Source organism: Telmatherina bonti (genome assembly GCF_933228915.1).
Source record: "Telmatherina bonti genome assembly, chromosome: 10".
NCBI lineage: Eukaryota > Metazoa > Chordata > Actinopteri > Atheriniformes > Telmatherinidae > Telmatherina > Telmatherina bonti.
In genome coordinates this window covers 31,537,014-31,681,192 of record NC_136628.1, presented here as the reverse complement: position 1 = coordinate 31,681,192, position 144,179 = coordinate 31,537,014, and the positions used below count along the sequence as shown (strand labels likewise).

The following is a 144,179-nucleotide window of genomic DNA, read 5'->3' as shown; positions in this document are numbered from 1 at the left end:
TAACAACATGTAAAAGGTGGTTTATACCACAGTATAGAATATATTTCATTTTGTTTGATAAACTGAATAAGAATATCCCTTTTATGCATGCGTTATTATGCATTAATTTAAAAAAAAAAAAAAAAAAAAAAAAAAAGCAATTTTTTTTTTAAATACAGTGTTTTACTTCTACGGACATATGAAGTGACACTTTAGTTTATTAGTGTTTTTTTTTTTTTTTTTTTTAATTTGAATTATTGATTTATTTAAATGTATGCCAGATAATATTCATTCATTCATTCATTTTCCGAACCGCTTATTCCAATTCAGGGTCGCGGGGAAGCTGGAGCCTATCCCAGCTGGCTTTGGGCGACAGGCAGGGTACACCCTGGACAGCTCGCCAGTCCATTGCAGGGCCACACAGAGAGACAAACAACCACTCTCACGCTCACACTCACTCCTAGGGGCAATTTAGAGTGACCAATTAACCTATCATGCATGTCTTTGGATGGTGGGAGGAAGCCGGAGTACCCGGAGAGAACCCACGCATACACGGGGAGAACATGCAAACTCCACACAGAACCACTGACCAAACCAGCCAAGGATCGAACCAGCAATCCTTGGCTGGTTGTGAGGCCACAGTGCTAACCACTGCACCACCGTGCAGCCCCAGATAATATTTATAAAAGAATATATAATTGATTATATTATGTAAATATTGTATAAAATATAGCTGGATTTTTAAAAAAATTCTATTTATCACAGTATGCATTTATGTTCCATTATACATATTTATTTATTCTTCTGTGGGTGGTGATTTATTGGATGACTCATGAAAGTGGTTCCATGACAATAATGCCATCCTCACTCATGAATGAGCAGTAAAAAAGCTTGTAAATGGGTTTCCACTATAGCGACCACTATGCATGGAAGGGATACAAGTAGCCACATGTTACAGAATAACAAGATCTAATTTAAAGTTAGATGATAATCTATCAAATTGTGCTGGATTACAGCATCACAGATCTGACCAGGCATCATTTCTGAGTAGTTTTCTGCTGTTTTACATGTCTTTACACGGCTCATGTTTCTGCTTCAGGTTTAAGCCTGTTTGCTATTGCAGTCCATGAATTTGGTCATGCACTTGGCCTTAAGCATGCTTTGGACCCTGGAGCCGTCATGTACCCAGCATACAACCCTGACCCCAGAAATAGACTGCAGCTCTCTTACCGGGACGTCAAAGACATCCAACGTATTTACGGTAAGTGTAAGTTTATTTTCCCCAGTTTGTCATTACCGCAAAGTTAAAATGCCAATGTCTCTGTTGGTATGGGGGAGTCTTGATGCACATGTACATGCACAACTGCCTTTAGTTGTAAACATGCACCATACCTGGATCAATATTCCGACATCCAGATGTCCTGTTTAGTCTTGCTAATTATACTGGCACATTTTAGACACACATTTTACACATCTTATCGTGATATTTATTTTTGTTGTGAAACTTTGTAAAATGTGTCACAGCGGCATGGCGGTGACGACCCAAATGCAGAGACGGGAGCAAGAGATGCAGAATCTAGATGTTTATTCACAAGAACTGAAGGCAAGAGAGCACAGCAGTCTAACAGAAGTTTGTGAAGCAGCAAAACAGAACTGAAACGGAGGACTATAAATACTGGCAGAAAGCAAACAAGACGCAGGTGTAATGAATAAACTAACAAGACCAGGTGAATCTAACTAACAGGAACAAAGGCTACACAGGAAACAGAACAATGGAACTAAACAGAGAAAAACTACTAAAGAAAACAGGAATCTGGAACTTAGAAAACACATAAAACAAGACATGATGAAAAGTTCAATTATATGCTAGAGAGAATAAGGGACCCACTTTATGTCAAATTATACCAAAGAGTGATTTATGACCCCTGTCATCCAATGAGAAGCTGCCACGTCACAAAAGGCTACTTGTGTTTGACTTCCTACATTAGTAAAGCTTGACAGCAGGTTCGACAGCAATCTGCTGCACGCATCATCAGACAGAGGCAGCAGAAACTGATTAAACTAGTATTATCTCATTTATTCTAATAAGGGTTGCGTACTAATTTTAAAAATGTCATGGTTTGCACGCAACCAATATTCATTTGTTCATTCATTTTCTTAACTGCTTAGTCTAATTAAGGATAGCGGGGAAACTGGAGCCTATCAGCAGATGAGCCTATCACAGTATAAAAGAGTATAAAATTCAGCTTTTGCATACAGTCCAACTTTCATTTAAAATATTCAATGAGTTTTTATAACTTAATATTATTACAATTTTTTTTTTTTTTTTTTTTTTAATCAGCACATCTATCCAAGCACTCTTAGGGGAACTCTGGTGATGTGGGGGCCCCAAGCAGTCATTTAGTTTACTTATGCATTGGAATGTCTCTGAAAATAAAAAAAATTCAAAGAATGAAGAGATATTTTTACAAGTAGGACATATAGGAAACTTATTATTGAAAGGGGTTAAAAACATGGATGCCCTGTGGTTGTACAATCAACATAGCTGTCAAGGAAATTCCCATTTTGGCATGGAAACTCCGTTGTTTTTATCCATCTTTCTTGCACCTTTCCCGGATTATTTTCCCTTAAATCTCCTGTATTTTGATATGGGGAGAAAATACACCAATATAAGAAGACATCCCTCCTCCCCCATGTGTACTTTCCATGCTCTATAACAACTAAAAATATATAGATTTTTTTTTTATTAAATTAGCATAAGAGAAGAAGGGACCCACTTTATGTCAAATTATACCAAAGAGTGATTTATGACCCCTGTCATCCAATGAGAAGCTGCCACGTCACAAGTGGGCGTGGCTTAATGAACCGGAAGTCCCTCCCCTTTGTGATCCAATCAGCGTGTGCCACGTCACGAGTGGGCGTATCTTAATGAACCGGAAGTCCCTCCCCTTTGTGATCCAATCAGCGTGTGCCACGTCACGAGTGGGCGTATCTTAATGAACCGGAAGTCCCTCCCCCTCTGTGACCCAATCAGCGTGTGCCACGTCATAAGTGGGCGTATCTTAATGAACCGGAAGTCCCTCCCCCTCTGTGACCCAATCAGCGTGTGCCACGTCATAAGTGGGCGTAACTTGGGTGAGGGGCGGTCCCTGGACCACGTGACGTCCGGAAGTGACGTCCCTCCTCCCAGGCGTGGCTCTAAAGTGACGTCATCCGTGGGCGGTCCCTGGACCACGTGACGTCCGGAAGTGACGTCCCTCCTCCCAGGCGTGGCTCTAAAAGTGACGTCATCCGTGGGCGGTCCCTGGACCACGTGATGTCCGGAAGTGACGTCATCCGGTGGCGGTCCCTGGACCACGTGATGTCCGGAAATGACGTATGTCCGTACGTCATACCTGGGCGGCATGTCCGGACATGTCTTCTGGACGTACGGCATGCCTGGACGGTGTGCCTGGACATGCCCGGACATGTCTTCTGGACGTACGTCATGCCTGGGCGGTGTGCCTGGACATGTTAGGGGCATGTCCGAACGAGTCTAGAGGTATAAAGAGGGGTCCCGGGGGGGGAAAAAAAAAAAAAAGAAAATTAAAAAAACGTCTAAGAGAAAGAGTAATAAAATAAGGTAAAGAAAGTTTTGGGAAAAAAAAAAAAATCCCTTACCTTCTCCATATGCGTGTCACTCTGATGCAATCAGTATTTCTTCAGCGATGAGACGTGGTTTTTCGCCTTTGAGTCTTTTGGGTCTACTGGAAAAGAGCAAACTTATCAAGGGAAATGCAAAAAGTAGTATAAACAGAGTTTACTGGGTGGGAAGAGTGAAAAAAGTTTTTTTTTTGCTGGCTGCAAAAATCCTCTCTGAGTCTGTTTGTATTTACACCCCCACTCTTCTACTGGCCCGTGTGACAAGCACCCCCTCTTGTCTGCAGCAGGCTTTTTACGACCCTCTGTTGGTGTGTTTTCAGTGACTTTCGCGTTGATAAACTATTGGAAAAAAGAAGAAGAATTAAACTATTATGATAAATGCAAAAAGAGAAGTAAAAAAAATAGAAGTGTTAGCAAAAATAAAAAGTGCTAATAAATGGATGGGAAAAGAAAAAACGTTTTTTTGCTCCAGCAGTCTGCAAAATCCTTTTTCCCCTCGGTGGTGGGACATGTGTTCTCTTGTTGGTCTGAAAGAAGAGCAAAAAAAAAGCTAACTTATTATGATATTTGTAGAGTTTTAACTGATAAAACGAGTACCTTTTTTCTACACACGTCTATCTGCTGCTCATGCGTTTTGAGTCTGTTTTTTACTGAAGGAAGAGAAAAAAAGTTCCTTTAACTGTCCCTGTTTAAATCCTCTAACACCTGGGTTAACTTGCAGAGAAGTGGCAACAAGTTGTTAGCTGAGATAATACAAACAGAACATTCTTTCTGTCTCAAAGTAAGCTTTTATTGATTAATGACCCCCCCGTAGCCGGAAGAAAAAATGTGATGTTTAAGAGAAAGGGTTTTTTAACCTATGGATGCTCATATATTTAACAGAAACGTGTGGTAAACATACATAACTTACAGAGAAGTGTCAGCAAGCTGTTAGCTGAGATAATACAAACAAAACATTCTCTGTGTCAAAAATGAGTTTTTATTGCTTAATGACCCCGTAACGGTCAAGAAACCTGTCAACAACGGTTGCTTCTTATCTGAAAGTTAAGTTAACCACACGTACTTTGGTTCAGTTGACAATGTTGGGTCAGTTTTGTCCTGCAGGTTTTGCTCTGGCCTTATTCTCAAGTACTTTTTGCCTTTGTCCGAAAGCCAACTTCAGTACATCAACTTTCCCGCCGATCTGAACGAGCTGAAAATAGTTCGCATTCCTCTAGTTGGGACAGGTGTCATCGCAGGTACTTCTCACATGGTTTCATAAAGTTATCAATGTTATACAAAGTTTGTGAGGTGTTTAGTTTACCTGATTCCATATTTTCTACTCGCAAGTCTTCTCAGCACAATGTGTGTACCTTTTAAATGTAATCTGTGGTCCTGTTCACAGAACAATGCTGACGGCCGACACGCTGCATAACAGTAGCATAGAATGACCTTGTTAGCAGACTGATGTCGTAACATTTTAACAGAGAAGTTTTTATATTAGCTAATATTAGTCACTGTGAGGCGTTTCAGTCTGTTCACACAGAATTAAGGAATTAAAAAAAGAACTGTTTATGTTGTTCCAGAGAATTTGCTTCGTCAGTTGGACTTTTTAGGACAATTAACGTCTTTATCAGGCTGGGGAAGAGTCTTTCTTGTATTTTAAAAACAGATAAGAAGAAAATTAAAGAAATTTCTCAATTATCTTCTCCACTTATACCGTCTCCATTTTTGATTGTTGCTGTTGGAACAAGCAAATCTTTCTGTCTCACACTGACCTGTCAATCAAAAGGACACGCCCCTAAATATGCTGAATTTTGAGATTAAATTACTTTTAAACAGGTGAATTAGATAAAAATTCACTCCCCCCACAGTTGTCATGAAGGTAAACCTGACCTATTAAACCTAAAATGGATTTTTGAACCAGGCTGTAAACATGTTTATTTCTGCTGTGGCCTTTTTAACATGGGAGTCTATGGGGATTTGCTCTGTTTTGCAGCCCCTAGTGGATGAAGGAGGAACTGCAGTTTTATGCACTTCCGCATAGGCTTCACTTTTAACCGCCAAAGGCTCTGTCCATCTTTTAAATACAGTTTATGGTTTATCCTCAGACTGAACTAGATGTATATGTTACATGCATCATATCACTGGTCTCTCTTTACATTAATTAAAATGCTGACAATTACAATTCCATTGCAAAATGATTGTACCGGTAGTTTAATTTGGCCTGTCTCCTCTCTTCCCTCTTCATACTCCACTCCTCTCTGGTTCTCAGATATTTCCACTGATTCTTGGTCTCTTGCTTCAACAACGTGTCCATTCTGAGCTGACTACCACATTCATCACATCATTTTGCAACATCAGTAATTTGTGACATTTGTACTCTGACTGTTTCCCTCATGCAACCAGTGGTCACTGTCATACATCAGAAGTTCATCCTATTGTAAATGTGCTATACTTGACTAAAGATGCATTTCAAGGCAAAATAAAAGAAAGAAAGGCAGTAGCTCTACAGATTGTCACTGAAGCCATCCTCACTTGGAACGTTCACCTTTAAAATAAAACCACATTCAGGGATGGATTTATCTAAACGTGAAGTAAACGTGCTGGTGTCATGTGAAAATTACCTCCCCTGTGCTTTTGCTTTACATTTTTGTGACAGCAGTGTGACTGCTGACATGTAGTTTTTCAGTACAGCATGGTGCTTTAACCCACACTCATTATCTGTAAGACCAAATCGATTGAATGAGCTTTAAATGTGTTTAAACATCTAAATGCAGCTGAAGCTTCTGGTCCGTGGTCATATATCTGTATTTCTAATTTCTCTTGCCAGCTGCTGTTTTGCCTGACTCTGTGCCTTTTAGGCTGATATGAAGGTGAATGTCACATTATTCTTTTAAGTCTGAAAATGGCTGAACATCAGCTGTGAACTGTAGCTCATAAACCACTGTTGTCGGCGTTAGCTCTGCTATATTAGGCTAATCAGAGGGATGGAGCAACATCGAAGTCCAGCATTCATTAAGCCGACAGGAACAGCAGCGGTATCACTGATCTGTAAGCGCCACTTGGCTGTTCGGTTGCTCTACAGTTCCTGTCTACAGGTCCTGTATGTTTTCCCATGATGGTCCACTCCAACATGATTGCACTGAAAAGAGGAGTCTGCACAAGCTGCATGTGGCTGAACTGCAAACAAGGGAAATGTGTTGACTAAATAAACTGTTTGGTGTGTGCTAGTGTGAGCTTTAGTGAATACGAAGTGTAATTTGTGAGAAAAGTGTGTGTTTGCATGTTGTGTAAAGCTGTAATTCTGATGTCAGATAGGGCAGAGAGAAGATGGGAGTGGAGTTGAGGGGCTCACGTTGCTGAATATTTAATTGGCAAACACACTGACTCAGCATGTTTTTAACGAAGCCGTGGCTTGTCTGAAACATGAAACCATTAACAGAGGCTGCGCATCAAGAGATGCTGTGAGTCACTCCAGCATCGCCCTGACTGTCCCCATCATGTGAACAGCACTACAAGCTAGACATGCTGTTTCCTCAAAGTGATTCAGGCGGGTGGCCACAGGGTAATGACTCACACTCATGCTGAATGGCACACACTTATACACACACCAAAGTCAGTCTGAGCTGGAGGTGTCACAAGTGATACATCTGAGCTCAGCCACTGCACAGAACATCACCCAGTAAGCAAGAATGCAGCTCTTTTCACCACCAACACTAGACTTTTATCAACGCTGGAATTAGCAGGATTTTTCCTTTCCCCTCCGTCTACACTGACGTATTGTTTTATAAATGAGGTAGTCTGCACGTTGTCCCCCCACCCACATTACAAATGCAAGATGCATCTAACTTTCCTTTCAGTTCACATCGGACGTCACGTGGTCCAGGGACCGCCCCTCACCCAAGTTACGCCCACTTATGACGTGGCACACGCTGATTGGGTCACAGAGGGGGAGGGACTTCCGGTTCATTAAGATACGCCCACTTATGACGTGGCACACGCTGATTGGATCACAAAGGGGAGGGACTTCCGGTTCATTAAGATACGCCCACTCGTGACGTGGCACACGCTGATTGGATCACAAAGGGGAGGGACTTCCGGTTCATTAAGTCACGCCCACTTGTGACGTGGCAGCTTCTCATTGGATGACAGGGGGCATAAATCACTCTTTGGTAAAATTTGACATAAAGTGGGTCCCTTCTTCTCTTATGCTAATTTAATAAAAAAAAAATCTATATATTTTTAGTTGTTATAGAGCATGGAAAGTACACATGGAGGAGGAGGGATGTCTTCTTATATTGGTGTATTTTCTCCCCATATCAAAATACAGGAGATTTAAGGGAAAATAATCCGGGAAAGGTGCAAAAAAGATGGATAAAAACAACGGAGTTTCCATGCCAAAATGGGAATTTCCTTGACAGCTATGTTGATTGTACAACCACAGGGCATCCATGTTTTTAACCCCTTTCAATAATAAGTTTCCTATATGTCCTACTTGTAAAAATATCTCTTCATTCTTTGAATTTTTTTTATTTTCAGAGACATTCCAATGCATAAGTAAACTAAATGACTGCTTGGGGCCCCCACATCACCAGAGTTCCCCTAAGAGTGCTTGGATAGATGTGCTGATAAAAAAAATAAATAAATAAAAAATTGTAATAATATTAAGTTATAAAAACTCATTGAATATTTTAAATGAAAGTTGGACTGTATGCAAAAGCTGAATTTTATACTCTTTTATACTGTGATAGGCTCATCTGCTGATAGGCTCCAGTTTCCCCGCTATCCTTAATTAGACTAAGCAGTTAAGAAAATGAATGAACAAATGAATATTGGTTGCGTGCAAACCATGACATTTTTAAAATTAGTACGCAACCCTTATTAGAATAAATGAGATAATACTAGTTTAATCAGTTTCTGCTGCCTCTGTCTGATGATGCGTGCAGCAGATTGCTGTCGAACCTGCTGTCAAGCTTTACTAATGTAGGAAGTCAAACACAAGTAGCCTTTTAAGCTATTTTGCAGTGTTAATAAGCACTTTTTAAAAGTTTTTTTCCAGATTTTAAAAACAAATCAAGATCAAAATATAGAGGTAATAATTGATATAGACTGATGAAATGTCTGATTAGACCTCTTGATGCTTGAAGTGAAGCGTAACACAGAAATGTTTAACAAATTTTGATTTATGTAGACGTGACTATAGCTTATAGTTGCTACGTTTCTTTGCAGATGACATGTTGATGGATGTTAGAGGCTTGTGACTGCAATGGAAAACAAAATGATGAGTTTATTTATTTCAAAAGGACTGATTTTATTTTAATCTAAACGTTTGGGTCTTTACTTTGCTTGCAGGTGCTAATCCCAAATATTCTTTGCAAAAAAAGTCTCCTCCAAAAACACCTCACAAGTGTGATGAAGATCTGTCGTTTGATGCTGTAACAGAATTACAGCAAGAGATTCTATTTTTCAAAGGCAGGTGTGTAAAACTATTCACCGTGTTTAATGCTTTAATGCCTGATCAGTTTTATTTTTCATGACTAATCAGGACAGATTTACTGAAGGGTTTTGATGCTGTCTAAATTCTCAGGTTTATGTGGCGTAAGCATCCTCAGTTTACTGAGACAAGCATCACCCTGATCCATAGCCTGTGGCCTGATGAGGTACCCTCCAACTTGGATGCCGTCTATGAAAATGTGGAGGGAAATTTTCTCGTGTTTTTTAAAGGTAATATAATTCAGCACTCTAACAATAAGAGACACTCAATGTTCACTTAATTGACTTGAAAATAAAAGACATATATCCATCTGGTAGAGGATATCAAATGTTTCTAAACCTATAAATGTATAATAGAAGTGATTTCCTTGCAGGTCATCAGTACTGGAAGCTGGTGCAGTCAAAAGTCAAGGAAGGTTCTCCTAAAAACATTTCAACATTTGGCTTCCCACCCAGAATAAAATCTGTGGATGCTGCTCTCCACTTCAGAAAAGAACGATACACTGTGTTCTTCACCGGCCACGAGTGTTGGAGGTATTTATTATCATGATTGTTTCTCTCAGCTTGCTCCTTAAGCTAAGCTAGCTTTATGCTAGCTCCCGCATTTAGCTTTGTTAGACTCTTTCCATTTACATGGAATGATAAAGTGATATCTTAACATCCAGTCCCTGTATGTAGAGAAATGAAAAAGAAAATCAGATGGGATATTTATCTGGAAGGCATCTTGACCGCACCAGCCTGAGATCTGGTGACATTATGGTAGTTTTAACATCAAGAAGTGAGTTTCTGGGGCTTTAGTAGAAGATGGTGCAGTAAAAAACAAGGATGTTTTCCTTTATAATTAAGTGCAAAGTTAAAGACCATCAGCTTGTTTCGTGTTTATGTGACAAGTAACTTCACTGTCCAGTAGGACTGTGACGATGTGCTTATGTCCCAATCCCATTAGATTTCTAATTTTGGGGTGTTGATTCGATTTCAATTTTGATTCTCAAATTTCTTCAATCTTGCTGATTTTTGTTGATTAAAAACAAACTAAAAACAAAAGAACGTACAAAACTTGTTTTGCTTGTCATTTTTCTTAATTTCAGTTTGATAAAAAACAACTCAGATCATTCTGCTGCTATAATGCCCCCCCCAGAAAACAAGTAAAAAGATCAATAAAAGCAAAAATCATAAAAAAAATTTAAAATGGATTATTTGTATTTATTTGAAATATAAAAACATTTTTTAATTGTGTGGTTAAAATTGAGTAATTAAAATTGTGAAGCAAAAAAATTCCGATATTCAATTTTTTTCCATTCAATTTTCCACCCTTACTGCCCGTCATGCTTGCATTTTGTAAACTTAATCTCTGTGTAGAAATTACAAAACAGTAACTTTAACTCTAATTTATAAACAAATAAAGTAGTAAATATAGACATATATGTATGTTTAATATTGGTTTCATTCAACTTGTTTTGTTGGGCAGCCATATATACTCATCAAAGTGGGATAAGTGGGTCACCTTTCACTCTCCCAGTAGGATTTCCGACTTCAGAGGGCGTTCACGTTGTATTACCGACTGGAACTCAGAAAATCCTAATTCTGAGTGTAGCGTTGGAGCAGCGCACTCCTCGCATAAATGATCATTCAATACAAGTTCTGTCAGGTACATTTCAGCTCCACAAACAGCAGTTTTGAAGCCCCTGGTGGACGAGGGGGGAACTGCAATTTTTGGCACTTCTGCAAAGGCTTCACCAGAGCTTTCCAAGTCAGTCCTCGAGGATTGATGTCCTGCAGGTTTTCCATGTATCCCTGTCCCAACAGACCAGGCTTACATTAAATGGAACAGAATGAAGTGAAGTTCTGCACAGTGACTGCTTAATTTGTGCCAGGTGTGTTGGAACAGGGCTACACGGAAAAGCTGCAGGATTATGGCCCTCAAGGACCAGAGCTGGGCACTCCTGGGATTCATTTCTAATCACCAGAGGTTTGTGCTTGGGTGGAGCTCAATATTTCTAGAACCTTGGCTATGGCCCTGCCAATCAAGACGTAAACAAAGAACCTCTAAGTTATTTTAATGTTAGTTGTTCTATAGATCCATTGGGCTCTGGTAATAATGTGGTGAGATTTTTGTGAATCACACAGATGTCATCAAACCCCATCAGGCTAGTATCTTGAGAAGTAGGGTTAAGTTAAGATCTCCCACTTCATTTGTTCTCAGACCCCTTCCTAACCCTGCTGTGAGAGGACTGTTGAAACTCTGTTGCCACATAAAAGGAGACGTAACCAAACCAGTTGCTTTTACTGTATGTGGATAGAATTCACATGACTCATACTAGTGTTTCCACATCAAAGTGGAAGTCAGCAGCCAGTGTTTGGTTTGAAAAAAACCACCAAATCGTCATGAAGGAGGATGTAAAAGGTTTGTGCAGATATCTGCAGCAGTTTCCAACCATGGGATTTAGCATGTTGTGTGTGATTAAAACTAATAAATTATCTGTCAGTAACCTGACAAGATTTTTCAAACACACTTTTTTCCCTTTGTGGTTGAAATTAGAGGAAATGTGACGAGTTTGGGCTCAAATTCAATTTTTTTTTTATTCTTTTACAATGCAAACCTCACATTTATAGTTTGTTATACTTGCTCACATGTAAAAGTAACACACAACAGTGTCGTTTTAGTATTTACTGAAGGGCCAAGTGGAAGGATTCACACTGCTGATGGTTGAACACTCAAAAAGGTTTTTATTAGCCAAAGAGATCGGGAGGCATCAAGCAGTGGAGTTTGACAAACTGGTGACTGCAGTGGAGGAGTGTGTTGGCTTTAAGTAGATGGTGAAGACTGTGGGCAAGTGTGTGGTTATCTGGCTGACCAGATGCAGCTGTGGTTGGAGAGGGAGGATAAACTGAGTGAGGGCACATGGAGCCAGGAAGGCAGAGCATGACATTTTAGGCCAGGGGTGCCCAAGTCCAGTCCTCCAGATCTACCATCCTGCAGCCTTTAGATGCAACCCCTGTCCAGCACGGCTGAGTCAAACAGCTGAATTCCTCTTCTGCATGTCATTCAGCTCTGCAGAGGCCTGACAACGAGCCACTTATGTGATTCAGGTGTGTTGGAGAAGGTTTGCACCTAAAAAACAACAGGATGGTAGATCTCAAGGACTGGACTTGGGCACCCCTGCTTTAGGTTGTTATATCAGCTCTTTAGGTCTAAAATTTTCCCGGTTAGGATTTGAATACATTATTTTAACACACACAATTGACTGGTGTTGAATTTTTGGCAGGTTGCAATTGTCATAAGAACAACTAGAAAAGCACTATAATTCAGGGGTGTCAAACTGCAGTCCTGGAGGGCTGGTATCCTGCAGGTTTTTATTGTCTCCATGCTCCAACACACACCTGACCGACAACAAAACAGGTTGACAAGAAGCTGCTTGATCCATTTGATTTGAATCAGCTGTGTTGGTGGAGGGAAACAACAAAAACCTGCTGGATTCCGGCCCTCGAGGACTGGATTCTGACACCACTGTTATAATTATTTCTTCTCTTCCTATGATGGAAATTCCAAAGGTCCCCCCTATTTTTCCATATTCTGGATCATAGTATCTGGAATGACTCCTTCACCTAGATCAGTCTTTGGTATATTTTACAACCTATTAGAAGCTTGTCCTGTATGTTTTTCCTAAGTGCTCCAACCATTTTTGTTGGAGTTACGTGCACAAATGTTGAAAATGGCGCCATCTCACAATGTTAAAGAATCCTTTAAAAAATTCCTGGTTCCCAACAGTGATCCAGATCACCACCACCGTCAGTTCTTCCTTTTCACATTTCCAAAAACTCTCATTTCATGACAATCCGTCTATAACTTTGAGTTGTCTTGAACACAAACAAACACAGACACACAGATAAACGCCGGTAAAAACATGACCTCCATGGCGGAGGTAATTAGTATGAATGGTGACGATCAGAGATTCTCAGTCCTGGTCCTGAAGGCCCGGTGTCCTGCAGGCTTTATAAGTGTCCCTTGCTGGAACTCACCAGACTCAGACAAGCTCTCCACATGTCTGCTAAACACACATTGGTTTGAATCAGGTGTGTTGCAGCGGGACACTTGGAAAGCCTGCAGGACAGCTGCCTCTTGGCGATCCGGGGCATTTGGGTTTCAAGTTGGCTTTGACTGGTTTTCACAACTTGGGGTCCTCATGGACTTCACTTATCTGGCCCAGTTCAAGCCGATTTCCACGCTGAATCTCCTACCCCGGTAACCTTAACAAACACACTGATGTAATCCAACTACTAGCAGCAGAAATGGCTTCATTTTCCAGTGTTTAAAGTTGCCAATGCACAACTTGAGGTCTGCCAAACCTTCGTCACTGTTTTAGAGATGAAATGAGTGATGACGATAATATATGTTGTAAATTATAAACACAAGCACACACCATCGCACGTAAATTTTTGTTTTTATTCTACATAACTAAAAGTTTGCTTGTTTAAAGCTTATTGCGCTGCATTTCACAGCTCATCTGTGGTCTTCTTACAAAAAACTGCCTTGCAAAAGTAAAAAGGTGCACACAATGATGGTGGGAGAAAAATACTCCAAGTTCCCAGAAAGAGTCAGATGTTTGTCAGGAGTAAGCACACTCAAAGCACTTTTAAGAAATTTAATGTTTAAGTTTATGCAACATCTGGATGAATCAACAAACAGCATCCTGAGAGCTCCATCACATCCTCCTGGGAGTTGCTCTCAGTTCTTATCCAGACTAAAGATGCTCTGGTTGAAATGTATTTATGTTTTTAGATGATCTTGATGATCCATGATTTTATGTATCTTCTGTCTTCTGTGTGTTCTTTCATGGACTTGAGTCTGTTTAATAAAACTTCATTCATTAATAATGAAAACAAATCAGTGACTCAAGACATTGATAACAGATTCCTTTCTTCCGACAGAGAAACAAACTCTCAGCAATATCAGTGTAGTAAATGAAAATCAGTGGTAAAAGTAACAAAAACTTGATGTTCACTTTTTACATTTTCTTTGCAAATAGGATGGATTTTCCTTCTACGATACGTTTCTGTGGAAGAACAGATTAAATACAATACGAAGTGGCATGTTTATCGTCTGTCGAAGGTTTAGTCTAACACCAGATCTGATACTCACATCTGATCCACAACATGGAGAAAAAATAAAAAATCTCAGCAAAATAACAAACTAACGAGGCCAGTTTGGCACAGTTAAAGCTCAGTGAAGGTTTCAGATCATTTAGAAGTAATTTAATGGTTCTGTTATGATCCAAACTTTTACTGGTGGAGTTGGAGAACTCAGATCCAAGGTACTTTGTCAAGATGTCTGAAGCTGATTTTCATGCTTTGGTTTACAGAACCAAATACAGACCGTCTGCTCCTGCTCACACCAGTATGCTGGCTTACATGTAGCAACAGATTCAGCTTCCACAGGTGTGCAACATTAAGCAACATGTGTGCAATAAATTTCTTTTATCACTGTTAAAATGTTCAGCTGTGACAGCAGGGTTTGAAACTGTCATTTTTATTTGAAGGAAGATATGTTTTTTTAGATTATTATTTGCACAAGTCTGTCAAGTGATCCATTAATTAACCCTGTAAAGTCCTGGTCTACCCTTTGGTTGTGGTAAATTTACAGACACTTTGATTAATTTCTTTTAAAGATTGTGGAAATAAACCTGCCTGAGCCATCTCTACCAACTGGTTTGGATATGTTAAACCCAAACTAAGCGTTTGTTATAAAACTACTGTTTCTATTTTCAACCATTTCACTGTTGTTACATTAACTTCTTTTTTAACATCTCTATCATATGCTAAAAAAAAACAAACATTTGTTCTGTTTATTCTTGTCCAAAAAAAAACGGAAAAACACAGAAATATTTAATATCGCTGCTCTTTTTGTTCGTGTAAACATCAAATGTTTAAAACATTAACTCCAGTTTGTGTAAAAGTCTCCTTCTGTGGATCATAAATATGACAAATTAAGAAACTGTGTAGAGTAAACCCGACCACACCAGTCAGACAACTTCCTTTTTAGGCGTTGATGTAATCCAGAATTTTCCCCTGTGAATACACACAGATCATTACATCTGTTTCTCATCTAAAGCGTAGTTTTGAACTAATTAACCATGTGATTAATCAGACTTCCCACAGAGATGGAAATCTTTGAGAGAAATAAACAGGAAATCAAAGATGAAGCTGTTATATTTTGTATGATGTAATATTCAGGTACAATGAGCAGCGGAGGATGATGGAAAGACCACCAACGGCCATCTCTAAGGAGTGGCCAGGGATCCCAACTCCGATTGATGCAGCTGTCTTCCATGATGGTGATTAAATTACCTTTCTTCTTCTTCTTTTTTTTTTTTTTTGTCTATTTGGCAGGCCACTGCTGGAAATTGTGTAATTAGAAAAAGTACAGAACTGCAACCACAACCCAAGTTTCCTTCAGGATCAACAAATCAAAGTATTTATTGATCTATCTAGAGTCATTGTGATGGGAAAACATGTTTAGACATGTTACTGGTAAAGAATAAGTGAAAATGGGACATAGCACAAATGAAAATAATCAGGCTTGCAAAACAAAACAAAAACAAAAAGGAACATTTTCTTGATAAATATACATTTTTATCTCCAACGTGGTAAAGTTGCAGGTGTAAATCTCTCCACCTCTGAGAAAGTTAGAGAAGTTTTATGAGAAGTCTCCAAAAGGACAATTTTAACACACTTTATCACCGTCTCTTCTCAAAATTTCACCAATAAGGGAAGAAGCTCAGGTTTTAGGTAGAAGTAATGCTGGTTTTAGGTAGAAGTAATGCTGGACTACAGACCGACAGGATGGATGTGAAAGCAAGCATACAGTCTGTTCTCCTACACCCAAACTCCTGGCACAGATTTGTGTGTCTTTCGACACAAGATGTCTCTAATGAGGCTGTTCAATACTTTTCTATCCTACTTTCAGTTTATGGAGACCTGACTTTTTAAATAGGTTACCAATTTCAAACATGGGATAAAAACTGCTGAAAATACCAAAAACCTGCCATGAAAAGCAAAAAACATTACCAACTATAAATGCTACAAAAAGCATTTTGATCATAACTACAGTCTGAACACTCATAACTTTTCATGTTCCGCAGGATTCGTGCACTTTTTCAAGGGAAATCGTCATTTCCAGTTCGACTTAGTCAGGAAGAAGATTGTCTCAACCAGCTCGACGAATGACCTTCTGGAGTGCTACATGGACACAAATAATAAAACATATGCAAAGAGGAGATAGCTGAAAAGCAGCTGCGACTGGATCATTCTGGTGGACGTGTGTGTGTGTGTGTGTGTGTGATGAATACTGTTACAAGATAACCACAACGTGTGAACACAGGAAAACAGGGAACTGAGTAACGAACTAAGTGGTGAAAAATCTTACCTCAGCATGACAGAATGTTGTGAGAGCGACATTTTCATCTGTGATCAAAGCTCATTTTAGAAATGTCTTTTTAAATGGGATTTGTTTTTTGTTCTAATATTTTCTTATTCGTTTTGTAAATTTGGAAAATTTGTTGCACAGATGACGTTTACAGATGTTAAAGCGAGTGACAAATGCTTCTCATGGTTCTGTATTTCAATCAGATCTGATTTGATGAGAACATTGTTGGGATTTAAGTTTTACATAATTAAAATATTAACTTTTTGTTTTACTGATTCTATGTTTGTGCGTCTACTTAAACTGATCTTGATAAATTCACCTGAGACGGCACATTGCTCAACAGAGGTATTACTGTTCCTTTTCCCAACATCGAGGTTTCAGAGGAGATGTTGTGAATGGTTTCCTGTAATGTAAACATATGACGCCCTACGATGACTGATCGTAGCTCCAGGGTCCAAATGCGAACAGCAGATCTTTTGTGTTACTGGATGCCAGCCAAGGCTTTTCAAACACGCACACACACACTTAAATCTTTTAATTGTGCTTTATTTTCCACTTTTCATCCAAACCTGAACGTCACGGCTTCTTTTCTCTTTTTTTTTTTTTTTTTTTTGTAACTTACTCTTTAATTAAATTAAATAAACTAATAAAGACAATAAAAACCAAGTATCACAAACAACAAATCTCCCCCTGTCCGCCATCAGCTTTAAAATAATTACGCAATATTCAGAAGATCATACTGGTTGTAAAGGTGAAAAATGAAAAAGTACAACATTTTTAAGGAGGAAACAAAAAAAACAATTTAAAAAAAAAAAATCAGGCATTTGTGTGATGAAGAACCAGAGGCAGTGAAAATGAGTAAATCATATTAGAAAGATTAAATGAAATTAAACAAAATTTGCTAGTTGTGAAACTCTTTCACAAGACTAACTTATAAAAGTAAATTAATAGAAAGACTAAATTAAGATTAAAAGAAAATATTTAAATTTAAATTTGAGTATTTCATGAAGATTAATACAAATGTGTAAAAGATTTAAAAATATCTTCATTTACATTAAGTAGCAGCTTTGGGTCATTTTTATCACCATTTTCAGTCCAAAGTATGTTAATAACCTAATAAATAATTAACTTTTTGCACTGATAAAGATTAAAACTTGATTTTACATGTTTTTCATGTCTTTTCATCTGTTGTGTGTGAATTTACTAGTAATAATACAGCAGAATTTATTTTATTCCACATACAGGGCAAATAGAAAATATGGCAACAGAAATAAGAAACTTTACAGATTTGACATTTTTTAAGTGATTGACTGAAAATCTTTACATGCAACATGAAGCAACCCTAAAGGTGTCATCATAGTCATGGTGTCTTATCTGGGAAACTTTTCAGCTACATGAGCAATCGATGCCAGACTTCCTCTCTTATCCATAAAAGGGATATTTTATGAGTCAGTGATTCATGCAGGTAATTACTCAACACACCCGGTCTTCAGCCTATATAGTCTCTGCCTCCAGCACTGAGAGACAAGTTGAATTCAGCAAGAAAACATGAAGACATTCGCTCTAAGCATCCTACTGAGCCTGGCGGCTGCAGTTTACTGCCTGCCGTTATCACAGGATTCTGCGCAAGATGAAAGCTTTGCAGAGGTTTGATTTGCTTTTCTTATGCGTGTGTCTCGGGTTGGAAACTTTAGGCTTCTTTAAATGTTCTGTTTTGTTGTTACTGACACAAGAAATGCATTTAATCTTTGGCAAAAAGAGAAGGGAGTTCATGTACCTTGACTTAAATTCCTGATTTTTTCTCCTTTAGAACTACCTGAAGAGGTTTTTCAACCTGAAAGAGCAACATGGTCCAGTCCACAGAGGAGGACTCAGCCCCATGACCAAGAAGCTGATGGACATGCAGAGATTTTTTGGTCTCCAGATCACCGGGAGTCTAGATGCAGAAACTCTGGCCACGATGAAGAAACCCCGATGCGGCGTTCCAGACGAAAACGTAGCCAGTTACTCTACTTTTGGTAGCGAATTTAAATGGCAGAAAAATGATCTGACGTACAGGTGAGTGATCCAGAATGAAAATGTCATGGAAATGAACTAGTCCGGGTGTTAGAGAGTCAAAACTCCGATCTTTCTGCCCCGTAGGATAGAGAACTACACACCGGACATGTCAGTGCCGGAGGTGGATGACTCCATCGACAAAGCTCTGCAGCTTTGGGCCAGAATCACTCCTCTGACCTTCACAAGACTCTACAGCGGCACAGCCGACATCATGATCTCCTTCGGTCGCCTGCGTGAGTATAAAGCTTCTGAAACACACACTGTCTCTACAAGCCTCAGCTTTCGTTGCGATATTTAGTAAAAAAAAAAAAAAAAAAAAAGTGATTTATCTGCCATCAAATGCTCCTATTGATGGTTTTCACACTGAAATGTAAGACAAGTGTTCTTGCTAACAGAACATGGTGATTATTACCCCTTCGATGGACCTGATGGCACCCTCGCCCATGCCTTTGCCCCCGCTCCTGGCATTGGAGGAGATGCTCATTTTGACGACGACGAGTACTTCACTTTCCGCTCAAACAGAGGTGAGTTTGGCGATCTTTTCTCCATCGACCACCGATTTATCATCGCTTGATTTATACTGGATGAGCCGTGAGTGACCCACCATTCTGTCTTTTCTGCTTCAGGCTACGTCCTCTTCATGGTTGCAGCTCATGAGTTCGGCCACTCTCTGGGCTTGTCCCACTCTACAGACCCAGGCGCTCTTATGTACCCCCTGTACTCATTCAATAACCCCGACACTTATGTTCTGTCCCGAGATGACATCCAAGGCATCCAGTCGCTCTATGGTTGGTACTCAATGTGGATTTTTACACCAAGTTTACACAACTTCACAGCAATCTAACATTCATTTATCTCATCTTGCAGGTCCAAATAAAGATCCCATTAAGCCTGGACCTACTGCACCCCCAACTCCTGATGCTTGTGACCCAAACATGGTCTTGGATGCCGTCACCACCCTGCGAGGAGAGACATTCTTCTTCAAAGACAGGTATTTGAAACTTCATCGAAATGCTGAAGTCTATAAACAATGTTTTAGCTTCAGGTACTAACTTCTTTTTTTTTGCCTCCATGTTTGCAGGTTTTTCTGGCGCAGCTACTCTCAGAATTCTGCGCCTCAGCAAAGCCTCATCCAAAACTTCTGGCCCGATGCTCCTGTAAGCATCGACGCTGCCTTTGAAAGCCGACAGTTGGACACGGTCTTCCTCTTTAAAGGTATTTGTTTAACGCATCTGCCACACAACTGTCACATCTTTCCTAAAGAATCCCACTAAGAAGCCTGCTTTTCCTTTCTTCCCAGGTCAGAAAGTGTGGGCTTTCAGAGCATATGATCTCGTGCAAGGCTACCCTAAATCCATTTCCAGTTTTGGTCTCCCGAAAACTGTCGAGGAGATAGACGCAGCCCTTCATGACCCAGAATCTGGAAAGACGCTCTTCTTTGTTGGCAGCATGTACTACAGGTGTGTTGAAATGAGACCTGAAATTCTTCAGCATAATGATTGTTTCCTCATCAACGTAAAGCCTTACATGTGTTCACATTGTTGAATTAGTCTAATTACACTCATTCTGCAGGTATGATGAGACCAGTAAGACCATTGATCAAGGATTCCCCAAACGGGTGGATGAAACCTTCCCTGGCATGACCAGCAAAGTGACAGCAGCTCTTTACAATCGTGAGTAGATTCAGCACAGCGAAACTGCTGTTATCCTGAATAAGTCGCGCGTTTCTGCGGCACTAACACGCAGCATCTCCGTTCTGCAGGTTTCGCGTACCTCTACAGCGGATCCGTGATGTACGAGTTCAGCATGAGGACCAGGCGGCTCTTCCGCGTGCTGGACAACAGCTACTTCCTGCGATGCGGCTACTAGTTGGCCTGCAGACTTGCACTCTTGACAACAATGAAGTCCCGTTTTAAGTGTTCATAAGTTTTAATGATATATTTCTATTTAACATTTAACTTTATTGTTAAAGTTCTAGGTGTATACTGGATATATGGCCTGCTGTTCTTTTCATTTAAGATATTTGTGGCATCAGCCCCTTTTCAAATTATTTATCTACATTTTGTTTACTTATGACTTAGATTTACATTTTAAATTGAAATAAATTATTCATGTGACATTATTCCTCCTGTTTGTATTTGCTCCTGTTAAGTTAAATATTTAAAACCAATCATTTTAGCTTTGTTACAGTGTGCACAGTTTTGCACAAGGCTGTGAAGATGTGAAAGTATTATGCAAATGTGGAAGTAAAAATAAACTGGCACTGTGAATGAACATGTTTGAATTATGCTTTTTTATTGTACTTTTACTGAGAAACATGTAATGTGTCTGATTCAGTTAATATGCAGAGTTTGTCAACATGCTTCCAGCTGATATGAATCAGTGTTTTGGAGCAATGAATCATGTAAAATGCAGGCGACAGGTGATGTGCTGAGGATGCATGGACCAAGGATAGAGAATAAGCAAGAAAAATAGCTAAACTGCAGATCAGGGCTACACAACTCCAGCCCTTGATGGGCCACATTTAAACCTAATCAGATTTTATTTAGGAAATCCTTTTCATAAAAAAAAAAAAAAAAAAAACAACTAAAAACAATAAAAACAGTTTTGCAATTTCAGAAAACTTTACAAGTGTGTAATCCAACATGATCGAAACACCTGATCATTATCTATCTCTTTCTGTCAAACACATGCGCACAACACACACGCACCCCTCCAAAGCCAACACTGTACATCACTATGGAAATAATCAGGCTTAACTTTGTAATCCTGCAGGTTTTAGATGTTTTTTATGCTCCAAAAAAAAAAAAAAAAATACATTCATACAGATCTAACAGTTCTGCACAATGATCCATTACTTTAACTCGTATTAGAACAAAGAAACACGTGAAGCCTGCAGGATTGTTGCTCTGAGGGCTGGAGCTGAATAGCCCTGCGGATGATGTAAAATAATGAGTATAATCTGCTGTGCGGCACATGAGTTGTCTATTTTTCCAGTTATTATTGTTACCTGTTTTATTTAGTCGAGTTTATCCCGGTCTACTATGCAAGATTGGCAGACTGGGATCTAAGGCTGAGAGGCAGAACTTAATTTTGTGCAAAACAAAACAAAAAAATAAAAAAAAAGGAGTCCAGAGAACCGGTGTGTTCAGCGAGCAGGCAGACAGATAATCCACGGCCTATCAGGTTGATCTTCAGGGAGGTAGGTGTAGCTGTGGACCAGGTGTGGAGATTTCTACAATGGTTCAGGCAGCAAAATTACAAAGCAAGTTTATTTGAAAAGACAACACATACATGAGGCCTGATAACATGAACCATAAAAAAAAAACTGGACAAGATATCACGACTTGTTGGTTCAACAATCTGATGTAGACTGAAGGACTGTGGAAGATACACGGATGGTGTGATGAGTAGATGAAGGGCAGCCGTCAGCAGAGGAAATGACCACATTCACTCATAGGGGAAAGGAAAGAGACCGGATCCATGACAATCCCCTTGTTTAATCTGTTTATAGTTCCTAATTATCTCACCTGCTTCTCATTTCAATATATTTTCAATGAAAATCTTTTTTTTCCCCCAGGCTGTCCATCCAGCCATCTTAGTTACACCTGTTAGTTGTGTTTCCTGTTTTTGCAGAGCCTCTACTGAATCATCTCTTTTCCACGATACTCTTATGTTTCCATGAATCCTGCATTTGGGTCCTATCTCTTTTTCACCTCCTGCTGTCCTTACCCCGGAAAATAAGAGCTGTAGGCATAGATTTTATCCATGATGGTTGGTAAATGCAACACTTCTAAAAGAAAGACTGAAATTCCTCTGCTTGGTTAGATTGCTGGTGACTCCCTGCAGGCTGTTATATATTACACCATGTCATGTTCTCCATGGTAGAGAGGGAGAAGGGCTTGGATTTAAATGTTGGATCAAGGGGCATGAGATGGGTAGATGTAAGACCCAGGATTGATGAACAAAAAGCCGATATTTCATAAGTTAAAACAAAGAAAAAGCACAAGTCAGACAGCTGACTGTCAAAGTGACAGCATGGGAAAACAGCAGAGACAACAGGAATGATGAAGGAACAAAGGTCACCTTGTAAACATAATGTGACAAACTGTTGATCATGACTTTGTATAGAATTTTATTATGTTTTTTAGATCATTTATAGCAACGCTTCATGTAATAAATCTACCACTAAATAAGGAAAATGTAACTTTTCTCTGCCCAATGCAGACAATTTATCCTGCAGCTGACTCTTGTTTAGATCCTCTGGTACCAATCAGGTACCTGAGTGCCAGCAGAGGCTTTAGATGCAGGCAGCATGATCGTGTTGGGCGATGTGTCATTCACTGGAAAAGCCAGAATTGCCACTAATTCAGGCAATCTTAACACTGAGAAGAATCAAGATGAGGCTCTGCATGCAGTGGCAATGCCATGCTGACTGCCCACAGAGCAGGCTGTTTCAGAGGCTACCGCCAGAAGGGAGTGAAGAAAACTGCATGACCCGCCCTGATCTCACATGCTGGATTAGCTTGAGCAAAGCTGTTTGGCATTGGCAGAGAAGTTTCATATAGATGCCGTCCACACACTCAACTCTGCTGCTCATCCCACAAATGCATTTTCCTTATCAATGCAGCACCATTTAAAATGGCAGTGAGCAAGCTTTCCAACAGTTTTAAATTTACTGCTAATAAGCTTGTTTACAACTAAGAAATAATCCAAAATTTTCTCACTTTTATTGCTAAATTTAAATAAACATACAATGATAATACTATATTAAAGTCTTGTGACCGAACATACTTTCACTTTATTGTTGTCACAGTGGGGGGTGCAGGACTGGAGGCTGGAGTGCTGAATCTTATACAGGAACACAGGAAGCCAACAAAATGAACCAGCAGACAGAAGTGAAACCAAGGACAATAAATACTGGGAAAAAACAAACAAGACACAGGTAGTTAAACTAAATAAGACCAGGTGAACTTAACAGGAAATCAACACAGGAAACAAGACAAAATGAACTAAACAGGGAACACAACAACAAAAAGACTGAGAAAAACATGAAACGTCACATCATGACACAGTACATTCTTGATGTACTTTCACTAAAAGCAGTAGAAGTATGAAGAGAGTCTGAAATCCAACGCTCAGTCAAGCAGACATGACTATCAGAGGAGTTGGGTTATAAAAAAAGGGTCTGATGAAGACACTGAAAAGTCCACAATCCAGGTCAGGAATGCCAGGAAACTCAATGAAAAAACCTCCAAATGAGAACAAAGGTTGATGAAAAGTGAAGATAATGTGATAGCAGCTGTATAAAAATAAAGCTCATGCACAGCTCATAACATGGTGGTGTGGGAAGACACAACCAGAACAAAGAGCTGTTCTTACGACGCTGAGGGCCTCTGGGTTATCCTCGATGAAAAAGGCTGGTGGGGTTGTCCCATTGTTTAGTGGTTCATTCCTCATGTATCTGACTTAAAAGTAGTCAGGGCCGTTTATAATAAAAAGGTATGACTGGATCTTTGTATTATAGTTGTTCACAAAGCTTTACAATAAACCACCGTCCTCCCCTCACAGAAAAACTATGTTTCATACATGCAGCAACCTATGGCGGGGAAAAGTAAAGCCTGTGTGGAAGAACTAAAAGTTGCAGTTCGCCTCTCATCCACTAGAGGCTCCAAACAGACTCCCGTGTTAAAAAGACCAACTTCACAGCAGAAATAAACATGTTTACAGCCTGGTTCAAAAACAACATTTTAGGTTTGAAGCTGGGGTAGGTAATCTTGCTCAGACACTTTTTTTTTGTTTTACTCTGGGTGAAGTGGTTCCTCGTCCTGATAGTAGTCTGTACATTTTGTAATCATTAACAATAAGATCACTTTACTGTAAATCTGTAAAAACTCTGACTAATCCAAACATTCAGACCCAACAGCCATGCACCGACCCAGGAGGAGGCAGAGGGGGGTCCCAGCCAGAGTCCCCCGCAGTCAGGGGGAACAGGCCCCAGCAGGCCCGGACCAGCGAGGACCGGCCCCGCCGGGCACCGGCCACCCAGGGCAGACAGAGCGCGGGCCCCACGGCCCCAAGAGCCCAGAAGCAACCCCCCACCCCGCAGGCAGAGGGCCCAGCCCACACCGACGGAGGGCCGGGATCCCCAGACCGCCACCGAGCGGCAGCCAGGCCGCACCCCAGTGCACCAGCAGCGCTCCCCGAGCACCAAGACCCTCCACGCACACAAACACACACACACACACACATACGCACACACGCACACACATGTGCACACACACACACACACACACACACACACACACACACACACACACACACACACACACACATGCACCCACCCACCTACCCCCACCCACACCCACACGCATCCACACTTCCTCCTTAAACACACCCTATACACCCATTCTCTTACACACGCTCAAACTCACACTCTCCTACCCCCGTTCTTTATACACACACACCCCCTCACACACACATCCCTGCTCCCTCTATAATCACCCATTCTTCCATACACGCATACCCCACTCTACACACACACACACACACACCTCCCTACACCCCTCTATCCACATTCACAGTCCTCATTGTACACCCACCCCATCACTTCCCTGTACCACCAACATAACCCCACATACGCACCCCCACCCATCTGCATACACCCCCCCTTCCTCCTATCCCAGCGGCCATCCACTTTCCTAAATTCTTTCACCCTGATCCCCCCACCCCCCCTCTACCCTAACATTCAGTCACCACTTCATCCATTGGCTCATGCACGCCCTCACCTTTCTTTCCCAACGTGTCCCCTGTGAGATACCCCCGGGGGAGCAGGGGATAGGAGGGCCCCGATCAGGGCCCCACAACTACCCCCCACCCCTGTCAATGCCCCCCCACCACTCCACACATGCAGCCGATCCAGCACCACCCAGGGCCAGCAGCAGTCCCACCCCCGCCAGGCCAGCCCAGACCCAGGCCCCCTGAACAGCACCACTCCCCCGCCCAAACTCCTCCGGCACAGCCCCAGAAATAGGGGCGTGGCAGGACCCCATTGTCACCCCCTCCCTCCCTCCCAGCTTATGAATGATTGTGAAGTGTGTGTTGTTTGCAATTAAAATTGGGAAGAAGTAACCACAAACTTTTTCCTAATGAATGTATCTTTAATCACCTGTGTTGTTACAGATCTCTAAAGAATTTTAGAGTTAGAGGTGGGCAGTCTTGCAGATGTTGGGTTTTCCCTGCTGCAACACACCTGACTCAAATCAATGAGTAATTTACCAGACGAGTTGGATGTCAAACTCTGCACAACTCTGCTACTGAACTCTGCTGCGTTTCAGGCGTGTTGCATACGGTGGCTGGACAGTGCAAAACAAATGAAAGTGTCAAAAATCACATTTCAAAATTTGAAAACAAAATTTCATTTTGAAAAAACAAATTCACAATTTGACAAATTTTAATTTAAAGGTGGAGTATGTAAGATTTTCAAAATTTAAAATTAAAATAATAAAATAACTACAATCACAATTAGAAAATTTTTTGAACATGTAGGTTCCAGTCTGTCCATATTTGATGCGTTATTAAATTAAAAGTTTAATCAATGACATAAAGCACTTTTGTTTTACTGGTAGGCAAACATTTAAGAAGGGTCTTTGTCATTAATTGAACTTGTAATTTAATAACACATCAAATATGGACAGACTGGAACCTACATGTTTTTAAAAAAAAAAATCTAATTATGATTGTAGTTATTTAGTTTAGTTTTTTTTTTTAATATTGAAAATCTTACATACTCCACCTTTAAAAAAAAAAAAAAAAAAAAAAAAAAAAAAAAATCAAGCTTTAATATACATTTTAGAAAAAAAAAACTTAAACAAAATAAATTCCTATTTGAGGAAACAAATTTATATTTCAGGAGACAAAGACAGGAAAAGAGCCGAGACAATCTACAAATGTTTTTACAAATCCCAGAACAAATGAACAAAAGGCAGCTTTACACAGAAAGGGGACGACACTGAGGACCTAAACATTGGAAGTGGGAAAATATAAATTTGTTTTCTAAAACGTGGTTTTTTTTTTGTTTGTTTTTTTTTACATTTAAATTAGTTTAACACTTTAAAACTTGTTTGAAATTGAAAAAAACATTTTTTTTAAATTAAAATGTGTTTTTTTTTTATTGTTAATTGGTTTTCAAAATGGTATTTTGTTTTTGAATTTGAAATGAGTTTTTTGAAATTTTAATTTGTTTTGCACTTTGTTTTGCACTTCCCAGCCACCGTAGTTGCAGCAAGAAAACTCCAAACACTTGCAGGGCTGCAACCCCTCAATACTCATTCATTCATTCATTTTCTGAACCGCTTATTCCAATTCAGGGTTGCGGGGAAGCTGGAGCCTATCCCAGCTGGCTTTGGGTGACAGGCAGGGTACACCCTGGACAGCTCGCCAGTCCATCGCAGGGCCACACAGAGAGACAAACAACCACACTCATGCTCACACTCACTCCTAGGGGCAATTTAGAGTGACCAATTAACCTATCATGCATGTCTTTGGATGGTGGGAGGAAGCCGGAGTACCCAGAGAGAACCCACGCATACACGGGGAGAACATGCACCCCCCCCCCCCCCCCCCCAATACTAAATACTATCAACTGTTCTGATCATTTGGGCATGACTTGATGGGTCCCCCAGGGGTCAAATAAGTTATTCTTTATATTAATTATACAAATACACAATGATACAAATCTTTTGCATGGTACTTATTTGAGAAAAAAAAAAAAAATTATTCAAGGTGTCACAACAGAATTGAGTAAATTTGAATAATGGTTCACTGTTAATAAACCATCATTGAACGAACACAAGTTAGACAAAGATTATGCATTTTGGTAACTAGAGATGCAACATACAGATTAAAGTTTCATTATAGGAAAATTGCAGGGTTGGTTGTGTTTGAACGTCACAGACTGCCTACTTCTTGTTTTCTTTGTTTATACAGCAGTTATTTAGTTTTTTTCCCTAACATGTTTGAAATAAAATCTAAACCAATGTTTTATTTTAACAGAACGTTTCCATTTCAAACTTATTTCTTGACTTTATGCAAAATTTTGATTTGGTAGCTTCATAATAATGAAAACAATAATTTACTCATTTGCTCACGGGGGATTTCTCTGTGTTTGTGATTTATTTCCTGCTAGTTTAACCACAACATGTTCAGTTATGACTGACCATGGATCAATAATGCAGGGGAGGGTTAAAAACAGAACCAGTGGGTAGCATCAGCGTGCGTTATGTAATCCAGTGTTGTGACAACAAAATGAACGACTTAACAACACTGTTTATATACATATAAAGATATTTTTGGTAAGAATCTGTGATGTCATGATTGCTAATCGCACTTTGACCTCTGTTGCCTTCACTTCCATTTATTTAGTTATTTGTTATGTATTTATATTTTTGGCCATTTAATGGTATTTAAGTTTCTGTTTTAGAGTAGACAAAAGAGTTTTGTCTGCTTTTTATAATAAAAACGATTACTGAAATAAAAATTCATCATGGACATAATTTCTTGGACAAATTATACTTTTAGATTAAATAATCATAAATTCATGGTTGAATCTATTTATCTAATTTATTTAAACATGTAGGCTAAATTATATTTTTTCTTTATTTTAAATAAGCATTTTTAATTAAGTCATTTTCTACTTATATTACATTTCTAATTAAATCAGTTTAGTAATTGAATAATTTTGTGTGTTTCTCAAAAAGGAGGTGGGAATAATTTCAGGAAAAACCAATTGTCTGGAAAAACCAGACAATTGTAAAAATTATATATATCTTACATTTAATTAACAAACTTGCCATTTTTATCAGATGCTATAATTAAAACCATTGATGCAGAGAAAGCTGAAATTTGCTGTTCAATTTTATAACATTAACAAAGTTATGACAAATGTCCCATTAATAATCTGAATATGTCCACGAGAGAAGCTGATGTTGAACACCTATAGGAGCCTCGCAGCAGAGAACTGAATCCAACAAAAGCAACTTTATCCTGCCTGTTTATGAAAAGTCCAACCGTTTTTCCAGGCTTTCTGGTGAAGTTTCTGAGAATCAGGGACCCAAAATCAGGACAGAGAGGCAGGAGGCAGACACAATACAAGAATAATGGTTTTAATCCAACATAGAAACAAAAGAGAGCGAATTAGAAGGCCGGACCGGGGAACATGATGGCTGATCAGATGAAGGAAACAGAGAACCCTTCCATTCCATCAACGCTTGTTCTAAGCAAGGATCACGAGAAGCTGGAATCATCCCAGTAATCACTGAGTGAGAGGGAACACCTCGGACAGGTCGCCAGTCCATCACAGGGTCACACAGAGAGACAGACAACCACTCACACTCCCTCATAGGGACCATTTACAGTCAAAGAATTAGCTTCAAAATCCTGTTAGTTTATAAAACACTAAATGGTTTTGGCTTAAAGGGTTCTGGCTCTTCTGCTTTGTGATGAGCCACCCAGGAGGGTGATCATCAGGAGCACTTTGTGTTCCCAAAACTAAAATATGGAGGCAGCGTTCGGTTTTCTTGCTCCTCACATGCAGAAGAAAGTCCCAGAAAACTGCAGCTCTGCAGAAACGCTCAGCTGTTCTAAATCTAGATTCAAATACCTTTTAGTTGATAAAAGTTTGTATTTAATCTCTTTTTCCTTTAAACTCTTTTGTGTCTTTGTTTTAAATGCTCTCTGCGCTTCGTTGTAATGTTTGTATGAAAAGCACTTTGAATTGTCTTGTATATGAAATGTGCTCTGCAGATAAACTTACCTTGCCTGGAGTAACCAACTAACCTAACATGCATGTGTTTGGACAGCAGAGGAAGCCGGAGAACCCGGAGAGAACTCATGAACACACAGGGAGAAGCCAGGAGTATCAATACACTGAGGGACTCATGAGCAACAGGTGAAGTAAACGAGGAAATCAAACCAGGTGAGCGAATGAACAGGAAGCAACGCAGGAAAAACTACACAATATAACAGGAAACCAGAACTAAAGGCTGCACAAACACCTCACACCAGGAAACTTATTTAGAGCTGTGTTTTTCAACCACTGTGCCGTAACACACAAGTGTGCCCTGAAAAATTACACAACTTCACCTGATTGGTCTAAAAAGCAGCTTTGTGTTAATCCAAACAAGGCCCAGTGAAAGATAATAAAATTCCTTCTTGTGTTTATCTGATTTCTATTCAAGAGGCTTTGATGAGATGGACTTTATATGAATAATATGGACTTTTCTCTAAATAAAACATCTTGGTTTGCGGTGTGCCTTGTGATTTTTCTGTGGAATAAAAAGGGTCCCTTGGCTCAGAAAAAGGTTGAAAAACTGATTTAGAGGACTTACTCAGTTGTCATGGTGAAAGCTGAATTATCTTTATTTTCAGTTCAATATAAATTACAAAATACCTGATGAAAGCTAGTTTTACTAATTTAAATTGTTTTATTTTACAATTGAATGGTTGTAAAAATGATTTATGGACGATCATTTGTTTTAAGCTCAATGTAATCTGATTTATAAGGCAGACTTAAAAAGTCAGTAAAGTACACAGCAGCTTGTCAGATTTAAGTAAAAAAAAAATTCACAGTAGAAAAAAATGAATCTGTTCAATTGATGAGTCCCATTTATTAATTTCATATTGTGTTTTGTGCCTGTGTTGATGAATTTAAGACATACATTACACAACAAAGACAACACATTCCAGTTGTTGTCTAACGTTACAAAACAATGACCACAGTGTAGCAAACATGTACACGCGTTGTGGTTTCATTTAACATACTAACACACTTATTGTAGATCAGGATGTTTAATGACAGTAATCCAGCTGTTCCTGGTTTCAGTGATATGATAAGCAAAGCTGAGCAATCAGAGGGACATCGTCATGGAAACACAGGCTGACCCACAGTTCAAACTGGAGCGTAACAAGGCTTCGGTTCAGCACGACCCAGCTTGTCTGAGTGAGCGAACACACCACTTTGGTGTTTTATCAGCAGAATCAGTGGCCTCCAGGCCACAGAGCGGAGCAGAGGAACGTCAGCAAAGATATCTGGAATCCCCCCCGTTGACTTAAAGCTGGTGTAGAAATCCCTCTGAGTGGGATCAAAACCTCAAGCCAAAAGTATTGAAAAAGAAGAAAAAGAACTCTGGTTGTTAAAAATAACAACTGGATAATTATTTCATGTATCCACAATAATATCAATATTTTAAGAATATCCGTGCATAAATGTTTCATTAAAGTCATATAAGCTTTATAAGCTCTATAAGGGACAAACCCCTCTTCCCGAATGGAAACGTCATCCTTCATGTTCACCTGACAGCCGTAAATGGCATCGTCCTTGAGTCATCTGCCCAAGTTGCTCAACACGCCCACTCCACAGACACACTTCCACTCCACAGTCTATATAACATGTGACTCCAGAGCAGAGCCACAGGTCAGACATCAGCCAAGAAGGATGAGGGCTTTCAGCGTCTGCGTTCTCCTCAGCCTGGCGGCTGCAGCTGCTTCTGCGCCCGTTTCAGACGTCACTGTGCAGGATGAAGGTTTTGCAGAGGTTGTGTTGGTTTAAGCTTGTTCTGCTCATTCACAAGCTTAAAGAAAGAAATCACTCATTTCTCACCGTTTATCGTCTCATTTTGCAGAAATACCTGAAGAATTTCTTCAATCTAACGGAGCAGACAGGTCCAGTTTCCAGACGAGGATTCAGCCCAATCAACAAGAAGCTGAGCGAGATGCAGCGCTTCTACGGGCTCCAGATCACTGGAAGCCTCGATGCTGAAACCCTGGAGATGATGAAGAAGCCCCGGTGTGGCATCCCGGACAACAAGCTGGCTCGTTTCTCTACTTTTGGGAACAATCTGAAGTGGGACAAAAACAGCCTCACTTACAGGTGACTGATCTAAAGAGGGAATATCTACAAAAATATCTCTATAAATCTGCTGAGCAAATAGTTTGACTGCCTTTTTGTCATGCAGGATAGAGAACTACACCCCTGATATGTCTGCAGCAGAGGTGGATGACTCCATACACAAAGCTCTGCAGGTGTGGGCCAGAGTCACTCCTCTGACGTTCACAAGAATCTACAGCGGCACAGCCGACATCATGATCTCCTTCGGTCGCCTGAGTGAGTACAGTCAGTTCAGGGATAGATGAAGAAATCAAATGAAATTTTCAACATAAATAAAAAAAGGGAGAAAAAAAGTTCCTTAAAAAAGTCAGAAGGATTCATTATGTTAAATGAGTAATAAATGTGGCGGTATGAGGATTTTTACTCAGGTGTTAAATGAAAACATACCCAGATCTTTGTAATCCAGGTTTAGCTGCACCGAAACTCTGCAGCTTTTCCTTGACAGCTTGTTTTCATCTCTACTTTACGTACTGTAGAGCATTTTTGAGTGTCTTTAACCTCTTAATGACTGGCATATACAAGTGTAGTAATGTTACATAATATACGGTACTCCACACTGCAAAGACACAGTCATTCCACCGATGGCAGGTCAGCACTTGCAGTGAGTGTTTACCTCGCTGCAAGGTGGCGGCTGTCATATCAACAACAGATCTGATGCCTGTGACAGAGAAACAGTCATGAAATGCAACCTGAATTTCTGATTTGTGTGGTAATAATAACTGACTTATTTGTTTCACTTTTTAGTGAACTAACCTACCAATTCTTACCTTTTCATATAATATTGTCTAATATAAAAGGAATTTAGATTTTTGTTTTGATTTAACAAAAGATTGTAAAAAAGAGCAGAAAAACAAAGAAACCAGAAAGACATTGGCCATAAATTACATTAACGTTTCCTCCTAACAGACAGATGTATTTGTTATTAACCTGACAGGATAGTAATTATAGTATATTCCTCTTTATGCACCAAATTACAGACCGAAACCTTTTTCTGTGTTTGACGCGTCTGAAATAAAGACATAAACACGCTGCATTTGTACTCTCAGAAAGGAAAACTGAGATACCAGGTGATATAAAAACAGCAGAAGGGAACAAGTCACTTCAGACTGTTTGCTCGAGCAAAACCAATCAAACATAACTGGAACATTTTTACCTTTTAAACAAAAGCTTTTTTCCAAGCTAAACATGTTTTCACATTAAAGTTTTTACAGTTTTTTTTTAAGTTTGGGTCTTTTTATTCATAATGTAAAGACTGAAGACCAGTTTACGCCTCTGCTAAAAAAATAAATCAAGATAGAAGAGAAAAAATTGCAAAAATTCAAGCTAAAATGAATCAATTCCAATTAGTTGATTGATTGTTAAATGTCTAATTTAAGAGCATTTAAGGTTTTACATAGGAATTATCAATATTGTTTGTTTTTTTTTTGGTTTTTTTTTTTTTTTTTACTGATATCCAATTTACTTATTTTGTCCAACTATAATTTCTGATACTGATATCAGCTGACACCAATGCATACATACATATGCATATCCATATACATATGCATATATACATATAAATATATGTATATATGCATATACGAAAACATATAAATATACATATACATGTACATGTACATCTTCAAATAAGGAAACTAAATGGTAAATAATGGTTGACACCAGTTTAGACATCTTGACTCCTCCTTGCATAAAATCTGCTTTACAGTCATTTCCAAGCAGTAAATTTAATGTCTGGAGACACATTGACATAATTCCAAGTCAAAGGCAAGTATGTTATGCTGCAAGGACAACATGGCTTGATGATGTCATCAAGTCTCTACCTAAACCGTTAAAGGTTAGCTCAGAAACATCTTAAAAACTAGATGTGACATCTTTCATATTTAGACATTTTGAGAAAGAGAAGTAGCTGAAGAGTTTGTCTCATTAATATCCAACATGACAATAATGACAAATAATATAGGTAGGCCGGTAATAACGGACATCTCTGATCTCCAGTTGCTAAATCTAACGTTAAGTTGTTCTTGCTAACAGCACATGGTGATTATTACCCCTTTGATGGTCCTGAGGGGACTCTTGCTCACGCCTTTGCGCCGTCGTCTGGCATTGGAGGAGATGCTCATTTTGATGATGATGAATTCTTCACCTTCCGGTCAAACAGAGGTGAGTTTATCATCCGCACTTTGCATTATTAGTGTCATTTTACAGAATGCAGATGCATGTTGAGCTGCCTTTCTGTGCTTTCTCCGTCAGGCTACGTCCTCTTCATGGTTGCTGCCCATGAGTTCGGCCACTCTCTGGGTCTGTCTCACTCTGATGATCCAGGTGCTCTCATGTACCCTTTGTACTCGTACAGAAACCCCGATACCTTCGTTCTTCCCCAAGATGACGTCAAAGGCATCCAATCCCTCTATGGTAAGTCCCAACCACCTACATCGTTGCAGTCTTGAAACAAACAGGAGTTAACAGACTCTCTTGCACAATCACTGCTGTTATTTAGTTGCTTTCTGCCACATAATCCAAGCATTTCTTAATATTAATCTTGTTTACTTCCAGGCTCAAGCACAAATGTAGAAGACCCCCAGCCACCCACTACTCCTGATACTTGTGATTCCACCATGGTGCTGGATGCTGTCACCACCTTGCGAGGAGAGATGCTCTTCTTCAAGGACAGGTATCAGAGATGCTGTACAGCTAAGCACTAAATCAACAGGTGATTGTTTCTTCGCTCGTGACCTAAATAGTTGTTTTTTTCTGTTGCCAGCTTCCTCTGGCGTAGCAACCCTCAGACCACGACACCTCAGCAGAGTCGCATCACAAGCTTCTGGCCAAGCGCTCCCGTGGCTATTGATGCTGCTTATGAGAGCCAACAGTCAGACAGAGTCTTTTTATTCAAAGGTGACTGTTCTCCATTTTGCCTCCATGTCCGAATTGCTCCCACAGTGGAGTACTTCAAGTCTCGTCTAAAGGCCCACTTTCACTCTTTGGCTTTTAACACCGCATGAGTTGATGTGGTCCTGTGTCTGTTACTTGTTTTATTTGTTCATTTTAGTTATTTTATTGGGTATTTATTTATTTTAAATTGTTTTACCTGTTATTTTTGAATGACATTTTTAATGAATGAATTAATTCATTCATTATCCAAATCGCTTGATCCAATGAAGGGTCGCAGGGAAGCTGGAGCCTATCCCAGCGGTCTGTTGGGCGAAAGGCAGGGTACACCCTGGACAGCTCGCCAGTCCATCACAGGGCGACATTATCAATTGTTTTATTTTATTTCATTTTATTTTATTTTATTTTTTTACTTTGTGATGTTTGACTCTGTGAAGCACTTTGGAGACATTCTGTTTTTTAAAATTTACTTTATAAATAAAGTGGATTGGATTTGGTTTGTTTTCAAAGTAGTGATCCTTCAGAGTTAACTAAAGCTCAGTCTCTTACCTGCAGGTCGCAAAGTATGGGCCTTCACTGGCTACGAGCCTGTGCGTGGTTTTCCAAAAAGGCTTTCTGCTTTTGGTTTGCCAAGATTTGTGAAGAAAGTCGACGCCGCCCTGCATGACGTGGAATCGGGGAAAACTTTCTTCTTTGTTGGCAACTATTATTTCAGGTATGTTGAAATTCGGTCAGTTCCCACCTTCCAAATACTCTTTATTCTTTCTTGTGACTGAATTAATCAAATGTTTGGGTTCCTCAGTTTTGACGAAGCCAGAAAGACCGTGGACCCTGGTTTCCCCAAAAGGGTGAATCAGACCTTTCCAGACCTGACCAGCAAGGTGACGGCAGCCTTCCAGTATAGAGGTGAGGAGCTGTGACTGCTTGTATGAGTGAAGTGGAGGGATGTTTTCGTGCAAGTAGATGAAAGTTTACACTTTAGTTGAATGTTAGTCATTTTGACGCTTCATTACTCATAGTCAAATAATAACTTTTGGTCATGTTTGTTCTTGAAGCATTAAGCTACAGCTAGCTAGCTTAATTAGCTTTGATTGTCTGAAAATAAAACGGAAAAAAGTCCAGGAAATCACTGCAACTGGACAAGACGTAGCCAAAAATGTAAACATATGAGATTCAACATATAAAGTTTCAGACTGAGAGAAGGAAAGTGTTGGGTTTTCTCAGACAGAGCTTTGCCTGTTCTTTTTGCTAAGCTAGGCTAACCATTGTCTGACGGTGCAGGTATATGCAAATATCATGGAAAAATCATTGGTATGTTATCCTGCTTTGTTTGGCAAAGCCAAACTCCTGCACACAAATAACTAAAAAGATTTCCTACAAACCTGCAAAAACAGGGGATGGAAATTGTTCCGTACAGCGATGAGATCTCAGTACTTTACCAAGACCAGGAAAGGTTGTGGATCCAGGTCTTTGACTGGCCTGAATCCACAATCCGGAAACTCCTCAAGGCATCGCGGCCTATTTTGTAAAAACACTGTAGCTCAGTGAAATACATTATCAGAAGAAACTAGTGTAATTTCTTTCTTGGAAATTTTTTTAATAATTTATTTTTAAGAATATTGTTGGGATTTGGTCATGTCTCTGCAAGACAACAGTGTCATCGGTTCTAGGTTTTGTTTTGAACAAATGTAGCTTTTACTTCTACACTTGTTTATGGGTGTTTATGCAATTATTTAGATGAACTCAAACTTTTCTGCAGCATTAACATGTTGTATCTTTGTCCTGCAGGTTTCACTTACATCTACAGCGGACCCTACATGTTCGAGTACGACCTGAGGTCCGGGAGGTTGTACCGTGTGCTGAGGAATGGCTACTTCTTGCGCTGCACTAACTTTTAGGCCAATTTATTTCAAGCATTAACCCCTTGTCATGCATGAATGTACCAGCACAAAAATAACCTTATAAACTTTTAAATATATCTATTCTTAATGTGGTTATTTTAATCATACTGTTTTGTTTTGTTTTTTTTTTTTCTATTTACACATTTGTAAATTGACTGAAGATTGTAAATAAAGTCTGACATTTTCATTCTCGTCTACTTTTCAGTTCATTAAGACCATTTTATCAGGTTATAAATTTCCTAAATTTAAGAGTCTCCAAATATCCTCAATAATGCAAAAATGCCCATGTTTATTTCCAACGTGAAAAAACGTGTTGAATAGCTGGTTCCCATGACAATTTTAATTTACTGTCTGTATTGTTGTAGGTAATCAGTCCCATGTATCTATATGAATTAATTAAAACTTTCAGAACACAATTTTATATCATACTAATTGTGTAATAATTAATATGATCAAATATACAAGTATAAAAATATATAAATATTAACATAACTTATATACACATTTTATGAGATGCAATAGATATCAGAACAAATTGTCATAAACTATTTGGTTAAATGATGTATTTGTTGTGATTTCTTCCAAGAGGTTCAAAATGAAACTTTGGCAGCTAGATTTTAAAATAACACCACAAGAATGAAGCTGATGGGGAAGCAGCTCCTCTGACTCAGAGTCAGTACTGACAGTTCCCTCTAGTGTCAGTTTGTTTTATTACACATTTATCTAAGATGTATTTGTTGGCATTTTTTATTTATTCAATGACAGCAGTTGCATTAAATTTAACAATTTTAAAGATAAAATGTTAAAATGATTATTCTCACCATTATAGATAATAATGGATTCAATGAAAGTGGAGGAGGGATACCTTTTGCCATTTATATTTCATTAACCATAAAAAAAAACAAAAAAAACTGGCAAAATGTTGATTCGGAAAAAAGGAGAAAGGAGACATTTTTTTCATTGATTGAATTTTCTGTCCAAACTGCTGTTTAAAAAAAAACAAAACAAAAAAACAACATATAAATCCACATAAATAGACAATAATTCTGTTTTATCCCAGTTTTACAATTTCATCTGGATGTCAGAGGTCCAACCACATTGTTTTCACAGTGTATCACCAAAATTCAGGCTTGGTCCTTCATTTTAGCTTCTCCAAAAGTCAGTAAGCTCTACTGAGAACTGTTTCTGTGTACGAGCCATTAAATGTTCACGAACAGTTTCATTGGCGCTTGCTCTGTGATTTTAGACGGATACTTCAGCTCGCTGGGGGGGCGGTTCCATGACAGCATTTATCATAGACCAGGGTTCTCTAACTACAGGTTATAGGAACACACCTGACCCAGATTAATGTCTCATAGACAGGTGCAGAAGATGACAACAAGTTGTTGGAAAAACTTTTCATTTGAGTCAAGTGTGTTGTACCAAGAAAACAGTAGAGCCTGCAGGATGTTATAGCTAATGGGGACCGGAGTTGAAGACCCCTGCTAAAGACATGTATGTTTATGCTGTATTGACCACTTCAAGCCACTGCTGCAACACAGCCCATCAGCAACCTTGGTCCTGGCAAGAAAGTCAGTTAAATGAGCACAAGTGAATAGTTATTTCACTTAAACTGGATTAAATACTGATCATTTGAAAAAATGTCATCTGATTGGGTTTCTAACATCGAACATAATCTACCATATTTGAACAAGAAAAACAATCAAGTTTATCAGTTTGAACAAGAAATATTTTTTCTTTGCAGTATATTCAATTTAAATCATCCATCCATCCATCTATTATTCCATCCATTCTCTGTCGCTTATTTGAGGTCGGGTTGCAGGGTCAGCGGGAAGCCCAGGCTTCCCTCTCCCCAGCCACATTTGCCAAATCTGCGGGGGGGATCTCAAGGCGTTCCCAGGCCAGTCGAGAGACATAGTCCCTTTAGTGTGTCCTGGGTCTTCCCTGGGGTCTCTTCCCGCAGGGACGTGCCCAGAACACCTCACCAGGGAGGCGTCCAGGAGGCATCCTGACCAGATGCCCGAGCTACCTCAACTGGTTCCTCTCAAGGAGAAGCGGCTCTACACTGAGCCCCTCCTGGATGACCGAGCTCCTTACCCTATCTCTAAGGAGGAGCTCGGCCACCCTGCGGAGGAAACTCATTTCAGCAGCCTAGATGCGAGATCTCATTCTTTCAGTCATGACCCACAGGTCAGGTGAGGGTAGGAGCATAGATCGACTGGTAATTCGAGAGCTTTGCCTTCTGGCTCAGCTCCTTCTTCACCATGACAGATCTGCGCAGGGTCCGCATTACTGCAGACACCGCACCGATCCACCTGTCAATCTCACGCTCCATCCTTCCCTCACTCGTGAACAAGACCCCGAGATATTTAAACTCCTCCTCTTGAGGCAGGACCTCACTCCCAACCTGGAAGAGGGCAATCCACCCTATTGCGGCGGAGGACCATGGTCTCAGATTTGGAGGTGCTGATTCTCATCCCAGCCGCTTCACACTCGGCCATGAATCGCTCAAGTGAGAGCTGGAGATCATGACCAGATGAAGCCAACAGGACCACGTCATCTGCAAAAAGCAGGGACCCAATCCTGAGGCCACCAAGTCAGATCCCCTCAACACCTTGGCTGCACCTAGAAATTCTGTCCATATAAGTTATGAACAGAATCGGCGATAAAGGGCAGCCTTGGCAGAGTCCAACCCTCACCAGATATAAATCCGACTTAGTGCTGGCAATGCGAACCAAGCTCTCATACCTGTCGTACAGGGACCGGACAGCTCATGCAAGGGAGTCGGGTACCCCATACTCCCGAAGTACCCCCCACAGGAGCTCCCAGGGTACATGGTCAAATACCTTCTCCAGGTTCACAAAGCACATGTTGACTGGTTGGGCAAACTCCCATGCCCCCTCCTGGACCCCGAAAAGGGTATAGAGCTGGTCCACTGTTCCGCGACCAGGACGAAAACCGCGCAGCTCCTCCTCAATCCGAGATTCAATTACTCGATGAAGACTCCTCTCCAGGACCCCTGAATAGATCTTTCCAAGGAGGCTGAGGAGTGTGATCCTCCTGTAATTGGAACACACCCTCTGGTCCCCCTTCTTGGAAAGGGGGACCACCACCCAAGTCTTCCAGTCCAGAGGCACTGTCCCCACATGTCCACATGGTGCTGCAGAGACGTGTCAGCCAGGACAGGCCCACAGCATCCGGAGCCTTAAGGAACTCCGGGTGGATCTCATCCACCCCCGGGGCCTTACCACCAAGGAGCTTTTTAACCACCTCAATGACCTCAGCCCCAGAAATAGTAGAGTCCACCTCTGAGTCCCCCAGCTCTCCTTCCTCATTGGAAGTCGTTCTCCATGGCCTTGCCAAAATCCTCCCACACCCGAGTTTTTGCCTTGGTGACAGCCGAAGCTGCATCCAGAGTCCCACAGGCCAAGAATGCCCGATAGAACTCCTTCAGCTTGACGGCATCCCTCACTGCTGGTGTCCACCAACGAGTTCTTGGATTACCACCACAACAGGCACCAACGACCATGTGGCCACAGGTCTGGCTGGCCGCCTCAACAACAGAGGCACAGAACACAGTCCATTAATACTCAATGTCCCCCGCTTCACTGGGCCATGGTTGAAGCTCTGCTGAAGGTGGGAGTTGAAACTTGCTCTGACAGGGGACTCTGCCAGACGTTCCCAGCAGACCCTCACGACACATTTGGGCCTGCCAGGCCTGACCAGCTTGCTACCCCACCATCTGAGCCAAATTACCACTAGGTGGTGATCAGTTCACAGCTCCACCCCCCTCTTCACCCGAGTGTCTAAGGCATGTGGCCGCAGCTCCGATTATACGATTACAAAGTTGATCATCGAGCTGCGGCCCAGAGTCCTGATGCCAGGTGTACATATGGACACTCTTATGCTTGAACATGGTGTTCCCAATCAATCCCCTCCAGGTTTCACTGTCATTGCCCACGTGAGTGTTGAAGTCCCCCAGCAGAACAAGGGAGTCCCCAGAAGGAGCACCCTCCAACACTCCCTCCAAGGACTCCAGGAAGGGTGGGTAGTCTGAACTGCTGTTCGGCCAGAGAGGTGATGTTCCACATCCCTAGAGCCAATTTCTGCAGCCAAGGATTGGACTACCAGGATCCCTGCCTCTTTCTACAGCACAGCTGACATTGCACCCAAACCCTACGGCTCCTCCCACAGATGATGAGCCCACAGGAGGTGGGGCCCATGTAACCCTTTCAAGTTGAGCCCGACTGGGCCCCACGGGTAAAGGCCTGGCCACCAGATGCTTGCTCTTGTGCCCCACCCCTGGGCCTGGCTCCAGAGGGCCACCCCTTTCCGGGAAAGGGAACATTTATGCCCATGGTTGCAGCCACCATCGAGGTCTTTGAGCTGCACTTAGTCCGGTCCCTCCCCTGGTCACCTGTTTGCCATGGGTGACTCTACCAGGGGCATAAAGCCCCCGACAACATAGCTGCTAGGAGCTTTAGGACACACAAACCCCTCCACCACAATAAGGTGGCGGATCAGGGAGGGGTCAAATTTAAATCAGTTAAATTGAAATTGTAAAGTATTGTATTGTGTCGATTTAATGTTCAAACCGATAAACTTTTTTTTTTGCTGATGAGACAGTGACAACAAAAGACTGAAAGATGAGGCATGCTAAAAAAAAAAGAAAGAAAGAAAAACACCAGTTTGGACCATCCCACAGCTAGACAAGACATGTAAACATGCTCCAGTTCCTAATTTTTTTTCAAACTTGCTGCAAGTGAATATTTAAAAAAAGAAAAACAATCAAGTTTATCCATTTGAACGTGAAGAATTTTGTGTTTGCAGTGTGTTCAGTTTAAATCTGGTAAAATGGCTAGAAAACTTTTCGAAAGGGAATTTTTCATGATATGGGACCTTTAAACTACCAGCTTCACTTTCCAGGATGTTTAGTTTTTCTTTTTGTTTACTTAATTTTTTTCTTTACAAATAGGCTAAATATTTGTATGTAGATTGTAGATAAACAACAGTCAACATAAACACAGGAAACACAGTTTGCTCCTAAACCAACTCCTCCATAATTGTGCCTATGGCTCAGTTCTGATCCACATCATGTCTCTCCAGGGCCATGCTGCTGCTGCCCTAAGTTCACCTCTTATTATTCTCCCCCCAACCCGACTCCCTCACCCCCTCCCCACTCTGCAGTTGTTATCTCTCCCTCCTGTTGTTCCAAATGGGCCTGTTCAAACACTTGCAGGAATGTTTTATTGCCTAGTCATGCATCTTTTCTTGCTCCTCCATCATCAAACTGTGACTTTAAATGTTTCATGGAGTGTGTGTTTTTTTGTTACTGAGATGTAGCAGGGAAAAAAAAAAACCCAAAGAAAAAAACACATCTAAAATGTTCTCTGTCCCATTTGTCTTCAAACCTAAAAACCTCTTTAACCTTCAGAGAACAGCAACATCATTACTGATTTAGTCACTTGCAATTAATTCAACGGGAATCCAGTAGCTTGGATTCTCACAATTTACAGAAGGAAATCTAATTTCTTTTTCATTAAATAAAGAATTCAGCCATGTGTTTTATCATTGGAAGAGACAGATATAGTTATTTTACAGGTATTTTCTTCAGGTTTCCAGTGCATTTTCTTAGTCTTTGATGAATTACTATCAAAAACAGCTGAGTTCCTCTTGATAAGCAGCACTGTGATGCTCCACAATGAGAAGAATGTAAACAGATTGTGTTCATTCCACAGAATTTTACATAATATTTTAAATTAAATTTTTCCTTTTAAATGTTTTTTTTTTTTATTCTGCATCACACTATGTGCATACATCAAGCTGGTGATGCTTTAACCTCAGTAACATGTTCGTTTAATGCATTCCTTGTAGGGATTTTACTTTGAAAAGTGTAGAAATGTTTTATTATGTTTAATTTTCTCCTTTCTCCTCTGCATGCCTTGATCCAAGGCACCATCCCCAATGTCCTGCAGTGATCTCCCTCCTGTTTTCCAAAATGGGCTTGTTCAAACATTTGCAGGAATGTTTTATTGCTCAATCATGCAACTTTCCCTCTGCATCAGTTCTGGAGCAGCTGATACTCAAAGCACATGGAGTTATTTCTCTTTTCCTGAAAGAAAGTAAGACAAAAGAGCAAAAAAATGGGATCTGCACTGGCTGCTAAAACTGTAATGATGGTGGTTGTTATTACTTTCTGTGGAGCTGTGCCCACCACTGCACCCAACCAAGAGGAGCTTTCAAAAGCCCAGGTAAACATGATGGCCAGCATTTTGGACTCACTTCATTTGATTTATTATAATCATCTGAATATCACAATATATCTTCTTTTGTAACACAGAGAGAATATAATGTTTTATTTGCAGTCATACAAAGACATCAACGAGCCTTTGTTGTTAGTTTTGCAAATAAATCTATGAATCTTTTTTATCGTACGACACGAAGCTTGTCGAAAGTGTGCAGGTTGACCTGCCTTTATGGAACATTACAGCAAGGAAACTGGTTTTACTTTACAAAGCAGAAGCTTTTAAATGATTACTGTGGATTTGCAAATGGATCATTGACAGAGATGTTGCCCTGTAAACAGGTGATACAGAACACAGATCTGCAATGCATTAACACAGAAAAGGCATCAAGGTCTTTTTTGTCTTAAATGCTCACAGTGTGCTCTGTGATTTACTGATTGTGTTCCCTCTGCTGCATTAAAAGACTTAGTTTGTGTAGAAAGGGGGTCCTTAAGGAAAATAGGGTGGGGACCACTGCTGTTCACAGGGAATTTACTGAAGGTGATAAATTACTGAGGATAAAGACTGATGGAAAAAAAAACACACTCTTAATGAAATCCTGTGTGGAACAGACATTATTAGAAAGAAAAAGACTAAGTAAACTCATCAGTTAAATCCTTTTTTTTTCTTTGTCCAGACCTACTTGTCGCAGTTTTTCTCTGAGGTGGGCGTCAGCGCTCCTAACGCTGTCTGGCGTAGCTCTCTGGACTCGTTTGAAGACACTCTGAAAAAAATGCAGGAGTTTTTTGGGCTTGAGGTGACAGGCAAATTGGACTCCAACACACTGGAGGTCATGGGTCGCCCTCGGTGTGGTTTCACAGATATCGCCAGATATGGCTACTTCGATGGCCGACCTAAGTGGGACAAAGCTGTGGTCACATACAGGTACCTGACAGAAAATCTTTAACATTTTTTCATAGAACAGCTCTTTGCATGCAGCAAATCTAAACATGACACACAATAAATCTGTGGAAATATCAATGAAGTGTTTTTACTCTCGCTCTGCTGCAGGATAACAGACTACACACAAGATCTGAGTCAAAGTCTTGTTGATGAAACCATAGCAAAAGCTTTCAAACTCTACAGCGATGTCATCCCTCTGGATTTCAGAAAGTCTGACAGCGACACAGCTGACATCAAAATAATGTTTAAAGCTGGAGGTGATGCTGCTCTGTAGTTAGTCATCTGAGTACATGTTTGAATTAGTGATAAATTAAGTTCTCTTTTCAAAATCAGACCATGGAGACTTTTCTCCATTCGATGGGGTGAATGGCGTCTTGGCGCATGCATTTTCCCCTGGAGAAGGCCATGGCGGGGACACCCACTTTGATGAAGATGAAAACTGGACCCTTACCTCAGCAGGTGTGAACTGAAAGATGTCTGAACTGAGAGCAAGTGTTTAATCATGTTATGATGAAATCTGATGAGTTTTTGTATGATGGAAACATAATGGAAACTGGCAACAGTGTTGGTTTGCAAACTGAATGTATAATAGCAACAGTGATATAGAAGAAAATCTTGTCAACTTAATGGATGTGGTAATAATTTCACTGGCCACCTGTAAAAGGTGGCCAGTGAAATTCCATGCAGTACCACTAATGACCACCGGGGTCTGGTTCCAAAACACTCTTTAATTCCACAAGAATTCCATTTTATTTATCAAATTATTCTCCCTATATGTAATATGACCAGTCATCCAACTGAAACAGCAAACAGAAAATTTGTTTGTACTCTTAAACACCATATAATGGTGAAGAATCGCCTATCCAAGCAGGATGTGGGAGTTATTAAATGAGTAATTTTATATCTTACTCCAGTGTTTTCTTTAATTAGCCACAAAATCCACATAATTAGAGATCAAGATTTGTATTGCAGGTCTACATCCAGTGCTTTTAGTGTGATCATCCCCATTTTCAAGACCAGTAATTTCTGATTTATATTTAGTTAACAATACAAAAAGACTTTGGTGCACTAAAACATTTTGTTACATCCTGGTTTGGTATCAGATATAACATTACTTTTTTCAAGATAGAAATTACAAAAGAATGTTTAGGGTTAGAAAATGCAAATAACTAAAATACATTCTTTTGACGAGGCAATTTCACTCTTGTGCGTGGTTGCTATGTCAACACGATCTGTCACTTCCTGTTGGTCAGGGTTTGAAACCAAAGCGGCTTCGATAGAGTCAGAAAACTATCATAATCAGGGTTAAAATACACCTAAATGCTATTTTTACAGTTCACATGCAGTTGCTGTCATGATCACAAGAACTCCTGTTGTCTTCATTCTGTTACGTCATTTTGGCCTGCATGAGAAATATTCCAGATGTGTGTATCTGGAAGCAAAACAGCCAGGGACACGATGGCCCCAAAGCTAAATTCACTCATGATAATCAAAGTACTGGTTGTAACCATGGAAATATTTACATAACCAGTCAGTTTCAGAGTATCACTTTGCTGCTCAAACTTTGTCTCCATATGAGATCATTTCTGACTTAAATCAAACAGAGAATTAAACAGAAAAAAACACCATCAAAGCCTCCACATTAACTTTATCCGTATGTCCATGCAGGATCCAACCTATTCCTAGTAGCAGCCCATGAGCTTGGACATGCACTGGGATTGGCTCACTCCCAGGTCCAGACAGCCCTAATGCATCCCACCTACACGTATGTGAACACAGAGGGGTATAAGCTACCAGACGATGACAGAGAGGGAATCCAAGCCCTGTATGGTGAGACCTCAACTACTAAACCAACTAAACTGCAACATTACATGAGAGGAAAAGACCGAAAATGGTCAAAGTGGTGATAAATTCCCTCTTGAAATTTCTCTATTTGTCTCTCAAAGGAGTCAGATCAACATCAGATCAACCTAACCCGAATCCACAGCCCACCAAACTCCCCCGACCAAACCCTGAACCCACCTCCGAACCTGTTCCAGAGAGGTGCAGCAGGAACTTAGTGTTTGATGCAATGACCTCAATAAGAAGAAGACTTTACTTCTTTAAAGATGGGTAAATCTTATTTAATGGTTTCATTTTAGTAAAAAATATATTACCTCATATGATTGAGTTGTGAATATTTTCTGCTGCATGACAACTTGGACTTTTGGTCTTTCGTCATCAGATACTTCTGGAGGAGAAGCAGCTCCTGGGATGGCATCAGTATGCAGAAAATTCAGTCTGTTTGGCCTGGAATCAGAAAAGTCGATGCGGCTTATGAGTATAAGAAACACAACACTGTCACTTTCTTTGAAGGTAAAAAATGAGCAGTTGTCTTGTTGGGGGGAGGACTAAAAACAGTACATTCAGGAAACATAAATCCATATTTTTGTTTTTGTAACAGGGAATCATTATTGGAAGCTCAGAGGAAACACTATCCTGCCTGGATATCCCAAACCTCTCAGTGACTTTGGCTTCCCTGCATCGGTCACCAAGGTAGATGCTGCCGTTCATGAGTCGTTTACAGGCAGAACTCTGCTCTTTGTGAACAACAAATACTGGAGGTGTGTATTCCTGGCAAACTCAATAAATGTGCTCACATGATTTGATATTTTCCATTAAACATTTTTCTTAACGCCGTCTACACAGCTACAGTGAAAGGAGGGGCAGAATGGATGTTGGATACCCAAAATTCATCTACAGAGAGTTCCCTGGGATTGGTAATCAGGTGGATGCAGCTTTTGAGAACAGAGGTCAGCTCTCAGTTCAAGAATAATCTCTCTGCTGTTTATATATGTTGTTGTTTGAGAGGAAATCAATGGTATTTATGTCCATTTTAGGTTATCTGTACTTTTCATCGCGATCCAAGCAGACGGAATATGACTACTACAGAAGGAGAGCATTTCGCTCTTTTTTCAACTATGCATGGCTGGATTGTTAAAGAAACAACGATGGGATTGTGTGCACATACATATACACCACTGTGTGCACGCTGACAACGTAATGTATCATGCTCTCAATATTATCTTAATGGAAGTCAAAAGATGTCCAGAAAAGTGTATTAGAACAAACAACATATGCTTGTTAAAAGCAGTTTCTCTTCTCTCTTTTGTGGAAATAAACCATTTCTTTTATATTTTGACATAGTTTCATGATGATTAATTAGACTGTCTATGACGTACTTTGATTAAAACAGCATTCGTTGCAGAGCCCAAGATTTCAGGTTATTCAATAATTGTTTATAGAGGCGAAAATGTATTTACTGGCTATTCTATTCTTATTTATACCTTTTTTATCTGCAGTTTAAACACTAATTGTAAGGAGGGGTCATTACGGGTCACAGTTTTGTTGCAAGTCGTATATGAGGAAGTGGTCTACATTATGAAAACACTGTGTGTGTGTGTGTGTCTGTGTGTGCGTGTGTGTAAACAACACCGTGTGTCCTGGACGTCTGGATTTGCCTCCATCCCACAGCAAACCCAGCCAGCTCTGTGTTGTAGTGTTGCTTTGACTGTGTGTGAGCTGCGGCTGAGGAGGAAAACCGGAGTGGAGCCACGGAGCGGGATTGGCGGATTGGGAGCCAGCTTAGTTTAAGAGCATCTATGTACAGGAACTTACACTGGTTTTGGCTACCGGGTCTGGAATGAAAACATCCGGGTCTACAGCCCTGGAAAACCCGCCTTCTGTAAAGAAGTGAAAATATGTTGAATGAAGCTGAAAGGAATCCGGTCCAGATGAAGGAAGAAACAGAAAGTAGACACTAGAGTGGCATTTTTCAGAGGAACATGTCTGATAAACCTTTAAAATCCAAACATCCTTTGTAAAAATGGCGTTTGGACCTTGTCTGAGCTGTCTCAGAAAACCTCTCATTTAGTTCTGCTTCACTTTTTCAGAGGTGACCTTTGCAGACCTTCATACTAATATTTGTTAAAACAACAGCAGCATCATTCCAAAACTGAGGAATCTTCTGTTTGTTTTTTTAGGTGAGCCTGAATCTTTTTTCATCCATGCTTCGTGCCATCTTCACTGATCCTACACTGGTAACAGACATACTGATGTTTCCACATCTTAACCATTAGTACAGGACTCAATAAAGGTTTGAGACTGAAACTCAAAATTGATTTTACATCTTCTAGGAAATGATTGAGATGATTGTAAACCCAGAAGATACAGTTAAATATTAATAACTGCAACACACTTTGGCAGTTTATTTATTTTTTAAAGTACTTTTTTTTTTTTTTTAGTTTACTGTTCTTGCAGTCAGACTATTTGTCTGTAAGTGTGTTAGATGATATTTTTAAGCTCTTTTGGTGTAAAATCACACTGTTCTTGATCTGCAGTTCAGTTTTTTTTTTTTTTAGACCTCAGATTATGATTAAGCATTTAGTCATTTAAGACGTTTACATATTCTGAGTTGAGAGGGATTTAGGAAGAAGAAATATATAATACATATATGGGCTATATGATGTGAATGCATTATGTAAAACTATTTAAAACTCTTGAAAGCATACATGTGGGTATCTGAAGCCACTGCCAGCTCAGAAACTCACAAAAACAAAAATTATCTTTTTTAATTTTGGGCCTTTTATCTGAAAACAAAATCATTATCTTAACTCAACTTCAGTCTCAGATCCTCTTTGCTCTTTTTGTGCTTTAATCACCACCAAAGCTCATCATAAATTAACAAGAGCTGACAATGGGTGGGTATTTCTGGCTGGGAAAAGACCAGATCACCCAGTTAGACCTAAAGAGCTGTCAATCAAAAGAGGACAGTCCTCCCAGTCAGTGAGGCGTTATGCTTACTGTAAGCCTGGGCCTGGGCGCGACCCCCGCCAATATGGTGTTAATTCAAAATGAACAAATAAATAAACTAATCACGTTCTGCTGGAATTTAAATGTTTTACATCATAACCAGAAAATATATTTACCGTATTTTTTTTTGTTTGTTTTATTTTTTAAAGCTGAAATAACAAACTATCTGTACATGACTAATGATGTTTATATAAGCAAACATCGGAAATATTTGACTGTGTTTTAAACAACAGTTATTAATGTTAACTAAGAGTGTCAACTAAATACAAAGAAATGGACGTAAAGTAGAGGACTGGGTTTATGGAGCTGACAGGAAATGGAAGAAGTGTTGCGAAGACTTCAGAAAATCTTGTTATGGTAACTTTTTACTGTTTTGTTTTTTTTTTGGTTTTTTTTTAATCTTTTCCATTTGAATTAATTTAATATTTGCTGTATTACATGAAAAAGGCTGAAAGTGGCAACACCCGCCTGCATCATTGAGCAGCACAACGCTGCCACCTGCAGGCCTGGAGAACAATGACGTGTAATCCATGCAGCTACAGAGACGTCTCTTCTTTGTCACGATGAAAACCAGGATTCTGTGTCTCCTGCTGAGATTCACCAATCAGGAGCCCCCCATCCAGACAGCGGAGCCTCCACCTGCTCCACCTCCACCTCCACTCCCCCTTCAGTCAAGCGCGGGACACTTTGGGGAACAGCCATTTTATTAATCAAATTTGAACCTTTGTGTTAGTTTCTCTTTATTCCAGTGCCACCATGGTGAACACTCATGTTAAAAATAAAAAGTGACATTGTTTTGTTAAAATGTATAATCAGAATGAAGACAGTTAATCATAGAAACTAATCGTAGAAACGGACAGTATGACCTCACAGCGTTCTGAATCAAACTCTTCTCCCTTTAAGCTGAAAGAAACAAAGAACAGAAATGGGCCAGGGCAGACAGAACAAATAAACACTTCTTATGTATATCCACATTTCTTTTTTTCTTTTCAAATATTTCCCATAGACAGTGTAGATTTGGTTTGAATGGGGGGGGGGGGGGGGGGGGGGGACTCTGCTGGATTGTCTCACTTTTTAAATGTTTTCTTTCTCTTTTTTTCCCTGTCGATGAGGATCACTGCAATGCAGCAACAGTAAATCTAATGAGGAGAGTGAGAGCCCTGAAGACTACCTAGTGCACTGAGAGTGGGTAGGGGGGGGGGGATCTATGTGGACACACTCGAGTCGGGCTGTCGTGAAGTGCAAACCATTAGTTCTCTAAACCCTCCCTGTTCTAGCTAACATCATTTACCATCCTGGCAAACAAGCAGTGGTAAACTACACCTGAATACACAAGCTGGAGTGTGTCCGGCCCTGTAAGTATACTCACAACATAGCTATTTTTCATCATTACAGTACAGAATAGATCAATAGTTCTCATATACTTTTCATATCTTTTTTTTTTTTTCATATTGCACCATCAAGAATGGGACACAGAGAAAGATCAACAGAGACTCCATTTCCTAATTAAAACGAGATATGTGCAAACATGACTAAGGACTTTATTAACCAAATCAATTCTTCCCTGTAATATCCACAAATAAAAGTGATTTCTCTTTTTATATATATATTTATAGTAATAAGAATAATAAATCTTCACATTGGATCATTTCATAGTGTGACAAAATGCTCGACTGGACTCTCCAGCCGTGATCGTAATCCTCATTGTCTTTTAAATTGGTCAGTCCCCATGCATCCATAGGAGATAGATTTTTTTTTTTTTTTTTTTTTTTTTTTAATTATCATTTTTCTTCAAAAAAAGTAACAATTTGAGAGCAGCTGAAAAGTTTGGACTGTTGTCAATTGCTTTCGTTCCAAGATTCTCCCGAGGTTTCATTCAGTGTTTCTGAAGGATATTCCATAGGAAAAAATGACTCCAAATCGTCATCTTCCTCTGCAGGAAACCAAAACATAAAAAAGATGTCCGGGTTCTTATGAAAACATCGTAGCCTTGGTGATAACAGATCATTTGGTACTCAATAATTAATGATCATTAATAGCTGACAACTAACAATTAATAATCACTTGATTAATTATAAAGAAGTAAGAATAAATAATGCTCCCTTGTTACTCAATTAGTTTGGCAAAGCTCCAGCTGGAGTTGTCTCTGATGAGTGATTTTTTTTTTTTTCTCAAGTGAAACAAATAAAATACAAATAAGAGGTAAAAGAAAACTCTAAAATAAATAAAAGGAGATTAGTAAAAGTGACCCCATCCTTGACGGGAGGGCACATATATACAGAACTGCGTGGTGAAAGTCAGTTTACTGCACTTGAGTGTTAAGTCCAGTGTTAGAGTGAGTTCATGTCCCGCCCTAGGTGCCCCTGCTGTTATACCAGTGTGTAGGACTTTGCGTAGGGGTTGCTGCTCTGTTTGAGATGTCCTCTCGAGTCCAGCAGGGACTCCTGGGAGGTGCTGAGCTTGGCTGCTTGGGCCAACTCTGAGCCCTCTCTGTGGGGGAGCGTGGCTGCAGAGCCAGGCTGCCACTGGGCCACTGGGTCCCTGCTGGCCTGAGGGGCCTCTGTGGGCGTCGGCGGCGCCATGCGAGAGGGCCGCTTTAGTGAGCGACTTTTCTGGGGCTCAAGGCAAGCCTGGCCCATGGCTGCTCTCTCCCCACTAGCTGTCGCCCTGGATGAGCCCGAGCAGGACATGCCTCGGTTTAACAGGAAGTCCATGCGCAGGTATGGAGGAAGGTGAACCAGCTCGCCTCCTGCAGGAAGAAGCACACACAGCAGTTAGTTAGGAAACATGAACAGGTACGTCTGGCCAAAAACGCCTGGACGCTGCTCTGGAAATATGGCTAAAACTAATCTCAGTTTATTTGTTATCTTTAAAATCTGGCTTTTCACCTGGCTGAAGTTTCCTTCTTAGGATGAAAATGTTGATCTCGGATGAAATCAGCTCATATTGTGAAGTAGAGGTGCCTGAGTTTGGTCCTCAGAATGTACCATCCTGCAGCTTTTAGATGCAACCCTTGTCCAACAGACCTGAATCAGGTAATTGTCTTGTTACCAGGTCTCTGCAGATCTGGAGGGAATTCAGCTATTTGATTCAGGCGTGTTAGAGAAGGGTTGGCAGGATAGTAAATCTCGAGGACTGAACTCAGACACCCATGTTGTAAAGAACCATAGAGGTAAAAAGTTACTGTGAGATTTCAGTTTTATGAGGTTTATGAGTTGGAAAATTAATCCCAAAAATGAGAATTTCATGTGGTTTTATTGTGTAAACTGATTTAGTATAAACCAACCTTTCAATTCAGATGCCAGAGTGCAAATGCAGCATGACATGTGCTTCTATATGATGTTTTACATCAACACTACTGTATTCATGATCATGATGCAGCATCAGCTCACCAGCTGCCTGTGTAGGGATATTCGTCTGTTTAAACTGTTTATTTCTTATGATGAGGTTGTAAAAGCCATAAAACCTCCAGATGAGATGAAAATGTTGAATTCAATCATCTTGAAAAAACTTGGAGCAGAAGTGTTTGTGCAACAGGGTGGCCAACAGGTGAGATTATAAACGAAACACGGTGGCGGGAAAAGTTACAGGGACAGAACGTTGCTCCAAATGCAGAAATGTGATGCAAATACAGAGAAGTGCTGCATAAATGTAAACAATTGCAAGATGACAACACTGCATATTCACTTAGACAACGGAAGTGCTCTGGTCCTCTGACACTACAAGGGGCCGAGCTCATATAGGGGGAGCAGTGAGTTTTCAAACAATAGACAACGGAGAGAGGAACAGGGCTACTGGTGGAAAATTTAAGACATAAAGGTAAGTTTTTTTTTTCTTCTTACATTTAGCCTAAATTTAAACAAAAAAGATCAGGTGATTTAAATGATTGATGTAGACTTAGTAGAAGTTTTTAAAATGTAGGAGAACTTACGTTGTTTGCAGTTGTTTTTGTTTTTGCAGCACATTTCTGCATTTGCAGCACTTTTATAAATTTGCATATTTTCTATATTTGCAACACTTTTATAACTTTGCATTAAATTTCTGTATTTGCAGCACTTTCATAAATTTGCATTATATTTTCTATATTTGCAGCACTTCTCTGCACTTACAGATTTTCCTGTTAGCATTTCTTTTCATACACACATTGTGTTTTTGTATATGAAGAGCTCTGTCAGTCACCGTATTAAAATCATACAATACAGGACTGCCTTCAGTCAAAACTGCTGATAAAAATATTGATTGATTTTACAAATTTAGCTTTACTTGTTACATTAGAAAAAATTCTAGTTGTAAAAATCAGTTCATTATTTCTTCAAATTTAGATTCCTTAAATAAAAAAAATCCTGTCATACATCGTATCCATACGGGGGGGGCATATATCCATATTAGCCACCTCAGAGGACATTATTAATCTATACGTGGCCACTCACTAAAGAATAAATAAATATATAATTTAATATATAAACACATTGGAAAAGAAAAATTATGAACAAAATTTTATAGATTAGCTACTAATATTTAATAAAAATGACCAAATATTTTATAAAATATCCATATAAATAAATAGTAGATTTAAAAAGTTGGACAGGAAAGAAATCACTGTACATGTCTGTAAAAGTAAAATACTGGGAAAAAAAAAAAAAAAAGTGGTTTGTTTCTTTGTTTTTTTATTTAGAAATGGGAATATAGAAATTAAAATTGCACCATTATGGTCAAAGAGAGTAAAAAATAAAAACAAACCCAAAAAAAGAACCTTTAGTGTTTACTGTGTAATTTACCTTCTGGGGAAATATTGTTAAAGACAAGACAGTCAGATTTCTATTGACTGAACTGGCTGCTGTGTTTTACAGTGTTCACAGCTGCAGATTGTCTTTAGCTGGTAGTTTCACCCAAACTGCAGCTTAAAAATACCCCCAACAACTAAATAACAAGAAATGTGGGGAAAAACCAATAAAGGGAAGATTGCTGTAGAAAAACACAGCCACACACACTTCTCCTGAGCTCTAAGAGGTACTTTAGAGAACATTTACTGTTTCTATTTTTCTTTAATATCTTGCTGGATTTGCTTTGCAAAGAAATGATCGAGTTGAGTAAGTTTGCTAACAGCTTTTGGATCTAATGTTAGGGACATTACAGGATGAGAATGTTAGATTTATAGTTGAGGTTTAGTGATCATCTGCAGAGCAGAGAAATAAAGGAGCCAGATTGAAGCAAAGTTTCGTGTGACGGAGCTGTGGCCACCGGACAGCCTGGCCTCACCCGGTCTGTGGGCTTTGGGCACGGCCATGTTCATGACCCGGCTGACGTCCTGAGGCTTGGGTGGGGAAGCAGTGAAGCGGCAGATGCCTGATTCAGACGGTGTGCTGGAAGTCAGGCTGTCGGTGTAGTCGTTGGTGCCTGCCGTCATCTGCTCTGAGGAAGTGTCAGAGATGAAGCATTCGGTGATGGTGAATTTGGCGTGGCGGAGCTGTTCCTCCATCTTGGCGTGCTCGTAAGCCCTGGCCAGCTCTTCGTAGGTGGAGGAGGCGCTCTCTGTTGACACCATACTGCTCCGTGCCCGGTCTGGACATGGTGTGGAGTTAGTGGAAGGATTAGTGCCAAGAGTTAGTAGCAGAACAAGTGGGATGTAACTCAGTTAATGCAAAGGTGACGCGTTGTTAGAGACGTGGAGTTACACTCTGCTGCGTGCTCTTACCTGTGTCCTGAGATGGGCTGACGCTGTAGCTGTCACTCTCCTTGTCAACAGAACCTGCGACCCTGGGCGTGGGCAGCCTCCAGTCAGTGCTGAGAGTGTGGGAGGAGACAGGGGGGTGGGGGCGGTTCAGGGTCCACTGGCTGGCGTAGCGGTTGCGAGCCGCCGGGCCGGCTTTGGCTGTTCGGCGGGCAGTGGGGTCTAAAGATAAGCAGGAGAACAAACAGTTTAAATTATTATTATTATCATTATTATTATTTATAGACTGTAGATAAGAAATTATTTACAATATTTGCATGTAAATATTATAAGTTTATCTTATTTCTTAGCTCTGAAGACCAACATAAATAAAAACTACTTCATAGATGCCAATGTACACACAGTACACACAGTACTAATACCTGTAAACGGTAAGACAACAGTAGACAAATATGTACTTTCTTTCTCAGCTGCATATTTATTTTCAGCATCCTTCTTTTCTTTTGTAATTATAAATGGCAAATATTATGATTATCTTTAACTAAAACAAACAAACAACAGAAAAAACAAACAAAAAATATTAAATAAATTTAAATTAAATAATTAAATAAAGTGCAAAACTTCTCAAAGGTATTGATAGAAAGTCATTTCTCCGGTTACATAACAGCAGAATCACGACGACTAAAACATGCTGCTGAAACCAGGATGTTTTAGAAACGTGTCACGTTAGGACACGTTAAATTTGACATCTTTGTATTTGTAGGGTGAGAACATTAAGCAGGAGGACAAACTGCTGGGACAGTAAATCTACCACTACAGGTGTTCGTATGAGGTTGGGAAAAAAATGAAAAAGAGTCCGTACTGGACTTACTGGTTCCTGGTCTGGCATCAGATACATCTACCAGTGGACCTGTGGCCTGTGAGAGTGACTGGTAATGGACGGTGTGTGTGACTGTGGACGACTTCTGCTTCTGCGTCTCTCCGAAGTCGTTGTCCGTCAGCAACACAGTGGATCTGTCGTCTGACGGGGAAACAACAGGCACAAGTTCAGCGAACTCCGTTTCTGTGTGAGAAAACGTCTTCAGCAGAGCGTCAGCAGGCTGCTCACCAACGGTCTCCATGGTGTCCCTCTCTTCGATGAGCAGCTGGGCTCTGGGGATGTCGATGTGCATGCGCAGGGTCTGTTGCTGTTTGTTTATTGGCTCTGCTGGACGCGTGTTTTTACTGAGAAGAAAAAACAACAGAGTCTAAACAAAATGAATTTCACTCAAAGTGATCTCAGTGAGGACGCTGAACTCTTACCTCATGAGCATCTCAGCCAAGCTCTTTGCATCTGGAAAACAACCAGCATCATTTTAACAGGCGAGAATGAAGGTAATGGATGAACTGTGAGGAACTGTGAGCCCGCCCTCGTCTCACCTCGCAGCCTCTTAAGCCGTTGTTCCCTCCTCCTCCTCCTCAGCACCAGCAGTCCGATGAAGATTACAACAATGCCCACCAGCACGCAGGAAATGGTCACCATCATCTTCAAACCCTCGCCGCCACCAGAGTGGTCCTCACTCACATTCGGAGCCTTCACCAAAGGAGCGATGGTACCTGTGCAGAGGTTGAATGACAATGAAATCATTGATATTTAAAGACTGGAGAACAGATAAGATATTCTATCCGACTGATTAGCATGATGTGGCTTCGTGTGTCCCAGCATTATCTAAACTCACTGCCATCATAGCTGAGCGTTGCAAACTTGAGTCTCTTCTCAGCGTAGCCGGCGCTGTTGTAGACCTTCATCTGCAGCTCATACCAGGTGGCCTCCTGCAGGTCGTACAGGATGTAGCTCTTGGTGAGAGAGGTGCGCTGCGCCGTGGTCCAAGTGGGCGAATCTACAGAGCGGTACTCCAGGGTGAAGGAGGTGATGGGGCATCCGCCGTTATTCCAGCCGTTCAGGTTGAGCTTGACCCGAGTGGCGTTGATGCTGGTGAAGAGCTCCTGTTCTTTTGAGTACTGAGGTTCTGTTTTTAACAAAGGTGGAATAAATGATAAATAAATACAGTTTATAGTTTCAGCTTTTTGGTTAAGTGTGTTACAAACAAACAATGCAGTCCTGTTCCTGTTTGAATCTGTGTGCTCTGTGGCTTCTACCTTTCCCATGAGTCTTTGCTTCAATGATCTCGCTGATGCGTCCGGGTCCCACTGCATTCTGGGCAGTGAGGGTGAACTTGTACCAGGTGCCACACTTGAGGTTTTCCAGCCGATACGAACGCTCGCTGGGACTGATGGCAAAGTTACCCCACTGCTCGCTGTTATCCTCCGAGTACTGCAGGATGTAGCCTGGTGACGGAGACAGTGGACATGAGATTAGCAGTCATGGGGTTAAACTTTGTTCATATAAAGAAGATGAAGAGGTCTGACCTCTTATGGAGCTGCCTCCATTGTCTCCTGGGATCCAAGAAAGGGTGATGGAGGTGGTGGTTGTCTTGGTGACGGTGAGGCGAGGCTGGTCTGGTGGAACTGCCACAAAGAAAGAGATAAAACTCTTCAATGACACAAAAACAACATTTAACTTCACAAAAATGTAATTTTAGGCATGAAAAGATGATTTTGTGTCCAGTGTTAGGGAGGGTTGGCTTGGTTGTGTTGTCATGGCGATACCTTGAACCTGCAGATTGAGGACGATCTTATCAGACCCGAAGCTATTACTGGCCACACACGTGTAGTTCCCAGAATCCTCTGCTTTCACTGTGCGGATAACAAGGCTACCGTTTCCATGGACACTGCGTCGGCTGTCAATCACAACAGGTGCAGGGGTTCCATTGCTGTAACATAAATATGTTCATAGTCAACCTTATGATTATAAGAAATGCAGCATTCACATACATGAATGTACGAGGAACTCTTTGTGATTTATTTGCACTTTACTCACATCTCCTTCAACCACTTAATGGTTGGAGACGGATCACCAACAGCCTTACAAGGCAGCACGATGTCCCTCATCCAGGGGGTCGTCACTGTCCTGTTGAATGTCAGGATCCGAGCCGGAGCTGGAAAATGACACCAGTGCTTTATGAGTCCACACAGATAAGGCTTTAGAAAGGATGTCAGCATGGCGTGGTTGGTAGAAGCTCTTCATCATGCTTGGTTTACTTTCTACTGTCTAACCCTGAGTCAAGGCTGCAGAGTCAGGGCCGTGACGGGGTTTTCTGTCTGAGCAGTGGAGCAGGGAGATGAGGACATCCATCACCTGGACCTTCGGCAGGACATAAATGTCCTGATAGGAGCGGTGGGTCATGACTCCAGGCACCATGAGATCTATCAGGACATGCAATCTGCTTATCAGCTCTTAGCAAACATGGCGAGGGTTGACAGGGCCAAAAGCTGGGTTCTTTGCGTTCAGCTGATACACTGATACTGGTCTTCTTATGAGGAGATACTGGACAAGGCTCTGTTCATCCACTGAGCTTTGATGCCCAACTGCAGGTTTAACGTCAGACTGGGAACTTATTGCACATGAAAAGGGAGTCTGCAGAGAAGCTCCGCCTACCTTCGGCCATGGGTTTGACTGTGATGATCTCGCTGCCGTTTCCACGGCCTGCAGCAGTGACGGCCACCACCCAGATACTGTACTGCCGGTTTCTGCTCAGGTTGGGGATGCGGTAGAAGAAGACGTCTGGTGCTGCTTCAAATTCACTACTCACCTGGAGAGGAAGGAACATTTAGAGCGATCATAAGTCAGGTCAACGTTACTGTCACTAGCAGCATCATCGTGTCTTCTGATAGGCTGCCACAACCATGTGACACAGAGAAAATAAACCAGAGCAGGATTTTAGACTTGGTTTTATTGTCCAATAGTATCGATAAAGACGTTCCATCTTTATTTTAACCAGTGTGGAAAAATACATGCTGTTCAATAATCATTTCCTTTTAGATTATCCATTTAAAAAATATCAAAAAGAACGTCTGTGATATCAAAGTGTCTGTAAGGTGTGTGTTTTACCGTAGGGTGTGGGTTAGAGCAGAAAACTGTGTATTTCCTGATGATTCCATTGACTTTGAGAGGAGGAAGCCAGGATACGAACACCACGGAGTTGGATGCAGCGGCCGCCTTCACACCAGCTGGAGGACCAGGAACTGAAAGCCCAAGATGGACAAGTTTCTTTAAGGAGCTTTAACGTAGAGAGCAAAGAATCTTAACATGTCAGTAAAACATAGGTTTTTTTTTCCCTTAATCTACTTACTAGGGTGGGAAATAGATTTTTTTTTTTTTTTTTTAAAAATCGAATATGGAGATTTTTTTTCTTCACAATTTAAAAAAAAATTAGTACGAAAAAATTAATTTTTTTCAAATATTTAAAAAAATCCATTATAAAATTTTTTGTCATTTTTATTGTCTTCTTGGGCATTATAGCAGCAGAATGATGGTCTGGCTACTATGTTGTTTTTTCCTGATTAAATCAAGAAAAATGAAGAGCAAAAAAAAAGTTTTATAAATTTTTTCTTTTTGTTTTTACTCTACAAAAATCAGAAATATTGAAAAATTGTAAAAATCGCAATTTTAAACAAATTGGCACATAAAAAATCTGAATCGAATCGGGACTAAAGCATATGGTCACAGCCCTACTTCCTACCATCCTCCTTGGTGCGGGTGTAAATCTGTTCACTGCGAACACCGTCGCCTGCTCTGGTAAAGGCCAACACCTGGATGCTGTAGTTGGTGTATTTCTCCAGCCCATCCAGTTCCAGAGATGGCTTTGAGGTTGTCACGTTCCTGATTTCTCCAAGCTCTGAAATACAGCAATGCAGAGGAGATAGAGGAAGCAGATAAAGTCAGTAGAAGCTTCCATAACATCCACCAAATCCTGCAAAAAACTAGAAATCAGAAGTACAGATCACAGCTATTGATTCGTATCCAAAACTCCCTTCACTACATGTGTTTTGTTGTGAATTATCCAGTTATATCACAGGCTGTCAATGGTTAAAGATGCCACTAATATATCACACAGAAGACCAGGCCGAGGTGTCGCAGCGCAGCCTTGGGTATGATTTCATATTCAATCACAAAGTTTAAACAATCCTTTATCCAAGGTCTGCTGTTGTGGCAGGCCTTGACAGGCAGCCAGCTTCCCTGAGCTGCTGGCATCCCAATGACTGATGTCTCATTGTGCTTCGCTTGCTTTTGTCCCAGTGTTGTCCTCTGACCGCTACCGCTCCTTTTCACCTCACCTCAGAGATCTACAGCAGGACAACATGTTGTTGATGTGGTAAAATCACAAATTTTACCACTAAGAAGACACGATGTGGGACGTGCATTTTATATTAGATAAGCATTAAAACCCAGTGGTGGTTATTTTTTCTTCTTGTACAGCATTCTTGGTTTATTTTCTACAGTCTGAACCTGAGTCTAGACTGCAGACTCAGACGTGTGTAACGGTGTTTCCTCTTTGTGTGAACAGTGGAGCAGAAAGACAATGACATCCATCACCTGGACCGCAGGTGTACAAGATTTCTCATGTCTGCGACTTAACATTGATGCCCAAGACTCGACAGTCAGAGTTAGCTTGCATAGTAACAGTGGGCGAATGCTCAAAGCTGCATTTAAATGTTATTTGTAAAAATGTTGCCCAGTGCAAATGCAAAAAATGAAGATAATAATAATATAGCCTCATGATTGGCATTTACTGTTAGTGTGTGTTACTTTATACATTTATTTGTAGCTTTTGTCCGAGGGAAACTCATGTTTCAGACGTTTTTTCTAATAAAAAGGCCAAACATTTGCAGACACTGTGACGACTTGTTGCTGCTCTTCATGATTCAGTTGAAGAGTTTCTGCTTTCAGACTGTAGATGTGACAGCATTGTCTTGTTCATGGCTGGTACTGCTATTTTTTTTACCAATTAATTTGTTGAGTTGACTGTTTAACACAAAGCTTTTTAAAAGTGAGAAACACCTTGAGTTTAGTATCTTGCAGATGGAAACTTTAAGATGTAAACCGATGAACTTGGGGGATGAACCAGCAACGTTCTGGTTGAATGTTAAATGCACATGGCAAAAAATCTCCAAACGGGCTGATTTCAACAAAACTGAGATACTGACACAGTTTTCACCACTGCAGTTAGATAGAAATGATGGCTGCCTTTGTTGATTAGAAAATAATACTACACTAGTGTGGCATAGCTAGTTAGGATGTTAAAAGTATATATTAACAAGTAAATGTTAAATATGAGGCTATACTTTGACCATTTGCACTGGACAAATTGTTTATAGAAAAAAACATTTAAATGAAACTCTGAGCATTGGCTCACTGTTACCATGCAAACTAGCTCTGGCTGTCAAGTCCTGGGAATTCATGTTATAAAGGCAAACCGACATGATGTGACAGCGCGGGGGGCAAAGGTAATCACACTGTCACAACCAATCCCACCAAGTCAAACCGGGCATGTGACAGTACCATGCCATGCTGTCTGACTTCCACAAGGCCATGCAGCTGGCTACCAGAAAACCTTTTTCTGACACTGAAAATCTGCATAGTCTGAGAACAGCGAGCAGATCATCTGTTAAAAAAAAAAAAAAAAAAAAAAAAAAAGTGTGTTTTACCTCCATCTGGTAGGTTGGCCCAGTAGATGACTCTGAAGCCCAGCAGGTTGCCGTTCAGAGCGTCCTTAGGAGGCGTCAACCAGGACAGAGAGATCACCTCTGGAGACGTGGCGACGGCCTGGACATTCTCTGGCGGGCGGCTGGGCACTGAGGGAAGAGAACCAGGATGAGAACGCTCAAGCATCAGAAGACATGAGGACAGACGGCATGTGGCAGTACCCAGAATGTCCACTAGGTTGTGACAGATCCTCACACATGACATTAAACTCATTCAGAGTGTATCATGCATGTAATTTGCCATGTTGATCATTCTTTATGCAGTAAGATATTTAGGTAAAGTATTTCAACAGTGAGGTTGATGTCCCAGCTTTGTCTTACCGTCCTCCAGCGTGGTAGCAGCCACCTCTGTGGAAGACGGCCCCGTTCCTGCGCTGTTGCTGGCCTGCACCACAACTCCATACTGGGTGAACTTCTTCAGGTTATCCAGCACCAGGTTTTCTGCATTGTCCCCTGTGGTCTCCACACTGATCACACTGAACTGGTAGTTTCCACCTGAGCTGTACTCCCTGTAGCCCACCTGGTAGCCCCTGATGGCCCCGTTCTGGAGGTGCTTCTTGGGTGCCTGTTGGAGGAATCATCTGTTATTTAAGGAGACTATATGATGTCCTTTTTTTACTCACTTTTCTGATCTATTTATTAGAAACCAAACTACTAAATGAAACAATTTTCTGTTAGGATGAGATGAATGAATGAATCACCAGACAGATTTGGCTGACTGTCCTGATAAAGCCAAGTTAGGAAATCTGGTGACATGTATGGAGCAGAAAACAAAGACGACACCGCACACTATTAATGTGTTGTAGTTACACATATATGCGTCTAACATCACTTCTTCCTGATTGTCTCAGTTCTCAAAGACCCCAATTCCCCCCATATTTATTTCCATGACATGAACCAGGAGATAAAGGAGGTGAATCTTCCTCCCTTGGTTCTGTCTCACTAAAAGGTGGACATCCATCATATTTCACAGCTTCAGTCATCGTCCCTACTTCAGCTCTCATCCCTTCCCCTCTGACCTTTAGTCGCTTCTCTGTGCTTCACATCCATCTTCCATCAGGCTTTACCCCCTCCCTTTAAATCAGACCTCAGTAAAGCTGAGCTTCATGACAGCACGGTCTTTGTTAATGTAACAGCATCACAATCCACCCAAACTGTGATGCCAAAAGCGAACAAAGCCGAGCAACCAAAACAATTTAGTTCTCCACATCCATGGAAGAGAAAATATGCAATGTCATACATTCATAATTTGTGTTTATTATTTGCATGAGAGAGTGTTGCATAAATAAAGTTTTGGTTTGATTAGATGCAATGTTTTGCTATTTATGATTCAAGGTACAGAGTTCATGAAGACACATTTTGTTGTTGTTTTTTTTTCTCATGTTTAGAAACACTTATTCGATCCTAACTGAAAGGTTGTTGGACCAAAAGGTTCGACTCAGAACTTTCTGCAGTTCCCTTTGCTTCAGGCTAGCTTTGTTTTCTTGTAGCATTTTTCAGTAGAAACTGAAAGTTTTCTTCAGCTCCAGAAGATGAGATCCTTCTCATTAGATTTGTCAGGGTTTGAAGAAATATTTAGAGGTTTTACTGACGCAAAATCACTAAAAAACACTGTAGAAATACTCTTTCACATATAACACAATGCAAACTGCCCTTACTATGGCAAGCCTGACAAATCAAACCCGGTTCTTACAAGACTTTTAGGTGTTTAGAAGCAGACAGTTTATAAACATGCTGCTTAGAAACAATATCTTTCCCAATGTTCATGAAGTAAAATGTAAAAAAAAACACCAAAGCAGTTTGTCCACATGAAAGAGGATCCTAGACTTCCACCCTCACCCGTTTGGATCAACTTTGCACTCTCACAACATATAAACAGTGGAATTAACTTACCCTCCATGTGACTCGGATGCTCTGAGAGGAGAGGGCTTCTAGCTGCACATCCTGAGGTGGTCCATCAGGAGCTGAGAAAAGATCATCAAAACGTACGTCTTTTAGAGCTCTCAGATGCCGGACTGAGTCAGTCTGTGGACAAGTGTGATGGTCGTTTTTATGAGTAACTGCTGAGGGTGAGGAGAAGTGCTCTGTGGGGGCTGACATTGGGGCGAGATGAAGGGGATGGGGGGGGGTAATTTGCAAAAGGGGTTCAGGCTCAGAATATTGACTGTGGTGTGACATTTACTACTGAGGCCGCTAATTGAAAAGTTCTGCTTTTAGCACAGGGTCAGCATGTGTTCAATAATGCAACAGAGCCAGCGGGCCGATGTCTTCAGGCTGCTCAGTCCCTCTTTTTTGTCTGAAGCCCTTTGTTCACTATACACACCCCAAATTCTCCTCTTGACTTGTTTGTTTTAATAAATCAGGTTTGTTTGCAACCGCACAACAATATCAGCATCATTTAGTTGTGTGCAGGAAGCAGATATGTACGGAGGAGCATCTGCTCATCATCACCTGCTTCATCAGTGGTGATGGTCAGCTCATTGCTGGCTTCGCTCTTGCCAATGAGATTCTTGGCGAACATGCGGATGTTGTAGGTGGAGGAGGGGTGCAGGTCGATGATGGTGGCTTGGTTCAGCTGAGGTGAGACATCTTTGGTCTTCTGAGCGGTATCCCAGGAGGCTGGGCGAGGAAAGGCCAAGGTTTATTGGGGTTACAGAAGTCAAAGCAGAGGTCAAATCAAGCTAAGTGCATCAGGACATGCTGCTTTAAATCAGAGCTGACACTAAGTGAATGGAGGAATTATAAATGTCTCAAAGTGCATTTTTCCCCTCAACTGGTTCACATAGGAAGTCACATGTTATGCCGTCTCTCATTGTGCTTACCTAGAAGCACTCCATGTTATTATGGATCTAATGGACTTGTACCTGATTTATTTTTGCTCTCAATATCGAACCCTGTGATCGGACTGTTGCCATCAAAACCCATAGTCCAACGCAGTGCGATGGTTCTGTCCTTCACCTCTCTGATCTCCACCTCTGGAGGATCTGGTGGCTCTAAAATGCACAAAGTAGAACATGAACAGCTACTGTGTGCAGCTGGTGTGAGGACTGAGAACATCGGCTGTGTGGCTGTACCTTGCACTGTGAGCTGTATGATTCCTCTGTCCTCGCCAAAAGAGTTGATAGCATGGCAGGAGAAGAAGCCGGAGTCGTCCCTAACTGTCGGCATGATCTGGTGGATGCAGCGGGATGAGTTAATGACAGTAATTAACTGGTGTAGATCATATTTCACTGAGCACTACAGTCCTGTTAGTGGTCCTGATGTGACAAAATGGTTGAAATTACAGGGAAGCTCTCTGACAAGTCAACATGGGGTTTCCACCGCAAAGGTCTAAAAATTTGGTTATTTCTAAAAATAAATAAATGCATATCTGTTTCCTTATATATTTTTCTATTCAACTACTTTAATTTGGATGAAAATTGCCCATTATAATAGTCATGAGGAGATAAGAACAACAAATATTCCAAAACATTTTTTTATGAGTTCATCACATCAGTTTTACATTAAAAATATACAACATTAAATTCAAGTTTGTGCTGTAATAAAACAACAAATCTTTAATATCAAATATCCTTCCGATCAGCTTGGAACGCCTCATTTGGGATTTTCTCATCCAAGCTAAGGTGACTGTATGAACCATCCGACCTTGTAAAAGTCCATCTTAAGGATCCTCAGATTCAAACCATGAAGCTCGTTCATATCATTATGTCAAACAGATGGCTTTAAACTGTATGCACGAGAGCACGGCCTCCTACCTGCAGCGTGGAAATGACTTCATCGCCCACCTCCTTGACAGAAACCACATAGCGTCTCGTCTCTGGGTTGATAATGCGTTCCTCCTTCTCCCATCGCACCATGATGGGTTTCTCCCCGTGTGCTGTGCAGCTCATCTTCTTCTCTTCCCCCTGCGTGGCCAGCGTGGTGTTGGGGTAGGATGTGATCATGGCAGGGACTGAAGTGAAAATAAGACGGGGAAAAAAAGCAATATTTTTTTAGATTCGCAGATGATATTAGTGAAGCAAGGAAGCAAAATTATTTATATGGCATATTTGTACATAAGGTGACTAGATGCGGTGCAGATGATCAAAATACTCAGACAGACAGAACAAAACATGGAAAATAACATTTTAAACATACATATTCAGTACATATTCAAGAAAATCTGTGAAAATAAAAACTCTCCACCTTCAAACAACAGATGTTTATAAACAACTGCATTATTATGACAGTCAGTCATTTTCTTAACCGCTTTGTCTGATGAAGGGTCACAGCAATCATCGGGCGAGAAGCAGGGTACGCCGTGGACATGTCGCCATCCCATCGCAGGTTATTATGACCATGAATTAAACTGAATTCCTGATGGGGAATTTACTGCATCTTTAGCCTCATCGTTTTACTGTTGCGAGCATGTGATTGGCTGATAGCTGAAAGTCATTAAAAAGGAACGTTACAATTTCTATTAACCCTTTACAGGGCACTTGAAGAAATACCTTGAAATTATAAAAATTTAACCTAAAATGTTCCTTCTGATATGTACCAAGACCTCCAATCTGTTACCTTTTTTAAAAATTTGTTTTATGCTGAAAATGAAAGAAAACAAAGTGATCAAAAATAGTAAATTGCCTGATAAAGGGTTAAACAAAATTTTTAATCAAAATGAAAAAAGGGAATTAAAAAAAAAAAAATTCACAACAGAGCAGACTTACTACCAATAAAATTAAGTTAATTGTCGTAAAAGTTGAACAATCACATAATTCTTGTTTTACTAACTTCAATTGTGTGTTTTTTTTTTTTTGTTTTTTTTTATCTAATATTGACTTTAATAGAGCTTTATGTGTGTTGAACTATATTTCACTGTTGTTTAAAGACACATCAGAAAACTTTTTGACCTTAAGACTCCACGTCCCGGACTTGTTCGATGACACAGTGACATCTATCCTACGTATCTCTGGAGCCGCTGCAGCCCAGAAGCATCCCGAGGCAGAGAAACTGCACATTAAATAACTTTTACATCGGGACATGATGTTTCATTTCACCGTATAAAATGGAACCGGCTGTTTTGAACATGCAACGTGTCATGATGTGCGTTTTGTATCTTTAGTTCTGGTTTCCTGTTTTAGTTTGTAGTCTTCCTTGTTTAGTTCCCTTGTGTCTTGTTTCTTGTTTAGCCTTTGTTCGTGTTCTTTGGCTTCACCTGGACTCAGTAGTGTTTACATTACACCTGTGTGTTGTTTGGTTTCCCTGTAGTTACGCCTTGTTTTCGGTTTCATTTCCAGTCCATTGTGTTCGCTTTCATGTGTCAAGTTTTTTGGATTAAAACATCTTGGTTTTGCATCCTGCCTCCCGTCCCAGCATTTGGTTCCACATCTCAACCACGAATCTCGACACAACGTTGCTGATTCAGCAAAAACAAAACAAAACAAAAAGAAGTTTAAAAAAGACAAAACATGAATCATCGTAAGATCATCTTTTGCTGGCAGGAGAGAGCGAACAGGTCACGTAGGACATAAGAGGAATGCAGAATTAGCCGTCGATGGGGGCGGGGGTATGTGAAGGGTAAATGGTAAAAGTTCTGTAGTGGGTCTTTGAGTTTGTTTGAGTTTCTCTCAGTCACTTGATGTATCATCTTACAAGGCATCAAACTCTCTTAATTAGAAGATATCTATCATGTTTAAACAAAATCTCTTATTCCTCATTTGCAAGACTCCACTTACAAACTGAACCTTATATTTCTGTTATATTAGTATATCAGTGATGCAAAACATGGAGGTCTCCCTTTAATATCGTGTTGTTGCAAACACTCAAATCAGAGGGTCCTAAATGGTACAGTGATGCTCTAACGACTCTCTGAAGACTCAACACTTAACGCACACTAACGACATCCGTGGCTCATTACACCCACAGCAGCGTGTATAACAACCCTCTACTCCCAGATGCTCTCACACAACACAAACACAAGGAGGAGCGTGCACATCAACATGCATGCTCCGTCTTATTTTCTGTCTCACACACACACCCAAACACACAAAGCTTGACTCTGCTGATGTGATGAAAAGTGTCAGGCAAGAGGTTGCAAACATTTAAGCCTCATCTCTTATTCACTCAGCAGCCATTTGGGGCTTGTCGATGGAAAAGAACGCTGATCTATTTTGCATGAATTTTTTTGAGACACTTTTGAAAGTGGGGGAGAGAAAATAGCTGCTTGGGCTTTATGTAAACGTTATCGTTTTAGAGCGCAGCATCTTTAATTTTGCAGTGTATGCGGCTCAGAGGTGGCAGAAGGAGATGTTGACACCACACTGAGCTAGGTGAGAAAATGTTAGGGGGTGTGTGTGTACTGCAAACATCAGACAGTTCTATTTTTTAGAAATTTAGATGGAAAATTGACTAAATATCTATATTGTGGCCATTGAATATGACATATAAATGTATCACAGCCCATCTTTTGAGCCAACAGTTCAGCTGCACTTCTGGACTAAAACCATTTGTTTAGATTGGTGCACATGCAAAAAGAGATTATTTTACTGATTGATATGAATAAAATCCACTTTTTACAACAATAATACGCCATGAGACAGAACAGAAAACAGGCAGATGCATTTATAAGTTTAAGTAAAACACACAAAATTAACTAATGACATGAGCCAATAAGCTGCATCGCCTTTACTGAGGAAATTACCGCCATGTTGTGCCATGAATTTATTTTCTTCACTCATTTTAATGGAAAGAATCATTTTGCAGTGCAGACCACACCTCTGCTGACATCCAATAAAGTGTGTTCTATACCATGACTGCACAAGATATCAAAATGTTACTGTCATGGTGATGGCAACACGAGGAACACGTTGGAAAACGCTGCTTAGCTATCAACCTTCATCATCACAACGTTCTGGTTTGAAGTGAAAGGATAAACACAACATCCACCGTCCATCCATTTCCCTAACTGCTTAGTCCAGTTCAGGGTTGTGGGAAGCTGGAGTCCATCCCAGCAGTCATTGGTCAAGAGGCATCGTACACCCTGGACAGGTTGCCAGTCCATCACAGGGACAAACAATCATTCACACTCTCTCCTAGGGACATTTTAGAGTAACCAAGTAACATACATGTCTTTGGATGGTTGGAGGCAGCTGGAGTACCCAGAGAGATACACATGAGGTTAATACCAAGCACTGAGGTAGTAGTTTGAATAAGTCACACTGTTACATTCAACAATTATGCTTCATATTGCACATTTTCCTAAGATGATGGCAGTGGCTGATTCTGCTGAGTTTATATACAGGATTGGTTCATCCGCCAGCAGCTTGCAGAGGATTCATCCTGGAGGATTGATCACCTTCAAAGATCTGATTTGATGGCAGAGGAGCTACTAAATGCAGCTTGATGCATTGGTCTGGAGTTTTTAAGGATGTTTCCGTTTTCTTTTCATTCCTTTTCCTCCTGTTTTTCTTAGACTGTCTCTATTTACAGCTGGGACAAAAATCTGCCATGCACCTCCTAACCAACACATGTAAACACAAAGATATAAGTCCCGTCATGTTGGCGAGGCTCCCTTACTGACCTGCCTCTATGAAAAGCCAAACTAAAGACCTGTTTATTTAAGGACTTTGAATTGTCTCCATGAAAGGTGCTATACAAATAAACTTACCTTGCCTTAAAAAAACTTTCACTTTCAGTTCTTTGATAGTTTGTGTTACTGGTTTCTGTACTGTAACCACTTTCACTGCTTTAACATGTTAAGTATTTATTTGTTTTTAAGATGTAAAGCATGTTAGAGCAACGTCAGCATTGTTGGAAGGTTGTTTTAAAACAAACTTTGACTGACGACAGAGTTAACTTATTAGATTAGATTTAGGCTTTTACTTTGTTTGTATAGGTTATGTCTTTTCTTGTTTTGATAGTTTCATTGTGTTTGTTATTTTAGCTTTGTCCCATCCTGAAGTAACTCACAACTTGCAAAGAGTTTCATGAGGTTGGACAATGTCTCCATGACTGCTTGTGACCTGAGGAAGATGCACCGTTTTCACATTGTGTCTGTGTAGTCATGTGGAATCTATTATATAACTACAGAACGAGTGACAACAGGAGAATCTATGCAATTTGTGTGTATGTAAATTTAGCAGTGTACCAGAGTGTGTGCCTTTGAGTGCTTGCAGCCAAGCTGAGACAGCCCTCAGGCGCACTTTGGGCTCCTGTAATTGTTGCAGTGATGTGTTTCTTTAATATCCAGCAGAATCATGGTGACAGAAGGCCAGGAAGACGTGAAAAAAAGACAAAGGAGAGAGAAGAGAGAGGTGAGAGGAAGGGAAAGGGGATTCTCCTTGCAGCAACTGGTCTGATCTGATTCAGGATTTAACATAACACGTGGTGAAACACACACCAAAGACAAGCTTTCATGTTGGATCTCCTACAGCTGACACAAGAGGTTTATCTTCTCCTTGATACTTATTTTCCAGTTTCATTCATACACTTCTCTGAAAAACACTGAATGTACAATATGTGAATGTATATACACAATGAATCAAAGCATAGATGACTAAACATACACAGACATAATATAACCCGACATGCTCTTTGCTTCCCTTTAGGGGGCAAACGGAGGAGGTGTGTTTTAGAGGAAGAGGAAAGAAAGAGACGGCATTAAAGCTTTTCATAAACTAAATAATAAAAAGAGCATATAGTGTGTGTTTACTGCACACTACAAAGTGTCTTCTGTGGAGGTGAGAGGAGCCCTGTTCCTCCACAGCAACGCAGAGGGCAGTGATGATACACTTGAGCCTGCAGGGGATTGTCGGGGATAGACTGGCTGCTGATAGGCTACTCCCTTGATACAAAAGACCCCCACCCACTCCCCCCTTCCTCCATCTCTCCCTCTCTTCTCCCAGGCTCCTTTTCACCTGGCCAGGTTACCATGCCAACCAGCATCGGGCAGTCTCTCCCCACCTCTCCTCTTTCTCTCTAGATTCTACTCTTAAAAAAGGGGCCATTTCTAGTAGCCAGGAATAGAAAATGGACCTGCCATTGATTTCCACGGGACGATGATGATTACATAATCACACCCTGAATGTCGCAATGCAGAAGTTAAAAGCAATACAAAGAGAAAACATCCGTAATGTCTCTAACCGGTGGCATCAATGATGTGGATGGCAAAATGAACCAAATAGGGTCATAATCACACATAATTACAGGTGAACGGCTACCTCAGTGTGAGACCATTCATCTGTGATCAAAGAAGGAACGCAGAGAGACCGTGTTAGAGGTTCAACTGGATGTGAGAGGTGACGGGAAGGGATTGCATTTATTTCAGTATTATTTAAGTCATATTATTGGCAACAACAACATCAAGCCTCTCATCAAGTTTTTACTTTTCATTCCCAAACATTTCTGTTTTGTGATGGGTCAAGCAGCTTTACATCTAAACTGTAATGAACCCTGCAGGGGGAGTATTTTCCCAACAGATTACCAGCTATCATCTGTCTGTAATAACACTGTTATTAAAAAAAAATGTGAGGAAGCTTTGTTATAAAATAGACCTGATGGTGCACCATCTCCTCCTTGACACACACATACATGTGCTGGCATAATCTGAGTTGCACCCATGTGAGAGCTTTAGAGTGCTGGTCTGCCTCCTACATGGGGTGCATGGCAGTCCAGTTCAAGCCACAGGGCACCTCGGCTCCATGGCACCATGAGTGCAAGACAAGAGGGCACGAGCTGAGATGCATCTAGCTTCTTGCCCTGGGGGCAGACTGTAAGTGGGCGCTGGGGAAGAGAGGGCCTGGATGGGAGCTGGGGGAGGGGAAGGACACCAAGATCGCACATAGATGACTGGTTCACTGGCCGACTGCAATGTACTGAAATAATTCCCTTAGCTGCACAATTGGCTTGGATATGAAGCATGATAGCAAATATACGCCTGCAGTCTGGGCAGACCTCTGGGCAGAGGAGGCCTCGATGCAAATTGGTAAATAGGATGAAATAAAGAGATCATGAGAATAGGAGACTTCCGTATGGTGTTCTGAAGGACGGTGCTGTTGGGAGACTTCTCAGTGACCACGAGGCCATTTAGCACTGCTCTTCAGAGGAGTTTCATTACATGTTCTGCCCTCATCACTGTCTTCAGACACTATGATGTCTAGCAGGCTTGATTGGTCTTAATTTGCCCTGATAAACATTGAGTGGCTGTTGACTGACTCAGATAGCATCCGCTGTGCATTGGTAATGAACTGTAGAGAGAAATTACATTAAAATAATCTCTCTAAGCCTCCACCTGCAACCAGCGTCAAGACACAACAAAAACTTTACTGCTATAATAACCAAGCTCATGAAGTAAAAAATAAACACAAGAACAAGCGCTTATATGCATGCTTACACAGTTTAATCCGGGTGCAGGGAGGAGAAGCTATTTCTACTGGCTGTTAGTGCAGCGATGGTGTTCGTGCTGGATGATGCATGGTGTATTATGACGAGACATTAGCCTATTCACAGACACTCATAACAATGAAAGTGCCAAGTTATGACATCACAATAGCTGCAATTCATTTCCTTGGGAGTCCACCACAATAGGCTGGTAGAGTGGGATCTGTCTGAAGCACTACATTAGCCGTCTGCTCCATTATCCTTGTGTAATGGCTGCACTGCGTTGCTCTGTATCTGTGCCTTTACATTAAAGGGCAGAGTCTTTTGTGAAACAAACAGCTTTGTGTGCACTTGTTTGCTCACCTGCTTCACATACAGCAGCATCTTAACCACGCATGTTTCTGTTTCATACATCTCAGAGCCTCTGATTTCAGCCTATTGATTTCTACTGCATGTGTACTGACACATTTAGACAGCCAATAATGCACAGTGAAGATCATACTATCCATCACGTGAGTGTTTCAGCATGCGTCAGCTTGTGTGCCTCCCTAATTGGCTCCTAAGCCTCTTAAGTCGCCACCACTGCTCAAGTGGTGTTGGCTGGCCTGAATAAACAACATTAAAACAGCGCACGGTGTTCAGAACATTACAGCCTCAGATGTTTTAGTGGACTACACAGTACGTGTAAAGCACAGGAAGAAGCTTCAAGGGTTAATGAGCTCATTGTCTGAATGCACACACTCTCACACACACACACACACACACACACACACACACACACACTAAACACACAGGGGAGACAGGATGAGGTGTGGCTCCTCTTGAGATTCAGGCTACTACAAAGAGGAGACACAAATCAGGACAGCAGTGAAATCCCAACAGTTGCCTCAGGAGCAGAGCGACTGCAGACATGCAAAACAGCAAAAAACAAATATCATTCATGGGTGTTATGAAGACATGTTGTTGAAAGGTGATCAATAATGTGGTTGAAAGAAAAGTTTAACCAGTGGCAGAAGCTTCAAGGTTGTGAAAGATGTTTTGGTCCAAACAACAATGCAAACCAGAGTTGGCTGGACTGAGTGGCCCCAGATGTTGCAGGGATTTCTAACTGTGAGAACTTCTGTTGACTTACTCTCTACTTTCATTTCTTTTCTTTTCTTTTCTAACAGTTTTTCATCTTTTTAGCTCTTCATAACAACACGCAACTCATAAGCTAGTTCTCAGTATCAAACCTCCAGGACGCCAACTGATTTGCAGGAATCATATCATGTAAAACAAACTGGATTTTTGGTGCAATATTTAAGCTAAAAGTATGAAGAATCATTTAGTGAGATACTCAGGTGAAGTCCAAACAGCAACTAGTTCAATAAAATGTACAAATACAGTGGAAAGTGATAAAAAAAAGAAATGATTATTGGTGATTATTATTAATTTTTTCTTAATTGTCAGTATGGATGTGTGTGTACAGCTATATGATATTCATATAGGGTGACAGCTACCAAGTTATGTTTGTTCTCACTCATTGTGAATATGTCCATTTTTTTTATGTGTTCAAGTTTATTTTTATATTATTATTAGTTACCACAAAGTCCTTCATGACATAAATCAAATTTAATATATTTTACTATTGGGGTCTAGATTTTCACTTATTTTTATTTTATTTTATTTCCTCTGCTCCTGGTGCTTATTATATTATGATGCAAGCAGCTCTGATGCATATGTCAACAACCCTGTATGACAAACCAAACTGTATTTGTTAATCTGTTTGTTCTGACACTGTTATTGATCGAAAAAGCAATAACAAATTGTAATGATTTAAGAAAAAGTAGTAACCAGGAAGTCTAGTACTGTTTGTATATTTGGAATAAAATGTACATGAATGAAAGAAGTTAAGTCAATGGACACCTTCATCACATAGACATACAACCATAAACACACTCTTACGAGTTAGAATCAGTCATTACCCTAACATGCATGTTCCTGGAAAGATTTTAAAAATAGAAATCCCAGCGGAGATTTGAACTTGGATTCTTCATAGCAGAAGGTGATTACAATAACCACCAGTCCACAAAGGCAACTTCTTGTTAAATTTACAGTGAAATACATCTCCTACCCCTGCAAAGCTCCATAGTTCACACTCAACTCCAGCACAGGAACATTTCTATTGGCCTGCAGGCTGTTTGTATAATGTCTTATTAACTTTAAGACAAAAAAGCCTGAGAAGCTTTTTAAATCTACTAATATCACATTCATGTACAGAAGAAAACAAATAAACTTCCTAAGCTAGATTTAAGCAGCAGTCTAATCACTGAGAATAACTTAATAAAAGTATTTCTGGATAAGATTGTTGATCATGTCTCTGTTTTTGTTCATGTATGTTGGTGCAGTCAGACAGGAGGGGTCATGAAGGAGTTTTAGCCTATCTGGCTGCGGCTGGCAGACAGCGAGACACTCAGCAGGGTGTGCTCTGCTCTGGTTTGATAAGAGCCACAGGGACATAAGCCTATCTAGCAACAGCGGATCAAAATGAGCACCCAGCCACAATACACCAGCTGGAAATGGCTGTGCACACTTACAGACTGGATGTCTCTGCAAAATCTAGATGTAAAGTGTCGTACATATCATGATCTAATGTTAGTTGCTTGTTTGCACCACATATTAAGTATCCATTCTTGCACTATTGTTGTGCAAACCTTTTAAAACCTGCCTCTTTGCAAAGATAAAGAAAACTAAATAATGCATCACTTTCATTGCATATTAAATGCTCTTTCAACCTGAAGATGACAGCATTCCTTTATTAATGAGTGTAATATGAATAAAACCTTATGGTCTCTTGTTTGGAGTTTGTTATGCATATTACAAGCTCCTTCAGAAACGAAGCAATTTCTCCAAGTTGAAACTCAAACTACAGCTATTTAAGTTTAAATTATTAACATAAGCAAAAACAAAGAACAATACTTCCATGCATAAATATTAGAAAAAAGTTTCGAGGATGTATTTAAAACACTTTATAAAGGCTGAGTGGGATAATTCTCCACTAGAAAATGCAAAAGGCTAAAGATAGGAGAGGACCCAGATGGATGCAGGCAGGAGAACTGACATGGATAACCCATTTCTTCTCCAACCAATCCTCAGTCCTCTTTTCTGCATGGCAACTCCTGTCCGTATCAAAATTCAAGGCTTGATAGAGGCAAGCGAAATTCTTTGACCACTGTACTTTCACCTAAAGATGCTACAGTGCTGCACATGTGTCTTTCATGGCATTCATTCTGGTCGACAACACGATCCCAGCATAATTAAGGCATTTCGCTGCTGTTATGTCCTGTCATAAAGCTAATTCCAGTTTAACTCTTATGCTTCAGCACAAACCAGGGATGTCCAAAGTCAGGCGGAGGCTGTGCAGGAGTTTGGTATGTTACTGCTTCAACACACCTGATTCATATTAAATAGATGATGCAGTTTATTAGTTCTGCAGAATGACTCATTAACTTGAGTCAGATGTGTTGGAGCATGAAAACATCTGCAGGACTGTGGCCCTTGAGATCATGAGCTGGACATCTGAGGCATAAATGTTTTTTACATTACATCTGACAACCTGGACATGCACATAAGACTTACTTTTGACGTTGAGATACATGGACTTGCTGACATCAGCCCCAACATCGTTGCTGACCCGACACAGGTAGAAGCCACTGTCCTCTTCCAGCACATGCTTGATGAGCAGAGAGCCGTTCACCAACACCTCGATCCGAAAGCCTGAGTTGAGGGCGATGGGTTTGAACTGAGGGACCCCGGCGCCTGTCGGAGAAGTAAATTAACATTACTGTTACATCCAGATTAGAAAAAAACACAGCGGCTGGTTGATATTCTGATCACCTTTGCTAAACTGAATGAAACATTCACAGTATGACCGACTCAATCTCTGAAAATTAAATCCTATAAGATGAATTTTCTACAGAACAGATGGAGCTGTCAGCCCAGCTAAAGCTGCTGCCCTTTAAGTGGCATGAAGAAGAAACCTGACAGCAAGGGACCAAGATCAAATGCTGTATGAATGGGATCTGTTTGACATTAAGGCAAATTACAACATTTAACAACTCTTAGCCATGTGATGTGATGTGAGGAAGTGATAAGAACTTGTCTGACGTAATTTGAGCTAAATGTGGTCTGTGTGGAGACTTAATAGGAAACTGCAGAAAAAGGGAAATTAGTGAATGTATAAAACTTTAAGATCCTCAAATGAAAGATGGAAACAGATGGTGCCAAACTGACCATCTCGAAGACCTCACTGACCAGTCTCTTTAACCTCTTTAATCTGGTTCTGCTTCACTTTATCAGAGTTGATCTTCACAGAGATAATGTTCTGATCTGAATGCGGTTTACAAATAAAGCTGCCTCTTTCAAAAGAGATTTTCATTTTCATTCTGCAGAATTTTGCTGTTTTTATGACGAGCCTGAAACTTTTTCATTTGTGATGTGCCATCTTCCTTTATTCCTCACTACTGATAACACATTACATAACTATCGTCCCTAAAACTCCGCGTTCCGAACTTGTTAGATGACACAGTGACATCTATCATGTGCATTTATGGAGCCACTGCTGCCCAGTAGCGTCCCGAGGCTGAGAAAGCACATTAACCAACTTTTTTATCTGGGATGCTGCATGATGAGTTTACCTTCACACGCTACAAAATGGATATAAATACACCGGCTGCTTTGAACGCACACTATCACTGAAGAAATGCATGAATGCAAGAGATGAGAGTCATTAGTCATAAGATTGTCTTTTGCTGACTGGAGAGATCTCACAGGTGAGGTAGAATGCAAGATGAATGTCAAATTAGTCGTTGACGAAGTGTGTCCTTAATACATACTTATATTAATGCATATTTATCAATCTCATCAGTGTTCTCTTTATTATGACTCCAAAAATATTCAAATGAATCTTGGGGTTGCAGAGAGCAAAATATTTATAGCTGCAATTTATATGCAGAGGCATGAAAATATACACAGGGCTCAAGGGTTAAAATCTCATTGCATTCTGCACAATGAGAAACAAAACTCAAAGTTGTAATAATTTCATTTATTTTTGCTGTTTGTTGAAACATATTTAATGTTTGAGTACTATTTATATTAAAATTTGTTTATTCATAGAAAAATTAGAGTCTTTGTAATCCAGAAAACACACATTAAGAAATCCTTTAATAAATCCCACTCAGATCTGTGTGATCATGCCCTGCAGTTGCCATCTATCCATTCTCTACACCAGCTTCATCCTGTTCAGGGCTGCAGGCTGCTGGAGTCTCTCCCAGTTCAGACTGGATGAGGGACAGAGTGCAGTGTGGCCAGGCTCAAACCCAGAACCTTATTGATGAAAGCTAACAGTGCTAACGGCTTCACCACCATTCCACATGATTATGTTGACTAACTTGCTCTCTTTTATGATCAGTCTGACATAAACTCAGCTTTTTAGAGCAGCACAATGTCCTACAGAAGAAAAGCCAAAGACATTCATGTAGAAAAACAAAAAGTAAAAAACATTAACCATGCTTTCGGATCATTGATGTTGCAAGATTTAAAATTATTTTATTACACAAACTTTCAGCTTTCAGAGACATAAACAACTCTTGTTGTATTTTCATGCTCACAGAGCTTACGTAGAGATCTGCATTCAACCTCAAAGCTGTAGATTATTCTCAAAAAGAATTTCTAAGGTGGAGCTTAAACTTGCTGTAGGGGACAAAGAAACCAAACTGAAAACACACACAAAAAGGCTCTTTGATTTAGAATAATAACCAGAACACAGGAAAGGCAAGTTACAAGAACAAGTGTTTCAAAAAACTGTAAAGTACTTGAACTAAGCCTGAGAGGCTCCGCTGCGTGTTGTGTGTCAGGTGTGTGCTTACCTTTAGAATACTCCCACTGGATGGTGGGGACAGGATAGCCTTCAGCTGAGCAGTTTAATATCACAGACTTTCCATAGATGCCATCCTGATCTTTAGGTTGCACCACAAACTTAGGAGGAACTGTAAGTAAAGAAGCCATTAAGCTTTTTATCTAGAAGAATCTTTTTTTTTTTTTAAAACATTCCTTTTGGACAATATATGTTGAATGATTTATTGTGTGTATTATGACTGTACACTGTTTAAGTTTCATTGTAATGGAATTTAATGTGTATTACTATATTTTTCATGATGTGAAAATTTTACGGTGCCATTGATAAGGAGGTTTTGGACTAAGTGTCCAACTTCATCCAAAACCCTTTTTTGAACTTAAGAAGCTTGTTTAGTTTGTTGTTTGTTGTAACCAATATTTGTTCTTTTTAAAAGTCTATTTTTTAGTTAGAAATAAAATTATTATGAATATAATATGAAAATTTTGTAGGCAAGTATGTGCAAACCTTTGACTGCTATTATATATATTCAGGGAAGAGAAGATAAAAGACAAAATCCAGAACCCGTCTTCCTCACCTCGGACGATGAGTTGACTTTGGTGCTCCACAGCAGCAGCCTGGTTTCGTGCGATGCAGGTGTAGTTGCCGTTGTGCATCAGTGTGAGGTTGGAGATCCGAAGGGAGCTTGTAAAATCAATGTTGTCTATGGTGACACCCAGGCTGGCTGGGATTGGCCGACCGTCTTTCTGCCATGTGATGAAGACAGGCTGGTCACCTGACATGACCACGCAGGGGATGAACACCCGTTGGCCGATAGAAAACCGGGGAAACTCAAAAGGGTGGATGGTAGGTGGGACTGTGAAGGAGACATATAAATTAATTTTCCCCTCAGGCATGTGGCATACATGCATTTAATTTAAGCTCTCGAACTCATTCACCACTTGTGCATTAACAGGCAGCTGGTTTTTCAAACGTAATGGCTGGGAACATTTACTAAGCACCTCCATAGCAACTCATTAGTCCCAATTCTCTCTTTATTACCTTGTGTTTCATGTCAGAATATGCTGCGATTATGCAGGGATGCAAAATGCACAGGAAATATTTGAGCTCTCTCACATTAAGCAGTGTAATTCTCTGCTAAACAACATGCATATAACATTCACTCTTTTTTTATTTTGCTCTCTGGGGACACTCCATCGTGAGAACCAGATGCTATGGAAAATTAATGATTTAAAATACCATTGGAATAAGCAGCACTTCAGGGCTTATTTAATTCACAATAAAATAGGCATAATAGGCTCCTGGGGATTCCCTCTCGGCAGCGGTGGAATGCTAAGCAGCTGAGAGGCAAATTAGCCAAGGCGGAATAGTGGCGTAGCTTTGTCTGTGCTGTGTGATTCCCCCTCTTTTGCACACTCGTTAGCACGTCAAGACCCGCCGAGGAGAAGGAGGGGGGCTGGGATTGCCTATCAACGTTTCAAATTATGCATCGTCACTGAAGAAAGAGACCCATCTGAGGTTATCATCATCTGGCTCCGCATGGCATGGCTGCATATTCAGATGAGCTCCAGATACGCTGGCGGAGAAGATGGAGGTGGTGCTTTACTATCTGTGATGTGTTTTTTATTCACAGGTCGTGTAGCAGAAATGTCCGCCTGTATATCTGTATCATCTCAGTGTCGATTTTGATGTGATGCCAACATACACGTCGGCCAGGGTGACTATACTGGGTCAGTATGCAGGGTGATGAAGCGATATCAGCATGCTGGGAGATTAATATAGTAGCCATGAATACTCTGTAAATACTACAGTATGATGCTGTGTATGAACCATAGACCGTATATGAAAGATGGTCGGAGCCTTCGGCGGTTAAAAATGAAGCCTATGCGGAAGTGCAAAAAACTGCAGTTCCCCCTTCATCCGCTAGGGGCTCCAAGACAGAGCAAATCTCCATAGACTCCCATGTTAAAAAGACCAACTGCACGGCAGAAATAAACATGTGTACAGCCTGGTTCAAGGTATTAGGTTTAATAGGTCAGGTTTACCTTCATGACAACTGTGGGGGGAGTGAATTTTTTTCTAACTCGCCCGTTTAGAAGTAATTTCATATCAAAATTCTGCATATTTAGGGGCGTGTCCTTTTGATTGACAGGTACCAATCTCCCGCTTCAAGTAAGAAGAACGTAAAACAACTGTGGTTTTTAGCCGGTTAACAACGTGACTTAGCTTTAGCCCGCTCACCTCAGTTAGCTCGGTAAGCTCTTAGCTACAGAAAGCTTGGAGTTCGCTCGATGTCAATCATCCACCATGACGCACACAGCCCCCCTCTGAGCTCCACCTTTTTGCCCATATTTGTATTTTTCGGGCGAGACGACACACATGCCTCCGCCAAGATGGCGATGGTAGGAACCGCCCACCGAGCTTCAATTCAGGACTTCAGAAACCTACGGGTGACGTCACGGAGGCTCCATCATTCTCTATATACAGTCTATGGTATGAACATAACTAATAAATGTTCTAAGTTGTATACATAACACCAAACCAGTGGTGTAAGTTTGGGGTATACGAAGTATACCCACTTCTTTTTCAGTCGGCATTGACTATACCAACTTCTGTGATTCTGCTTTTGCAATTACAAACACCTCTACACATGTACCTATGTCAACCAGCTGCTCAGCTAAGGTGAGACATGCTACATTGATGCAGTTAGCCATCAGCTATGTTAACTTTAGCCTGAACGTAGACAAAATAAAGATATATGTGTATATGTCTATGAGTCTGTCTCTCACTAGTCTGTGTGACAGTATTGGTTTAGTCATTTTATAACACTTCCTCCTTAATCAAAGAGCAGAAATTAGTTTTTTAGTTTAGTTTAAATATTTTATTTTTTAACGAACAAATGAAAGAAGAAAAGAAATAATATATGTACATACCTATACATACATATGTACATACATACTTATACATTCATATACATACTAAGGATGAAAATAACAATATTATGTAAGAAAGAGCAAATATACTGACGGGTTTTTGGGGTAAACTAAATAAAGTAGTCTTTCATCTCACTTTTTCTGAAACAGTGGTATTCTCGACTACTTTTTTCTGTTTTTAAAAATCCAGAAAATTGAGAGACTCCCCACTTCTTGAGGGGACACTACAGCTCCGCACCAAACAATAATAATCATGTCGCAATACACATGTACAATTAAAACCAGAAAATTGGGATCATACCTTTCACAGTTACATAGACGCTCTGGTGAGTGGACAACTGTGGCTGCACCAGCACATTACAGGTGTACTCTCCTTCGTCGACATCCTTCTGAACGTCAAACAGCTTCAGGGTGCCATTTTCAAAGGCCCGCTGCCGGTGATTGTACGGCAGCAAATTGGAGTCCTTGTACCACTTGATGGAATAATAAGGATAGCCAATAACACGGCAGTGGATGTACATGTCCCGCCCAGCGATGGCAGTGAGGTTTTTCATTGGTCTGATGCTGGCAGGCCCTTGAGGACACATTGGAGAGACAACTCTCTTAAAATGATTTTGAGGCCAGGGGATGGGCTAACACATGGCTGTGCTGTGTTGTGTGTGTTTTCAAGACACCACAATATTTACATGCCTTGATTCATTCTGACATTAAAAATAATTTTGACTCTCGTGATTTGTTAAGGGGTTTCAGACTGCCTGATTAAGTTTCCCTGGAGGGATCTAAAGGATGCCTCTGGCTCCAAATCATCAGCATTGCACCCCGTGCTGCTCTATCTTCCTTCATATCATATTTGCCTTTGCCTGTCTGAGCTGCTGACTTGTGGACCCCTGTGTTTGGGACTGGAGTGAATATTACCTTTTGCTCCCTGTGACAGCTTGAATGAATGTTCCCCCTCTCCACTCATGAAGCTATTATCAGAGCTATTACTCACATTGCCGGCTTTTGTGCATACTTGTGAAAAACAAACAGAATAATCAACTGATGTAGCTCAGAGTCTTTCAGAAAAATAGCTATCTAGGATCCTCTATAACGCACAGGCATATACTGGGTTGCTACTCTTTTTAGGATGATTGAGACCCAATGATGTGAGAAATGGTCATTCCACTAGCTCTGCAATGGCATCTGTGGAGGTTTATCATCAATGGTTGGCTGCGTTCTGCATCCATGTACCCTAAAGTAGGAGCTAGGAGATTGCCCTATTTAGTCTTCCAACATGCAGAAATGAACACAGTCAAATTAAGCCAACCGGTGTGTAGAAACTACCCTATCTCTGTCTATTATAAAGAAATAGTAATGACCTTGCACCCAGCACAGAATGGCTGAAAACCCCAGTAATAACGCGACAAGACAACAGCAATCCAGTCAACCATAACCCTGAACAGCGAACAAAGCCTTCCACTCAAACACTGATGCTAAGAGTAAATCACACTGGTAGTAAAAGGCTGTCAGCAGGTGTTTTGTAAGAAAAAGGTGGAGAAAAAAGATCTCGTATATCAGGAAAAATTAAAAAAGAGAAACCTGAATCCCCTTAACAAACTTAGTCAGGTGTTTTTCCATAACCTGCACATCAGCGGGCTTTTCCAATTAAAAAGATATCAACGCAGAATATCTCAAGACATGTTGATGTGTATATGTGATGGTGTGCTGGAAGAGTTGATCTGACAAGCACCTCTTACGTTTATTCGCGCCTGGTAGGAAACTGTCCCGGCAGAGTTATTGCAAATGCAGCGGTACACCCCTCCATCAGGGACCTGGGTCTGGCTGATGTTCAAGTGGCTGACCACGTGGCCCTCTGTGTTGGTGTAGTAGGAGATGCGGTGTCGGCTGTCGCGTATCACGGGTTCATCATCCAGAGTCCACGTTACCCGGGGCTCCGGTGTGCCTTTCACCGTGCAGGACAGGGACACAAATTCGTTGATGTTGTAGACCTTTTCGCTGAATGAAGCCAGGATCTTGGGGGTGCCATCTGGACAGAGAAACCAGTTTCAAACTGAGATGTGTTTTTTGTTTTGCATCTGATTCTTTTTTATTTATTTATTTATTTATGTTCACAATATAAAACCATAGATCTAAGAAAAAGGAAAAAGACAACAAGAAAACCGATTGTGCGGGTGAGATAAAAACACCTTATAGGGTTATGAGATATCTCACCTTAACATTTAAAAAAAAATATGATACAAAAACATTACACATGTAATAGAAAAACAGAAAATAGAATCAGACATACAATGATATCAAAACATACAATAAACTATAAAGATAAAAATACCGTAATGAATTAACTTCCTTGTAAAACCAAGGATCTATTTAAATTCTAGTCTTTTCACTAAAATCATACATCTCTGTCTGAGTGGATAGACGATGATTAGAGCTCCGTTTCATAGTTACCTCCGCCACGGAGGTTATGTTTTTACCGGCGATTATCTGTTTGTGTTCAAGATAACTCAAAAGGTTAAGGATGGATTTTCATGAAATTTTCAGGAGTTGTAGGAAATGTGAAGAAGGAAGAACTGATTTAATTAAGTTGGTGATCCGGTCACTGTTTGGATCCAGGAATTTTTTAAAGGATCCTTAACACTGTAACATAGGGCCATTTTCAATTTCTGTGCACGTAACTCCAACAAAAACGGTCGGAGCATTTAATAAGAAATACAGGGCAAGCTTCCAACAGGTTGTAAAACATATCCAAGGCTAATCCAGGTAAAGGAATCATTCCAGATACGATGATCCAGAATATCCAAAAATAGGGAGTCTTTGGATATTTCATGTAGCAAACAAATAATTACAACATGGGGAGAACTGCGGTCCATGGCGGAGGTTTTGCACATTCCCAGTGCTTTTCTGGTTGATTAATAATATTCTCTACACATTGGTGTGGTCATACAAGTCTGACATTGCAGCAACACCTCATACATCATGCTATAAGCTCATTTAGACAAAGTAATAAGAAGGTATGGCCTCTCCAGGACTGCCCTACACATACAGTATGTTTAATGTGATGAAAAATACACAGAGATACAACACATTCCTAACAATTTTTTGGAGTGTGGACTCTGACCTTCCAGAATGACTTGAACAAAATCCTGGGCGGACATCTTGCCGTGTCTGGCGAAGCACTGATAGGCTCCTCCGTCACTCTTTGCCATACCAGCCATGACCAGGTTTTCTCTATTCTGCCCCGTCATGCGGACGCTGCTGCTGGGGTAGATGAGCTCTCCGTTGCGGTACCATGACAACTGGTACTCCTCAGAGCCAGTCACACTGCAGGACAGTGACACCTGGCTCCCCACACTGCCCTTCACCTTCCGCGGACTCACCATCACCTTCAGGGGCTCTGCATGTTGGAGAGGTATTAACTCACTTAGAAATTTAAACAAAATAATGGAACATTTTCTGCAATTAAAGAAAGGGATTCATGATGAATTTAGAAATTAAATGTTAAAATAAAAAAAGATAACATATGCAGCAGCTTAAATATTCAGAGCGACATCTATGGCTTTGAAGGATTTTCCTTGTTTTGACTCATGCTGCTGATAAAGATCACCACAATGTCTCTGCACATGCCTGTGAGCACTGACCTTTTACCTGCAGCCTGCCAACCACCTCAGCATTGCCGTAGGTGTTCCACACTTCACACACATACGTCCCTGTGTCACTGGACTGGGCTCGCTCTATCAGCAAGCCTGTCACACTCTGTCTGAAGCGTGTGTCTGGCTCCAGTGGCCGGTTGTCCTTTAGCCAGCGGTATTTGGGTGCGGGATGACCAGAGGCTTTGCATGGCAGCTCCACTCGATGAGATGCCATCACCTCACGGCGCTCAAAGCTGTCCAGGATGTGGGGTGCTGAGTTTGTTGGATCTGGGAGGGAAGAGGTGGATAAATAAACAATCATCAACCCAAAATTTAAAGTAGGGGTCTCAAAATCTGGTCCTTAAAGGCCACTGCAAGCTTGAGATGCTTCCCTTGCATCTGATGAAAAAAATCGAAGAACCCGTTGCCAAGTTCTGCGCAATGACCCATTATCTTGATTAATAAGCATAAGTACGGACATATTTTTTTCTTTTTACTCATAGCGATTATCCATAACACTGGCTAACGGCTAAAATGAACCTAATGTGTGATGGTCATGGAGCATTAAAGGGCACATCTTTATACAAAGTTACACAGCGGCTGCACAATGTATGATCAGTATGAATGCATGATAGGGGAGGGAAATCAAATCGAAAAAATTGAATATCAGGATTCTTTACTTCACAGTTTTATAATTGAGTTTTTTTGTTAAAAAATCAATTTTTTCAATCAATAAAAATATTCCATTATAAAATTTATAAAAGTCATTTTTATAGTTTTTATTGATCTTTTAACTTGTCTTCTCAGGCATTATAGCAGCAGAATGATGGTCTGGCTACTGTGTTGTTTTTTCATAATTGAAATTAGGAAAAATGACAAGCAAAAATAGTATTATGCATGTTTTTTTTGGTTTTTTTTTGTCTACAAAATTCAGCAATATCAAAAAATCATGAAAATCGAAATTTAAATCGAATTGACACCCAAAACATGGGAATCGATTTGGGAAAAAACATATATTACAGCCCTAATGCATAATATCAATTCAGCAAAGACATTTTGGTTTGAAATAGTTGAAGTATTGGTAAATAAATAAATATATATAAATAAGAGATGCCTGTTTTGCAGCTATCTAGCATTCACAGTTGCAGAACTCAAAATCAAGTGTTATGAAAACCTGTTCTGTGTTAAAATGTCTTAACTTGACAAGGGTTAGGTATTCCATAAGCATAGCTGAAACACAAAATTACACAATCGAACTCTATCCACGCTGGATCTCACATTTCTCACCATAAAATAGCTCATATACTGTCATTTAAAAACATAAACACAGGCTTGCTGATAAAAGTAGATTAGTAAAGTTATGACACGTGCAAAATCTTTGAACCGTCCCTTTAAACAGTTAAAGGAAAGAAAGAACATTTTCTGTCCTGTGCCATCCCCCAAACTGAGCTCCGATGACCTTTATCACTTGTCATCCCTTTTTTAATTCAAGTGTTTTTCCCTGTCATCTTCTGTTTGATTCAGATGACCTACATGGTTTTCCACAAGCACAAATCGTCTGCCATATGGTCCTCTGTCATGTGTGTATAGTGCTGTTTTATTGTCTGAGATTGCAAATCAGATTCCTTTCCTTTTGTGCTTAATATCACGTTGTTTACCTGTGGCATGATGAGTCCGATGTAAAGCAACATGTCTGGATTTGATGTACGACTGAGTCAAATATTGAAACAAGGCCTGTTTGCGCTGTTGATGCATATTTGCAGTGGACATTCTGGGATGGGTAGCATCAATGTCTCACAGTAAAAATCTTCCTGCTTTAAAACTCAGTGGCCTTTCCATGTACAGTATACTTTGCATGTTCTCCTCTTGTATATATGGGTTCTCTTCAAGTACTCTGTGTTCCTCCCAAAGTCCAAAAACATTCGTGTTGTGTCAATTAATCTTTCTAAATTCTCCCTAAAAGCAAGTGTGGTTGGTTGTTTGTGTATCTCTGCTGGTCCTGTGATGGATTAGCAACCTGTATAGGGTGTACCCTGCTTCTTATTTGGAAGTAACTGGGATAGGCTCCAGTCCCCACCGACCCTACAATGGATGTTCTTACCTGAGACAATGAGACGGGCGCTATTGCTCTGTCGGGTCTCTCCTGTGTACCGATGTCGTGTCATACACCTGTAGTTGTACAGCCCATCTTCCATTTGCACATCCAGGATATACAGGGCTCCCGTGGATGTAATTAGAAACCGTGACACTAGGAAGAAACAGAAAAAGAAAAGGTCCATCACTGTTTTATTGATTTTTTAAAAGTTACATTGAACTCAAAGTCTTAAAAACAATCTCTGGTAAAATCACCATTAACCATATTCATACTTTTGTCCTATTTGATTAGCAATGTAATTAATACATACTGTATATCAAAACACTGTTAGAGCACTCTGGAAAAGCTATCTGTTGCTTATAGGACACCTCTTCTCTTGATTCATGAGTTGCCACTGAGTCCCCACTCAACATAATTGTCTGGTACAACAAGCACCTCATTACAAGAAATAATAAAGTGCAGTTTTATTCAACAGAAATGCCACCGTCTCACCCAGAGGACCAAAAAAATGTCCAAAACTGCACAAAACCCACTGCGGCTTGACCTGTGACGGTGCGCTTCTGCAACTAATCGTTGTAATTTAGAAAATGTCAACATACACTCAGATAAATTGCCCCATTTCATCATGTTTTTCAATGTTTTTGTGTCTAATACACTCTGTGTGACACATGAATAGAACAAACAAAGGATTGGTTGCCTTCGGATTTCATCACAAGCGACGTCTGGCCTTTTATAGAAAAAAAAAAAACAACACTGTACAGTGACAAGTTGTAGAACAGAAAGCATGCTGTGTGTCTTCATTTTTATGCACTACAAGCACTATCTTTACATCCTAGAAGAAGAAAATACAGAAAATCCAATATTGAAGTCTCTTAGCAAATATTTGCAAGTCAAGTGAGGTACGCAGCTCTGTGTGATTGTAGTCACCAAACATCTGCTGCAGCCCATTTAGCTCAGAACAGCTCTGAGGCGCAGTGACAAGCCTGTGTGTTGTGTAGCGGTGTAACACAGCTCGTTATCATGTAGCTCATCGCTCTTCTCTCTCTCTCTCTTGGGGGAAACTCTCTGTTTCTGTCTCTCTCTCTCTCTCTCACACTGGTTCCTTCTGTTTCTTTTTTTCCTCTCTCTCTCTACTCCTGACTAAAGTGCAGGGAGCCCGGGATCACAGAGCGCTTTGATAAGGCCTGGCTGTGCAGGTCAGATCATGCTAATGTGATGCTAATTTCTATGAACACGTGGAAATAGACAGAAGTAGTCAATATTTATGAGGAGCTGTGTGTGCTGAAGCCGGTGGCTGCCGGAGTATTTCATGTCACAAATGATGGAGAGGCCTATCTGGGATGGTGATCAAATGAGGCCCCTGTGTGGTGGTGGGGGGGGATTCAGGAGGTATTGCTAGACATATCATAATGCAGACTTTATGGGGTGTTGAATTACCCTAATTTAGTCCTGTCAGGTCAGTTTAACACTGATTAGAACTGCTGCTATAAACCCTTACAAAGCGCATGCCTAAAATAATGGAAAGAGAGGGAATGATCAAGGTTAAACCATGGATCACCAAGTACTGCATACATACAGTTTTGGGGCTGGTAGGATCAGATGGAGCCTCTTTCTCCTCAATTTAAAGCAAAATTTTGATGTAAAAAAAAAAAAAAAAAAGAAACTAAGAAGTTTGCATGTGGATGGAAGGACAGATCGAAACAGCAAAGCAGAGGAATACACACAGGAGGAGAGGTGAGGAAGCTACTGTGAGCAAAAATTGAACTAGTTAGAAATAAGGGACCAGAGACCACATCACAAAGAAAGCTTTGATTTATGTTTTTTTTGTCTTGTTATTTAGATGTATGCACATCACAACAACCAGTAAATAACTAGGAAAGAGAGGACAGGTATGTGTTATTGAAATGTTTTAAGGTTATAAATGCAGTTGGTTGTGTGAGTGAAGGAAACTGACTCTTCTAACTTTTCTAGTATCAAAAGAGTTGCCTTGAGAAAAGAATCCTAAAAAATCAATGGAGTTTCCATGAGAAAAGAATGCAAAAAAATAAAAAATAAAACATAAATAAAAAACATGGTGAGAAGAGTAAAGTATGTGAAACACACTTTTTCATGTGCTTTGATTTTTAATCATCGATATCAGTATAACTAACTGAACAGTAAAAAGGGTTTCATTCTGTATATGGCTTAGTCTAATCAGTGGTTGCAGGAAAGCTGGAGTGTATCCCAGGAACCATCAGGCGAGAGGCAGGGTACACCCTGCACAGGTCGCCAGAGCATCGCAGGGCCCAATTAATCCATAACAGGAAATGATAAATAACTGATATACAAATAAATACACTAATAAAAGTGGGGAAAAACAACCAGATGAAATAAATCATCCTGACAAAACGAAATAAAACAAAACTAAGAGCTGGAAAGAGTATGTTAAATATATAACATATTTGCAACAACATGCATCAAATCATTAGATTTATCCAGCTGCACTGTTCAAATTCATTCAGTCAATAAAAAGCACTCCCATCTCCAAACCAGGACCCTACATTTTATTTACCTGAATACTTTTAAATTTTGATATAACTTACATGCAGTTTCAACAAAACCCAATGCAGCTTCCTTTAAGTTGTCGCAAAAGTCATTTGATTTTTTGTCTTTTTGGTAAAGCCTGTTCAGTAGCTGTGGCGCCCACTGACCATCAGCACTACCTGCTTCTTCACAAGAGACACTAACATCTGATTAACCTTCAACTTAAACTAATGCATTTATGTGTTAGAATAAACCAGCATGGATGATGCACATTAATGAAGTTTGATATCTTTTCTTACATCACAGTCTTCACAGAAAGGAAGAAGGGAGCAGAGCCAGCATTGTCAGATCTGCAAACATGTTAAGTTTTATTCAACACTGCTCTGATGTTAACTAAAAGCTTCAACACATTCATGCTAAAAGTTTCCAAAATGTTTCTTTCTATTTGATATTTTCTCTTTTCTATGTTTTTCTGTCAATATTCCTCTTTTGGAATCTGAAAATATACTTATGAGACAAAAAAGACAGAATGATGACGGCCACCCTGTATCACTGTCATACATAGTGGTTGTGATAGTCGACACCTATTTACAAGCTTTTTTCCTTTATATTAATGAATGAGGATGGGATATATATAAATAAACCACTTCAGTGGATATTTGTGAGTCATTCAATACATTACTGTTTACAGAAGAATAAATGAATATATGATACAATTGAACATAAATACATACACTGTAATTATGTTTGCAATAAATGGGAAAAGAAAATGATATAGCGATATTTTATATCATATTTACATAATCTAATAACGATTATCTATTATTTTAAAAATATTTTATAGAATACATTCAAATAAATTAAATAAATTGAAAATATCACAAATAAACAAAAAATTATGCTTGCATATTACAGATGTAAAGTGTTGTGTTTAAAAGATGTGGTATTTTTTTTTAATGTATGCATAAAAGGGCTAAACATTAAAAATATATATAGATATAACGACCAATGCTCTACTCGTGGGTGCAATTTTAACACATTAAAACAAAAGAGATGATGGGATCCCTTTTCTGCAAAAATACCTCCAAACACAAAAACCAGAATATGTGTCGTCTGAAGTGTCCAAGGACATAAAAAATGTTATAATCAGGAGTTGCTCAACAATATAGAGAAAAAAGATAGAAAAAATTGTCTAAAATGACACCTAGGCTTAGCTATTGTCCAGTCTTCTTTCCAGCAAACCAGCAGTGAAGAGTGGAGCAAAGAACCCCAATCAGGCTAACCAGGAGCAGAGATACCAAGAAGAACTTGCCAAGAAGGAGATTGTCTAGAAGCAGCTCTGCAAAAAACTGGAGAAGGCCATAAGAGACCTCTCTGGACTCTCAGATATGAGTCCAGCAGCTTCAGAGAGACCGGAAAGATGAAGGAGATCCTGCTGGTTCAAGAGAGGCTGTGGATCCATCCAGAGTCCCAGATGACAGCAGTCATCCAAGTCCTTGTTCATCAAAAGATCCAGCTTCAAGTTAAAAGCAAACACATCAGCAGCTGTTTGTTTTTAAAAAGTGGTTCCAGACAGGTAGAGCCTCTTCTTGCCCTTGTTTGGAATCCATTTCTTATTTACTCATTCATATGAAGAGTATATGTACTCTACGTAGAGTGTAACCCAATGGTGGAGTTAATGATTAATGACATTAATTTAAATGACAAATAATTTCAGGATTTCATTGTCTATGGTGCAAAACTTCTGAGATTTAGTTCCAGAGACGGCCTTTGCATGGAATGCTAATTTCAGACTACAATAAGACCCCAAATTTACATCAAACTCTGGTCCTTTTTATGGATTGTTCCCAGGATGGAGAGAAGTCTAGTCTGAAGCTGTTCTCCTCTGCAAAAGATTTGTTTTTCATTCATTCATTCATTCATTTATTCATTAATTACCCTAAACGCTTAACCCAATGAAGGGTTACTGGGAAGCTGGAGCCTATCCCAACAGTCTGTGGGCCAAAGGCAGGGTACACGCTGGACAGTTCACCAGTCCATCGCAGGGGATTTGTTTTTATTAGTTTAACTATTGATAAATTCATGTGTTTTGATGCCATGGATTATTAGGAGAGAGGACACCTTCCGCATGTGGCAAAAAAGTCAAATCAGACCTCACATTCTGTCGTTCACATTCAAAAACTCGTTTGCGTAGATGAGCGACATCTGATCATGTGACCAGTGGCCAAAAACACTTCTAACTCCAAGAAGAAAATAAATAAATACTGGGGTTGAAAGAACAGAGTGAGGATGGGAGGAAAAGAGAGTGTTGGAGTCATCCTGCATGGTGGAGTGTTGATACAAGCCTGACTAGCACACACATATATGACTAAAACATCCTCGCTTGATGCATATCCACACACATAAAATGAGAATGAATAGTGTTGGTAAAGACTGATTATTTCTTAGTAATATTCCGTTTGTTTCCTCCAGCAGCGAGCTCATGGTGTCTAACTGCAGCATTGATTCTCTACACTGAGCTGCAGGCCGATATTACTGCATTGCTATGTCCTTGTAAGCTGAGGGCATTTCTGTGTATCTGAATATTAAAGTCTTTGTGAATGTGTGTGTGGGGGTGTGTTTACATGTCTCCATGCTTGTGTGCATGTGGGTGAGACTGAATGTGTTTATGCCGCACACAGCAGCAGGCAGAAATGGTAAATAGTAACGATTGAAGGTGCTCCACCACGCTTCTCCATACCCAACCTACTGCATACTGACCTGCTGCCTGAAAGACAGCAAACACTGCTCTATGCTATACATGTTAGCACACGTTTGTGTGCACACCTGTGTATTAGTGTATATTTCTGAAATCGTGGCTTCGCTTCACCCCAGGTGGCTCGTGAGGCGATCAGTCGTCTCCTCTTCCCTTCCTCGGCCCGCCCAGCTGCTTTGGCATCCCTTGTGCCACAAACACAAGCCTCTTTCTGTGGATCCACACTCAATAGCTTCAATTAATCCCCCTATAAGCCACACTGAGCTTGCAAGTAGACTCTTTGTTCACTGGGAGGCTTTGCAGTTTGTCACTGAAACCTTAATTGCTTGTGTGACATAACAGGAAGAGTAAAAATCATGTTCATGTTGGAACGCTATTGAAGCTTTTCTCATCAAGGACAGTTTGCACCTGGGTAGATGTGTCTTCATGAGACCTAAAGGTTAATGTGTACCAAGGACTAAGAGAAAAGGATTTTCATTGAGGTGGAACAAAATGACACATGGTGACATAGCTGAGCACTTTGACCTTTGCTTGCTGGGTCACCATCTGCCCCAAACTGCGTACTGTAACTAAAACAATAAGCTCCACTTGTCCTGTCTTTTCAGGGATTCTTTAATTGAGACAAAAGTGGAGAAAGGATGAGATGGGAGGAGGAGGTGATGAGACAGAGAAGGAGAAAGACAAAAAAAATAAAAAGAACAAGAGGGAAAGAGCACCTCTGGGATACAACCACTCTCTGTCATCTTAAATGACTTACAAATTGGCTTACAGCTATGCGCTTCTAGAGAGGGAAGAAAAAAACTTTCATATGCTAATTCAGATCACAGCCAGGCAGAGCAATTATTTAAAAAAATGTGTCAGGCCTGTCTGTCTGACAGAACCCAGCACCGCTCCGTGTCTCGCAGTGTCTTTTGGTCTTTCTCAACCTGCAACAACTGAATGTAATATAAATTTGTCAGGCAAACAAAGACGTTCATAGCATCACCTTTTTTTTTTTCTCATCTTGGCAGGCCTGCGGCACAAACCCTGACGTTTAAAGACGGCAAGAGCATCATGGAAATACTGTGGCATAAAATGCTCAAATAAACCCTGAGAGAATTCAAAAACTCATTCTGTGAACTGAAGACAAACAGACAGATTTGCTTCCCTATTGGCTCCTCTGAAGAACTTTGAATTGAACTTGATTAACACCAGCAGTCTGGACGCCACTTACAGGAAACCAATAGAGTCAGCTAAACAATGCAGATAAAAACTGCCTCCTCATCACTCTGCTGGCAGTGTCCCCACTGTGCAACTGTCTTGGAGTGTATTAGTGAGTGGAGCATGGTCCCAGGAGACAGCCAGGGCCTACAGTGTCACCGTAACCTTGGCCACTCAAAGTCACTTGAGGGAAAAAAAAAACCCCCAAAAAAAACAATAATTCATAGTGCTTGCGCAGCTCAAGACTAACAAACTGATTGCCAGTGAGGTATTTTATCCTGGATCTAACATTAGATTAAAATTTGGAGGCCTGTGATTCGTTAAAACAGCTTAAAACCATGGTGTTTGCTAGGGTTTCCTGTATGTGTTCAAATTTGCTTAAAACACTAATTTCTTTCTGTTAATGTTCTCAGTTTATCACCTCTCCACATGAAATGTAATTTCCATGCAGTAAAATAAAATTAAATTAAAAAAAAAAATCAAAGTACTTTTTAATAGCAATCTGGAATTGCAGCTTTTATATGACCATATGTGACGCCACATTGTTTCCTCGCATGATAATGTCACACAGTAACCGGCGCCGGAACTGCCTGAGTAGATTGTGAGTAATGATGAGCGGACTATGAGCCCAGAAGGGCCTCTGTTGTAATTAGGCCTGATCTAAATTATTGGCACTGTAACTCTGGTTAGATCAGGCTGGCAGAAGAAGGGTGGGAGGGAGGGGTGGGGGGGGGGGGGGGGGGGGGGGGGGGGGCAATGTTTGCATCCATTCTAATAAAAATCATCTGTTATCCTCCCACTGACAGCTCCTAGGGGTTGCCATGACAACATATTGGCTTAGCAAGCAGTATTCCCAACATTGTACGTGATGGACACATGGAACCATGTATGAACGCTGTCCAGAAAAAAAAATCTGAATAAAATAAAATAAAAAGATCACAATAAGAGTTAGAACTGACCCAACTTATTCTGGTTCTAATTAATCATTTTATCATTACTTCCGTATTTACTCTGCATGGAGTTGAGAAAATCAGGATTTTTCTCATCATATGACAAAAGCTTTACAAAAAGTATTGATGAGATTTTACATCTTTGTCTCCACAGAAGCTGGAATGTTGTGCAAAATACAAACAAATAATTCAATGATTTGTAAATCATCAAAACACATGTTTACATATGAAACATGATGTTGTTTCGGTTTGCATTTTCTTTTGTTTTGTTGTGTTAAACTACATTGTCATAATTTTTTAACATGAGCATGGTTTTAATACAAAAATTAAATACATTTTAAAATAGAAATATAAAACAATTTCTTACACAAAACTCAGTCATACCTGTTCTGCAAAGTTGTCTAACTTAATCAAATAAAATGATGGAAATATCGATAAATAATTCCTGTGCAATGTCTATATACTATTTTATAAAAAAGAAATTACAATGAATGAAACTTCCCTTAAACCCCGTGTTACTTTTCATCTAATTTATTTAATTAAGTTATTTGCTTTACTCATATTTTGTATATTAATTTTTTTTTTTTAATTATCAACTGATTATCTATCTAGTTTTTAAAATGTTATTCCAGTCTTTCTCTGTTTGTTGTTCTTCTGCTGATTTTATTTTGTTTTAATATAAAATGAATTAAATCAGCCATTAAGTCATTGTGAATAAGTTAGTAATAATTACTGGAATGAAGCAGAAATAGCTTCTAAACAAGTGCTCAGTATCAAATATTGTGTATTAAATAAGTTCAGATTAAAGACAGCTGGTATCACAAGACTATACGCCATGTTCAGCAATACAACGTTAAAAAGTTGATTTTCTGTCACAGCTACGTGTTTGACTGCGCTAGATAAGCTCCATTGTGTTGACACTGAATGTTACTCCACCAAAGATCAGATTTTTCCCAGTTTAACTCACCAAAGCAAAGTTACAGGCCCGACAAAAGCCCCAACACGACCAAGAGCTGCACATTCCTCAGACATTTTTAATACAAGTGGAAGCAAAATGCTACATGGGCATGAAAATATAGGGCGTTATGCTCAATTCTTCACATGACCAAAACCAACTAACATCACTGCAAAACTCACACAAACACTGATGGGGAGTTTTTAATGCTAAAGAACTTCACACCACCTTTAAGATGTGCTGCTGTGAAACACTTTGAAACATCCCATTATGTGATGGCTGGATATACTTGGGTGAGAATGATTTTATTTTATTGATTTTGATGGTAGTTCAGTACCATGGCGCCTTATGTCAGCTGGAACAGACTGTGGATCAGGAATGGAAATATACAACTACTTTATCTTTTAAAACTTGCAAACATACACACCGAGGTTAAGTACATTTGCCTCTTGTATGTGAAAATGAAAACATATGCAAAGGATTTGGCCTGAATTCTCACCACACCTGGATTATAAACTCTCTGAGTTCAGACCCAATTTTCCTGCTGCTGAGCTGAGTCAGAGCAGGAGGCTGAGATTCTTTATTGCCGGTTCTAATCAGCAGCAACATCCCTCTGCTCATTAACTAGACACACACTAGCCTCAGGCACACAGCCTCATATGTCAACCACAGATAAAGATGTCATCTTCTGCTTGACTGAATAAACTGCTATTAAAGCTAGATGCAAATAGATGTTGAATGGTATTCTAATCAGTAGGCAATGGCGAAGCTTAAACCCAGAGGCGTGTGGCCACATCGTTGCCCCACATTCCTCTATCACATTAAAAGGCAGAGATTTCAAATATTGTCTTTCTTTAGGGGGGTTGAGCAGCAAGATATTTAAAGTAGCAGCATGCTAAGACACTATTTATTCACCTATATTAGGTTCTTCTTCTTTCCTTGTTATTGTGAATGTATTTTATGATTCTCTGGACAAAATATATACATTAGAAAAAACAGAGATCAAGTCTTGTCAAACCAATTTCAGAGCAAGAGTGGCAGACATCACATAATCGGTCTATTATGCTCCATTCCTTGTTCATAATGCACGTTGTGGGTCCAGCTGGCTAATTAAAACTTATCTTATTAAATATATAGACATTTAAACAACAGGCAGAGGAAGAATGAAGCTTATTTGTCCAGGACTCATTTGTAGTTAGTATTTTGGATGAACTATGACTAGATGTCTGTGTACTGTTGCAGGGGATCTCCTTTTTCTACCAAACAAAAGATTGTCTGTTAAAGTCAAAACTAAGAAGGAAAGTCTCATCATAATAGCTTCAAATCTCCGCTTGTCTGCATGTGTGTGTGTGTGTGTGTGGCTGTGTGGTGTAATTAGCCAGCGCTGGAGTCAAGCTATTAAACCCCCGATGGTTGTGTGTTTACAATGCTATCATTGGCCTCTCTCTGGCCAACGCTAAATGAGCCAGTGTTGAGCCTCAGCTGTATAATCATGAATATTCATCTCCCTGTCTGTGAAAACCTGTGTGTGTGTTGCACTGGCAGGCGTTAAGGAAGCTGTAACTATCTACTCAATCACAATCCGACACTTTGTCAGAATAATAAGCCAGGCTGACAACTTATCGTCAAACCCCCAACAAAACAGTCTTTGTTGGGGAGTGGAGAGACAGAAGAAAGGGACAGAGCCTGTCCTCAACCCTGTAGCTTCAAACAGCAGACCACCAAGTCAAGGCTGTCACGGTGGGTCTCATACAATTGCAATGTTTTTATTTTTCCACTCTGCTTTCTACTCCTGGATGATGAAAGCTCAGAGCTGAAAAAAGGGAAAGCCTGAGAAGACTTTGTGCCACCTGGGGAAAGAGGAGTATTGACTGCAATCAACATTTTTCTACAATTGACACACTTATTTGTTCTGACACAAGGCCTGTTTTCAAAGCAACGTAATGCTTTTTTTTTTTTATTCAAATGTGCACATCTCCACAGTTATTAATTACACTCCCAGAGTGAGAACACGACAACCTTTGAAGCCCTTGCAAACCTAAGTGTTAAAGAGTTAACATATAGCGCTTTCCCTTGAGATTTCATTCCCGCTTATGAAAAAGGGTTTAAATACAGTGCTCATTGGTGTTTCATGGTAATTTGCGGTGGCAAGTGGAGCAGGCAACGCTACACTGTGAGTAAAGCAGAGGGGGCAAGAGGAGGATTAGATAATCAAACAGTGTGCCACTTTAAATAATCTCTGGCTCCTCTGGGGGAGGTGAGACTTAAAGCCAGAGCCCTTCTGCTTTAATTGTCTGATTTTCCCGTCATTACAGTTGAGGGCCTCAGTAATTCAGGCTTATTAAATATTCAGGAACCACACTGAGGACGGAGGGGAAGGAGGGGGGGACAATAGGCAAAAGAGATGAGGAGGGAAAGAGGAGATATGAAGATGCAAAGATGCTGTGGGACGCAAAGCTACGTGTGGGCATTTTGTGCTACTTTACGCCCAACTACAAAGAAAAAGATGTTTATATATATTAAACTCTGTGGAAGAAAATACCTGCAACTTATAACTAGATTTGTGTATCACAATATAGGAATATCAGTATTATTACAGATCATTTTGTGTCTAGCAGCGATGTAATTAGAAAGATCTTTATGAAGGCATGAGGACAAACTAACAGAAGGTCTTGACTAACATGTGGACTGGTGCTCTCCATGGTGCTGAACTGTTGAAATCTGTTCAGAGTCTCACTAATGTAGAGGCAAAATGCCTGTCAGCATTAAACACCTGAAGTGGTTTGATAGGAATGCAAATCCCACACTGATAAAGAAGTTGTTCATCTGCTTTTTGTCAGATATGCCAGCTCAGAGTTAACTGCAATTTTATTTACTAATGGAACAAGTCTGAAAAATGTCTAAAAGACATTGTGACAGGTTAAAACCACTCTGGCAAGGTGTGCGTAAAAATTTTTATAAATGAAATGAATGAAAACTACACGATATTAATGAAGGGGGAAAGAAATGAGACAGAGTGCTGGCCTCTAATGATCGCGGCCTATAGCTAAAGCCTTTTTATTCTTCTACTGTGCAGACAAAGTTTCAGGAAGTCTGTCACTATCGTATACATACAGTATATAGATATACATTATAGTATAAAATACTTCAGACTTCCTTAAAGACTTTCCAAAGCTTTAATCTGGATATTGGTTGTCTGTTGTACCGTTCTCTTCCAGATGATCCCACGTTGTTTCAATAATGTTGAAGTCTGACTATTAATTTTTCTTCTGTGGATACATTCACATCAGGATAGTCTGCTAGACTTGGTCCGATTGGGGACTCTGCTTCTTAGTAGGGGGGTGTATCCATTCAGACCAAGATCGTGTTCACGCTGCACTTTGGTCAAACCAGCCAAACCTTTCCAATAATATATCCCCATTCTAACCAAAGGTGGCGCTGCACTAGTATTTAGCAAAAGAGAGGACAAGACCCGCGTGAAGAAGAAAACTCTGTTGAGAGTTAAACATGGAGATGAAACTATCGCTGTTTTGGGTGTTTATTTAGTCTTAATTTAGTCTTATCCAACAATGGACACAGTATGAACAACAGACGAGACAGAGGACCCTTAACGCCATCGCTATGTATTTACCCACAATGCAATGCTACGTCAAATGCAGGAAGTGATTTGTTTTGTAGTCCGCTTCCTGTATTTGGTCCACTTGAAATTCATTTGGCGCATTCACATCTCCCCAAACGAAGCGGACTTTCTGAGCAAATGGACCAGGATTCGGATTAAAAAGGCTGATGTGAATGTGTCCGATGTTTTACATGGAATAATTATACTGCAGTTGCTGTTACATTTAATATAAAATTATAATGTAGCTGACTACAGTGGAGCCAACTCACACAACTTTTGGGTGGTTCATATTAGTGTCAGTATTCTACATGATGTTTTGTGTATCATGAAGTTTTTACTAGTTTCTGATGATTTATCAAACCTCAAACAGCTGATTAGAGGTTTTCCATGAAAATCAAGGTAACATCACATCTGCTGTATGTTTCAGAGCAAAGCAGCTATTCAAAGCACAACAATAAACAAAAATCTTTGTAAAGTATCAAGTTTAATCTAGTTTTCTCCTATATCCACATAATTTCATTTTAAAAACTACTCCCAAGGTTCCATTCTGACATGAAGGGAGCCTGAAACCTAAAATTATGATCAAGCTTTTGATGCAAATCTTGCAAAACTGTGTTCATGTTTATTTACAAGGTAAAAAAAAACAAAAAAAACAAGCATCTCCATATCACTTGACTACAGTTGTTACCAAGCTCATTAGTGTTGCTTGAACAAATTGCTGCCTGCTTTACAAGCTCCAGTGTGTTTTTGATTAAATAAGAATACATACTGTCACAAAAGTACTAAATATTTTGTTTAGAACTGTGTGTTGTATAATGTTCATGTCTCAGCTATCAAAAGTTGCGTCAGGACATTAAATTCCCCCCTTTCAGCAAGTCAAGCTGCACAGATTTACAGTGAACTGTGCAAATAAATTAATTACTTAATCAGATGATGATATTTAAAGAAAATGTTATTGTCCAAATGTTACGTTTTAAAACAATAAAGAAGGAAATGCAAATCAGCCAGCCACCATTGGGGGTTTTATAAGTCCCTAAAAAGTGTCTTCACACAGTATTCTTCCCAGTGGATAAAATGGAGACACATTTCTTGTTCTCACAGTAGCCTCCCCCTTTCCCACAATTACTCAAAATAAAAGATAAATAACACATATCCTTAAATATGGATGACCGGATTTCTGGTTGACCTCCATCTCAAACTGGTCTCCGTCTTCCTGGTGTCCCTCCTGCTTTTTATTTCTTGCCTTTCTCCTGGTGTTTCCCTTTCCTCCCTCTGCTCCTTCTCCCCCTCCTGTCTCTCCCCGTAGCGCATTAGCTTGCGGCGGTCAGGCCGCTTGACAGCTGCTCCACCTGAAGAATATCAATCAACGTTGCTGTGGAGACAGAATCAGGCTCCCCTCCTTTATTTTCTACCTTCCTTTTCCTTCCATCATCTTGCTCTTGCACGGTGCCGTTCATAAACTGAATGTGATCTAGAGTTTGTTTGGGGTGTAAATGAATCATTAGGGTTCATAAAAGGTGTGAATATTTAGACAGTATTTAACTTCTATTGCAATGGCACGTTACAGGAACATATTTTGGCACCTTCAGCTGCTAATTTCTTAAGGTGTGACTAATTGAGTTGCAGATGAAAACCCCAAGATGTCTCAGACTATCACTGCAGATGAGCCAGACAGACAGGCGTGGGATGGAAGTGTCTATTGCTGCTAACTCATGACAGAGGAGTGAACACACTACACATCATGCTGCTCAATATAGAAGCATAATCACAGTGTGAGCATGGTTTCCTATTCAGAGAGCTTCATTTTTTTTTTTTTTAAATACTCTCAACTTCCTACTGTTTTGGGAAATGGTTGTGATTATTCACCTGGCAACGATTCCTCCTGGATAGTCAAATTGTCAGGGGACCAATCACATTCTTCCAGCTAATTGCTCCAATCTACCTCCCATACACTCCCACTTTCAGCCAGTCCCCGCACATGGCCCCAACCCTGCTGCTGTACACAGTACTAAGCAGTGAAATGACTCCCCACAGACCCATCATCAGTGGCACTAGTGCCAGGCCCACCGGCAGAGGGTTAAGTAAATATTGGGCAAAGCAGCTGCTCTTGGAGTACCATCGTCTGCCTGTGTTCCAGCCTGGTCCCAGCCTGGTATAAATCACACACAGCAATTAGTGCCACACTGTCCCCCTGCCCTCGTTAAACAACTCCGCCTGCTGAGAAAGCCCATAAACACCAGACACCAGCCTGCATGGAGGGGAGTGGATGGATGGATGGATGGATGGATGGATGGATGGATGGATGGATGGATGGATGGATGGATATTTAAAGAATTATCTGATAGCATTAAAAGGTGCGACTGAGCAGCCAAACCCCTTCGGGGAAGGAGGTGATATTCTCCTCTTGCAGAGTTAAAGATGTGCTGATTACCTGACCTGCAGTGGGGACATCTAATAATAAGGAACTGGTCAGAACTGACAACACCCAGATGCCAACCAGTACAAGCACTTCCCAAAACATTTTTGTTGCTTGAGAGATTCTCCGTCGACTGAGATGATTGTTTGGTACAGGGTGATCAGTCATCATCTGCAGGTCGTCTTTATGCACTGAATCCCAAGTTGCATGCAGTACGTTGCACACCAGCTTGATTTGGTTTCCAGAAACATTCATTCAGAATTGGTTTTTTTTGTTTTTTTTACTAAATTTACTCTATTCTTACTTCAATAAACATATTTGATTTATAAACAACAAAAACAAGTATAGCTAAATATTAAAGTTCCTGACAGTCATTACTGTTCCAAACAAATCACTAATAAAATCCATATAAAACATTTATATAAGGACACATCATGGATCCTTCTGCTCTACAGCTCTAAGCCTATACAAATTTAACAGATTGCGTAACTGATGTCCTAATTTGTGACGCGGGGTCTGAAAAGTTATAATCAATGATCAGTGAGCTGATTTCTGTCATTCATCAGCTGCGATTCAAAATACCCAATTATATCTTTAGTGTAATCTAGCTGACAACATCTCATGAAAGGACAAAAACAGCGGCTTGGGAGTAGAGAAATAGCCAACAGCACCCCTATTACCATATTGCTCTAAATTACCACAATCATTGGGGGAGCGTTTAACATGCCACCACCCAGTGGAGGGAAGAAAAAGCCGTCCAGAAAATTCTGTCTGGAACTGATTTACATTCTGCTTTCTTTGTGATCGAGCTACCAGTTGCTGTTGCGTCCAGGGTAATTAGAAGGTGATGAGAGTGTAATTGGGCTTTGGCTACATTTAGAGACTAAGACTGACAGACAGACAGACAGACAGACAAGCAGAGTGCTCAGGTGCTGAATGACCTGCTTGCTGCATGGGAAGACACTCCAACACCACCTCCGCCAGCTGACTGCCACTCACATACGACAGGGCAGAGGAGAAGGGGGGGGGTGAGGGAGGTGGGTGGACTGATATAAAGGAGGGGGATGGGTCAGTGTGGCTGGAGCAGGTGGAGGACGCTGCTTAACTGCTGTGCTATTGTTGCAGTGGTGTGGGGAAGAAAAGGATGTCATTGTGGGATCGTTTACTTTGTACATATGTGGTCTTCCACCTTCCCCCCCCCCCCCCCCCCCCCCCCCCCGTTTTTGTTCCCAAATGTTTGTTTTATTTGATATTTTTTCCCCTTATTCTTTCCCACTTGTCTGCACTGTGGCGCGTGTCTGGAAAAAACTGGAAAAAGGAAAGACAATTGTGAAACAACAATCTTTCTGAAACATGCCTCCCCCTGATTTCCCTTGTCTCTGTCTCTGTCAGGCTGAGACAGATTCTCCTGTTTAGGTGCATTGTGAGAGGGAGAAAGGCATGGAGAGGGAGAGAGGTGCGCTGGTTACTGTGGCAACCAGGAGAGTGACTCTAGGCATTGGCATATGCATTGGGAGGGGGGGAGGATGGAGTTGTGGAGGGAGAGGAGGTGGAGAGTGCTGGTGAAGGGATGTAGTAGAGGGAGGGGAGGTGGGGTGCAGGAGGCAGATCAGAGGGAGATGTCAGTGGGTTACTGCACATAGAGAGATTCGCCCTCTTTTTTATGCTGGCAGAAGAAAGGGAGGCAGAAACAAAAGGAGCTGTCTTTTAAAATGGTCGCAGCGCTGGATTGGACTGTCAGCGCTTTTTCCTAACAACCTCACTTAGCTTGCTGCTCCCATTCCCAGACACTTCCTTACTCCACGTCTCTCCCTACCGCGGTCCCTCTTTCGCAACCCACCGCATGCTAGAGTCTATTACAGGTGATTCTCTGATTGAATCTCACCATGATTTCCATTACAGCAACTAGACTGGTAGATCTAAGCTTGTAAAACATCAGAATATATCTATATACCTATGCAGACCTTTTGTACTTAGGATCTTTTCCACAGTTTATTATCTGCATGTTAAAAACAAACCAAACACGCACACACACACACACACACACACACACACACACACACACACGAAAAACAGGCTTTCAGGTGAACTAAAGTCCAAAAAGAAAAAAAAAAACTGTTTATTATAACGATCTAAAACACTAAATGGTTAGCGTATCTTATGACAGACTCATAGTAGAAGGATTTAGCAAGTGGAAAAAAAACATAACTCCCCCTCCGCTCTGTACATTCAAATGCTTTGTTATCATAAGGTGGTTAGGTAGCTTGTTACACACCACCTCTTCATGGATTTACCTGAGTAAATGACTCAGGGTTGCTTTTGTTGATCATGTCTGTGTTCAGTATTGTTACCTCCCATAAGAAGACAGGCTGAATGTCTGCCTGCATAAGTATATTCCAAGACATCAATGATGAATGACAATAAATTCAACTCCAGTTGGAAAGACTTATCAAAATTTCATTTGATAGCATATGAAAATGGTACCAAAACAAATCCACGCTTTAACCAAAGCTAAAAGGAGAACCAAATAAGCATTAAAAAGTGAAACCTGTGTTTTGTTTTTATGGCCAGGCAGTACTGAGATGGTATCATTGATGTCATTTTGCTGCTGTGAAATACTGTAATAGCACCTGGTTTTATTACATAAATGTCACTTTTAGCCACATTTACAACTAGAAAAGCCCTCCGCCAAGGGCCACGGTTAAAAAATTCCTGGATCCAAACGGTGATCCGGATCACCACCAAAGTTAAATCAGTTCCTCCTTTTCACATTTCTAACAACTCCTGAGAATGTCATGAAACTACGTCCATAACTTTGTGAGTTACCTTGAACACAAACAGATAAACGGCGGTAAAAACATAACCTCCTTGGCGGAGGTAAATATGATCCTCCGAATTTCAGGTAAGACTGTGTGACTACAATCACAGTTACACAAAATTCAGTGACTTTGTAAAGGATTGGTTTCCAAATGGACCAGAAAGTATTGTTCAGCACTGGAAGTTTTGCCACAATAGTTTCTGAAACGTAAAAAGTACAGCATGAACAGGGACTTTCTGGGATAGCGTCAACAATGTTCCTGAGGCATTGTTCAGGAACTAGTTCCTTAAATGGGAACACATTTTTTATTATCTTTTCTTCTGAAATTTCCCTCTGAGATAAAGCATTTTTCATTTCATGTCCTTTACTTTCATTTCTGGTAAAGAAACAAGCTCCTAAAAAGCCGTTTTTCCCTTTTAACCCCTTTGAAGTTGAAATAAAAACAACCATAACAACCTTAAGCTAAAAGTCACTGCAGTAGTGTTTGTGTATTTTTATTGTGCAAGACAGGATCTTGCAGAAAATGAATGTACTACACATAGATTAGTACAATCTCAGTAGAAGTTGCTCGTCAATCTCATTATTTTGGAAAAAAAAAGAGCATCATAACTCATATCCCTGTTTTATGGTAAAAAAAAATTAGTGATGGGAAATATTTAAATTAGCTTTTGGAGGAATAAACAGCAAAGGCTAACATGCACCTGCAGCTACAACACTGAACAGACAACCTGAGATTACAAGAAACACAGCAGGAAAGAAGCTTCCTTCTTTGTTAAGGTCACAATTACAATGTCTCTTATCAAATAGCAAGCAGTTTTTTGCCATCATAATGTTGTATATTTAACCTTTTGATGAAACAAATGTATTTCTTGGCGGGTTGGCAAAACAAGGAGCTGTGAGGTCAAGAAGTTTCCTGCAGAGGAAAGATGATTTATTTCCTATCAGCTGGCCTAATTCCAATAACTTACCTGAATCTTGTTACGTCTGCATATCAGACACTTTAGTTGTGAGAAATTCTGTCCCAGTCCTCAATGTAAACTTGCCATTTATGTTTTGATGAGGTCAATTAGCCTTTTTTCCTCTTTTTCAGAGGCACTGTGACCTTCCAGGCCTGATGTGAAGACAAAAGGAGGATGATACTAAGACCCTGTGACCTTATGACAGGAGCCCACAGAGAAACAGACTGCCAGAGACAAACAGAGCCATGGGGTAGGTGTAATGAATATGCTGCCCCCTATGGTGGGGATGACCTTATAAACAACAACAAACTGTCACTATGCCCAAGCCTGCTGGGAGCTGCCCTCTGTGGAAGGGCAAATAGCCTGGAATTCACTGGACAGGACAGCCAGAGCTTACAGAGGAGAATATTTACATTCCTGTAGCTGCCTGCAGATCAAACCACATGAAGCACATGAAGTCCACGTTAGGATGTTGCAGACATCAGCATTGCTTTGTTTTTTGCAAAACAAACAGAGGATGGCACGTTCACTTTCATCAAAAGATATTTGTGGCATTTACCCAGCTAAATCATCAAAAGTCCTGTTGACGGAGCTGCCATAAACACACTCCCACAGTGTCGCGTAACGCTAAGCGACTGCTTTCATTGTACAAGACAAGCTACGCTTGCAATCGCTGTGATCTCATCCAGGTGTTCTGAATCAAACAGCAGAGAAGACACATCCTCATATTTCAAGAGGGACTTTCATGTCACCATGAAGGGGAGAGGGAAGCGCGGCAGCGGAGGGTTAGAAGTCAGAGCAAAGCATATGGTTTCTTGAATTTTAGGCGATGGGAACTGACAGGTTACTGGAGGAATTGACTGAGGTGTGTGCGGGTTCTGCTAAATGTGTGTGTGTTTTGGGTGGGAGGAGTGGGTGGGGAAGGTTGCTAAACATTCCCATCTGTTCATATCCCAAGGCACTTCTAGGGCAGTTACCTACTGTCTTATGCAGATGAAGTGTTGCTGCGCTGGCTCCTTCAACTTAACAACGGATAAATAACTATATAAATATATAAATATATTTGAATAATAAAAGATGTGGCAGGAGGGGAGAAACGAGGAGCAGCAGGGTCAAGCTGTTTCCTGGGAAGTGTTTGCTTTATACCAGCTGATGATCACAGCTCTTCCAGGATGTGTGAGTTCCATAACTACATCCTCATTAGAATATGCCTTTTGGGCTGCAGCACAATCCCAGGAGAGGGATATGCCTAACGGGGGCCTCTATGCAAACTGAAATTGTATTATACAAGCTATAACTAAATCTGCACTGCATATTTCTAAATGTAGACACACAATAAGGACAGGCAAAATGCAACATTTTAGGAAATGAGACGGATCCCAATCTCTGATGTTAAACAGCATAAATAAAACAATGTACATATAATACAACTGTTGGATAAATGGTAGAAAATATCCTCTGTCTGTGTGTGTTTTTGTTGTAAGGAGCAAACCTGAATTCAGGCTATGTGATTAAAAAAATGACAACTGCTCTTAACAAATTTAGAAAACTGCTTGTTGTCCATTATAAAAATAAAGAAGAAAAGAATGTGATTTTTTTTTCCTCATTTGTAGGAGAGGACAAAATCCAACAGCTAAGTAAAACATGATAATAGCGTAAAGATGTGCATCTTTAAAAATTGCACTGAATTACTGAAGCTGTTGGAAAAGAGGTTGGGATGCATGCAGTTGTGCAATGTCATAAACAAAATTGTTGGTGTGCTTTTATACAAGATGCAGCCTAATCCCAGTTTCTCCTTTTGGTCAGATTACTCTACTGTGTAGTTTTGCAAAGATAATGAGTCACTTTTTGGGGGGAATAAGAAGTTGTCACCATCTTGTCTTTCAAATGGCCCCCAACTCTGCACCTAAATAACCAAACAGGATACCAGCATCCCACTTCTGCAGAACTGGATCTCCAGTTAAATTTTGCTAGCCGGCCTTGTGTCAAGTTTGGTAGATCCCTGTTAGCATTTGCAACAAGAGGTGCTAATCTTCTTGGGATCCATGCTGTATTCTAAAGATTTTTTAGCATGTCCATCAATCTAAAACCACTGATTTCATAGTTTACTGTGGCTTTCGCAAAGTGCAAGTGGTTTGGCGGGGTAACAGAATGTGATTCTTGCAGTACCCACATCTTAGTTCTTAGCTACAGTCATGTGTTGTCTTTGCTCCCACTGAACGATAGCATATTCAAATGAGGATAAGGAGCTTTGATGGAATGAGGGGGGTGGGAGTGGAAAGGGAGAAAAATAAAACGATTGAAGATGTGGAGGAAGGAAAGCAAATCCTGCACTGATTTGAATCTGGTAAACTGTCAGAGAGAGAGATTACGCCACCAAATCCCTGGCGAAAATAGAGCCCAAGTTATTTACTAGCCTTACAACCAGCTGCAAACCATCTGTACTTAATTGTAAGACACAAACTTTATGAAGATCAACTGGGGATTTTGCCACAAAGCCTCTTACACCACTGAATTGGTGCCTCTGCTTCAAGGGAGAGTATGCTTGTCGCATGTGCATCGGAGGACATACACTCTACAGTCTCACAAGTCTTCCCCAGAATTTTGTCCTGCTAGATATGCTAGTAAATGTGAATCAGAGTAGTGGTGAAGTACTCGGGCCGCCAAACCCGCCAAACCAGGGGCCGGTACATGAGATGTGCTACATTCTGGACATAGACAGGATCAATGACCACACACCCAAACAGCTACACACACCACTGGTCATGACCAGCATCAAAACATTTAATTGGCTTTAGCTTCAGTGCCTTTTTAGAGGGGGCCACTCATTAGGTCCCAATTAACCATGTAAGTGGCCTACTGACCCATACTTAGTCATGGAAATGACCATCAGGAAGACAATACCTACACTGACCATGACATATAGGCCGAGTACAAAACCTGCATGTGGCATTGTTCAATGTAGGTCATTGTGCATTATGTTGTTCTTGGCAGCCATCTGAAGACAGGAGATAAGAGGTCCTGTCCAAGCCATTGAATGGCAGGTAGCCAGCTAAATCCTATTTAACAAGATCTAGACTGAATCTGGCGTGGGGCGAGTTAGTGGGGTTACATGAGGAGCCCACTGGGGTTAGCCTGCAGGTTCATGAATACTGGGGGCCAAAACATTGTGCATTTTCAAAACAATGTGCCCACTTTTTGCTTGAACGATTATTAAACATGCTAAAAAAGTGCATTCACAGGGTGTGAAAAACTACCTTAAAGCTTTGCAGCTATTTCTTTCGAAAGTAAGAACAAGTGACCAGACTTTAGGCTGCTTGTTCCGCCGGGATGTAACTTCTAAGAACACAGGCGGGTCACCCAGGAACAAATATTGAAAGATCTAAGCCGTTGGCCTCTTTAACTAATTTATTTTCTTCTGCTGCACTAATTCCGTCTCCATATGTTAAGGGGTGGATAGGGGAGGAGGGAGCGCGTGTAAGACATAGGGGTGTGGATGAGGCGGAGGGTTTTCAGGGATTAGGCCATCCTGTCTGGACATACGCCTTTCTAGTGTGATTAGACACTGGAGAGGCTGGTCTTCCTGCCCAGTGTGCATGCATGGGTCGCCCCATCATAAGAAAAACACCTCCCAGTCTCCCCCAACCCACACTTTAATGCTGTATAATGAGATAATCTGGGATGATTTTGTTGTGGTAAATAAAGAAGTGCCAACCAGAGCACAAATATACACTAAAATGTAAAGAAGACTAAATTAAAGGAGAGGAGATATAAGCTGAAAAAGAATTGCACTAAATAAAATTAACATGCAACATAAACCTTGAAAAGATGTAAAAAAATAATATATATATTAATATATAAGAGCTAATTTACAAATGCATTAAAAACAACGTAAATATCAAATAATAACAAGACATAAACAAGAGCGGGTAAACACATCCAGTCCCATGAGATGCTGATGACGAACCTGTAGCTTTACTAGTAAACAGGCTTCAACATGGTCCCATTAGAAGTTGTAATGAACCTGTAGCCCCACCCCCATCCTTCTACCTTCCTCTCTTCTCCGCAACTCTTCGTTAGCAGGTATAATCCCTGATGGCCCATCTGCCAGACGCTATGGCCACAAAACAAAGAGCAAACAAGGCTGGAAGAAGCTGGCCATCACAGGGCGTCTGAATAGGCCAACTGATCGCTTACACAGGCGACGTGTTTGCTCAGGCCCCACACAGGCACACAATACTGCCACTACAGCGCCGCTATTTTCAATCAGATAAGGCACTATTTGAGCTCTGGGAGAATGGTTATCAGTGACGAGCAGCGCACCTGCCTCTGGGGAGCAAAGGTGCGAGTGCATATGGGCTTACTTACATATGATACTCTTAAGTTTACCTCAAAATACAAGAGTGATATTTTAATGTGACATAAAGTCACATTAAAACCTTAGAAGTTGCTGTATTTACATATAAACATATGTCACCAGTACACAACCCTATTTATATTTAAAGCATTGTGAATCACTTGGCTATCAGAGGGCTTGAGATTTATTTAAAATGCATTGTTTAAGAATAAATCCTCACTTTGCTTATCAACTTCACTTGCACGTGTGAAATGAGAAGTGCACTGCTAGCAACACAGCCTGGCTGACACAAAATGGCTGCCTCAGACTGCAAGAGGAGGTAAGCCAGAGTAGCATTAGCGGCTGACCGATAAGTGCTTTTCAGTGGTGGAGGCTGATTATTTAGAGAGCTCACACCCATGGGGAAACACTCGTTCTGCCACCATGCTGCTATTTTCTCTGCTTTCTTTTATATTTGTGTTCAATCAAAAAAAAAAAAAAAAAAGGAACAATTGACAGTAATGTAATAATTTTACTAAATCAAATTCACCAAGACGTTCTTTGTTTACTTATTGATCTGCGCCACACTTTGCAGGACATTTACTTTCATGGAATGCAGAGACAATTCGACAATGACATTATTGGCTGCCTGCGCCGCAGATGTGCCTGGATTTGAATTTTCTTTTCAGCGTTATCAGGGATCAAATCAGACTGTCTAAAAACAAGAAGAAATTGGTTGAACGCTCCTTCTCTTTGCAGCTTCAGCTTCGACAGAGCAATCTTCTTTCTCACTGATCTTTCTCTTTCCTCATTCTTATTGACAGAGGATTAACAAATCGCCATTATAACACCCCTTGATTGCTCCCCCTTCCTTCTAAGAGTCCCACATTATCACAGCTGTACCAAGATGTTAAGGGGTTGCTGTGTGACCCCTCGGGCCGCCAAACTAGGATTAGATTGTGGAAATGTAATCCCGGTTTGGGTTGGGGTGACGGAGGCTGAAGGGATCAAGGCACTAGAAGACACATTGTAATCAAGGGGGAGGTCCAGACCCCAAAACTCGAGATAAATCTGAGCAGAGGTTTAGCTACAATGTCAATTAGAACATGTGTTTGGATGCAGAAAATGAAGAACAGACTCGAGTCAGAGCACTGAAGAAAACCTTCATTTTCTAATACAGTGAATGGAATTTTAGTTTATTCAGAAATGTGTCAGAATTTACAAACAGACGTGTCAAAGCTGATTTCAGCTCATATGTAAAAATACTTCTGTTTCATTTCCCCCAAAACCATGAGAAATGTTCTTATAGAAAAGGAGCCTGTAAACGTGCATTTGTGCACATCTTTCTGTGTGTGACTAAATGGCTGCTGCCCCTGATCACATGACCTGGTTTCCATTTTGGAGAGTAAACTACACACGTAACTCCAAACTTGCACCTCCCCAACACCGAGAGCACAGAGGGGACAGCTTCACAAAAATCAAACTCAAATAAAAAGAGAAGAAAATGGCTAACCTACAGTAAGCTTAATAGCTGCTGAGAGAGAGAAGCTTATCTTCCCACCGCAGCTAATATGAGCTTCTCAATTAGATGAAAGGCTCTCTCTCCTTCTCTAATTTTTTGTTCACTTTCTCCAGGCAATTTATTTAGGGTGGGGGGAAAAGAGCCAGGGCGAGCCTTATTGGCCAGGCGCGTGACGAGTCATAGCGAGCTCCAGCCAATCAGCTGCAGCTGGCAGCATCAACTCAGGCCCTCAGCAACAACATGACTATTTACTGTATGCAAGAGAAAAACCTATTTCAGGTTCATCACAGCACGCTTAACAAACAATTAAAGCAAAAAATAAACTGTAAAAAATCATAATATTATTTTTGTTTTTTAATAATAGGACTGAGTAATTTATTTTTTACCCAAATGGAAATTTCAGCATCTTTCTCATGACTAAATGTGGGGGAATGCAAGTGAAAGCAGAGACCTTTATAAGCAACAAACTGCCAGGAGTTGCAGGAAGGGCAGTGGCTCCTTGCATGATAATTAAACATTTCCTTCACTTTTTAGAAGCAGGAAGAGATATTTATAGACAGCTACTCTGCATTCTGCGTTGTGGATTAACTCGGATTATGCAAAGAACCTTTTATGCATTTCCTTATCAGTTTCATTTCTTTGTCCTCATTTTTTTTTTTTTTACACACACACCCTCAGTATTGTGTTTGTGTAGTTGCCAAGTGGAACTAAAGGATTATTCAAGCACTTCCAAAAAATTATGTTTCCTCACCTATCAAAACAAAAAAAAAAAAAAGGTTTACTGACGAGGCCGAGAAAATTATATTTTCATGTTTTTACCACAGAGAGAATTTTTCTTCAAAGTCATTTAGGTCAAATATTTAAAATATTTTTTTTTTTATTTTAACAATAATAATAATAATGAAAAAATCATCACAACAAACAATTGCGCTCAAATTAATATAAACTATTTAAATGAAATTGTATTCTATGCCTTTAAAATATAGATAATTAAATTAGCAAATTTGTAAAATTAATTTAAACAGAATATATTTTTAAATGATCTTAAATGCAAATAAATCAGAGCAAATTAGAGTAAATTATTCAGAGAAAATGAATCAATTTTTTGTAATAAAGTATTTTTATTTATTTGTTGCAAAATATTTTTTAAAGAAATCATAAATAAAAAATTATTATCAATTTATTATAATTAGATGCGGTTTTTAGTAATGAAAATGAAGAAAAACATTTTAAAATGCTAAATGTACTGATAGAAGAATATTTAATAAATAAAATTTGCTGGTTAAACACTAGAAGTGTTATTCTGCAAGCTTCTGATCACCCTTTGTCACCATCTGCTCTACCAGAGTCAAGGTTACATATCACAGCTTGACAAAACCACTGCAGGAGTGTGGCGATACATGACAGCCGACGTGGGCAAAGAAGGCTTGAGGTGGGCAGTTTAGTCGGGGGAGGGTTTATAAATCCCAGGATGCACTCAGCATGCAGCATGCACTGCTTGGAGGTATTACTTCCTTCGCTGATAGATGTCCATCTATCAAGGTGATATCCCACGCCGCCCTGTCCTGGATATACTTTCTACAAACCACTTTTTTACTGGAATGTGGAGTTAATTCACTTTGTTTGTTTTAGCAATGTTAGGATAATGAGGGAGGGGTCCTCATCGGCATTACCCACAGCAGAGGGGGACACCTCTCAGGTTTCTCTGAAATCTTGAGCAATCTGAACGTTTTTACAGGAAATCTATGGAAAAGGTGAACATGTTTCGTGCTGGATTTGAGGCCAACCGAGCTCTTGCAGGAATCATTAAAATGTCTTTGTCAACGGGGGGGGGGGGGGGACGACTGGTGTGCACGCGTGCAAACAGTCACACATCATCTGCAGTGATGCACTGATGTCCAATGACATTTAATTTCTTGCCTGTCATGAGAATCATCATGAGGACGGAAAACTGAGCGGCCTGCACGTCATGAGTCTGCATTCAAGCCCAAGTCATGAATTTTCTTCCCTTGTCTTGTTTTTGTTTACTTCCATGCCATAAAATGCAGCACAGGCAGGGATGGAAATGGAGAGAGGGTGAGGGAAATGGAGAGGGAGGAAGGCTGTGAATAGACGGAGTGAGTGGCATGCATGGACAGCCCCTCTGTCTCTCAAAGACACTGCAGCAGCTGCATGCACGCGATAAGAGCAACCATTCACAGCCAACTCCCCCCCCTCCTCCTCCTACACTCAAACAGACACAGTAATGCACTTTTTTTCCTTCCCCTATCTGTCGCTTTACACATACACGCACTTTGACACACATAAGTCTTTTTACAGGTTCTTCCAAAGATGCTGGCAATTTCAAGCCACTTTTGTCATCAGTCAAAGGTCTTTCCTTTTTTTTTTTTTATTTTGGTCTTAGTCACAAATGTCTTTAAAATCAAAGCACAGGGTTAAATGATGAATCACCTTCTGTGGTTTGTTATCGTCCAGCACACAGTTATCTGCAACCGGGCTGCACGGTGACAGATGCTTGCCCAGCCTTCTGCCACAATCACCACTTCACCATCTGGATTTTTCCCATGTTTTTACATTCAAATCTTTTGATAATATTTTACTATCTCAGTGCTGTACACAGTTCAGGCGCCAATTATCCCACTGATTGTGATGGTAATCGCCTCTGCACCAAACGTGCACTGTATCCTTTATCATCTTGCACTTCTGATAATGACCAAAGTAAACAAAAACAAAAGAACAAAAATCTCCTTTGAAAAGAATATAGAAAGAAAGAATTTGATGACATTCTAGCTTTCTAAAAAAGTTTTCCATAGAGGGGGGAGGATTGTTTCAACACACAACCACTGAAAGTTCTGCAACATAAAAAAAAAAAGAGAAGAAAACATGGAACAAATAAAGATACATGCACGAGTATGGGAGAAAAATCCATCCTTTCTGCATCACAAAAACAACACTGGAACCAGCCAGGAGCTGTTGTCAGGGTTTTCACATGTGTGTTAAAGGAGAGGTGGAGCTATGGCATCATCTGTTCAGGAAATGTGTGTTGTAAACATGTAGCATTTTTAGATGCTAAAAGCAGTTCCATGTGAAGAAAATGTCTAAAAAAAATAAATATTTTCAGCATTATGTCCTCCAGCAGACAGATAAATAATTCATTAATAAAGATTGTAATCAATATGGAGAAAATACAACAATGCTGCCTTGAGGTAAATTCGGTGATGCTCCTACATTTCTAGCTAACTAGCTGCTACTAGTTTCAGTGATGAGCATCAGTGCTGTTACTGGGAAAAATATGTCTCTTTTCCATATGTAATCTCAAAAATGATATTTTCAGGGTATCAGTAGGGAGTTTGAAATTCTAGCACTGTGTCAAGTTTTTTTACACACAACTGAAGCTACATCATTTCACAAGACAAATCCAATTAATATAAATTCTCCCACACACCATTTTTCCTTTATTATCCAATATGTGAAATGAGCTTCATTTAAACTAGCAGTGACATGCACGCCAATCACTTTGATCCACATGATAACATCCAGCCCCAAAGTCCATACAGCCCACAAGAATGTCTAAGTGCCAATTAATTGGTGGCTCCTTCCACGATTAGCTCATGTTGCACTTATAGCTAATCTGTATCCTGGCAGGGAGCCACACATGACCTGGCTCACATCCAGATCCAGGAGCTGTGGAGGCAGCAGCCATGAGCTAGCCCAGCGCAGTGCTGAGCAGCTCGGAGAAGATGTGCCAAACTGCAGCGGCACAAAGGAGACCTCACTATTTATCAAAGATTATGCAGTGTTTAGTATCTTTCCACAATCCTCCTCTTCCTCCTGCTGCCTGCATGTCTTTAGACATATACATGCACACACATGCACGCTCTTAAGCCACCACCTCCAGCTCAAACCATAATTCTATGCGGCCCCGAGAGTTTAATAAAGAACAAATTGCGGTTAGTGGTGAGCAAACAGCACACTACAGAGGTGGGAGTGTGATCATTGCAGTAGTGAAAAGAGAGAAAGGGCATCAGCCAATTTAATTAATATCTCTGTCAGTCTCAGGCTAAGGCTGGAGCAGCAGGCTGTGTGGAGAGGGATGCAGCAAGCACACACAGCGTTAGACACTATTACACAGGATACACACTCGTGTTTTCCACCTTTAATGGTGTGATGAGGAATTTAAACCATTACAACACTGTAAATTAGGTTACAGCACAATCATGGTGGCTTTATATTACACCAAACATCCAGACGTGTCTGAACTCTGCTTATATTAGCTTTGTAACCCTTCTAATCCATCACGTCTAATTTTCATGCTCCGTATTAGTTGTGCAGTTCTGTTTTTTTTTTTAATCTTATCATGCTGCCTGCACCATTGCCCAGCCCAAGTGTATCTGCACGTCATGTTCCCAGAATGCTTTGTGGCAGCTGCAGCCAGATTCATGCACACAGGTATTGATTTTCTTCCCAGTTATTTTTTTCTTCTTCTTTTTATCCTTCAGCGCAACCCTTTATTTATCTCGCTAAGCTCCAGCCATTGGGTGTGAGGACTGAACCAGCTGGCAGCTTGTGAGAGGACGCAGTGAATTCAACATGAGACGCTTACCACATAACCTGGATTTATTTTCATTTATCTGTTATTTATCTGACAGCACTGCTTTGCTGCAGAGTATAATCCTGCTCTGCGTGGGATGCATGTGTAGGTATGTATGCGCGTGCGTGTGCGTGTGTGCGTGTGTGTGTGTTTGTGCTGTCCGTCTATATACAAACACTTCATCCTCCACAGGCCACCTGACCCATTTTTCTGTGTGAATAACAATGCTCAGGCCAATCACACGCAGACAGAATGACGAATGCTGGAAAAAGACTACATGCAGCCTGTCACACGGTATAGGCTGCATGTCCACTCCTGTCTGTCAACAGAGCATGGCAGGGGGGGTAAGAGAGGGGAAAAGGGTGAGAAAACGAGCTAGTCATCCTCTGTCCCTCCTTTTACTATATATCCCTACCCCACCAAGACCAGTAAAACCATTACACACCCTCTACAACCCCCCTTATATGAGGTTGTGCTGCACCAACTGTTCTAAGAAAAGAGAAAAAACAGCAGCAAAGTAATTTTTTATGTCACACAACCTGTGGGCTCCGTTTTTTTATGTAAATGTTTACAGTACGGCAGCAGTCATAGCTCTGAGGGGAGACTAGAAATAACCATGGTGCACATGCAGAATATCGCCTTTAAATGGCCGTTACGCTCTGATCATGCAGTTGTGTGACCTGATTTCCAGGCGTGGCAAAACACACCTTCCTTCAATACAATCTCAGGCATGGCTGAGTGTGTCCACAGTGATAAGGATAAGCTGAAACACTTGGGTTGCATCAACCACATGACACTAAACGTAGGTTTTTACTGAACACTGAATGGCTCCAAAACCAGCCTGGGTTTAGTAGCTGGCTTGAAACGGCAGGCATTGTGGAAAAGCATGATAACGTCCAGCAGCCGTTTGATAGTAACTCTTGATATTTACTTCAAAGGCCCATTATACACAGCCAATTAAACCCACATAGTGTAGTTTGCTCGTCTCCCTCTCGGCAGTGGCTGGGGGGAGGTGGAGGCTGGCTACAGAGAGAACTCCAACACACATCTCAAATGTCAACAAACATGAAAGAAACTGTGAAATGCACAAGATGGCTCAGCGAACAGCCAGATTGAGTGTGTTGGAACAATGTGCTGTCTTATTAAGCAGCCGTGCAGCTGACAGTTTGGATGAAAAATTATCTGGGTTATCAGGATTAATTGTGAGAAAAATGGCAGTGCTACATTCGTTCCTGCATATGGGTGAGTGAAGAAAACAGAAGGAATAATATGAGCCTGAACAAAAAGAAGAAAGCAGAGCAAAAAGAATCTGTGTGATGACCGATGGCCCTTGTGTTTAGCTCGTGTGCTGAATGAAAAGAAGCCCCAGTGCGCGTTTGTGCATGTGTCTCTGCAGTATAGTGCCGGGGGGTCGGCCCCCTCTCGGCCCTACTGGTGCTGAATGCAGAGCAAGCAGCATCAGGCCGCTGCAAATGACTACAAGGCCTCCTCAGTGACTGCAGCAAAGGCTGCACCTGGGGAATGGCCCAGCGCTGAAAGAGCCGCAGCCACACACACCACCACAACACAGCCTGAAAAACAGCCCTGCAGGAAGTGCACACGTGCCCACCAGGTATGCCCCACAAACAGAACCATCATGCATGAGATTATTCAGGTGCTAAACAGATTACTGTGATAATAAATAATAATAATAATAATAATAATAATAATAATAATAAATAATAAACGGATGATTGTAATAATGGGGACGAAATCATTGAGGGAACAACACCTTCAGCAAGACCTAGATACAGACACACACACACACACACACACACAATCTGGTCCATTTTATCAGCACTAGCACACATAGATGTTCTCATTTCAACATGTACGTAGGATCACAAGTCAACAAAAATATTTAAATCACATACAAAGCATCCTTTTAGAAATAACTGAGCCACATAAATTACAGCAAAACTAAACATTAAATACAAATAGATTCAAAGTCCAGTTTATTATGTACATTATCACTAATTAGGAAAAAAGAAACTCAAAACAAATGCATACTAATGTACGTTATGAACGTGCATTCAGCAGTGAAATAAATCCAAAACAAGCCTTCTTTCAGAGCATTGTGCCATGACAGATTTTCCTCTATTGTAAGTTGCAGGAAGGCTGTAAACCCATCACAATCGGAGCTGGACCTGATTGGCTCTCCGTCCTAAAACAATGACTGAGATCCTCTTAGTCTGGCCAGTCTGCTGCTTTTGTTTCATCTAAACTTTGTCTTTGTGTGATGCCCACATAGACGGTATGTTTGCATTTGTAAAGATTTAAAGAAGTGAGCAAAAAATGGTCATAATATAAAACCTAAACATCTGTCACAACTTTATTTACAAAGGAAACATTTCAGGATTGAGCTATTTCTGGTCAACTGGCACAGAAGGAATTAATTCAACAAGAAAACCATTTTTCAGTGCAGCTAACTTAAGTTTTCTGAGGTTTGTCTTATTAATCCGGTTTTGTCACTAATAAATCAACAAGTGTCCATATGCAAGCAGCTGTTACAGCTGTTTATTTGACCTACATCTAACTATGCATGTTAAAGGAAATAAAAGTGCAAAACAAATTATTTATATTTTGGATTAAAGTTGTTTGTTTTTTTCTTTTTACTTTGGAAGAAAAAACAACAGTAACTGGAATACAAGTGAGATTTATGATATCACATATCTGTTTTGCTGCTCACTATGCCTAGGTGTTGCAGCCTCAGGCTTTGCACAAATAATAACTTTTCTTTGTGTTTTCGCCAATTAAAAGCATAAATACTATTTCCAGATTGAAGATTTTCACTGACTGTAATATTTATCTAAATGCACCATGGCAACAACAAACCTCACAAAAACAACACTGATGCTAATCTTGTGATGTTTTTACATGTTTGCATCTAAATGAAGTCACTCGTTCAGCTAGGGTAAGACAATAATACAATCCCAATGTCCAAATTCCTTTTATGCCTTATCTTGGTGATAAATATTCCATATTTTCAGTCGATCCTCTGAGCGAACTCACCTCCCAAACAGTTAGGGAAGGAATTTGTGTCGTTTCTAAATGTCCAAAACACTAAACTGTTGTTTTATTGTTTAATTGTGTGCAGTGGATCAAATCGGCCCTTTTTTCTTTGTTTTTGGCAAACAACTTAAACAAACTCATGCTCCATCAACACTCTATGCTGAGATAACCTGACTAATATGTGAGGAAGCACCTGGTGAAAAATACAGCAACTTCAGGTTCTACACTCAGAAGGAAAACGTTCTACAGTAGCGCGCACGCTTTCTCTGTGTGGGCAGCCAATTTTATAAAGCAGAAGTTATAATGGAGTTAAGTGCACTCTCAGGTAAGATCGATCAATATAGAAAACTTTATTATGATAATACTTTCTGCCATATCGCCCACCCTTACTGTCAAATGATCAAAGAAGAGAGGCATCAGAATGTGTTGTGGATTTCCCCATTACATTAAGAGGCAATACTGACAGAACCTGATGCCGCTTCTCATCCTATGGAGCAGCTTCGGTGTAATTTTACCTTTTAAGAATAGACAGATGCACGTGTGACGAGCATTTTCAAGACGTACATTCTACTCTTATTGTCATTGCAAAAAGAAAAAAACAAATTGATAAACATGGGAACAAAGCCAGTAATTTACAATAAAAACCCAAAAGTTTAACCTCTCATATCCTCATTTCATTTTTATGGCTTCTCCAGGGGTGGAAAAATAACATTTTAGAGAACAGTTTAAATGTTTAAGAAACGCTAAAATGAAGTTTAATAGGTCTTGAATGGTTACCCTGAACGGTAGTAAAGACAGACACGGAAGACATTTCTCTGTAGGAAATGTTTCCACATCCATCCCAGTTGGCTTTGACATGAACTAAAATTACAATCTGGCTTTGCACCATTGATCTAAGCAGTAAAGTTTCCCTGTACACTGCACAAGACAGATGGCTTATTGCAAACTATGTAAAGCATCATATTGTCAATTAAGACCACTTCATTTACTGACATTAGACCAATTTATAAATTAATGCTGTTGTTTTTACAGAATATTCTGTCCTTCTTTGGAAGAAGAAAAACAACAGTAACTGGAATACAAGTGAGATTTATGATAACAAAATCTGTTTTGCTGCTAGCTATGCCTAGGTGTTGCAGCCTCAGGCTTTGCACAAATAATAACTTTTCTTTGTGTTTCTGCCAATCAAAAGCAAAAATACCATTTTGGAAACTGCAACAACTTCCAGGTTGAAGATTTTCACTGACTGTAATATTTATCAAAATGCACCATGGCAACAACAAACCTCACAAAAACAACACTGATGCTAATTTTGCTACGTTTTTACATGTTTGCACTTGTTTAGCTACGGTTAGACAATAAACCAATCTCAATGTGGGAATTCTGTTCTGACTGTTTGCATCTTTCATCATATCTTCCTATTCTCTCCAAATGGACACTAGGCTCTTTACAAAGTCTTTTGTTAATCTGCCCTGCAACAACTGGAAAAAGCCCAGTCCGGTGAGACCTCCAGGCGGTATGTCGAACCAGCGCACCCCAGCAGGCTACACTTTCTGAAGAGCCAGAGTCAATTATTCATGTTGGAGGCAAAAAAGTATTTTACAAAGTTTTTTTGTTTTATGTCAGAGTGTTGATATTGTTTCAAATCATGAAATTTTTAAATGCTGCAGATCAGACCTCAGGTTGGGGGTTGAGCCATCTTTTACCAAGCTGTCATTCACAAAGACAAACACACACACACAAACACACACACACACACACACACACACACACAAAGTGCACTTAAAACATGTGCAGCAGAGGATGAGGGAAATGGACGGTGCATCGTAGGATGCATGCACTCAGACGTGAATAAAGACCACTTGGTTGTGGATTCATAGGCTTCCATCATCCATTATTTAGCATGGAAAGGAGCGCTGGATTGGTGGCTGGCTGATTTTTCTGACAGCGTTTACATGGTTGATGGCTGCAGACGAGATCATTTTTACAGCTAAAGATTAACACTTTGTTTTGACAGTGTAGAAACTTTATCTATAAAGATCATTTTCAGAAAACCAGAACTTTGCAATTTCAGCTAACTTCCAGCAATGCCACGGCGAGAAGACGAGTTCAGCTGAACAACACAAACCCATTTAAACTTTAGAAACTTCGGGTGAAATTAGCCAATGTCTGAAAACATGCTAGCAGAAAAAAATCCATTTATGGTCAATTAAGAGATTGCTATAGATTTCAACATGGCCGATTCTGCCTCAACGGACAAATGTGAAACGTCAACAAAACAAAAGTGGTCGCTAGCCAGCATTTGCCCTCCATCCAAAAGCAAAATGACATTAGCACTAGTCTATTGAGTTTGCTAAATGTCCCACATAAAGTGAATTTGCCCCCCAGGGCTGGGAAACAATCATGCAGGCGAGCGTTCCATTTAAGTGATTTGAATGATCGGAGTGCTGCAGAGCTTCCTATCAGCCAGAGAAATGGGTCAATACACTGAGACTAAGTGACACGGCTGGCAGCCTGCGCTCTCGTGGAAGACCAGGCAGAGGAAGAGGAGCGGGACCTCACTGTCATTGGGTCAGACAGATGTAAAAATACAGACACACACACACACATACAAGGCAACGTTCTGGCTAGCTGGTACTGGCTAGACGTCAGATCAAACATCTCTGCTCATACCCCGACAAACACCGCCCATAACAGCCATCTTACCTCAACGCAAGGTCTTCATTTTCAACTTTGTTTCTAGATGCATCATAATGTCTTAGACATCACCGAATCAACAAAAGCTAACACAGCCAGTAAAGTTCACTCTGGACGTCCACCTTTTTAAATGTTAAGCAGGATTTCTAGAGGAAATGAAAGCTGTCTTACTTTCAGCGTTGATTGACATTGTGTCCTTCTCCCAGGACACAACAGTGATGTAGGCCTCCACTGAGGCAGGGATAATGCACTTGAAGACCGCCACATTGCCTCTCATGGCTTTCTGGTCCTCCACCCGGACAGTATACGGCTCTCGTAGGACTGAGAGGACAGGACAGGAAGGTATGTTGTTTATTAAATGAAAGACAAGAAAAATTCCTGCGAACTGTGAATGTTTGAGCCGCAACTAAGTGGAAATGTTGACAGTGATGACATGAAAAGACAAGAAAAACATGAAAAAAAAGCCCCAACTGACCAGCCTTAATGTGGACATCTTGGCTCCTGATTCTCCCTGAGGGGTTCTCCGCTGTGCAATAGTAAGTGTTGTCGTGGATAAGTTTGCTGAAGCTGGAAGGGGGGATGTGGAAGATCTGAAGGGTGCCATTGGGGTGCACATGGCGGATCCCTGGCACGTCATAGATCTCCTCGCCGGTGGCCAGGTACCAGCGCAGTGAGACAGGGGGCACGCCTGCAGCGGGACAGGGCACCGATGTCCCTGTGGTGCTGGCAAACACTACCTCTTGCACAGATGCATTGACAAAATATAAGCTGGAACGTAGATCTTCACAGAAAACTGCAAGGAGAGAAAGTAGATTACAAAACCATGTTAGATTAGCAATTAGAATATTTTTACTTCCCATCAAATACTGAACATGTTGACGTAAATACTGAGAGGCCGTAGATGTTATTGTTAAATATCATCTACAGAAACATGTGTTGTGCCTTTTCCTGGACTGAACATTGTGTTTATGCTCACTGCAGTGGAAGGAGACTGCAGAAGTGTTGTTGTCTGAGGGAAGGCATTGCAGCAAAGCTCTGGGACAGCAGCAGTGAATGTAAAAATACAAGAGCCAGCAGAGAAAGAGTCTGACCTTCCTGCACAGCTTCATATAAAGAATGCACATCTGTGTACACAGCTATGTTCATCTGTATTATCACACACTAACAATGCAATTCTGTGTCAGTAGTATTTCAAGTAAAGCGGCATTTCTGGACTAACATGGGGACTTCATTGTTATTCAAGGCTAAATTCATTTCTAAGGAAAGCAGAATTTGCTCTCAAACTGGGATTTTGTGTGTTTCCTGCTTTGTTTGTTGGCTGTTTATTCACACAGTGTGCAGCAGAAGATCTTCACTGGTGAGGTGAGTCAATGTAATGTGATGCACTTCTCAATAAAACACTGTAATGCACGATGCAAACTGCATGTAGTCAGGAAAGGCCTCAAACTGGCTGTTTATTATATTTGGTTTGATGAAAAGTTATAACGTGCGATTAATCGAGACACCTGTTACTGGCTTGTCTCTGTTATTTCCAAAACCCTCTTCATCTCTGAACTGGTGGAAAGTATTCCAACTACAGTAATCCATAAATGTATTACTACTGCTTTTGATTGAATAAAACTGCATGTAAGAAAAAAAAAAAAGCTGTATGTTAGTTATTGAAAAAGAAAAAATAATAATTATTATTATTATTATTACAAATAACACCAATAATAATAATAATGTTTTTTTCACTGTCCTGTGATTATTAAGCATGATATTGACAAAGGGTAATGTATTCAGTTCTATGTTTTCTATTTATGTTTATTAGTTAGTGTTTTCATACAAACAGAGACATCAATTTATCTACTGCATCATATATTAGTTATAAGTTTTTTTGGAATTGTCATTTTTATTCAGTTTGGTGTTTACATTTTTAGTCTATTTACAGCAGATTCAACCTTTCTTTCAAATTAAAGAGGAATTAAAGCTTTCATGTAAAAGTGGCCACTGTGTATGTAAACACACACCACGCAGTAATTCCTCCACTTAGCTATCCAGCTACAAGACAGGAGAAGGCTGAAATAATAATGCACATTCAATCTGTGTTGGGAAGCTGATATTTCTTTGAAATGTCTGCTCAGAATCACAACATTTAAAGCTGAGCTTTTTCTTTAATGAACTAGAAAAGGATTTAGGTACAAGCAGCCAAGCCAGAAAAGTTTACAAGAGAAGGTACAACAAAGCTTTCGCCTCAGACTTGCAACCTGCTAGCTAACTTTATGCCTTTACCATGAGAATGCATCTTCCCTGAATGCCAGAATTTGTCAAATATGGATTTCCTACCTAAATAGCTGAGGAATAATGAGAGCAAATGAAAACAAATGTGACGTTTGTGAAGACTCAAGCTGATTACACCACCACAGACCTCGTGTCACCAACTCAGACAATCAGATTTATATTTTTGGATTGAAGCACCAAAGTTAACAACCCTGTTGTGCTGAACACTGCAGATTGATTTGGTAGAGTCAGCACCACAGCATGGTGGTTTGAAGGCTGCGCACCTCCTCAAATTACTGAGGTTTCAGTCAACAAACGCTCAGTTTGATGAATTTACACAGGTGTACAGTTAAAGGAGCTGCAGATCACCACCAACACCTGTCTAATTTTTCACCTGTGCTATTATAACAGTGGTATTATTGTACACACTGACATCACCGCAACATCCAATCTGACTGTCTCACTATCCTGTTGCTGTGCTCACACTACATCAGCCTATCTCTGCTGAAAACTCTACAGGACTTAACGACTATCAGAGAAATAATTTAATGTTAATAAAATGTTTTCCAAAGCTGGGAGGCAACCACAATATCTAATATCTACAGAGGGCATGTGTGATTTCACATGTATGCAGTTTGGCTCAGTTAAAATTATCTTTTTGATCTGTTTGTGTGGTTCATTTGATCTGATCTGAGATCTGTTAATCAAGGTTTTCAGAGGACACTCCCAACAGTGTCTAGCAAAAGGGAGCCCTGCTCATTTTATCATGGTTTTAAAAAACAATTTTATTTACTTTGTGGTTATTTTAATGATGCAGAGATACATGTAGCTGTCTCTCCGCTTCACTGTTAGCACCTTGATCAGCTAATGTAACTCTTAACTTTGGCAGGGAAACATTTTTTTTAAAACATTTTTTAATCTTTAATTGACTTTTTATTCCCACAAGCCAGAGATATGCTGAAAAGTAATACTGAGTACATTACAGTTTCAAACTTTTGTTTGCGGGCTTTACTATTTCTTCTACAGTGAAATCAAAGCTCATCTATCAATGTAAGTGAAACATAAATGGTAACAAGGCAAATCATAATAGCAATGATAATCATGTATGAAAACTTTACATACAAAAATCTAAATATTTATCATATAAAATGTGAAAGTTTATCTTGCTATGTTGATTTTGACCCATCACATAAGAGTGAGAATCCAGTGTTTTACATATGGCATAGCTTGTATTCAACAAATCCTGCCTACAGACACAAAAAGCAAGATGAATGAATGAGTTAGTTAGTTAATACATGTATTTTAGATGCATACAGTATGAACTGTTCGATATGCAGTAGATGTTCTAAACTCTATTAGTTACAAAGTAAATAATAATTTCTAACTTGCAATAATTATTCCATGTTAGATCAAATATGATTAAACAAAGAAAAGTAGAAATAAAAAGAAGCACTTTCAGTAAACTGAAACTGTAAATGTTTCAGGTATCTTTACAGATTTCATCATCCTTTACTCTCCACTAACGTGGGCTCTCTGTCCCCGTTGCTAGCCTGCCTGCCTTGGCGACAGCTGCCAATCCCCCCTCCCACGAGACCAAACATTTTAGCGCTTCATAAATTCCTAATGAGCGTTCTCAAGTCACCAGCCACTTCCACCCACCGGTCGTTCAACCTGTTACGACAAACAAACACTGTGGCGTACACATGTTTCTGCACATTTGAAGCTACACTCACTTCACACATGCAGTACTCTGAGGGCCAGGCCCGGAGGTGTTGAAAAACGAACGCCTGTAGTTGTCAACAGCTACAAGACTGTAGTTTCTTATCCAAGAGGTGATAAGGAAAGGTGGAGGAGCTCCATTGCAGAAGTAGAAGACTCCCCTTTTGTTTTGTTTTTTTTTATTATTGATTATGCTGAAATCTACACGTCTCCACTGTATGTTCAGCAAATAACCCTTGGATTTAATTGTTGACAAGCTCTTTTATTGAATAATCCAAGATATACCAAATTATTAGTGGTGCGAAATTGAATCGAAAAAAATCTAAGTTTTTTTTCCTTCACAATTTTAAACCAATTTTTTTGTTAAAAAAAATCTTTTCTTTCAAATAAATAAAAATAAGCCTTTATAAATTTTTTGTCATTTTTATTGTTTTTATTGATTTTTTTACTCGTCAACTTGGGTATTATAGCAGCAGAATGATGGTAGTTTTATTTCCTAATTGAAATCAAGAAAAATGACTAGTATAAAAAAGTTTTGTACATTTTTTTTGTTTTGTTTTTATTCTACAAAAATCAGCAGCATCAAAGAATCGTGAAAATTCTGCGGTACCAAAATATTGGAATCGAATTGAAACAACAGCATATCGTCACCCTACTATATATATATATATACATATGAACAAAGCTAAAATGAATACTCAAAATTCATGTGATAAAGCCCTGATTAAAAGCAGAGATTTTCTCTAGTTTTAATGAGACACAGGGAACTTCTCAGAGGTTAATTTACAGCCATGTAATCACACAGAGTCAACAGCTTGTCGGTGGTTTTCTCAAGAAGGAAAATCTGCAGTCAAGACGATCATAAAACCTCAACATCTGTTATGAATAGCAGGGAGCCTGAGGTGTTTATGTGTATGACTGTTTAACCACAGCATGGTTAATTTGCTTCCAGAATAGAGATGAAGTATTGCCTCCTGCCATCTGCATACATTTCTGTTAATGATCTTCCAAATACTGATGTGTCCTTACTGCTTTGTGATAAAGCACTCCGAGTAACAAGTGTGTAAATGGGACAAGTGAGTGTTAATATTACAGTAAGATGTGTAATCTAAAAAAAAAACTAAATGAGGAAATTAAACAGCTGAAGCGTAATGGGTTTCATATGTTGAAGTGTCCTAATAAATGGATAAATGATGGTTGTGAAGGTTTTAAAACAAACGTGAAAACCTACTTTTATATTAAATCAACAGATATTTCTGCTACTTTGGCTAAAGAGGAATTGTTTTACATGTAAAATAAAGGCAATCTGCACAGACAGGCAAGTTCCAGATTAGGTTTGCCAGCTTTTTTGTGTGTGTATATTTAGCTCAAGGAGGGTTTTTAACACAGCTCATGGGTTAAGAGTATCATTTTGTCAGGATAGAGTTGGGTATAAAAACAATAATGAAGGACTGAATTTGGATGCTACTCATATCTATTCAGAGCACATTATCCCTTCATACCTAAATAATGTATTCATATTCATCCACCTCCTCAGTATAGTAGCATTTTGCTGTAATCATCCATCAGAGAAATCGCTGTCTAAATGAGAACAAACGGCCATCAAGCAGCTTACGGTCTCAGCATGTTTAAAGAGTGACTGAGTGATGAGGAGCGAAGAGGCTGCCTCATAACTGCTTTTGTCTCTATATGATTTGCACCAACTCATAAAAAATTGAGAACCCCAACCACCTCCACTACCACCATCAGCCATTTATGGGTGGCTGATTCTTAAAGATGAGAAAGCCTGATGGACGTAAAACCCAGCTAGATCCCAGCAGTTCAGATAGGTACAGTGGCAGTGCATTTATTTTTCAGTGCACAGCTAAGAAAAACAGTTTGGGTTGAGTAGGGCAGAGGAAAAGCTAGAAAACCTTTAAACGCTACTGCTATTAACCAAGAAAGACAGGCAGAAGACATAAAGTAAGAGAGATTAATAGGACGGATGCTACAACAACATCTTGGATGAAAACTGCTTTAAATGTTCTTCCAACTTCATCTCTTGGCTCTGATTTCTCTGTTTTTAATCTCATTGTGACTTTCCCTTCTCTGTGCCACCCCTCCTTGATTCTACACCTGAACAAAGGAAAAGGGGCACAAAAAGTTGGTTCATGTTTTAAAACAAGACCCTTCTTGCAATGTTGTTTTTTTGCAGTGAAATTTCTGATTTATCTCATAAATCCTTTGCAGTTTTAGCATTCTGTTGTGTGGTTATGACATGTTTGGCCTACTCTCTTATTTTATATTGTAGTGTTTATTTGGTTTAGCTTCCCTTTCATGTTCAGTAGCTCGCCTGGTTTCATTTAGGGCATTCAATCCACTTGTGTCTTGTTGTGTGTTTTCTGCGTGTGCATATATACCAGCTCATTGTTGCAGTTTGCCTTTTTCTCCTTTGTTGGAATAAAACACAATTTGCCGCATCCTGCCTGCCTTCTGCATTTCTCTGGCCTGCATTTGGGTCCTACACCACCCCGTGACAAAATCAGAAATGACATCAACATAATTTTGTATTTCAGTGGCCTGTTTGGATATTCAGTTGTGCTTTTCAGACTGTTGCTTTCATACTTTGTGCTTGCCAACAGGAGAGACAATATGTGGGAGGCTGTTGGCTGTCATCAGCTGTGTTTGTGAGCACTGCTGTTAAATGATAATCTCATTAATGACTGGCATGAAATAGTAAAATGTAACACAAACAAATCCTCTTTGTAATGACTTGTTATGCAAAGGGACAAAACACACCTTGAAGGATATATTCATAATTAGCAAAAGTTTTCAAAAGGAGATAAGTGAACTGTGGTTACTGGTCATTTCTGCGTAAAAGAAAGGACTTCTGCTTCTGGTCAGTGATGTTTATTCAGACTATCCTTTAATACAGGGATCTCATCCTCTGGTCAATGAGGGCCACTGTCCTGCATATTTTGGATGTTTCCCTGATCAAACACACCAGACGTAAAGGAATAGGTCATTGTGCGGAAAGTGATTACCAGCTGTTTGATCCATTTCATTTTAATCAGGTTAGACAAACATGAAAAACCTACAGGAAGGTGGTCCATGAGAACCAGAGGATAAGGTCTCTGCTTATAAATGGTAATTAACGCATAATATAGCCAATAAATTAACAATCACAGACCTGCCATCAGCCGATTAAATGTAGTTTTGGTGGGCACACATTAAGGAATAAAGTTTCAAGTGCGGCAGATTTTAAAAGAAGCAAAACCTTATGATTATTTGTTCTGAAAGTGCCATCACTACATTTCCTATGAACACTATTCCATGACTTATCATAACATTCAGTGATTACATTGTGAAGTTGGAGGTGGAGCGAAATCAGTGACATGAACAAGAAAAAACAACAATGTGGTGGTGGTTGAATAATACAACACCAGGCTGATTGTTACAAATGCATGGAGGAATGGGAAAACGCTGATGGCAAAAAGGAACAAAACAAAGAAAAAGAGGATGTTTGGTATAAAAAGGCTTTTGGGTCATGAGTGACTGATGTTCAATTAAGAAAAAAACATTGAAATGCCTTTTAAAACAGCTGATGTCTTTGTGGAGCTCCACTTTAGATGCAACTTTTGATAAAGCTGTCCAAAATCTTTATTTATCTACTGACTGATGTGGCTTTGGCATCACATCGTAACAGCTGACTTCCATGCTCTTGATGCCTACTCACTAACACACAAGCCTGTGCCAGAGTCTGAATCGATGTCGGTTTTCCTTCAGCCAAAAAACACAAAAAGGAAGCAGTCATATTGTTCCATAATGAATGTCTCACATCTATAATTGATGGACTCTCTCTTTTTTGTGTTGTCTGTCTTAGCAATTCTCAAGGGAGGGACAGAAATGAAGGGGAGACGGGGTCCTGTTGGGTTAGTGAAGTGGGTCTCCTCTGCTCGCTGTGTGAAATAATGCTTGGCGCAGTCTTACATGTCAGCACCTATTGGTGGCAGGCTCTGCTGAAAGCTCTAATGGTGGATTGCAGGTGACTCCTCATGCAGTCTCTGCTGTAACATTTAGAGCTCAAGGGCACCAGACATGTTGGGGGTGCAGGGAGTGTACACAGGCGTGTCAGATGGATGTGCATGAGTATGGGTGTGTGAAGAGTTGGGCATTAATATCTGAAAAACATGGACATAGCTGCTGACATGGCCTCAGTGTGCAGGCGAGACATCAGGGAAGTCGTTGCGGCCAGAAATGATGCCAGTTTAGCCTCCAACCTTTTAGAGAACATTTGCCAGGAAGTACAATACTTGTATAAGGTGACTGATTGAAAAGGCCACAACTGAAAAGATACCTAGCAATATTACTCCTCCCATGAAATATAAACACAAGCCTTTTATCTTTGCTCTGGTATCTGCTCGGTAACACCCATGATCCTCCACTCGGACAATGCCAGTCAGTACTTGCTACCAAATCACCCTGGCAATTTATTTAAGTAAACGCCTGATCAATACAGATCCCACTAACACAACATAGGCCGATGCATTAGCCCATGCATTAGCCCACTGATCCGTCCATAGCTTTTTGTTCAGCCCGTGTTTACCTCAACCAAACACTGTAAATCAGCCTTAGCTGACTGTGTGCCTAGTGTTCTTATTTTCCTGTTGAAATGACGAAAAACTTGCTTCGTTTCATTTTAAATTACCGTGGTTGACTGCTCAGCTGTCTACAACAACAGCCTGGTTTCCGTTTTTCCCCAACAATTTTATCACATTGAATTAGCTATTGGACTCAACACGTCTTCTCTGCCCAAGGCTGCTAACGTATTTAAACACTAACGGTCTGAATGGCTCTAAGCCCCAGTGTGGGCCTCGCCAGGTCAGAGATCTCTGTTGTGCTGCAGTGGGCACTAGGGCATCAAGACATTAAGACAAATCCACTGGGGCAAAGTAGCACTGAGCCACTCTGACAGCTCATGGCAGGCGATGCAGGTAATTAAGGCAGAACTCTAAAGAAACCGCCAAGGGAGGGGAGATGGGGGCTGAGGGGAATGGAAAAGGCCATTTGACAGGGAGGGGTTGAGATGGGTGGAGGACTGGACGACCTCACGGTGACATCCCCACAACCTTCAACCCCGTCCTCTGCTGCCCTGGGGGCTTACACAATAAGCGGTGAATAGAGACGCTGCGTTGAACAGTGATCTGCAGATTGAAGAATAGAGTCCTTCTTACTATCCCAAATCACTGGTGCCCAATTTGCCCTCATGAATAATGTTGAGCTCCACATTCAGTGCCATGGAGCCGCTATGTAAAACCAATGATACCCTACTCTGATGTCAACTCTCTGGAGGGTGGGTTAGTTAACGCATATGTACGCTCATTTGCATGAGCGCAAACAGAGGAGGAGGGAGTTCCCACCCACTGGTTACACTGAAGACTTTAATCAGCTGTATCACCAAGGTGGAAATTGACCATATTTTTTCTAAATTGATTGTGGAGAGGCGGAGGGTGGGGGGGGGGGTTCCTCGGAATAAGTAAATACAGCATATCTGCTGACACCAATAAGGAAAAGCACATCAGAAGGAAAAGAACAATAAGAAACATCTGTAATGCTCTATTACCCTTCCTAAGTGACACAGCACTGGAATGCAGCACATACACATTGAAGCAGCTTCTATTATTAATCCACATAAATATCCACTTATTTATTAGAGCTTGAAGAAAGCACCATTGACTTCCGCAAGTTAGACTGCAATTTAGTTACATATAGTTGTCTGTAATGCAGCATAAGATATGCAATCAGAAAATTCTTACTTCCACTGGTTTCTGTAAGCAGATTTTAGACACAGAAGCAGTCTATGAATGACGTGGTTTTTCTCCAAAGTTGTTTGATTCATGTCTTTAGAAATAGATAACAATCACAAAGATAGTTCAGGTCTTCAGGAGATGAAGCTCTATGTCTGCTAATTCTACTGTTATGATCATTTTGGCATTAAGCAAAGTTTTCTGAATTTATTTTCATCAAAAGCCATTATCAGGTTAAAACCAGAAAGGTTTTTGGTTTATAAATACCTGGAAATATAATGACATTTTCATCAGCTTCTACCTGATGGTCAGTCTGTGTGCTAACGCTAATGCTTAGCCCACTCCTGCTGAGCCTTTTCCCAAGCGTGGCTGTCAAGTCTCTTTGCACCTGTGTGTTTGTAATTATAGAAGTCTGTATCTATAAAAATACTTTGAACTTCCCCAGTGCCTTAAATCCAATTATGTATATCATTGTCGCTAACTGTAAGGTAAATATTATGCTAGCAGCTGGTTAACCTAGCTTAACCTGGAGTCTTGACGTCACCTTGAGGCTGCTAAGGACAAGCTGGCATTCTCTGAACTACTAAGTCCATTAAATCTTGCCAATTTTGTACAAATTAAACAAATCAGTTGTGACATGTTAGATAGAAAACTTCAGATGAGTGTTTTACCACAGGAAGAGCCACAGGAGCCTCTCAGTTGTTCACTGAGAGGCTCCTGGCTTTGCAATTTAGCAAAAATGTGTATTTAAGTATAGTCTTCTGAGATGCAGTAAAAATTAGCTAACTATTTGGTTAATGCTATTTAACACTGCAGAGGACTATTTTGCACAGAGGATTTTTGTCAGCGATGCCCTCTTTACTCTCATTTCTGAGCATTTTGAAGGTACTTGACTTAAATTTGTATGTAATACATTGCAGGGCAATATACACTGTGCATGCTAGAGAGTGGATGAGTGGCATCATTTCTATTTCACTAAAAAATTCCACTCACTTCGGCTCGCTATACTGTTGACCGATTAAGCTGATGGAAAGAGAGAAAGAGAGATGGAGCGGATGTCAGGTGAGCTCAGAAGAAGGACATTAAACCCTGCAGGGAGGAATGAACAAAGGGATTAGCTGAAGGAGGAAGGCTGACAACCTAAAGATCATCTATAGCACTCTTGGCATGCCACAGTATATGAAGACGGCAGCCTACACAGACAATTAAGACGATAGAAACAGAGAAGATCAACCTAATGACCAGCCTATTCATGACTGAGAGCAACCAGATAATATATAAATATGTTCTACAATGCAACATGGGTGAAGGATGTGTGGGAATTTAAATGTCATGATACATTGTGTAACATGTACTTCCATTCATAAACGTGATAAATTCAATGTTAGTTAAAAGTTAAAAAATCGGAGAAGAGCTTAATTTTTCTTCCTCAGTTCTCCATAAGATGCAGCTTCTGATGCAGAGTGATGATGATGAATGCTTGTAATGTAATGATGTCATTAGCTGCAACCCTGAAATAGGACAATAATGCTCGATTGGTGGTCAGGAGGTAATATTCAGGGGTGTTGAGAGATATGTGGAATATTTCCCACAATAGTTTTCATTTTCTGTACTGCTGATTTGCAATATTTTGCTAATATAATTACTAGGGGTGGGAAAATTGAATAAAAAAATGGAATATCTGGATTTTTTTCTTCACAATTTTTTTCTTCACAATTTAAAAAAATGTTTTTTTTATTAAAATATCGATTTTTTTTTTACAAATAAATGAAAACAATCCATTATAATTTGTATGTCATTTTTATTGTTTTATTGATCTATTTACTTGTCTTCTTGGGCATTGTAGCAGCAGAATGATGGTCTTGCTACTTTGTTGTTTTTTTCCTCATTAAAATCAAGAAAAATGACGAGCAAAAAAAAAAAAAAAAAAAAAGGTTTTGTACATCTTTTTTGTTTTTAATCGACAAAAATCACCAATATCGAAGAATTGTAAGAATTGCAATTTAAATCGAACCGACACCCAAAAAATCGTAATCAAATAGAATCGGGACAAAAGCATATCGTCACAGCCCTAATAATTACTTTCCATTTTACATCCACTCAGTAATTGTTTGTGATTAGAATGACAATCCAATCAATCCATCAATCAAATTTTGTTGATAAAAAAACATATTTGATCAATGTGCTGGACAGACAAGAATAAAGAAAATTTCATCCATAAATTCTGGATTTAAGTTCATTTCACAAGTGACACCACTCTGAAGTATCACAGGCTGATCTGAATAAATAGGTCCTCGGTTTGAACCTTATCAGGGGCCGGTTCAGGGTGATGTACACGCTTTGGTTTCTATGCTTTATGATACACGATTAAATTAAGAAAACAATCCAGGTTGAAACTCTGCATCACTGGACAAGCGCATACATACTCTTATTTCAATGTTTCTACAGAAACTGAGCCCCTGTGGGAACTTCTACAGCACTGAAATGTTCAGCTTGCCCATAAATATTTAGTTTCATTCAGTTTCTAATGAAACACATCCCCATTTAACACACAAGTGATGCACCCATTTAGACAGAATATTTGTAAGCAAAGAGGAAACAATGCTCTCAGTCACATGTTGTGCCATCAGTGCAGTTGCACCATTATGTCTGCCAAACACCAGCACAAGTGTTTGGGATGTTAAAACTGCTTATGTGACAAACACACATCAGGGGACCTCTTTTGAATGAGTGATTCACGTTATCATGGTGGTGCTATCTTATATGGTAACTGGATCCTAATAGTGTAAGACGGATGACATAAGCAGATTTAACAGTCACACTTGAGCGATGCAGAGCTCTTGCACATTTAGAACATGTTTCTGTATACCACAGTTGTTTCTGTTGCATGCATTAATTACATGTGTTGGCACACAATGGTTTTATACGCTGGACATTACATTAGCAAATATATACTAAAAGACTAAAATGCACTTAGCATCAGAGAGTGAAGATTATTCTGGCTCTGAAGTCAGATTTAAGAGAAGGATATTTTGCTTCCTGTTTCTTGCAGGATATCTAAACAAAATGTGTGCTTTCGACAGGAGAGAAACAAAAACGAGGTGAAATATGCATGGCAGTGATGGTGGAGGGCATATCAAAGTCCTCAGGTTAAAAAAGGGATTGTGGGTCAAAAAGCTAGACATTGTTGCCGTTCCACTCACAGTCACCCCTCTCACACTTCATCCCTGCCTCCCCTCCCTTTTCCAGCCCACCATTTCCCTTAAAGGCAACAGTATTTTATGTTCAGCTGCCTCACTACAGTCCTCCTTTATCCCAGCCATGCAAACCTATTGTGAGCCAATTCATTGTGTGGATCCGTGTTTCTCTGCAGCTTTTTTTCTTTTCAGGTATAATTCTAACAACATTAATGCATCAATCTATCTTCATACCAAGTAAAACAAGAAGTCACAATGTAATCCAACTTAGAATACATCTTGTTACGTGGGAATATGAAACAGAAGCTAACAGAAGGCTGTTTGTAACAGCACTGTAATAAATCACTCTGATGGATACACTGTCCATTCAATGCAACAGAGACAAGCAATGGCTGAGAAAATGGCAGCTGTCTGCATTAGAGCTGCACTTACTCTGCACGAAGATGAGAAGGAGCTTTCATTAACCAGCATGTTTACCATGATTACTTAATCCACAGCGCATCAAAACCAGTGATTCATTCACATCCATAACTACCCCCCCCATTGTAATCTTGCTTATATCTCATCCTGTCCTATACCTGGGTTGTGTACATCAGGCTGGCAGTCACGGTGACAGAGGGCCTAGCAAACACTGCCAGGCAGCAAAATACACATCAACGCGTTCAGAGCGTTTAGAGCCCGGGATTAATCAAATTATAATTTAATCATCTGATCAAACAGCAATTAGCATAATCACTTCTGGGGAAGGCCTGATAGAGTGGAGGCTGGAGCGGAATGGAGCTTGGGGCTAACAACACTTTAATGAAACATTTGCCAGAATGTTTGAAAATGTTACACATTCCCGGCTACGGGAACAGAGCTGGAATTTGAATGCTAATCAGCGCGGTTTGGTTATGCCTAATGAACACATCCAGTAGTCAGCCACGGGGGGAGAAGTGCCAAGGAGGCCCTGTTTTAATATTTTCCCCACTTATGTTTTAGCATTCAGTATGCTGAATGAATTCAACCAATGTCAGTAATTATTATCTTCAAGGAAATAAAGAAATCTAACTTATTCTTCCACTTTTTGATTATTTTTTATTAGAGCCTACATTCCTGCATGAGTCTTTACAATCTAACAATGGCTAAATAATAAATGAAATAAATATAACTTCCTAATGTAAATATTATTTACAATTTACACAAGAAAGATTGCTTTCACATATAACACTGACTGTCTCCATTATTCAACTATGAAATAATATTCTAGGAATTATGTATTACACGAAGACCATGTACACATTGCCTTATGTTGACAGAGTATTTCTGCAATAATGAAAAGAACATGAAAGACTTGGTTGAGGAGAAAGTATGATAACTTCCCAGAATTATAATTGCCACATTTAGTATAGCTTATTAAATGTAGATATTAACCAGCATTATATTGCTGTAGCCCTTCAAAGTCTACATTTGTGCTTTTTCCATTAAATAAATACTACAGTGAGTATAAGTAAATAAACAAACTTATATATAAAAGTAATGATGTTGTGAAATACGACTTCATGTTTTATATTAGCTGTTTTAATCAATTAAGCTTATAATAATTATGTTTACTGGTTTTCTTCACTTCCTTCTCCTTTCCTCAGTAGTAAACATAAACACACAAATGCAGACATCGATCCATGACAACAGGACCAGGATCTCTGTCAACCTTTAATCTGAAGTCTGTGTTTTGGAAAATGATGTCCACATTGGCTATAATAACTAATCAGCCTTATGAGCTATCTGAAATATATTGTAAAAAGCCTGTTTTAAGTGACGTCTTCATTTATTTTCATGGTAAACAGGCTAAATAAGGCTAAATGTGTAAGACTGAGATAAGTTCTTAGCTAAACTGTTTGACATCTTTGTTTTTTTGGACTCAAAATGACATTTGAACTCCAATCTTCTTCATTGTTTCACCTGCTGTGTTTTTGCAAATAGAAAATCTTTATTTTACATCAGGTTTATCATCAAAATACTTTTCACAACAAGTCAGATCTCCATTTGAGGAAGGTTAGTTAAACTGGTCCCCATATCTTCTTAAATCCCAGAAAAAAAGTCATGATGGTTGGGGCCCAAAACCTCAACAAATCGACAAGTTGAAGCATCACAGATGAAGGCAGAAATAAAGCACAAATTATTTTTATATACTGTAAGATTTGCTGAATTGAAAACAAATTATTACTAATAATCTCATAGATATTTGTTTTGTTGAAAAATATAAATATGAGTCTTTAATTCCCCAAAGTACATTAAGTTTAGGACATTTTTGCCTGCGTGCAAAGTAAAATCTTCCAGTCTAATGTGGACAAACAAAAGTAAACAACAGGCAAAGAGTGGCCTTTAATTACGAAGCTTACCGTATGCCCTCCAGCTGCAGCCTTAACACAGCATTAACCTACTGCCCTGTTTTACAATGAAAGTCTACAGACAAACAACGTAACTATCTGCTATCTTGTTAAGTCACCATCCTGGTTAACACACACTTGAACTTCTGGCTCATTGATTTTTTTTTTTCCACACTAATGCATGACGCGTAACATTCACAGAGTAGCATTTAAATAATACCGTTCATCACTGAACTCATCATTTTGTGACAAAATAAGCCAGAAATCTGTCAAAGTCAACCTTCTGTTTGCAAATACAAATTCAGTTATTAACTGGTTAAAAACCAGTACACTGTGCTTCTGAAGTAGCATCTGAGTGTTTTTTGTTTTGTTTTTTTGACAAACATAACTATTTTTGTGTTAAATTCTCTTGACATCTCCAGTATTTGCTTCTATAATTGTACCTGTCGACCTTGTTTGACCTGACCTTATTAAATTCAACTTGAGATTTTGTTGATCTTTAATATATGATCACAGATCATCACCAGTAAAAATAGTAGAAAAGGTTATATCAACAAGTGAGAAGGGTTAATACAACATTCATACCTGTAAATGCAAGCTGCAACACTCAATATTTACAATAGTTGAAAACTGGAGGAAGAATAATAAGGACTTTGTGTCATGGCCTCATTTCTGCATGGAAAACCAGGCTTATTAGATATGACTCTTTGGGCTTTAGATACAACATAACACGAGCTGACTGTGTTCCTCTTCCCCCTCTCTTCCTCCTCTTTTTCTGCCTCACTACACACTATCATCTCCTTAAGCATTCTGGTCTGGGTTAAATGAAACCTTTAACAGTTCAATGTGCATCCATTAACATATGCTTGAGTCTACTCACGGCCAAGTCAAGGCACAAGCACACGCACACACTGTGGAGCGACAAAAAAATCTTGACCCGATGGCACTGACAAATCCCAGAGTGATTAGTCCACGAAAGCAGTGAGTCGCTAATCCGTCCTGATATTACATCTTATGCATTATTTAAACAAGTAACAACAGTGAAACAAATTCATGCTGTTTGAATACATGCAAGAGGAAAACTGTGCATATAATAAGAATTAATTTATAAATATTTACTCTGTTCTGTGTCTGGTAAACATGTAGATTAACTAATCTTAATACTATAGTGTTGCATTAGTAAATAAAGTAACAGATCAGAACTGAAATACAAGAAGACATGACTGCTTTTTTTTTTTTTTTTTTTTTATCTTGAAAAAGTAATTGTGAACTGCTCCACAGCCGTGTTCCCTGTGGCCTACATTCTGTTGACTGGTGAGCGTGCATTAACGTGTGACTGAAGAGCTGAGCTCGGCTGTTGTTTGCTGATATGTGTTGCTGCGACTCTTTCGACCCATCTTGACTCTATGTGAAGTGACAGATGTATACCAAAAGACACGAGTCTCCACGGACCCAGTTTCCCACTGGCCCTCATGCGACCTCTTAGCGATGTTGTTTTGGCTGGTGATAATTGCTTAAAACAATGAAAAGAATAACCGAACATGGTTTGTAACATGAGATCAGATGTAGTTAAGTACAAACACATTTCTGCAATTTGTTTTTAACATCAGCCCTGTCTCCCAGGAAATAAGATTGCACCATATGAAAGTAACTTTAGCCCTTTTGAGGAAATGTACTGTCTGGATTACATTCTGAAGTTGGACACTGCATATCTTTTAGTCACTTTTGACAGTTTTAAATATTCCAAAGAAGCCATTGCTTTTCATTAAGAATTAGAATTTGCCCAAGTATTCAATAAATATTGAAGGGAAAATAAATTTATTGTGGATCTAGGAGAGAATAAGCTATGGCTTGACCCTTGGAGATGACAAAACATGATCAATTTGCTGCTTCCAGTGTAAGAATATATATGCACGCTTCACACTTTTGTTTATATATCTGATATTTTCACCACATTCTTATCCTTCCTCTCCGGATTTAACTGGATCTAATAGATGATGAAAACCAGAATAAACTGGAAGTTCTGCTTTCACATGAAGAATACATGATGATGCTTCTGTTTTCATATGTGGAAGAACATCTTCCACAGCATCCAAAACTACAGATAGAAATACAAATTAGTGCATTTAGAGTCAGCTGAGGAGTATTTCTGTGTATTTGCACATTTTATTAGTTCCAAATAGAGGCTATGTCCACCCAGCCCTCCATTCCCTGGGCAAATACAATTTATTACCCTCATAGGATTATTACCCAAGTCATATTTTAAGATTTTCTATACAATAATGTACAGTCAGTCAGCAATATTAGAAAGGTAGTTAGACAGGTATCACAATTTAGTCAAAATATGACTTAAGAAATTATGCAATGAGAATAATTATACACCAACTCCCTATTGCTATCTCTTATTAACTGGAATATTTTGTTCCCATTACATTTAGGTTTTAGTCGACACTTTTGTAAAAGCACTTGAAAAGATCAAGCATCGCAGAAGTTAACTCCACAGCAGATTTCACTCTCTACAGTCCTGAGCTGTTTATATCTAGCACAGATGAGCTTGCAAATGTCTGCAAATTGCCAAAACAGCAATTTGGAGCAAAATGAGAGTTTATTTAAAGAGTTCTTCTCATAAATTATGATTGCAAAACTAAAACCACAGCATAAACATGTGGGCTCAAGGTGTAATCTCTTCATATCTTCCCTGCTTTCTGCAGAGGTAATGAATATGATAAATCAGTCTGAATCCTCACAAATCGGCATGAAAAATCAGATCAAGTATTAACGTGAGGTACTTCAATCACTATAATCAGTAAAGGGAGACTGTAATCTATCAGGAAGCATTGCTGGGGTCACCTGAACAGAGTGCAGTGTTTCTCAAGCCCAAAGCCCACACTGCAGCAGCACTCATTACCTGGGTCTCCATAGAGACAACCTGAGCAGCCCGTATTGGACCAGAGCTCTAAAAGCCTTTATTTCAGGGAGCTACATGTCCCTGTCCAGAAGAGGTGGAAAATGTCTGTTTCTGATGGAGGCTGCTCATTAGAACTAATCTTTGCAGGTCTGTGTATGAAAAGCAGAGACAATACAGCCTTAGATTGAGTCATAGTCCTTTTATCCGGCCTACTGTTAAATTAGCACAGTAAAGAAAGAGGAAAATACACACTGGCTTGTCATCATGCCTCTAAATATTTCTCATTTCTGACACAAAAAGCACATTTAGACCTTTGAGTCAACAGAGAAGGTCGGTGTCAAGTGGACCAAGTCTGCTGAATGGCACGGCATCAGCAGCGGCCACAAACGTAGCATTCATCATAATTACAAGTGCTGTTGCTGCCATTCAAAGTTTCCATGTAGATGTCTGTAGCAGCAGCCATTTTGCAACGCTGTTGCCTGGACCAAAGAGACTGAAAAAGCCAATCACAAGCAGAGCAATGGATCGTGTTCAGCAAACAGAGATTTCAGCGCAGATTTGGAATAACATCAGTGTCCTCTCTGTTTCTAGAAACTATATTGTTCTCTTCCTGAAAGGGATTTTTGGTTTTTTATAGTCTCCCCTATAATTACTCCTTGTCTTCACTGAGCCTTAGCATGGCCACAAAATGGTTTTTCTGTCATGTTTACTTGACGCATCGCCCTCTCATCTATCTTCACATTGTGTCCAGTTTGGATTTCCAACCCTTTTAACCCCTTTCTTTCCATCTACGTTCCAAAACAGCTTAGAAAAAATACCATAATTTTCTTTCTAGTTGATTTCTGCTCCCCCAAACACACGCGCATCCCACCCTCTACCCCACAGTGCCTTGCCCTCCTCACTGCCCCCCTTCCTCACTTCTTGTATTCGCTATAAAAAAGAAAGAACGAAAAAAAAAAAAAAAACACGATAACCCTCAGTGCAATAAAGACACAGCCGAGCCTTATCAAGCCTATCTTTTGAGGAATTCATTGTGTACAAAACAGGATCTGAATGCATTTTGTGAGATGTGCATTTGGGCAAGGGTGATAAGGGCTTGTCTCTTTTTTTCCCCCCAATCCAAAATGACTCCATGTCTATGCTTCTAATATGGCGGGTGCAATGGGAAAAAAGCGCAGCCAACCTATTTAATCCTTTTTCTAGACGATACTCGCTATATTTCACAGAAAGCATGCAAACATGCAGCTAAATCTTACTGTAAATCATTTTTATACTTAAAGCAATGATTTATTTCTTTATTTCCTCTTATATATGTTTTTTTTCAAGATTTTCATCAACACATTTCTTGTTTTTTTTTTATTGAATTTTGAATTTAACATAAAAAAGACGACTTCATTTTCATCAGGACAATCATTTTTCTCTCTGGAAACAATTCAGATGCAGATTTGAGCTTTAAACAACTGCTGTTTCCACCAGGAAAAGATGGGAATCTGATGAAGCAAAATTATTTTACCTAAACATCCTTTTTCAAAAACAATTCATATTTTTATGTGTTATTGCAATCTATGAATATGCATATTGTGCATTTTAAAATGATGCAGGAAAATTCAAACAGACTGAGGCCCTGTGCAGCTGGTTGGCAGAAAATAAATTATAGTCAATAAAATCAACTGAGAATGAAGCTGAATAATTAAAAAAAAATTGTAATAAATCTTAAATTTGTTTTAAAAAATGTAGACAGAGTAAAAATCATAGATTTGGTATTGCCTTGTTATTCATGCAGCACACATGCTGCACCTATCACTCAGCCTACATTTTCCTCTCTCTCCTTCTGAGGCTCTCTTCTTTCTGGTCCTATAAAGGATTAGTCTTAAATATTGACTATATATATGAATGATTGAACGATTTTACACCTCAGCTTTCTGTGGGGGGGGGGGGGGGGGGGGGGGGGTCCTGCAGATGTAACTACGCACACACCCCCACCACCACCACTAAAAGTGCCTACTGCCTGTGACAGGACATAGCAACAGCCTGTTCTTCGCTTGATTTTTTACAAGATCATGAATAAAGAAAGAACATCTTCAGTGCAGAACTGCTCTTAGGATATTCAGGTGATTCTGATTTGAATGCTGGGCCCAGTGGGATAATTAACCTAAACTTGAAGTTGGATCTGCGCATATGCATCACTTACCATTCAAGATGCACTGGAAAAAGATAAGAGCCAATATCCACATGCCCCGCTCCGTTCAATATCCAATCTTATGCTTTTTTTTTCTTCTTCCCCCGCACTCTTTCGTCTTATTTCTTCCTTTTTATTTCTTCAACAAGTCAATTGCAATGAAAGAAAATGGAGCTTGCAAATCTCTTTCCCTCTCTCTCCTTCTCTCGCTCTCTCTCTCCTCTGTCTCTCTCTCGATCTCTCTCTCTCTTTCTCAATCCTGCACGTTGGGAAGAAGATGAAGAGGAGGAGGTTTGAGCTTCTTCCTGCTGTCGATTGTCTCCTGGACAGCGGGATGTAGTATATGATCCACAAATGTGCTTCTCCCCCCTTTTTGTGTCTGGACTGACGGCACCGCACCGCACCGCGCCGGGCCTCAGTGCAGCCGTCCCTCCGTATCGGAGCGCTGCTCTGCGCGGAGCATGAGGGAGCTCGGCTCAGTGCGCTCCGGTCCAGGTGAGCTGTTCCACCGCTGCTGCTGCTGCTGCTGCTGCTGCTGCTGAGTCAGAGGCTGGAGACGCATAGGATGAACAACCTATGCGCGCAACAAACTCCACGGCGAAATAGTTCAAACAAAATCCAAAAATAAAACAAATCCTGTTCAAATCTGATAAATTAAAAAAAAAAAGGATCAATGAACTATAAATAAAATTAGAAGTCCGCAAGAAAAAGCCTTGAATGTGTCATGTCAGCTCTGTTAAAAAAGAAAATGGAAAAAAGAAAAGAAAAGAAAATGCGCAAAAGTTGGGATTTTTTTTCCCGAGGATTAAAAGGCGCATGGAGTTGATTGTTAGCTGCGCTGAAAACTCATTCTCTCTTGGCCGCCTCTCTCCGTCCGGCGAGCAACAAGCACATGCATCTTCCCCCCGCAGCCGCACACACAAACTGCGCACACTGGTCCCTGCGCTTACAACCTGCCCTGCCTCAGAGCACTGTGGAATAAACCCTCGCCTCCTTCTCCGCAGCCGCTTTTGTCCCTCTCCATTGCCTTAAAGGTGCAGGGGTGGGGGTGGATGGGAGTGGGTGGGTGTAGGGGAAGGGGGGGGGGGGGGGGGGGGGGGGGGCGCACAGCTGAGCCTCTCAAGGAGCGTTTAAAAAGAAAAGAAAAAAATAACATTTTTCTTTTAGCTTATCACAGAGATGACGGATCAAGGTGCCCCCACTCACAAAACTGTGCATTAACATAAGCAAGAGAGAATTAGCCCATGCAGGACATCCTTCTGTGGTCTGCTGGCGCTGCTGCACAGAGGGCTGGAGGACTGATGCTGAAGGAGGGAGGAAGGGAGGCAGGGAGAGGGAGGGATGTAGCTACACCTGACTCCATGCTATGTAGGCATTTGGAGATGAAGAAAAAAACTAAATTACCTTAATTGGAGGAGATCAAATCCTGTCTTTAGAATAAATGTGTTTTCTGGATCATTTATGAGCCCCTGGGGCGTTTTAGGGACCCTGCCAGCTTTACCCCTGCATTCATTAATTGACCTTGACAAATATAAGTAGCAACACCCCCCCACCACTGCACCAGTGGGCATCAAACAGCGACCATGTCAGACATCCACAGCCCCCTCCATGAGTTCACCTACATTCAAACCATATAAGAGGAGGAGGAAGAGGAAGAGGAGGAGGAGGAAGTTATGGATTAGCATGTGTAAACTAAATGGCTATAGGAAGAAGAAGGGCATGCACACATATTTCATTTGAAATGAGCAGGATGTCCTCTATATTAACACTTTACAGTTAATAATAAGTATTTGGCAGTGAGTATAATGAATGCAACATCAGATATGGATTTTTATTTTGCATATTGGGCTTGGTTGATGTATGAAACATGCAGGCAACATTTTTTTTTTTTTTTTTTTTGGGGGATAATTTTTCCGACATGTTATGATAAGAAAGTCACATATTTATTGCAAGCTGAACGTGAAATGATTCTGTAGGCACTGGGACAATAGCATTGCAGTGACATCCCGCAGCCATGTGACTGTTTGAATCTAGCCTGGCCCATTTTTGTTTAAAGGCGGACCAGGATCCAGCCCTCCATCCAGATATAGTATCTGTCTCTGAGATTTAGCATCCACATCAGACCTGCACATGAACATTTTCTGCACCAGGAATGCAGGACCTGTCACTGCCTGTCTGGCCGCTGCATGCGCTTCCAGCCAGGCGTCCTCAAAATAAAAGTGATCATTATCACAGACTCCAGACACCAGAAGAAAAGATGGCTGTGAGGAAAACACACTGTTTCTCACAGATTGTATACAAAGTGATGTATGCTTGTTTGTTTTTTTTTAGTATTTTACAGAATTCCCCTCCCTGTCTGTCTTCTTGTGAGAAATATATATGTCGTCCATCCATTTACTGTTAAGAGTAAATTGCATGCATCATCTTCCTCTACTTGTCATGGCACAGCACCAGTCTGCAGCCCACCACTCTCTATGCCCCACTACCCTTTCAATGCATTATTATTATTAGAAACCCTTCTTTGCTTATTTTGTTCCAGTTCTGTGAACAACCTATTCAAAACTGACAAAAAAAAACATCTTAACTTTGGGAAACCCAGCTCAGACAGACATATTTGTCGAAACATCATGAGATATACGTGCAATTTTAAAAAAAAACAAAAAAAACAATTATGCTTTACAAAACCAACTCATTTGCAACTGACAGTAGTGTATGGTGCAGACAAAGCACGCACACAAACACAGGAGAGCCAATTAAGGAGGCCGGTTTCCCCACCAGTCTTGTTGATTCATTGCTTTGCATTGTTATGTCTAATCATTCAGCCATATGCTGAGTGATTCTCCTATGCATATCCCAGAGGACTGTTTGTGTATAGAGATTGGATTAAAATCGCTGCTGCATCAAATACGGTGCAAACCTTATTTGTCTAATCCCCACTTTAACCCCTTGATATGTTGTGAGGTCATGATCAAATCAAATGGCATTAATCTCTTTAAAGCCTTCTGTTAGTTATAAAGCACTGACAGACTTCTTTGCATGTTCTCTGTGATACAGTGTGTCTTAACTTTAGCTAAGATACAAACGATTAATATCTTTTAATAAATCCATTAAACTTCAATAAAAGGTTGAAAATATGACAATAATGATGCAATTATGATATAATTTAAGTTGTTTAAGGTTTTTTTATGACTCAGCTGACTGTAAAATATTGGAAATTAAACCAGATAAGTCTCATCATATCAGCTTTTGATACTAGAGACAAACAGTGTCTCTAGCTACATGCAAACATAATCACAATATTAACAAGCAGGTGCCTTGTAATGGCATAATTAACATTTAGTTCATATTTACTAAAAGAAAACAATAAAGATCATCAGTTTGAATGTTAGATATTTTGTTTTTGTTGTGTTTTCAGTTGAATAAAGGTTTGCAAGTCATATTCTGCTTTTATTTACGTTTTGCACAACATCCCAACTTCCTTGGAATTGAGGTTGTACATTCAACTGTTCCTTTATACACCTCTATGAGGAAGGCTTGTGGCAACTGGCCCACAATATCATGCAATATATGTGTAAATGTTCAACAAGCCACAGCTCTGCATTGGAATAAGTCAGTATGGACAATGGATGTATCAATGGACGTTTCACAGGAGGCCAATATTCTGTGAGGAATGACACCATCCAGTAAAACCAACAAAAAATAGCTGCATATCCAGAGGAGAAAATGTACAGAGTACTCTAAAATACATAGACTCTATTTAAACTAAAAAAAAAAAAAGCCTTAAGACAACTAAAATG

General features: G+C 40.1%; 4 protein-coding genes across 4 annotated transcripts; 3 read left to right on the top strand and 1 right to left on the bottom strand.

Moving 5' to 3' along the window:
* Positions 1 to 18,067: 18,067 nt before the first annotated feature.
* Positions 18,068 to 20,446, top strand: LOC306761340 (collagenase 3-like; the record flags this gene model as incomplete). Its single annotated transcript, XM_079247465.1, has 10 exons — positions 18,068 to 18,166; positions 18,330 to 18,577; positions 18,662 to 18,810; positions 18,973 to 19,101; positions 19,204 to 19,365; positions 19,445 to 19,568; positions 19,659 to 19,792; positions 19,878 to 20,037; positions 20,150 to 20,250; positions 20,340 to 20,446. 10 exons carry the CDS (start codon positions 18,068 to 18,070, stop codon positions 20,444 to 20,446), a joined length of 1,413 nt encoding a protein of 470 aa, XP_079103591.1.
* Positions 20,447 to 31,070: 10,624 nt separating this feature from the next.
* LOC306761188 (collagenase 3-like) lies at positions 31,071 to 36,310 on the top strand (the record flags this gene model as incomplete). The annotated part of the gene is made up of 10 exons (XM_079247289.1): positions 31,071 to 31,169; positions 31,258 to 31,505; positions 31,591 to 31,739; positions 33,555 to 33,683; positions 33,774 to 33,935; positions 34,077 to 34,194; positions 34,285 to 34,418; positions 34,968 to 35,127; positions 35,215 to 35,318; positions 36,201 to 36,310. 10 exons carry the CDS (start codon positions 31,071 to 31,073, stop codon positions 36,308 to 36,310), a joined length of 1,413 nt encoding a protein of 470 aa, XP_079103415.1.
* Positions 36,311 to 42,381: 6,071 nt separating this feature from the next.
* Positions 42,382 to 46,647, top strand: LOC306761118 (macrophage metalloelastase-like). Its single transcript, XM_079247213.1, has 10 exons — positions 42,382 to 42,564; positions 43,235 to 43,482; positions 43,609 to 43,757; positions 43,834 to 43,959; positions 45,169 to 45,330; positions 45,447 to 45,612; positions 45,725 to 45,855; positions 45,944 to 46,103; positions 46,189 to 46,292; positions 46,380 to 46,647. Exons 1-10 carry the CDS (start codon positions 42,457 to 42,459, stop codon positions 46,478 to 46,480), a joined length of 1,455 nt encoding a protein of 484 aa, XP_079103339.1. The 5' UTR covers positions 42,382 to 42,456; the 3' UTR covers positions 46,481 to 46,647.
* A 4,073-nt stretch (positions 46,648 to 50,720) lies between these two features.
* On the bottom strand, positions 50,721 to 140,437 carry dscama (Down syndrome cell adhesion molecule a; the record flags this gene model as incomplete). Its single annotated transcript, XM_079247746.1, has 33 exons — positions 50,721 to 51,100; positions 53,611 to 53,913; positions 54,047 to 54,244; positions 54,885 to 55,043; positions 55,131 to 55,246; positions 55,325 to 55,355; positions 55,442 to 55,618; positions 55,741 to 56,031; positions 56,162 to 56,350; positions 56,432 to 56,530; positions 56,672 to 56,835; positions 56,943 to 57,060; positions 57,561 to 57,714; positions 58,014 to 58,147; positions 58,645 to 58,800; positions 60,611 to 60,757; positions 60,989 to 61,232; positions 62,561 to 62,631; positions 63,119 to 63,286; positions 63,532 to 63,660; positions 63,742 to 63,838; positions 64,423 to 64,619; positions 74,642 to 74,821; positions 76,930 to 77,049; positions 77,494 to 77,772; positions 80,151 to 80,423; positions 81,579 to 81,875; positions 82,968 to 83,243; positions 83,488 to 83,766; positions 85,580 to 85,726; positions 120,137 to 120,286; positions 120,441 to 120,758; positions 140,395 to 140,437. The coding sequence occupies 33 exons, from the start codon at positions 140,435 to 140,437 to the stop codon at positions 50,721 to 50,723; spliced, it is 6,084 nt and encodes a 2,027-aa protein (XP_079103872.1).
* Between the last annotated feature and the right edge of the window lie 3,742 nt (positions 140,438 to 144,179).

Bases quoted from the DNA above. Each gene is read 5' to 3' on its own strand.
- LOC306761118 (XM_079247213.1), top strand. From the start codon at position 42,457: ATGGGATCTGCACTGGCTGCTAAAACTGTAATGATGGTGGTTGTTATT. The intron at 43,960-45,168 runs GTGTGAACTGAA...ATGTCCATGCAG, and splicing joins CTGGACCCTTACCTCAGCAG to GATCCAACCTATTCCTAGTA. The intron at 45,613-45,724 runs GTAAATCTTATT...TTTCGTCATCAG, and splicing joins CTTTACTTCTTTAAAGATGG to ATACTTCTGGAGGAGAAGCA.